This window comes from Rattus rattus, chromosome 15 (genome assembly GCF_011064425.1).
Source record: "Rattus rattus isolate New Zealand chromosome 15, Rrattus_CSIRO_v1, whole genome shotgun sequence".
Lineage (NCBI taxonomy): Eukaryota > Metazoa > Chordata > Mammalia > Rodentia > Muridae > Rattus > Rattus rattus.
This window is the reverse complement of record NC_046168.1, coordinates 77795845-77935550: the sequence shown is the minus strand read 5'-3', so window position 1 is coordinate 77935550 and position 139706 is coordinate 77795845. Positions and strand designations below refer to the sequence as shown.

Sequence of the window (139706 nt, the reverse complement as noted above, 5' to 3'; positions counted from 1 at the left end):
AAACAAATAACCAATTCCTTCCGGCTAAACATTGTGGCATTTCATTTATATTCATATTTTGTAAGTGGACACCAGGGACAGAGCCAAACTGAGATAGTTTTAGAGATATACAAGGGACGCTCCTGTGCTGTTTGCTATAGTTGCCTGTAAATATGTAATTACCACAATAAAATCCAAGTTAAATAAAGTTTAAAATGATTGAACACAGTACTTAGAAACTGAATGGCATAACTCTAGTATATGTGAGTAACATCTTTAGGTGTTTTTTAGGAGAGGGAATTCGTGTACAAATTCAAGATGATACAAATATTTTAAACTTATAATGAAGACTTGTAATAGTCAAGGAAAAAGGAACATTTTAAATGAAAGTATAAATCATAAAAGTACAGCCAAATGCTACAGCATTTCTCCTTTTGTACTGAACCGCCTTGTGATGTAAGTAATTGGTATGCAAAGTCCCCAGGGTCCCTTTACTGTCTTCAGATAACAATTAAGGTTACTGTACGGAATAGTCCAAGGTGTGTAAAACCGTCACCCGAAATGGAAACTTAAGGGCTCTTTGAAATATCAGTTGTGTTGGATGGTGATTTGCTGGAGCAAACACATGGAGGAACGTTTAGTTGAGGTGGACACAGGTGAAAGACCTAGGCAGACTCCTGAAGGAACATCTCACTGAAGCAGACACAGGTATAACCCAGGATGTTCTGCTAAAGCAAGCACGTGAAAGGACACGTGATGACGAATGCCTTGCTAACAACAGACATGTATTGGTCCGCCTTACTTTGCGTAGTTGAGCTGAAACGCACCGAGAAACTCCTGGTGGCGTGCTGTAGGTTTTTGCTGCTTCCACAAGACTCGGGTTGATTGGCAGAGTGATGTCAGCTGAGACAGGTGCCCATGCTGAGGCAAGACCGATGGAGGACACGTGATGTTTGGAGGGTGCATGACAAGGAATGGAGGGACCGTGATGGAGGCCGAGCTTGGCTTGCTTCTAGAGCCAGCTGTGCAATGGTTGGTTGGTCTTGCGTCTTTGCTGATGTTTGCTGACTTGTGCCGTGCGGAGGCTGAGGCCTGGCAGTCTCTGCTAGGTAGTGCCACTGTTGCTGATTTGTGCTTGCTATCCCCACTCTCCAGAACTGGACTGCTGGTGTATCTGTGGAGTGTGTTTGAGTGGATCGAGCTGCCACTGTTGATCTATGAACTGAACTACTGATGTCCAGACAACACAGATGGCAGTTGCTCCAAAGAACCGTTCTAAACAGGTCCGCTCCCCCTCCTCCGGCAAGCCACCCCCCACCCCTGTATCCCTTTTTTCCCCACTCCCTCTGGTGGGTGGTGGGCTGAAAGGGAGATTAAAATGTTTAAGAACCTTCATTAAAAATAAGGATGGAAAAGAATTAAAGTTGCAATTGCCTGTCCAAAGTTTCTTCAAGTTCTTCACTATCAACAAGTCTCAGACATGACTTGTTTGTTCTGTTTTATTGTGACAGGGACAGCCCTGGCTCTTCTAGAACTCATTATGTGGACCAGGCTGGCCTTGAACTCACAGAGTTCTAACTGCTTCTGCCTCCGAAGTGGTGGGAATGTCACCACACCCAGCACTTAAACATGGCTTTTTGATATGATGCTCTGTAAGACACTGTGATTGTTAATCTCAGTTGTCAACTAGATCAGGTCTAGACTCACCTAAGAGACAAGTCTCTGGGCGTGAGTCCAAGGGATTATCTTGATTGAGTTGGTGCAAGAAGACCCGCCCACTGTGGGTGTAACCAATCCCTAGGCTGGGGTCATGGCTTGTATAAAAAGAGGAATATTAGCTGGGTAGGAGCATTCATCACCCCCAGCTTCTTGACAGTCGATGCAGTGTGACTGGCTGGCTGCCTCTTCAAGCTTCTGACACCGTGATTTCCTCACCATGAGAGACAGTACCCTGGAAGTACTGTGACAAAACAAACTCTCTCTCTCTCTCTCTCTCTCTCTCTCTCTCTCTCTCTCTCTCTCTCTCTCTCTCTAAGATGGGGTCTGGCTAGTATCATTCTTAGTGTGTGAATATTTCTCCCTGTCCCTCTTCAGTCTGTCCCCACCTTTAGTGTTCTGGGATGGGACACATGTGGCATGAGGCTTGCTTCATTGGGAAGCAAAGAGCTGAGCCTTCTCATGGATCCATCTCTTTCTTCCCTCCTACCTTTTGGTTGGGGGGGGGTTGTAAATTGATTTCAATATTTTCCCTTTCCCTTCCCTTCCCTCAAATCCTCCCAACCCCCAACACCCATTCCCTCTGTCCTTCAGATTAGCCCCTCCCTCTTAAGTTTTATCTGTGGCATTATTTTATCACCGCAGCAGATACATATCTATGACAGACATCTTGTTTCCCATTTCCCCTCAGCACGAACTTGAAGATAGCTAAGAAAGGACAGCATGAAAATATCAACTTCGCTAATATTCTTTTTTACCCCCCCCCAGGAGATTAAAAGTAACACTGATAGAAAAAATTTGCCCCAGTAGTGTGTCAAATGATAGATTCATATGAGTTATTTTTGCCATGATGAACAGCAATCTTTCTTTGGGGTTTAGTTCTGGGGTTCAGATTTTACTCATTTCTGGTCGACAGAAACTTATTTGAGGATTTAAGTCTGCCACCAGGGAGGTTTGGAGTGGTAGAAAGATCCTAAATCAGCAAGAGTTAAGTAATCTTTGAGAGTGCCACGGAGACCAGAAATGGCACACCTAATGGCCTACCGATTGGAACTTGCTGAGTCGGCCAGTGCTCTCTCAGCATTTCTACCTTGAGAGTCAATGGGCAGCTGCTCGGTTCTCAGGAGCGTGTGTACAATGAGCAGTGGCATGGCGCCAAGATGATCCTGTGACAGACAGCATCTAGTCACAACACCAACCGCGAAAGGCTCGTCAGCCCACAGAAGGCAAAGCCAATGCAAGGGGCCAGTCAGCATCCATCATGGGGATGGACTCACACTTGGAAAGTGTAACTATAGTGGAGGCATCACATTGGTCCCAGGGTAAATTCTGGCTCCATTTGACCTTTAGCACTCTCTATGGATCCTCTCAAAGCCCACTCCACAGCTATTGAACCCTCGAGCTAAGATTAGAATGAAGTAGTTATCCCATTATCAGAGGACAACTTGACTAATAAGAAAAAAATAAAAGGACCCTATTTTCAGGATTTCTGCCCTGAAAAAGGACATTATAGGAAGGGACATTTTCTTATCACTTAAAAAAGTGGAAAGAAAGTTTGTCTTCATGAATACCAATTTTGAGAAAAAAAATTTTCCTGGAACTTTCATTTGCACCCGGAAATAATGTGTGCTCCTGAGGCAAATTAAACAAATGATGTGCCATGAAGCTACTGTTAAAAAAAAAAACATGAAGAATTCTGAAAGACTATTAGTGTCATATTAGTAACTTAATATCAGCCCTTGTAGGGAGATCATAAAATTAAGCCAATTCTACAGACCACATCTCTGTGCTTTCCTCCCACCCTAGAACAAGTTAACATTTCCCATCATGCCCTTGTGTGTTGGTCAGCTTTTCATTGTTATGATTCAATACCGACACAGAGGAAAAGAGGGGAAGATTTATGTGACCCATGAGTTCATGGAGTTTAGTCTAAGAGGCTGGACCCATTTCCTTTGGGCCCGAGCTGAGGCAGAATAGCACCGCAGCAGGAGCATGCCGTGTGGAGGCTGCTCACTTCAAGGCAACCAGGAAGCGGATGAAGAGCCAAACACAGGCTGCTGACAAGGTGTAAGGACAGTCCCAGTGGCTCCCTTCCTCCAGTCATGCTTCACTGTCCATAGTATCATCTTCTTATCTATATCCATTCACCCGTGAATCCATCAGTGGGTTGACTCACTGATCAGATCAGAGCTCTAATGACTTAACCTCTTCTCCAGGCCTCAATTCCCCAGACTGCCTTGGGTTTCAAGCCTTTAACAATGTGCTTCATACCCAAACCATAAACCTTGGATGCTTACGTGCTTGTGTTTTTTGTGATGAGAAAGTGAAGAAGCCTTGCCCATCTAAAAACAATTTCTTATGTAGTTGGCTGTGAGAAAGTCCGTGTGATAAGCATAACTTAGAAAGGTTTGATGAACTTGAGTGGGAGTAAGGACAGGACTGCTCCTCACTATTGTTGGAGGGGCGGGGTTACTGTGGATATGAGGGGGAAAGCAACCAGAGGCATCTGGAAGTGTCCTGACTGAACCCATGTTCTTTCATGAAGCCATGAGAGAAGAGAGAGAGGGAAAGCAAGAAAGGAAGAGGATAGAGAGGAGAGAGAGGGCAAGGGGCTCAAGAGCAAGCCAGCCAGGAGCCGAGAGAAGAATCAAGAGAGCTGGTAGCCAAAATGGCTGAGTTGTATAGGGACGAGACGGTGTGGGAAGGGAAGCGGAAGCCCAGGCACAGAGCTCTTCAGGATGGGCTCCAATATGACCTAGGAATCTATAATTTGTGAGAATAAAAAAAGAGAGAGAGAAAGAGAGAGAGAGAGAAAAAAAAAAGCCTTGAAATTAAAGGCTAAAAAGATCGTATGTATTTCATGAGATCAACAAAATTTTACTCTGGAAATGATGTGGGTCCAGGAGACCTTTGAAGGTTAATGTGGCTGAATTGCTTGCATATGGGCAACATGGAGTATATGTTATTAAATACGTGGGGTTGCGGGCATGTGGGGTGTGTGCTGAGTGGTGGTGGTGGAAGGGGAGCATACTGAACCAATGCAATGCTAAAGAACTATTTATTTATGTAATATACAGCATATAATACTTTATGTGTATAGACTATATATATATGCAATAATTATATACAGTGCGTTCTATAAACTGTATATCATACCGATGTGCTCTCTGCACATATGCATTTCTAGAATGTAGATAGGATGTAGGTAGAATGTAGCTACAAGCTGACAGTGATTCCCTTTGTGACTACCTCATTCCCAATGAGTCACGGTTCATACTGGCTTTACAGTATGGTGGCAGCCTTTCACCACATTAAAGCATCCTTGGAACATGTAATCTACTTGGAGACAGTAGAGACGCATATGGGAACTGCACTACCAAGACCACAATGAGGCAATCATAAGGGAGACAAACCTTGCTTGAGGCAAGAAGAGAGCAAAAATGAGGGCTTTGCCTAGACCGAGTGTCTATAGCGTGCCGCACTATTTTGAAACACTGTGTTTAGGAGCGTGGTTCAGTAACCCACAGTGAATTCGTTTTAATCGGATTCCTGAGGCAGGAGACCTGGCAAGGATTTAAATTGGTTCTCATATTTTCATTTCCCAGCTGTTAGAATCCCCATTGTTCTCATTTACATGTGGTGTTTCTGTGTCAAATCAGGGCAAGTTTCTAAAGGGGCTCATCAAAGAATAACGAGGAAGCCTTGGGACCTTAACACACTTCCAAGTCCATAGCTTCCTGTCCTCTGCTCCTTTGTTCCCCATGCACTGGGTGTGACTGAGTCTCCTCACGGGGAGCTGATGTGGCACCCGACAAAGCTCTCAGAACAGAACAAGGGAGGTGGGAGGTGGCCTTCTCCCTCTCCACAGTAAAATCACAACCTTTCTTTAAGAAGCGGCTCTAAGTTCTCAGGGGGAAAAAGAGCAATGCTTTCTGACCTCATCTTCCTCACAGTATGTGAGGAAATGCTTTTGACATTTGGTAGCCTCCTTTTAGCTTACTAAGAGGCCATTGGTTTCGAGAAAAAAAAAATGGCTATATCGTTCTCTTACATACATGAGATACATTCCCATGAGGTAAAGTATATTCTGAATCAACCCCCTCTCAGGACCTCTCTGGTTGCGGTAGTATTGTTCATCTGCTTCCGTAAGTCTTCTCACTGGCTGCCCTCTGTCATCTAATCTCATCGAAGCAGCTGGTGAGGAGTTTTCAATGCAACTCAGATAATATCAACACCCTGCCACCACCCGTTGTTCAGTGGCTTTCCTTTACTTGTCCCATTGGTGAGATGGACAGAGAAAGGTACCCTACTTGTTGGGAATTTAAAAAAGAATTAAGGAATGTGCGTTGAGTGTTTCATAGGTGTCTGCATACAGTAGGCACCTAATTAATGTTTAGGTTTAGCATTGAAATTATTTCTTTGGTGGATAATAGTTGTTTTATATTTGTCTCACCCTTTAACAGGTTATTGTTAGGGAGAGTCACCGCTGTTCCCCAACAAAAATGTCTCTGTGACCACTGTACATTTTGGAGCGATATAGAGAGTTCCCTTGTGAAGAGCGGCTTCATCTGCAAAAGGCTGCCCATGCCTTTCCTTTATAGTGTAAGCTGACTTGTCTTTGTTTCTTCTCACTGGAACACCTCAGAGTGACAGCACATTTCTCCCCGTTTGGAGTCACCCTCTGTGGACATAGTATGGCTGCTTTAGAAAACAAGTGCATCTCTGCTTCAGGCGTCCCTCAGGACGTCCTACTGTGGAGTCCAAAGGTGCCATAGTTAGGTCACACTAACCTAAGCACTCTCCAAACTTTGAAATATAACTAACATTTGTTACAAAATATGCTAAGTCATTGTGCAATAGGAACCTATATAAATCTGACCACACGTTGAGACTCTGTGTGAACATGTGCATGCATGAATGCATAATATATTTGTATGTGTTGGACTATATCTGTGTAGAATATTACATGCACATGTATATGCATTGCATATGAACATGCATATGACATGTACCTGCATCTGAGCCTGCATCTGGTTCTGCATATGTGAATATCACATCAAGCAAAAATAAAGGAGAAATAAAAGTGTAAGAATCAGAGTTATACCAGAGTCGATGTCACTAAAGTGCATGGACTTACCTAAAGGTAGGCTGCATAGTGGGCTGCAAGCTTCTTGGCTATCAGCGTGTGCTCCATCAAGTGTTTCATTAAGTTTAACATGACAAAGCAGTTTGTAGTGATAGGCTCAGACACTTCTCTTGATACCTAATGGCATACCCATTAATTTGATAGGCACTATTTTTTTTAAAATCAGAGTTTAGCCTAATTAAGACATGTTAGGATAGCTACTAATGTCAACAATGCAACTTCCTACTAAATCATCAGGCACAAAGTAGTCGAAAAGGACACTTAGGGCTGTGAGCAATGTAAAGTTAAAGACTTTTTGCTGAAAGTAATTGTTGGGCTGGCCAGATGGCTTAGTGGGTAGAGGTGTTTGCCACCAACTCCAAAGATCTGAGTTCGATCCCTGGCACCCACATGGTGTGAGGAGAGAAATGAAAGAGAGAAATGAGTGCTGCAAGTTGTCCTCTAATTCATGCACACACATACACACACACACACACACACACACACACACACACACACGGTGGAGGGGGAAGTAATACTTTTTTTTTTTCAAAATCTAAGATCTGGGGCAATGGTTCTGCAATCAAAGGGCTTGCTGTAAAGGCAGTAGGCATGAGGTACTCTAACCCCGGGGAACCTGAGTACAGTTTTCGGTGGGTGTTGTAGCCCACTTGTAATTCCAATGCTCAGAAACAGAACGGGAACCCCTGGAATAAACTGGCTAGTTACACTGTTGGCTAGCTTTGGTTTCAGTTGAGTGACACTGTTTCAAAGAACCATATACAACAAGATAATATGGAAGACTCCAGACATCAGCCTCAGACCTCCGCACACACCTGTGCACAGACATGTACCCACATGGATGTGAATATGCGTATGTGTGTGCTTGCACACCACACACATATACATGTGAAAAAGAAAGCTAGTAAAAAAAAGCAAAATAATTTAAACGATTGAATCTAAGTGTGGTTGAAAAGTTTGAATATATAGTTAAACCATTAGTCTACAAACAGTAGTTCTTTGGCTGAGAGAATTTGTAATGCTTTAAGATTCATTGGTTTTGGCTTTGAGGCAGGGGTTGCTATGTAGCCTTGCTGGCCTGGAGCTCCTAATGTAAATGAGGCTAATCCTGACCTGACAGAGATCTGCCTGCCTCTGTTTCTTCAGTGCTAGGATTAAAGGCTTATGATATCAAGCCCTGGAAGACATGGCAAATCAGAATAGGAATTAAGACTTTTCTAACTATAGATCATAGTAAGTCTCTGGAATTCTTTCTTGTGAGGGATAGACACTTGCTGAAGGTTTCCTTTTAACTCTTTAACTTTTCTCTTCAGCCTGCCATTTTACCTGGTTCTCCAATGTGTAATCTTTCAGCTACTCTAATTTAACTTTGTAAAAACCACTAATTTAGCTGGAGTTGGACAGGAATGGTGCTGGGGGTGGGAAGGTGGCACCTGCCTGGGATACCATTGCATTGGTGATGAATGCAGGAGCAGCAGGAGTTCAAGGTCAACCTCATGGACATAGAGACTTCGAGGCAAATCTGGACTATACAAGACACTGTCTCCAAACAAAACATCATCGACTAGGAGACCTCATGCTCTCCTTTCTTTTCCTTCCCTGCTTTGCTTAAGCAAGTTCAGCCTGTAAAAGTTCACTGTAGTCTGACAGCGCACCCCAGAGACTCTTCATTTATCTTTACTACCCATCAAGAAAAAATGTGTCAGTATGTCAGCGTTAGAGTCAGTCACATCTGCTTGTAAATCCTAGCTCTGCCGCAAGATTTATTTTATTTTTACGTGTGCATATGTGTGTGTGTCTGTACAAATGAGTGCAGGTGCCCATGGAGGCCTGCAGAGGATACTGGATACCCTAGAGCTGGAATTACAGGTGGCTGTGGGCTGCCCACTGGGCTCCAGGAACTGAACGTAAGTCTTTTTCGAGAACATTCTCCATCACCGAGCTGTTCCTTTAGCTCCATCTGTGACTCTTCTGTTCTGTAGGAAGGGGAAACGATACCTAGAATAGATATGACTGGGAAAATGGTGGGCACTCTTTGATAGTTTTTAGTTCTATTCCCTCCCATTTAGGACTGTACAAAGCCTCTAGATAATTGTCAATGAATTACTCTAAGAGCCAGATGGGGCAGTAGAGCCTTATTAGCAACTGTGGTTAGACTCTGTCCCCTTCAACACCCTTAACCTCTTTCATCTGACTCGACGCCTATGTTAGGTAGAATAATGCCACCCCCCAAAGTCCACACCTTAGTCCCTAGAAACCGTGACTGTATATCTTATGTGGTAAATGAAACTTTGTGTTAAGATGGGACCCAAAGCTCTGGAGTCTGTGGCTAGGAGCGCGTGCTTCTCTACCAGACGACCCAGGTTCAGTTCCCGGAACAGACTGGGCAGCTTTCAACCACCTGTAATACCAGCTCCGGGGACCTAACACCCCCTTTCATCCCGTGAACCTATCATATAGACACACACACACACACACACACACACACACACACACACACACACACACACTAAACCTTAGTTATAAGAAGGACTATGCTGGTGAGCTCAGTGTGATGATAGTCATTCCCACAGATAAGGGAGTCAGGAGAGTGACAGCGAAGTGATGATGGATGCAGAATTCGGAATGCTGTGGTACCAGCTTTCAACACAGAAGCAAGGGCTGCTGGAAGCCTCTAGAAGCTGGAAACTGCAAGCAAATAAATTCTTCCCTACAGCTTCCAAGAAGGAACATAACCCTGTTAATGCCAGAATTTTAGAGGAATGGATGCCATTTGGGCACTTCTAACCTTGAAACCTATGAAATACTAAATTTGCAGCCTTTGAAGCCACTAGGCTTGGAGTAACTTGCAGCTACAGGAAAGCAGTATAGTGCTGTAGTAGGTTTGGGATCTGAAATCCGAGGCTTGTCTCTGAGTAGGTTCCGTGAACCAAGCTACAAAACGCATGTGAGATCATGATGATATTCCCACTTCCAATTCAAATTCAGTCTTCACATCTATGCAAAAGACAACATAGACAAATGTATGCACCAAATCTGCCTTTATATGTTTGAACCGGAACTGAGAATCATGTCTCCCCTATCAGTGCAATTTGCTACATGAAACATCACAGGGACGGAAAGATGTAAAATCCTGTATCGTCAAGGAAGAAATAGTGACTGAAGCGCTAGTTTAAAGCGGACGTCTCTCGCTAGTTAATTGTTGTCAACCTGACCTAAAGCAGAGTCATTGGTAATGTTTCGCCTTACTTTGCACAAGGCTTGGTAAAATTTAGAATGCTATGACTGCTTCTCCACTGCTACACTCCTGTGTGGTCTGTGTGAGAGCTTTCCATGGTTTAAATAATGTTTAAACACTGTGAACATGAAAAATGAAGGTGGCATTATCTGTCCCCACAAAGATGAACTCCATGGTGATGGATAGCTATAAGTGACTTAGATGAAATTCCAAACAATTCAAAAGAATATTCCTAACACTACTTAGTTAATTATGGAGGGTATAAATAATCTTGAAAATGAATTATAAGAGGATACGAAGAAACAACTGAGTGAAAAGTCAACACAAGGACTTGAAACAGGAATTCAACAAAGAGAAATCTCTACTGAAAAAAATCAAATTATAAATTTGGAAATGAAAATTCCAGTTTACCAAGTAAATTCAGTAGAGCCCTCACCAATATAATGGATCAAGTGGAGGTTAGAAGGTCAAAAAAAGGGGGAGGGATGATAATGAAGTAGAATGTTCAACATGGACAGAAATAAAATAAAGTATGGTCATATGAAGTCTGTAATATAGCATTAAAAGGCAGAGTCTATAAATCATGGGGATAGAAGGAGGAGAGGAATTTAAGGCCGAACACAGAAACATTCAGTAAAATTATAGCAGAAGCCCCAAATCTAGCAAGATTATAGTTCAGACTCATGGTGCTTTTAGATCAGCAATCAGACACAGCTAGAAAGAAACCTCCCAAGATCATATTATAACACTTAAGGCATTGCATTCTAAACCTAGAGGAAAAAAAACAGACTGAAAGCTACGAGAGAGAAGCACTAAGTCAGAAAGTGACAAACCCTTTCCAACCACAGCACATTTTTCAACAGAAACCCTAAAAGCTAGGAGAGCATGATGCAATGTATTCCAATCATAAAGGTACAAGGATTGCTGGCCTTAATTATTACATCCTGTCATGAAGAAAGGAGAACTCTCCACGACGGAGACAAACTAAAGGAATTCATCACCAGAGTTCCTACAGAAGATATTGGATGGGAACCCTTACAACGGAAGAGAGAAGTGAACACATCCACGAAACTATGGAAAAGACAAGAGTAGTCTGGAAGAGTAGGAAGGAAATGAAGAATAGGAAGCCATCAAATGCAATGGCAGCAAGAAAATGACAGGAAGGAGCACACACCATTCAGTGGTAACTTTAAATATTAATGGACTATATTCTCCAGTCAAAAAGATCAGCAGATTCGATTATCAAGATCCATCTACTTGTTGCCTCTAAAGATGTACCTCGCCATCAAAGACAAATGTAAGCTCGGGATGAAGGGACCAGAAAAGGCATTCCAAGGAAATAAAAAACTAGACTGTAAGCAGAAGTTGGAATGCCCAACAAAATAGACCTCAAACCAAAATTAGGCAGAAGAAGTGAAGGGCCCTACATTCTGAGAATCCTGAGAGTGAATACACATTGGAAGTTTGTGGACCCAGTTTTACAAAAGAAGCAGTGTTGCGCATGCCCAGGTCAACCCAATGAACTAATAATGGGTGACTTCCGGTTCCACCTTCTTACTCACAGGTCATCGTGACAAGAAATAATCAGAGCAACATACGGGTTAAATGACATCATTGGGGGTTGGGGATTTAGCTCAGTGGTAGAGTGCTTGCCTAGCAAGCACAAGGCCATGATTCGGTCCTCAGCTCCAAAAAAAAAAAAAAGACATCATTGACATCATTGATCAGATGAACCGGACCGGCATCTACAGGACATTGCATCCCAACTCTACAGAACATCCCCCTTCCCGGCACTCTGTAAACATTCCTCCAAAACAGATCACATAACCAGATACAGAATGAATCTTAACAAATACTGAAAGATTGACACAATTTCTTATATTTTGTCCCGCTGCACTGGAATGAAGCTAGAAATCAATAGCAAGAGGAAGTACAGAGCACACACAAGCTCATGGAGATTTAGTAGCACAGTTTTAAAAAGTAAGAGGATACAGAAGAAATAAGGAAGGAAGGTGAAAATACAACGCACCAAAACCTGTTCAGTACAGTGATGTGGAGTTAAGCGGTAAATTCAGTTACAAGTGCTCTCTAAAAAAAAAATCAGAGAAGGTTAGGCGTAGGTGCTGACAATCCAAGCATTTGGAAAGTTGAGGCCAGGAGATCAAGAGCTCAAGGTTAGACTGAATTTCTTGAGACAGATGATCTACCAAAATTAAATCAAGATTGATAAACAAATACGTGGCTCTCACCCTGTGGATCACGGCCCCTTCAGTGGCAAATGACCCTTTCACGGGGGTTGCCTAAGACCATTGGAAAACACAGATATTTACCTTATGATTCGTAGCAGTAGCAAAATTACAATTATGAAGTAGCAATGAAAATAATTTTATGTTTGGGGGATTAATACGGTTGAGAAACCGTATTAAAGGGTCGCAGCCTTAGGAAGGTTGAGAACTGCTGACTTCCATAGAGCTATAACAAGAAAGAATATAGAAAAAAATAATAAAAATCTTTTTCTAGCCAAGAATTTCTAGGCCCAGATGAATCAATTGTTGAATTATATCTGACTTCTTAAGAACTAACACCAATGTTTCTTGAATTAGTCCATAAAATAAAAAGGGAGTGGATGCTATCAAATCATTTTTTATGGAACCAGTGTCATCCTGAAATAACAACCAGAAAATGATAGAACAATAAAAAGAAAATTATAAGCCCAGTCTCCCTGATCACAACAGAGGCAAACATTGTCCGTATGATACTTGCAAATTGAACTTAAGAACACTTAAAGATTATTCACCACAATGCAACTGGTTTTATTCCAGAGATACAGGGATGGCTCAGCATATACAAATCGGTAAATGTCATAAATCACACAAATGAATTTAAGGATGATATCATATAATTACTTCAGTACATGTAGCCAAGGTTTTTGATAAAATTCAACATCCTTTCATATAAGAGTTTTGAAGATACTAAGAATACAAAGAACATATCTGTGTAAAAAAAAAAAAGCAATCCATGACCAACCTATACCTAAAACCTGGGGAGGACACCTCAAAGCATTTGTACTAAATTTGGGAACGAGTCAAAGGTGTCCACTTGCTAAACTCTGATTCAATATGGTGCTGGAGGTCTCAGCTATGTCAAGAAGACAAAAGAAAGAAATCAAAGGGATACAAATAGGAAAGGAAGAAGTCAAAGTGTCCCTATTTGAAAATGATATGATTTTATACATGATACCATAAAGACTCCACCAGAAAACAGATTTGATAAACAATTTCAACAAAATAGAACAATATAAATTTGGCATGCAAAAAACATTAGCAGCCTTTCTACATATTAGTATCAAACACAATGAGAAAGAAATCAGAAAAACAATCATATTAGTAATTACCTCCCAAAAAACCCCCAACAAAACAAAATCCAAAGTACCTCAGAATCAATGTAACCAATACTGTGAAAGACTACTATAATGAAAACTTTAAAACACTGAAGAAAGCAGTAGAAGGTGGAAAGACCTTCTGAGCTCATGAACTGGAAAAGTAATATTATGAAAATGTCTGTACAACTAAAAACGACCTACAGATTCAAAGCAATCTGCATTAAATTGCCAGTGTCATTATTCACAGAAAAAGAATGTCTTCAAAGTCATATGGAAGCACAAAGACCCCAGGCAGCTGAAACAACCTAATGAAAAAACAAAAAATGTGGTTCTCACCATGCCCGATTTTTAGCTGTAATACAGAGCCACAGGAGCAAAGCGACCAAGCTCCTGACACAAAACAGACTCATAGACCAAAGGAAAGGAACCAGATATAAACCCCACAAGTAAAGTCACCTAATTTTTTCAAAGATATAATTAGTGCAAACTGAAGGAAAGACAGCTTCTTTAACATATAGTGCAGGCAAATGAATGTCCACTTAGTGTCCATATTTAGAAGAATGAAACTAGATGCTTATCTCTTACCCTGTATAGAAAATCAGCATTGAATGGAGCAAAACATTAAAGTAAGACCTGAAATTTGGAAAATATTGGAGAAAAAAGGTATGAAAACACCTTTAAAATTTTTCATATTCAAGGATTTTCTGAATAAGACTCTAGTTGCGCAAAAAGTCACGCCAACAGTCGACAGATATAATGTCATGAAATTATAAGGCTTCTGCACAATCCATACAGGGACAACCTATAGGATTGTAGGAAAATCTTTGCTGCTATACCTCTGACAGAGCATTAATACCCAATATATGTAAAGAACTGGAAAAACCCAAAATATCTAAAAAAAAATCATATAACCCAATCAATAAATGGCCCAATGAAATGAACAGAAGTTTTCCAACAGATACAGTTCAAGTGGCCAATAAACACATAGAAAATGTTCAGTCTCACCGGCCAATGGAGATAAACAAAACCGAGATTGTATCTACCCCTAGTCAGAATGCCAGCCATTCAGATAACAAATAGTAACAAGTGCTCGGAGAGTACAGTCAAAGGAGAACATGTGGCTAGTGGGAACCTACCCAAATGCAGCCATTATGGAAATCTGTGAATATGTTTCTCAAAAATCTAAAGAACGGAACTACCATATGACCCAGCTATACCATGCCCAGGCATTTTCGTAAAGGAATACAAATCAACATATTTTAGACTTGCACATCAATGTTTATTACAGCACTAGGCAGAATAGCTAGGCAGAATTCTGCAACCAACCTGCACATCCACCAGGCATGGATAAGGGTAATGTGGTAATTTCATAATGGATTTATTTTCAGCCATATAGGAGGAAGAAGTTTTAAGCCATTTTCAGGAAAATGGATGCAAAGGTAGACAATAATAAAGTGATAAGTAATAAGGACTAACAATAAGTTAGTCTCAGGAAGGCTTTGTGTTTTCTATATATCATGTGATAGATAAAATCATTTGTGTACGTGTAACATGAGTAGAAGCAAAATTGCCTAGGACAACAAGGGGATTATGGGAGGGCAGAAGGTGAGAAAGATGTTGGTGGTAATTACTCTAAAGCCATATTTTTATTATGACGTTGACCATGATTTATAGAGTACTCTACTCACACCACTGATAAGACTTCCCGTGAAAAACTAACGTGTAATCAAAAGACACACGGAAGGAAGTCCGGGACTGAATCTTCTGTTTGTAGCACAAATCCTGTACAACCGGATTATCTTAAATATTCCCTACCAAGAACTGGTTTTATTAGGGAACTTGCCAAAGCCAAATCCAAACAAACCACCAATTTGCTATCCCATCACTAAGTGCCCAGATAGCAAGAAGAAGTTTACAGCACAGAACTCAGTCCACTGCAAAGAGAATGTTGACTTTTTTGTTTTTATTTTTTAAAGATTTATTTTTGATTATGTTTGTGTATGTGTGTGTATGTGTGTGTTTGTGTATGTGTGTGTGTATGTGTGTGTGTGTATGTGTGTGTGTGTTTGTGTATGTGTGTGTGTATGTGTGTGTGTATGTGTGTGTGTGTGTGTGTATGTGCATGTGCGCACGTGGGGGGACGTGTAATGTGCATATATGCATGCAGGTACTTGATTGCCCAGGAGAGGGTGTTTGATTCCTTGAAGCTGGAGTTGCAGGTGCCCGTGAAACCCTTGGTGTGGGTGCTGGGATCCCAACTCATGTTTTGTGCAAGAGCAGTATATGCTCTTAACTCATAAGCTCTTCAGCCCCGGTTGATATTTCTTGATCCGCTAGACCATAAGCTAGAACAGAAGACCATATGTAACATAGGGAATGGGCTATTGGACTGTACTGACTTTAATTATTATTAATAATTAATCATTAATTAGTATTTAATAATATTTAATTAATAATTGAACACATTTACATGTCATGGTTTGAATACGTTTGGCCCCGAGAGTAGCACTATTGGAGGTGTGGCCTTGTTGGAGTAGGTGTGTCACTGTGAGTGAGTATGGACTTTAAGACCCTCATCCTAGTTGCCTAGAAGTCACTCTTCCACTAGCAGCCTTCAGATGAAGATGTAGACTCTCACTCTGCCTGCGCCATGTCTCCTAGACGTTACCATGCTCTAACACTGATCATAATGCACTGAACCTCTGAACCTATCAGTCAGCCCCAATTAAATATTGTCCTTATAAAACCGGTCTTGCTCATGGTGCGTATTCACAGCAGTGAGACCCTAACTAAGACAATACACTACTCTATATTTGAAAGTAATTGTTCTGGAAAGCAGTAGGTTGGGTTGAAATGTCTTGTCTGTTAGATCAAGTTACTCAAGCTGGCCGAACACACAGGTTTTAAGTCACAGTCCAAAGGGTTAGGCTCATAACTGGCAGGGTTTCGGTGAAAAGCTGGGGTGGATCTGCCTAGCGTCAGAATGCAGCTGTGTTGGAGCACACAGCTTTGGTAGGGTGTGACCAGCTTTGCCAATTCATAGAACCAAGGCCAGAGTCCAGAGAGCATCCCAGGGAAGGTTGGCGATTAAAGCAAGGCTGAATTCAAAAGTTCAGAGGGCAAATAGTCAGCAGGCAAAGGGAAGCCATGCATGCTCCTCTTTCCTAACCCCTCCCCTATCTTACGGCATTCCTATAGGAGGGAGGGCCTTCATTGCTGAGCAAAGAGAAATGGAGAAAAAAAAAATATCTAAAGGAAATCAGTGTGCTTTAAAGAAATGATATAAAGGTGGGGCTCAGAAAATATCCCATAAATGTGTGTGTGTGTGTGTGTGTGTGTGTGTGTGTGTGTGTGTGTGTGAAAATTAAAAATAATAGGGCCTGTAGCAAGTTTAAATAATGTTCTACCATAGTTTCCAATGATTTAAGATGATATATCTAATTTTAAGTTTTAGAATTTTACAGTAGGGAATATCTTGGGACTTAATATTAATATTTTCAACTTCTAATTACAATTTATGGATTGATTGGAATCCAGAGATTTCTTGGGGCCTTATGGTATTTAATAACAAACACCTATTCAGTTCTTACTGTATGCCAGGCAATATGGTAAATATATTACAGATTTATCTCTGCATTTAATCTTTCTGGTGTATTACTAGTACTACTGGCCCACTTTAGTGATTAACTAAGGTCAAAGTAGCTGGTGCCAAGAAAAAGTATAGAAATTTATAATTGTAGTCACAGAAAGTAGATGGAAGTATCTTCTTGCATGAATTTTAACTTTTGTTGTACGTATATTTGTTCAGTCAGATATGAAAACCATACCCTAAGTAGGTGAGAGGATAAAGAATGAAGAAGGAAAGAGTTGGTGAAGAGGGGAGGAAGAAGCTAACATCAAGAATGTTCACGAATGACAGAGATTAATGAAGCAGAATTAGACAAAGAGGCTGACTTCCTTGTTTACTGTCCAAAGGGCACACGAAGTTCACCCTGCCTTTGGCACCAGTGTAGTCCTACCCAGCAGAATGGTTTAGCAATGGTGCATGACGATTCCCTTAGTAGCCTGAAGCAGCCTTATCCAGTGAAGTATGCTCAAGTCAAACCTGGAGCTAGAGAAAAAAATTTCCATGCAAATGCTTATCTCCAGCGTGCTGGTTGGGAGTTTAGGAAAGGTCACTGTTTTATTTAGGAAAGGAAGCCGCAGCAGTCCACAGTCACACACACAGCAGGCATTGGGCAGATGGGTAAGTGGCAGAGCTCAAAGTCTACTGTCCTCATCAGCTAGTCCAGAGTCATCAGGCGGAGCACAGTCTGATTCTTACTGACAGGAGCTAATGAGACACCCAGACTGGTTCAGATTTTGACTCAGGAGCTGTTCCGGACTCCTGGGATAAATGTAGGGAGATGTGATTCCGGAATCATAGAAGATTTGGGAGAGGGGGGATGGAGCAGAGATAAATTATTAAGATCATCTAGAGAAGTTAGGACTCATGTATTACCCAGAATTCAACTTATCCTGGAAACCATTAAGGGGGAAAACAAAAACAGCTTTAGCTAACTCTTCCATTTATCACAAGGCAACATTCTCTGAAGAGACACTCTTCCTTAAAAGCTGCCAAAATTCAGGTCTCCTAATGGAAAAAAAAAATAAATTGCCCAGCAGGAGACGTAGCCACTCTTTTGTCAAGAGTTTTTTTTTTCTTTTACATTTTTTGTGGTGTTACAGATTTTCTATATTGAAGTTCTTTCTCTTAAGCACAGTCTTTTCCTTGAGGTTTTGACATAGTTGTCCAAATGTTACTGTTTCTTATTTACAATGTGTCTGCCCTTTAGCTTCTTTTATATTTATAGATGAACTACTTCCAACATGAAATGTATTATTTTGAGGAGTGTTTGGTACTGAATTTTGTTTTTCCAAAATTTATGTTGAATCCTAACATGATGGTATTTGAAGGTGGAGCTTTTGGGAGGTAACCAATTAAGTTAGGATATGGGGGCTTCAAGACTCAACTAAGAGGCTGGAGAGATGGCTCAGCGGTTAAGAGCACTGACTGCTTTTCCAGAGGTCCTGAGTTCGATTCCCAGCAACCACATGGTGGCTCACAACCATCTGCAATGGGATGTTCTCTTCTGAAGTGTCTGAAGACAGCTACAGTGTACTCAGATATAAATAAAATAATCTTAAAAAAAAAAAGACACGACTAAGATAAGGATGAGAGGGGCCTCTCTCTGTTCCTGTCTACACGTGGAGGCAAGCCATATTCTTAACCCCCTCTCTGATGAAACCCAGTACATTTGGGTTCACAGTTCTGGACGCTGGGAAGTCCAAGATCAGGTGTCTGAATGGCAGAGGGTGGAAGGGCTCAGGGGTGTGTAAAAGACAGTCTGGCAATGAGCTTTCAAAGTGACTCATGCCATCCTTTGAGAGGATTCGCTCATGCACAGAGGCACTAATCTACTCTTGGGAACTCTGCTCCCATAACTTAGAGGTCTCCCACCAGGCTCCACTTCCAATGCTACTACAGAGAGGAGTTATAAGTTCCAGTCCCTGATCTTTTGAGAGAGCCATCTAAACCGTGATGCAGCTTGAATTAAAAGAATCCCTAAAACTGGGACTTTATTAAACGTTTCTGAAGATCATTGTTATAAGCTATAATATGGGCTCATGTAAGTTTGGCAATTGTTGTAAATACATTTTCCATCTACAAACCATTTTTTAAAGATTTTACTAAGAACTGTATAAAGCAGCATGCTGACTCTTTCTAGCAATAGTCAGGTATCAGCTGGTGTTTTGTGAACCGTGGGAACACTTGAAGCAATGTTTACTCACCCCAGACAGGCACTAGGACAGACTGAAAGTTCTAACCTGGTGAACCAATTCGCTTGTTGGACTTTCTTTCAGAGAATTTAGAGACAGATTTCTTACAGGTGTGTGGGTAACTGCTCCCCCGAACAGCTGCACTCCCAAAACGTCTCACCCCAGCACAGATGATAATTTCTCAATTTTCCCCTCTCAGTTTACCACCCTCTCTATATTCCGATGCCTGCGGAAGGAGTGACTGGTGTCTTAGTTGAATATCCAATGATTTTCCCAACTCTTTGCTTCTATAAGGGGACATGAGGGCTAGTTGCTTTAAGTTTTATTCTCTGAGGATTTCATATATGTACTTTGATTATATTCCTCCCCGTTGTTACCTCTGCTCTTATCCTACTCCCATTCCCTCTGGACCCGTTCTTAAAAGACCACCTTCCACTGCCAGTTCTCCCCATGACCCCTGAGCTGAATCAGGACTTTTTGAAATGAGTATGGCTTGGAGGGTACTTGTTGCAACATGGGCAATTTACTTCCCCCATTCACTCCAGATAACTCCTCTGCAAGGAGTGTGGCCTCACGAGCCAGCCCCTCCTCCATCTGTGATGGAGTGGCTGTAGGCCTGATCATGGGTAGGTCCTATACAAATAACCCAGCTGCTCTGGGTTTGTTTGCGCAGTAACCATGCTATGTCCAGAGCACGGTGCCTCCCAGCACTCTTCATCTGTCAGATCTTAAGTTATGTGTGCTCCTTCTGTGATATTTCCTAGGCCCTGGACATGGTATAAGGAGGGTGTGTGTGTGTGTGTGTGTGTGTGTGTGTGTGTGTGTGTGTGTGTGTGTGTGTGTGTGTGCCTGTTTTTGCGAAAGTGTACGTGATATAGATGTATCATTTAAGTCCAGTTAACAATCACTAATTCTCAGCACTTTCACCAGTTATGAGTCTACCTTATCCTCTACTTACTGAAAAAGAAGCTTCTCTGACCAAGAATGAGAGCAGCCCATCTATGGGTAGAGATGTAAATATTTAGAGGGCAGTTTGACGCTGTTTCTGTTTAGCAAAATAACAGTGGTGGGCAGCTTCCTCCTTAGAGCCTGTGATGTCGTCAGCCAATGGGTGTTGGATCAGGTTTATGGTACCCGGCATGGATGCCCTCCTGTAGAAAAGGCCTCAAATCTACCGTCAGTACTTACTAGCTTTACAGTCAGATCACTACTGCACCTGGAAGGTGACCATTGGAATGTGCAGGGTCTGCTGCTGCGGATGACTGGGGATGATTTTCTCCCCCTGCAGCCTGCATAGCACTGCCCAGCTCTGTGAAAGGTGACCAGAAGGTAAGGAGCTTTCTGGCCAGTACCAATGTTTCTCTATGCTGTACAAGCTAGGTTTGTGACATCCTCAGCAACATCATCTTACCTTACAGTTCTGCAAGCCAAAGCAATGGAAATAGGCTGTGCTGTTTTTGGGGGGATTCTCTGGAGCTTCCCAGTCAACACTCACAGAGAGGAATCAGGGGAACGGGCTCAGTCTTGTGGATTGCTTGCACATAATCACAGCGGCTTTGATGAAGATGCTGAGGTCTGGTGTGCAGAGGACAGCCTTCCACAGTTGCAAAGAAAGTTTGCTACTTTCCCACAACTGAAGGTAGCTGATCTATGTGACTGACATTCTCACAGAACCCTTCCTTTGTTTTGCACCTCTTGTTGATTGCAGGATTCTCTCCAGCCACTAAATCGTGCTGCTCTTCTTCCAGCACTACCCCCCTGTACAGGCTATGCCTGGTTGTCAACTTGACTACATCTGGAATGAACTACAATCCAGAATTAGAGGGCTCACCCGTGATCCAGATCTTGAGGCCGGAAGACGCAAGTTTCTGATCTGGATCTTGGCATGGAGATCTTGAGGCATAGTGGCCATGAAAAATTTGAGCCCAGGAAAGGTAGTATACACCTTTAATCCCAGGAGACTGAGGCAAGGAGATCTCTGAGTTCAAGGTCAGCCTGGGACAAAACAAATTCCAGATCCAGACGTGGTGGTACACACATTTAATTTGGGCCACACCTTCTGCTGGAGACCTACATAAGGACATTGGAAGAAGGAAGATTTGCTCTTCTTCACCTTGCACTTACTTGCCAGCACATCTGTTGGAGGAATCTACTTCAACAAAAGACCGGCTAAAACAACGACCTTGTGGGACTGAGTAACTGCTGGATTCTTAGACTTCCAATTCACAGCTGTCCATCGTTGGGGAGTTGGACTACAGACTGTAAGTCATCATAATAAATTCCCTGAATATGGAAAGATATACGTTCTATATGTTCTGTGACTCTAGAGAACCCTGACTAGTATCCCTGCCCCCTGCAATTGTTACATTGTCTTCTTTCTCTTTCTATTTGACTATTTGCCTTTTTAAAATTTCATAGCTGCCACAGGTGCTTGACCTTAAGGATAACACTGAAAAAGAAACAATTGAGTTTAGTTTGGTAATAAGGCTTTTTCCCAGGTCAACTAGCAAATCACTAGAGCAGGCTTACAATTTCAGGTAAAAATACGTCAAGAAAGAAAATAAGTCATCTGGGTTTGCTTTGAAAGGTTTTAATAAACATCATAAGCTCATAACTTCCTGCTTATAACTGAATTCCTTCTTTCTCTGGCTTGAAACTTCATTTCTTAGAAAGGAGGGAAAGCTTTACTCTTCATTCCTTTTCCCATCCAGCAAAGGACTGGAAGGAAATGGGAGTTTTTCACAAAAGAGAACTTTGATAAATGAAAGTTTTCCGTGTGTTATAAAAACACTGTTGACAACTTGAGCAGAGATGGAAGTGGAGGAATAACAAAAGACAGGAGTGGAGAACATGTGCCCAGAGAATGGCAAGGTCAGCGAGAGTAACAAAAGCAAACTGCATTTGTTTTCAGCATACCAGCAGACTGGGAAGCTCTGTCTGCCTCGATGACACCGTGCGCTCTGAAGGGCTTTGTCCAGATGTCTTTGGCTTGGCTTTTCCTCAGTTGATATCAACTATTCTCATATTGTTTTTTTCTTTAAAGTTATTAGAAATAGCTGATAATTTGATTTTTTGCTAGTTTCAATTAATGAGTTTCCAGTCAAATATTAATGAAAAATATTTAAAGTGCTAGAAATATAAGCATTTTTATCCATACCTGATTAAAATATATTTAACCAGATATTTATATTTGTGGTTTAAAACAGTTGGCATTATTTATGGAATCTTGGGTCCAGCCTGATGGTGCATGCCTGTAATTCCAACCACATAAGATGTTGAGGCAGGAGGATTACAAATTCAATGTCTGCCTTGGTTACAGAGTGAGTTCAGGGCTAGCCTGGGCAATTTAGTAGACTGTCTCAAAATAAAGTAAGAGGGCTGTTAAGGACAGTGTATTTTGTAGACATTTTTCTTTTATTAAGTTTAGCTTATTTCTTTTCTTGTGCTGTATCCTTGGAAGATGAACTTTTTAGACCAGAGACTTTGGGATATGTTGTTTGAGGAGCTATTATTACCCAAGACTGAACATGTATAAGTCTTACCTGTCCTACAACGCAACAGCCCCTGAACTATGAAGTGAATTTAAGAATCCTGAATGCTAGGTTAGTCTTGTATTATTAAGTTTCATACCAGTCCTTGCTCACTTAATTCCAACTTCCCATCTACCTGTCTCAGTCTCCCCATAGATAGCTGGGTTCACAGGCCTGGGCTGCGGCGCCCGGCTTGACCCAGTTTACACAACGATGATGTTAACTCATAAAGTAGTGCTTATGAAGAATATAGTCTTCTACTCTTTCGAAAAGGCCTGGGAAGTGGATCTCGAAACCATTGGCTCCAGTTTGAGCTTCACAGCTTAATGACTTGAGTCATGTTTAGTGTCCGAACTCCTAGAACTTCACTTGAAAAATTGCAATAATATCTATGACACAGTATGAGCTCAGCTGACGAGGACCTGAGCACACACATGTGAACCCAAGCCATTTTCCTAAGCATCCTGGATTCGTGGTACAGAACTTGGGGAGGTGGGGGAAGTTAGGGGTTGTTTCTAAGCATCCTGGATTCCTGGTGTAGCACTTGGGGAGGGGGATGAGGGAGGGTCAGAATGAGGCGGAGAACATGTCGACCAGGTCCTGATTTGCTGGCACCTGGAGGGCCGTCCAGACGCTGATCAAGAATGCCTTGGCACCCTGGCTGAACAGTGGTGCCCCGACCGCTCCGTCCCCTTGATTCTTTGCAGCATTTCTAAAGCTCTCGCAGTTTCTCTGCAGACCTCGCTCAGCCTGCCTCCCACGGCCTCAGGCAGAATCCACCAGGGACCTACAACCGCTCCCCTCTCGCGGGCAGCTCGTGCGAAGGCGGGATAGGGCGAGACTTAGACTTTCTGGCTCCTGCCAGCCAATGAGCGCGTGGCCTCCTTTCCGGCCGGCGAGCCGACCAATCCGAGTCGGTCGGTGTCATCTTCGGCTCCGCTCGGCTCTTTTCGCTGATGCAGGCTGCTTGGGGGCCTCCGCCGCCGGAGAGACTAGACGCTTTCCTTTTTTTTTTCACCCCCTCTTTTCTTTCGTTCTTTTTTTTTCCTCCTCTCATGTGTTCACTTCCGGGTCCGGTGCCGCTCCGGATGCTCGAGGCCGAAGGATGTTTGACCTCCGGATAAGCGAGGCGCCGCCGTGCATTCATTCCCGGTTGCATCGGTGGCCACAGCCGCGGCCCGGACGGCGACTCCGCTCTCAGCGGCGGCAGTAAGGAGGCGCCGGCGGCGGCGCGCTGAGCCAGTAGACGCGGGCCCGTCCTTCCCTCGCTCGCGCCTTCCTTCCTCGGCCTCGTTCATCTTCAGCGGCCGCCGGCGGCGGGGATGTGCCGGCGCTGACGGGCGGACGCGCGCCGGGCCGAGCCCGCTGCCCGCGGCCGCGCCTCTGAGGTAAATTCCGGTCGGCGGAGGCCCGCGGACTGGCGGGCGAGGCCAGGAGGGCGGGCGGCGCGGGGGCTGCGGCCCGGGCCGGGGAGGGGCCCGGCGGCCGCCCGACTGCCTGAGCTCCGGGGCGGCGGGGAGCAACTTCCCTGAGCTGCGGCGGAGGCGAGGTGCCGGTGTGCCGAGCCTTCCTCGGACTCCGAACTTGGCCGAGCCGTGTGGGGAAGGCGGCGGCGTGCCTGCCGTGGGCTCTGGGGTTGGGCTGGTGTGTTTACCCGCTTGCGGGGGAGGTGGCACCACATTTCTTGGGTGCAGGCTGGTGATGGAGATTCCGTGTGCTTCTGGGGTCGGGGGAGTTAGGCCTGTGCCATCCACGATCACTCCTGCTCGCCCACCTCTTGTTTCAGGACGGAAAGTTAAAGGGTGAGCGAGAAGTCTGAGTGGCAGCAAGCTACTGTTGCTACGAGCTGGGGATGAGTTTTTAACTCTGTTGTGATGAGTGTCCAGGCTTAGGTCAGTGTCCCCTTTGAGCATTGTGTTCAACATGCATTTAATATTAGAAGACAAAATACCTTAAAAATTAATTTACGAAAAGAAACTATTGTTCTTGCAATTACTACTTGTGATTATACTTGGCATTTGGTCACAGGTAGAGATACCGAACTAAAAGTGGAATAAAAATTTAAAAAAAAGTACGTTTCTTTTAAGAATATTGGCTTTCTCAGTGTGGAAGAAAAAATACAAAGTTGTACAAGGATAATTTAAATTAGATGTGAGACTGGTTTTAGAAAATGTATTCTATGTCAAAAATCAAATGCTTTGCTACATTCTTAGTTGCTTATATTCGAGATGTGCTTACGGTGTTTTATAATGGTTACCTAACTTTGCTTCCACGGTGATTCTGACCTGTTAATATTTTGTATTTTAGCTTTTCTAACTGCACAAAGATTATTATTATATTTATAGGCTCGGGAAGAAAGGTGTTACCAAGTACATTGTGTGCCTTTCGCATACATTCTTAATAGAATATGTACGTAGATAGTTTCACTTTAAGTGAGCTTGCATTTCTGCATGTGTGTGTACTAGGTAGAAGGAATTCATATAGAGCCTGGGGACAGAAAGTTGTTTTTTATTATTTGTTTACTTGATTTTGGGATTTGAGACAGGGTCTGACTACCTAGCCTAGGTTGGATTTGAATCCTTTATCCTCCGTCTGTGGTCACTTGAGTGTTAGGGTAGCCAAGTAGTGTTCCACCTCGCTTTTAATATTGATAGAGATGAGACTTTTTTGAGGTTGTGGAGGGCCTTGAGAAATGATTATGGATAATTTATTGTACTCCTTGACTGCCCCTCCCTATTTGTCAGCTTAAAAATTAATGAATTATATAATTGACATTTTCATTATTAGATTGGGAAATGTTAATAGTGTACAACCCGAATCTTTTTAAAAGGAGAGCCATTTGTTACTATTTTCAAAAGAAAGGACTGGAACTAGAATCAAGGGATAATTTTAATGAACTCACCCTCTACCTCTTGATGTTACTAGAAAAGCAGAATTATGAAGATGAGTGAGACTATGTAGCTACCTTCAAGGGAGAGGCAGGCATGCACACAACTAATTGTGACACAGGCTTCCTGTAGGTTTTATTAGAGGTGGATGGAAGTGTGGGTTGTATGTGAAAGATGCTAATTTGAAGGGAGTTATGAATGAGCGTGGAGCTGTGACACCGTGTTTGGGCCTTAAATATATTTATAGACCCAGGGGGCTGGGGACAGTACTTTTGGAAGTGAAGGGAGTGGGTTGAGCCCTGTCTGGGTGTTAGAGCACCTGTTGAACTGGATGCCAAGCTGCCCTGGAAGCTGTGAAAGTAGGTGGAGAGCAGGCCATGAAGGTTCAGCATGCCTTGTATTTAAATGAGTCAGTTTGAGGTGTGAGGGTTCAAATGTATCTCTTGTGTGGTGACAAGAGGTGGGCAAAGAAAAATGGCACCTTAAAAGAAACAGAATAGCCCCATAGTTAGCCAGCTATCATTTATTGCTACTGGGGGAAAATGTGTATACAGTGGAAAACAGTTTGTACAGGGCTTCATAATTTTTCTTTACTTACATTTCATTTGATTATGGGTGTGCCTGGCAATCTGGTAATTGGTTTTACATGAAATAAATCAGGATTGTAAAAATGACTCAGGAAGAAATGGGAAGCTCTCCAATCATTTCTCTGGTCCCTCTGATCCTTCCTGTAACCTTTTTTTTTTTTTTTTTTTTTTTTTTCCCCTGCTAGGAACAGAACAGATCTTTACTATGGTATAGTTTTGGGTCAGTCCCTCCACCCCCCAAACCCCCAGAATAGAACATGTATTGATTTAATTACAAAGGGCCTCCCAAAACAATATATACAGATAAATAGAGGGAGTGCTGAAATATTAAACAACATGACAAAATGCAGGCTATTGCATAATCTGTTACTGTGAATACATTTGAAGGTGAGATCTGCTATGGATAAAGTATAACGTGAAAAAATCTACACAGGAAGGAAGTTAACTGTAATAGGAAGATGGTAAAATAAGAATAGCTAGTTATAGGTAAGCATAAGTGGGTTTTTCAGTCATCTTAAGTATCGGTCGACTGTAAAATAATTTAACCCTCAATAAATCACTATTAGAGCAGTGCTTAGAAAAATAGCACCCTCATACCGTTGTTATTGAGAGTGCTTGTGAAATTGTGAATCATGTTACAGTGAAGTTTTTCTCTCCCTTGAATTTCTTTCTTAATATCAAAAAAAGACTTAGATTGTAACCAAGTGGGTATTGTCTTGAAACCTCCCCCTAAAAAACAAAAACTGGCTACAATTTACTTTTAGTGTAGTTTGTGTAAAACCACTTTGAACTGGTCTGGGGGATGCAGTTGAATGATGGGACTTCCATTTTGAGAACAATGCAGTTTTAAGTGATTTTAAGCAAGCTGTTAAAATATATCTTGGGAATAACAATATATATTTGAGTTGTCTTTTTTCTGACTTCATAGTTACCAGTATTGTTTTTTTCTTCAACTCTCATATTCCTTTTGTCTTTATTTAAGCAGTTGGCATTTTGCAGTATTATTTGATACTGTTAGTATGTTCCAGTGTTGGCTCTTTAAGAAGAAAGTTGGGATGTTCTGTTCATGGGAGTTTGGGGATATGTGTCTTTCTAGTTGTAAGGAATCTATAGGCTCAGAAAACAGTTTCAGTGGCAAGCATTCCCTTCATGTTGAACCACAGACAGTCATGCTTGGGGTCTTATTTTTGGAATTGACTATGCACTATCTGTTAATGTGATAGGACTTTGATGGCCTGGGGATTTCTTTGAAATCATGTAATAAGGCCCAGGGTTGTAGCTCAGTGGTAGAGCTCTTGCCTAGAAAATAGTGAAGGAGGAGGTGTATGTGAGGATTATGTTTAGATACTCGCTGTTACACGTTTTCCTTCGCCCTTCTCAAGTAGAAATTTAGAAGCTGTATGTCTGAAGTTCCTTTATATTATGGGGCCTGGGGTTAGCATGCACTGATTATGTTCTTAGACTGTAAGTTATTGTATTTTCTCCATCCATTTCCTGTTTATCACCTTAGCATTCTTAACAATGGAATACTAATGTTTTTTTGTAGAAAGAAATACTTTTGGCTATTTTATTTATTAGTGATGTGTAACCTAGTTATAATTACATTTACAACATTTGTGGCTGAATCTTGTCTCCTTTATTTTATAACTTTCTGCGGTTTAAGGCAAAAATCCACATGAGATGTGTCAATTCTTTCTTTCCTTTAGTACAGTAAGGTCAGCCTTGACAGTTTTTAGATGCGTTTAGCCAATTCTGAGTTGCTTAGAAGTACTTTCTTTAGCTTACAGCTCCATTTGGCATGTATGCATGTGTGTGCTGGCATGTGTAGTGCAGGTAGCGGAGAGGAGATTGAGGGTTGAGGCTTGAGGTTGGTCCGCCATTATGCTCCTCACCGAGAATCAGCAAATGGATGTAAAAGTGAGGAGGTATGGTGCCATAGACGTTCTCATTCCACAGAGTGCTGATCTGTATCAGCTGTTAGGGCTGATTGGCGTGTAGAATAACCAGAGACTCTTGGGAAGACTCATTATAGGAGAATGCCTAAGTGACCTCTGCTTAAACCCACTCATGAGCTTAAATGGTACTCTTTCCTTTCCCTGTAGAATGTACAGAGCCCATGCTGCACGGGGTGGTTGGAAGCTACTCCCTACTCTCCTCTTGAACGTTCATTCCTACCGGTTGTCCCTACCAAGAATCATTTGTGTTTATGCTCCACAAACCATCAGTGACAGTTACACTTGATTTTGTAATTACATATTGCAGTAAAACGTTGTTCAGCAAATTCTGAGGTCAGAAACATGTTTGTATGAGAGCCATTTTGCTGCTTTGGAAAGAAGAGTGTAGCAAAACTAATTACAGTTGAAATATGGGGGAAAATGAAATGATTTAATTCTGGACAATAATATAAAGACCCCAGAGTAAGGCTGCTTAAGTGTTTTGGGGCCTTTTCACATGGAAGAAACAGAAGCTGGCAGTGACAAGTGATGTACCATGGGTGTGGCTTTGTAAGAAAAATAATGTGGAACTCTCTCCTGTGTGAAGAAAGGAGCTTAGCTCTGCAGTGCAAGATTGCCCTGTAAATGGGCCTTGTATTTTAGCTGCACTAAATTATTTAGGGTCTGTGGCATCTTGTTGTTCTGTAGATTAAGGAAAAAAAAAACTCTTTAAAGCTAATTTACAACTGTTGATAAACAAACTAAGAGGGAACTACTAAATCTAATCTCCTAATTGCACCTATCTCTTAATGACTGATTGACTTGGTGTTTTGAGTTGATTTTACTCTCTAGTGAAGGTTAGCCTGGAAATCACCATGTAGCTCAGGCTGATCTTGAACATTAAATCTTCCTGTCCTCTTTCCAAAGTGCTAGGATTATAGGCTTGAGCCACTCTGCCAGGCTGCATCTTCTTTTAAAACACTAAGGAAATTCTGGTATTCCTGACCCTACCAGAGGGTCATTTCTCAGAGTAAATTGTTTAAATATCTAGTCAAGTGATTGTTCATCTCATAGTTCGCACTACAGCCCTCAATCAGATTTCCTGTGCTGTTTTTCTGCTTTTATACAGCATCAGCATTGGAGGGAGTAGAGCCTTATCATTTCAGTGACTCCTCAAGTTAAGTAGGGACTGCTGGGGTGAATTGGTAGGTGAGGCTGTTCTTAGAAAGTAAAAGTACCGCTCCCTTGATGTGTATCAGGAACACTTGAACGTGGTGCAAAGCATGCTGGTCCGATAGTGTAAGATTGCTGCGCTGACTTGCCTAACTTAGCTCAAGCTGGGAGGGAGAACTTGCAGTTAAACATAACAAGGTCCAGGTTGGTAAATATGCAGGGATATGCTACTTAGATGGGATCCACACTTGAGAAGGCTGAAATGCAGCGTACTCAAGTGCACAAGTTGAATGCAGGGAGCACGCCAGGCTGAGTCGTGAGCAGTTGTTTGCTTTTCTGTGTCTTTGCTGGTTGTGCTGTCTGCACTCTCAGTTCATCTTTAGGCTGCTATCAGATCACACTGTAGACTTCTGTTGGCGAGGAAGGAGTGGCACTTGCCTGTCTGCCTTCCCACAAGTTGTCCCTCCCTCCCAAATCAAATCTTAGCGTTGGCCCATCTGCTCCTTTCCCCTTCATATTTCCTTGATCAGACTTAGGTGGTGCACCTGTTTTGTCAGTTGGGAGAAGGGAACTCGGGTTGTTAGGTTCGGTGCCTAGTATAACAGGGTATATCTGTTGTCCTGAGAATACATAGAGGAGGGAGGATCTTTTGAAAATAGTTTGAGAAGGAGGATTGGGTGAGGTGAAAAATAGAGGTGTTATCAGTAGTGACCATTATATCTACTTGTTTGAGAATGAAATAAATAGTGCATGCATAAATGCATTTTGAACCCCACAGTGCTGTGCAGATAACCATGGATGAAATGTTAGAAAGCTTCCATGCTGCTGTCTTAAATGTGCTCATGTCTGAATATTTTTCAGCACTAAAAATATTTCTAGTTTTTAAATTGACTAACTTTGAGTCACTAAATAGGTTATCTAAGTAGTAAGATTATGTTTTTACATGACACTCTTGAAGCTATTCTAATTTTAAATAAAAAATGCATGGATAATTTTATTTAATTATTTACCAAATTGTTGCCCTCTGGTTCTTGTTCAAAATACCACCTACACCTTTGATCTCAGTAGACTTCGTTCCTCACACCAAGTAGGAGAGTAAGTGCTCTGAGGAAATAAATTGTCAGACAAACTTGGAAATGTGGAGTGCCAGTAACAGGAGGAAAAGGGTGGTTTCTTACCAAATTTGAGAACAGGAGAAACAGTGGTGGTGCCGTGGGAAGGTTGTCATGTGCTTGATTAGTAGAGCTCTGATATCCAAATTACTAATACCATACACCTCTGACCAACAGGTGGGAGGCCATAAAAGTAGCCTCGTCTGCATTGCAGATTTGGGCTGTGATTGGACTGAAGATCAGTTAGCCAAGCTTTTCTAGGGCAGGTACTGTGTTCTTATTCTTTGGAAGCATTCAGCCAGAGGTGTGTTTGTTTTGTTTATTTGTTTATATATTTAGTAACAGATTTTTTTATTTTCCCTTAAATAGCAGCAGTAACCAAACACTGAGGTGCACACCTGTGTGTAATACACTCACTGAATGATCTCAGGCTCGACCTGCTCCAGTGAAAATGCAGAGCAGAGCGACATACAGCCACTTACATATTTTCATTTTGAAGAAAGTTATAGTAGACATTTCCTCTTCATTATATGTAAAGGAAAGGCATAGAAATGTACACTGTGCATAAATATATTTGTGTTATTTATCTACCAAGAGAATGTTAATGACAGTTATTTGTAAGTGACATTATTTAGAATTATTTTTACTTTTCTGCTTTTAGTATTTCTCTGTATTTGAATTTTCAATTATATCTGTGCATTACCTCATCAGAAAAAAAATTTGTCCTATCTATCTATCTATCTTTTACTTATTTATTTATTTTTTGAGTAAAGAGAATAGATTGTAGTGAGGGATGTTTTCTGTCAACTTAGGTTTTCTTAATTTGTTTTCATGGTGTAGTACCTTGAAATAAATGTTAAATGTATTGGTACATATATTTTTTTTAATTTTTAAAATTGAATACATTGAGATTATCTTAAGTTTTGAGTAGATTTTGTGTGTGTGTGTGTGTGTGTGTGTGTATGAGAGACAGAGAGACAGAGAGAGATTATTGTGTGTATGTTTTCATTTGTGTGAGTGCATTTGCCCGAGTGGCTTACTTGTAGAGGCTAGAGTTAACTTCAGATATCTTCCTCTCTCTTCACTGAGGAAATATCTCTCAGAGGACCTGGAGCTTGCTATTTTAGCTAGCCTGCCTGGTGAGGAGCCCCGGGATCTGCCTATCTATGTCATGTTTCCTTCACCCCTAACCCGTGCTGGGATTGCAGGCATGTGCTACTGCTGTACCCAGCAGTTTTACATGAGTGAGCCATCTCCTTAGACCTCTGAAGTTTTAAGTTAAAGTTTGCCATGTGATACCTTTGGTGTAAATGTACTTTATAGAAGTAATAGGCTTCTCAGGATTTCGAAATTGTGTTGTACTTTTTTAGCTTTGTTTTTGCAAGAGTACTAGACAGTGTATTAGAATGTGATATATTTAGCGTTAAAATTATGTTCAGAACTTCCTTTGTGAAAAGGGAAGTGAAAATGTTTTTTTCTCCACACCTAGTCTGTGTCATATTTATTTTTTATTTTTGTGAACTCCTTATTCTAGCAATGAATACTATATTTTCATTTGGCAGGCAAATGTGTTTGGTAATATAATGTAGAAGAGAGAACGTTCATCCTGCCCCACTAGTCATATGCATGTCTATGTCTTTCAAACATCATTATGAGGCCTTATAATGAAATTGTAATCAGGGATCACCTAGCACTAGTTTTCAAGTGTAACTGCTACGTATTAGGTGTTGGGTAGGTGGAACTTGTTGGTGCATAGTTTTTTTTTTTTTTTTTTAAAGATTTATTTATTTATTATATATAAGTACACTGTAGCTGTCTTCAGACACACCAGAAGAGGGCGTCAGATTTCATACAGATGGTTGTGAGCCACCATGTGGTTGCTGGGATTTGAACTCAGGACCTCTGGAAGAGGTCAGTGCTCTTAACCACTGAGCCATTTCTTCAGCCCCTTGGTGCATAATTTTATAAAGCATTATTTTATATTTATTTCTGGGACTTAAAAGCAATACTCCTGTAATACTTCATAAATCTTCAAGACATAGAATCTTGTGATACTAATTTTCATTCAAGCAAATTGTAGATTTTTTTCTGAGTTCTTTTCTAGCATGCGAATGTCAAGGTATATTGTGACTAAAATATAAAGATTCTGTATATGCTTACAGTCTTTTGTCATTCTTTTGTTTCTGGTCTGTTGAAAGTTAGTTGATCAATTGTATTGTGTGCTTTGCTAATTATCTTAACACTGTATTTATAAAAGTTAAATTTTTGTAGACTGGAAAATAATTTATGACTATTTTGGATGAGAGAAATGAGTATGAAAGTGAACTTTATTCTATATGCTTATTAAAAACTTTGAGCAAAAATTATTCCATATATTATCTCCCCCGTGGAAGAAGGTAGAAGAAAAGTGTATATATAGAAGATTGTTCTTGTAGACTTTGTAAATAGATGACTGTAGAGAAGGGGTCCTAGAGAACATTTCCTTAGCCCAAATCCCTGTTAACATTGTCTTAGGATGTTAACTAACTAAATATATTTGAATGTGGTAATTGGACCAGAGCACTGGTATGCTTTAGATTTCTATAGGCTATTTCAATTGGCTTCAGTGTTGAAAGTCTAATTTCCTCCTTTCTTTGTACACACCTTTACCATTAAGATCCAATGACTTCACACTGTCATTTTAATTGGGGATGAGGTATGAAAACAATAGAGGAAATGCATGGGATAGGCATGGAGGTTCATGAATCTGTATTCCCAGTACTCAGGAGGCTGAGATGGGTGGATTTCCACAAGTTTGTGGCCAGCATGGTCTATAGAATAGGACAGAAATAAATAAACACATACATACACCCAGCTGTTCTTTAGAGAACCAGGTTAAAAAAAGTGACTTCTCATAGCATTGGGCCTGACTTCTTTGGTGAGGCCATTTTCATTTCACACTGTTAATTTTTGGTAAGCATGGCATCAAAGCTAGAGCATCTGTCTTGTAAAGCTTGTTAAAGGGAAGTTTATCAAGAAATTACAGTATCAACTGGGAATAACAAAAACAAATACATCTCTATTACCTTTAAAGAAGGCTTGCTAATTAAAAGTTACTCATTTTATGTTATATTGATGATAATTTATAAAGTCATTGTTTTTTTTTTTCTTTTTTTTCTTTTTCGAGATAGAGTCTTGGTATATAATCCAGACTGACCACAAAACTTTGAATTTTCTCTCTTAGCTGCTAAGTGCAAAAATGGCAGGAGTGCTCTCTGGGACAGAAGAGGAGACTCTAGCAGTCATGTACTTCTTCCTTCTTCGTATTATGACAAGTACCTCTGCTTTTCTTAATAGAAATTGTTTTTATGTCAGTAATGGTATATTCATAGTATATTGTCTTTATGGAATATAGTTAGGAAATGTATACACGTTAATACACTATGATGGTAATAGGTGTGTATAGGATTTTTTTTGATAACTACTTGAGGTCCTTTTGTGTGTGTCATTTGGTACTAATTTTTGGCTCAGGATTAGCCTCACTGCCTACACCACTTTTGGTCTGACAGAATGGGAGCAAGCCATTTTATAATGAGTTCAATTCAATTCACACACACACATTGACACTCTGCATGGTGGTGAGTTTGGATTTTGGCATTATGTAAGTTGTAAGGTTTAGATTTCTAAAAACTACCTGATATTTGAGAATTTGTGGTAGAGAGCTTTAACATTGAATACATAGGATTTGGAGAACATGCTATATGTGAACATTATGACTTTCAGGGATTATTTTTAGTTAAGCAAAAAACCACAATACTGTAGTAAAACCAGCATGCAATAAAGAGTAATGAGCATTGTTTCACAGGACTGTGCTTTGTTATTAATGCTTTCACCATAAAAATATTCTAAAATACCAATTTCTTATTTTTGGCATGGATTGACTTTTAAAACTACAGAATCTGTTCTGAGATGTAATTTTTAACTGTGCTTGTATATGTTGTATGTTCATGCATGCACCTTGGCGCCGCGCCCGTGTGTGCCGTGTGTGTGTGTGTGTGTGTGTGTGTGTGTGTGTGTGTGTGTGTGTGTGTGTGTGGTTTGTGCACATGTGGTATGCATATGTGCATGTTTGTAATTGTGGTATGTGTGCATGTGTATGGAGGTCAGAGGACACTCTAGAGTTCTCTCCTTTCAGCTTTTGTGTGGGTTCTAGAGATACAGTTCAAGTTGCCATTCTTCATGACAAGGTACATTATATGCTGAGCCATCTTGTTGGCCCTTTAGCTATCCTTTTTTATTTGGCGTTGGGGTGTCAGCACAGGGTCTTTCTTGTGCTTGTCAGGCAAGCAGTCCGCTAGCTGAGGGTTTATCGCTAGTTCCTAAACTCTTACCTTGTTTTATGTATTTGTAGGTTTTTTAAAATGCTGGATTGTTTTCTTTTTTAAGTGTGTTATCTCGGACTTCTGTGCATCATCCTAATCCTTACTAAGGCGTATGCAGACTATACCACCTGTCCAAAATCTTGAGATTTTCTGAAAACTAACAAGGGGACTTTGTGAAAGCTGTGTGGAGTCGGGTAGATTGGCATCTGCTTCTTGCTAGGGACTACTTACTGGAGAGTACTTACTGGGACATTTGTTTGGTATATTCCCCGGGTAGTTTCAGTAGATGCTAGCTAATTTTTTGTTTTCCATCTTGTAAGTTTATGTACAACCAGAGGACCATATTTTAATCTGCAGTAGGTTTTTTTGATTTTGTTTTGTTTTTTAACAGTTACTGAGAGTACCTCCCTTCATTGCATGTTCACTTTCCCCTACTTTCTTTTTAGTTTTTGTCTCTGAGGTCTTGGGCCTGACTGAAGTCCAAGAGTGTAGTGTGGTTAGGGTGCTGAGTGTGGAACCATTCGAGAAGTCTCTGCTTAGCCGGGTGTTCAGGTGCTCTCTTCATAATCAGAGATTGTATCAAGGGTATTTTACATGAGAATTTGTGTCAGAACATGACAACCCTCTTTTTTAGACATTTGACACTGTCCCAGCCCCTGTTAATGACAGAGTCAAGGGTGTGGTTGTAATGCCTGTTTTAGTTTCCTTGAACTTCCTTAATTTGTTTTTAATACTTTACTGTAAATACCTTTAATATCCGCTTTGACTTCTTTCTCCCTTTACTTCCTAATCCTTATCATCTCTGTTGGCTTGCCTTTTTCTCCTTTTCTTTGTATTCTTCTCATTCCCCCCTTAAAATAAAGTTCCCCAAGAAAACTTAAAATTATGGCATTCTGTATCAGTTTTTTTTGGGGACTGGTATAAAGGTAGCAGAAACAAATCTGCATTTAATAATCAAGTAGGAACTTTGCTGTAGGGGAATGCCACTGATCTGATTTGTGAGGTATAGTGTTTTGTGCATATGTTCTTTTTGTTTTTGTCCTGAAGGGTATGGATCAGTGAACTCGTTTGTCACATGCTTTCTTAGCTGTGGTTTTAAGTGTACCAAGATACCAGACACTTGAAGATACACATCCTAGACTAAGCATGTTGAACTTTATAGATAGCCAACTCCTTTACTTAAATGACAAGATCTAGAACTTATGGTGCAGTTCTGTACACTTGGCATGAGTTCAGACAGCACTGTACTTTGGTTGTAGTACATAGTACATAGTATACTTTACTACCTGTTTAACATAGCATGTCAAAGACTGTCTTATTTTCATACTAACTTATTTAAACAATAAAACCTTTTGAATGTTATTTTCTTTTAAGCTATTCTAATAAAGTTTACTGTAGAAATAAAAAAAAAAGTAAAATCTGAGGGCTGGGAAGATGGTTCTAAAATAAGCATGAGTTTGAACTCAAGAAATAAAAAAAAAAGCTTCAGGGAAAATACCTAAAGATGGGGACCCTGGGACCTCATAGGTAGCAAATGAATATCCTAGTAAGAGCACCAGTGGAAGGGGAAGCCCTGGGTCCTGCTAATACTGAACCCCCAGTGAACTAGACTGGGGGGAGGCCACAATGGGGGGAGGGTGGGGAGGGGAACACCCATAAGGAAGGGGAGGGGGGAGGGGGATGATTGCCCGGAAACCGGAAAAAAGAATAAAACACGAAATGTATATAAGAAATATGTTAATAAAAAAAAAAAAAAAAAAAAAAAAAGCTGTGTGACTTCATGTGCCTGTAACCCTAGTCAGTGCTGTGGGAGACATAGACAGCATAGTTCAGGTTCAGAGAAACCTTTCCTTAAGGAAATAATACAGAGAGTTATAGGATCTACTCACTCATGTGAGTGTAGGGCTGTGTGCATGTGTGCACACACATGTAATTGAAAAATGCAAATTTTTCCAATAAAATATGAGACAACCCATTCATCCAGCAGACGCACAGCCACCTGTAAGCAAGTGCTCTACCACTGAGCCTTACTGCTGACTCCTTGCCCTCTTTTTGCTTCTATTTTGAGGCACTCTAACACTCAATAAATTAAACAGGTATTCTTGAAGTGGTAACTTTCCTATTCATCCTCTCTTATTGTAGAGATTCATAGCCCAGACTTCTAGGCCCAGCTGAGGTGGTCCCCCCTCCCCCTTCTTTTCCCTTTTGGATTGTAGTGTCTGGAGAGTCTAAATGACCTTTAATCCATAAGATACTATTTGACTTCTTGTAGTGTGTCTTGGAACTGTAAATATCCTTACGGCTTTAAGATCAGCATACTATCCCTTTATTCAGGATAAAATTCTATATAAATTAATATTACCAAATTTCTAATAACATTTTCATTGATCTTTTAAATAGTTTTGATGTGTTTTTTGGAAGAAATGCTTGGTAGCAAGACTTGTGCCTTTGAGGACATCAGATTAACAGATTGTAGTATCTCAATACTAAATGAAAGAGTAAAGCATTGTTCTCTACGCTTCCTCAACACTGACAGTGAAGTGTAGAGGTTCAGTTGGATTCAGTTTCAGATGTTTTACTTAAAGATTTGAACATTCTTATGATATTAACAATCATTCCTCATCCTTGTTTGGTTTCATTATAATCACCAGGAGTTACATATTGCTGATACTTAATTGTAAAATGTATGTGGGAGAGAGAGAGAGAGAGAGAGAGAGAGAGAGAGAGAGAGAGAGAGAGAGAGAGAGAGAGAGGTGAGCGATATTTGGGGGGGAGTTTGCCCACCAGAGATTAGTGTCTTTGTTAATTGCTTTCAATTTTGATTTTTTGAGCTAGAACTTCTCACTGAACCTGGGCTCAGGATTTGGCTAGAATGGATAGCCGGCAAGCCCTGGGGCATCTTCCTTTCTCTACCTCCACAGTGCTGGGATTGCAGGTGCATGGCATAGAGTTCAAAGAGGGTAATGGAGCTTCAATTTAGCATAGCAAGGAGTTTACCTTCTGAGCTATCTCTTCAGCTCTGGAATAATTTTTTTGTTTTTCTTTTTCTGAAGCCAAGGTTTTTCTCACTGTGTTGCCCAGCCTGGTCTCCAATTTAAAATCTTCGTGCCTTAGCCTGGGGTTACATGTGCCTACTGTAGTGTTTAGCTTTTTATTTGTATGATATGAACGCAACCCTTCCTGCTTGTGGGACTGAACCATCTCCCCAGCATGAGGTGGAATACTTTCAATGAAATACTTTCATCTATTAGATATTTTTACTATTTGTGGATTAAATAGTTGCAAAATTTCCTGCCTGCTAATATTTATTTGTAACCTCAAAATTAATACTCCCAGTGCTGTTCCAGTGAGCCACAAACAGGAGCATACAAAAAAATAGAAACAAGTTAGATTTAGTCAGTGTGTGTTCCCAGTTGAGGTTAAATAAGGTGACACAATCTCCTGGTTTTGCTTTTCATAGTGAGTCCTTTGCTTTCCTTTTCCTTTCCTGAGTTGTTTAAAGTGACCCCAGACTTTCTGCTGAAGTGCTGAATGATGTTCCTAAGGATAAGAATCCTGGTGTGTTGGAGAGAGAGTATGTCTAAGTAAGTTTAGTTGAGGTGCATATATGATGTTGTGAAGTGTTTTAAAATAAGCCTGCATATTGTTTGATTGATTAGAATTTTGTGACGAAAGAAAAAGTCTGGACAGAACCTTAAGTGTATTTTCCCTTGGAGAAGTGGTTTAGTTTTTTATTATTCTGTATTTGCACCGACTTGATAAAATGTAACTATTATGAATCAGATGTTTTTGACTTTCCTGATGAACAGGAGAAAATAATTTTTAATGACTAAAAGGAAGGTCATGCAAGTAGAGAGTGTGTTCATCCCAGCCCTTCTGTTTGATTTCCGTAGTCACCTCATCCTTTTCTAATTCCCCACCCCCAATAACTCACCAAGTCCAGTTTTCATGGGTGTGGGGGCATCTGCTGGAGTGTGGTCCACCTACCAGGGACACACCCTTAAAGAAAACTGACTCTTCCTCTCCTAGCAACCGGCAGTAACTCCTCAGTTAGAAGTGGAAGGCTGACTGCCTTGATCTCCCGGTGTCAGTCAGGCAGCCACAGACACTGCTGTGGGTGCATAGTGTAGTGATCTCCATGTTCCAAAGACACTTTCACTCCACCCTCCTCAGCCTCTTCTTACAATCATGCTACCCAGTCTTTCTTCCTTGATGGCCATGATGGCCTTTGGGGCTTGAGTAGGAGTGACACCCATTTCCCATTTGTGGCTCAATACTCTGCTGACACTTACTCTCTACACTGTGATCAGCTGTGAGCTTTGTGCTTATCACTGCCTCCTGCACAAAGATGTCTCTGATGAGGTGTGAGAGCTGTACTCACAGGCAGGAAGATGAATTCAGGGGACAGTTTGACACTGTGTCTGTTTAGTAGGATAATACCAGTAAATTCACTACTGAGCCTGTGAGCTCTGCAGCCATGGGCTTATAGCCAGGTTTATGGTACTGGGCATGAGCTTCCTCTTGTGGAGCAGGCCTTAAAGCCAATCAGAGAGCAACTGCTTACCCTCTTAACATTGTTGTTGCTATTGCACCCCTGGACATATCTTGCCAGAGTAGTTGTAATTCAGGGAGCTAGCTCTATGGTAGAAGAGGTTTGCTGGAGTGTTTGTCACTTCAGCTCTGGAACTGGAGAATTAGCAGATGGAGTGATGAAATATTACTGCTTCTTCTCCAAATTGTAATCAGCTAGTAATTCTGACAGCTTCTAGCTCACTATCTTGCCTAGAAAGGCAATTCTTAAGTATAAGTCTGACCTGCAGTTCTCTCTGTATGTACATATCATAAATGATTAGGAGACTGGATTTTTTATAGTTCTTTTAACTGTTCAGAAATGTGGGCTTCAGTAAAGATGTGTTAATAAGGAGTGTTTATTGTCACATTTTCACATTTATGGAGAGATGGCTCAGTAATTAAAAAGTTAAGAGCACTTGTTGTTTTTTTCAGAGAACCCACATTTGGTTCCCATGTTAGGCAGCTCACAAACTGCCTATAACTCCAGTTCCAGGAAATCTAACACCTTCTTCAGGCTTCTGCAGACATCTGCATATATGTGACATACACATGTAAACATACACATGAATAACTATAAAAAACAAATTCACCCATGAAATTGAAGTGAAAACCACAGAAGACACTGTGTGGACCTGTACACACGTACATCCTAGTGATTGTTCTGCTTTCTCTTCCTATTCTGAAACCTGAAGTTGGGCACTTTTATAAAGAAAAGTTGGTGCTGAAGAAATGGCTCAGTTGGCAGAGTGCCTGCTGTGCAGTCGTCAGAATGCTGGGGTCATGGTGAGCCTCGTGTGAGAGCCAGGTGTGGTTGTTGCATACGCTCACAACTGTAGTGAGGGCAGCGGGGCTGTGGGGCTTCTGGAACTTGCTGGCCAGCTGGCCTAGTCAATCAGTGAGCACTAGTTTCAAAGAGAACCTATATCAAAAAGATAAAGTGGAACACAATTGAGGTAGACAGCCACAACCTCTGCCTCCCACACATGTGCACACATATATGAGCATAACGCATGCATGAATATGTTCATGCCAACACTTCATGTACACATTTATACTTTACGCCCACCTCCAATAAAAGAAGTTGATTTAGGTCATAGTTCTAGAGATTCAAGGACATGGTGGTGACATCGGCTTGGTTCTGGTGAGAAATTCATTTTGAGTGTCCTTATGGTTGTAGATGGAGAAGTCACATGGTAAGACAGGAAACCAGAGGGCAGGGGAAACTTTTATAATTAACTCTTTGAAAACTAAATCACTTCAAGGGTTCTTCTCAGTGACCTAATGATTTTCTTCTAGGACTTGTTAAAAATCAGATTATTTTTTTAATGTCACACTGGAGACCCAATTTTCAATATCCGACCCTTTGGGGATATGTTTGAACTGTATGCATCATGGCATCTATATTTACTTGAGAATAGTAAGACCTGGTTGACTAGAAAATTCATTTAATTATACTTAGAACATTTCTTCTGATGAAGTTTAGAATTTAATAAAGTTTCTCATTTAAAAATTGCCTTCCTTATACCTGATTATAATATACTATGATTTGGTATTCCTGTTATTATATAGTAACTTAACTCTAGAAATACTTTGACCATAACCTATAGAAATGTATTTTATTCTTAGGATCAGTGTTTCTCACACACACACACACACACACACACACACACACACACACACACACACACACACACATTTATGGAATTGAAGGTCTCTTAAGCACAATTTTTTTTTTTTTTTTATTGTCAGGCACAGTGGTACATGCCTCTAATCCCAGATTTTGGGATGAAGAGACTGGTAGGAGAGTTTGAGGCTAGCAGTGAGTTCCAGGATAAGTCAGGCCTATGTGCACACCCCCTGAGTCAAAACAAAACAAACAACAAAGAGCATTATGATTTTCTTTATTTCATGTGTGCATTCTATTTTCTTTTCTGTTGGACAGTTAAACATACTTGCTGTTTAACAGGACCTATTAAATTAGTTTCATGAGGGACTAGTGGGGCCTGAGCCAGTTTAGAGAACATAAAAACTAGTTAGTAATCTTTTTCTATTTCTTCTTTCTCTCTTCTTCTTCTTCCTCCCCTTCTCCCCCTCCCCTTGTTTATTTTCCCTTCTTTTAGGTGCTAAGATTGGAAGAGTAGTTACTGGGTTTTCTTCATAGGAATGTACAGGGACATCATTGAAATCAAGTTTCAGAAATATAATTTTAGATGATGGGTTCTAAATCTTTTGAGACAGATTTTTTTTTATAGTATGTAATTAAGGAAATTGATGTTCATATTTTTGACATTATGGTTAATGATTTAGCTTTAAAAGTAAGTGTTCTTTCCTTAGACAACTGCTGTTGGAGTGATGCCAGAAACCAGTAACTGGGACACTTCGTGCTAACAGAAGCATGTGATGTAGTGGCTAGCCATCACATCACGAATGTCTCTACTCATTTCAACTTCAGAGAGGCTTGCAGACACATTCTAATACATTTTTATAGATGTTGAATAAAAGATTTAATACCTCAAATGAGCCTTTTTGTAATAAATACATAGTTTTAATTTTCTATTTCTTGAGAATTTCATGCATGAATACTTTATATCAGTTCCACCCTTCTCTCTCCCTCCAGTTACCCCCATGTCCTCTTTACTCCCTTTCAAATTCAAGGCCTCTTCTTCATTGTTATATTCACACAAACACACATGTGTATGCGTGCATGCACACAAACAAAACCTAGTGTTGTAATAAAACAGTAAGCAAATATATTTTTATTTCACGTAACAAGCCTGTTGGGAAATACTACTGTCATAAAAAAGATTCGAATGTACAATTTGATGTTTTTATATGTTATAACTTTGTACTTATAAGCAATTATAATATTTATTAGAGTTGTATGAAATAATTCTTTTTCTTTTGTTACAATAGTAATTTGAGAGTTAATATAATAAATTATTTTTAAATTCTAAAACTCATTGATGTTGATTTGGTTAGCATATGAAGGAGAACACAACTGCACAGACACAGACTGTGTCTCTTTTTTATCTAGTTGTGTCCTTAAAGAGGTTAGCCCTCTGGTGAACGGTCTTAAATGATTAAACCATGATGATTTATCAGTGATTGTCAAATTAGAGAATACCAGTCCCTATATGTCTAGTCAGGCTATGCCAATGCTCTCCAAATCTAGAAGCTCTTGTATTAGTGGATGTTACTGTATCAAAATTGAAGATGTTCATGAAAATAAGGCAATTGATTATTCATATTTGCTCCTTTTTAGAAACAATTTTAAAAAGTCGACTTACTCTCTTTAACATATATATCTTTTAGCCTCTTATACACATAGATAGATAGCTATGTTTATTATTTCTACTTAGTAGAAGGATTAAGATTTTAGTTAAAGAAAAAAAACATGTTATAAAAATTGCAACGTCCTCGAGCATTATAAGTATTTTGTGTTATGAAACATTATGAACAGGGCAGCGTATTTCTGTGGCACCCCTAGTAGTTGCCATGCCATCTTTGAGATCTTGTTAGCTGTCTTTCTTGTATCCTTCGACTTGACTGTCTCTAACAGATTGTTTCACTCTAGATTGCATCTGCATGCACAGCTTCAACACTACAGTTCTTTTCTTAGCTGGTCTTTTTCTTTTTAAGCAACTGGAATGTAATTAGACACACTGAATCACATCTAGTCATATTTGTGCTTTTTGTTTGACTACTAGAAAATGCAGAAATAAATTCATTTTGTGTGGGTGCTAGATTGAATAGTATGTAATGTTTTTTCTCATTTTCTTAGCAAATATTTTTAGGCCTTTTATAGTGTGCCTATTGAGATGTTCTAGACATTTAAAAAGCATAGTTGGATTTTAAAGCACTGATGCTACTTAGTTTTCAGGGTAGATTGCTTTTGAGGTTTACTTATTTATTTTCAGGTGCTAAGGTTGGGGCTCAGGGCCTTGGAGCTATACTCCCAACAAAAATATACCTTGTTTACTTTCTAAATATCACACCATCATTTGAAAACTGGATTCTTTTGTCAGAAAAATGCTGGCGGAAGGGGTCTGCATTTCAGATTAAGAAGTCTTCAGCTCTTCCACTGTCAGGTTTTGTGCTGTTTTTGAATTATCCACTAAGAGTGAGGTTTCAGCACATCTGCTCTGGCTTCCTACTACTCTGTAGTCTTTACTTCATCCTTCTCCTGGTGAACTTGTACCTTACCCTTTCACTTAAGACTGCAAAAAACAGAAATTCTTATTTCTGTGCTTTCTTTTATTTTATTTGTGCCTAATTAATAACCAAACTTGCATTAATTTTGCTGTAATTTTAACATGGTTAGGCTCCATACATTATTTTATTTTATTGCAATATTAATTCTGAAGGTTGAAAATCAATGACCTAGTCTTGTACTCTTTAAGTCTAACTTTGAACCCATGTAGTTTGCTAGATTTACTTTTCCCCTAGTAAGCATTTCTTTGATTCCCTTCCCTTTCCCCCAACTCCTTTCCCCTTCCTTTCCCTTCCCCTCCCTTTCCCCTTCCCTCCCTCCTCCCCTTCCCTCTTCCTCTTCATTCCCCTCTCTGCCCTCTTTCCTTTTGCCTCCCCTCTCCTCCCCTCCCTCCCCTCCCCTGTTTGGTGACCTATTTGGTAAACTTCTGTCCAAAAATATTTACATTAAAATCCAGTTAGTTATGAAGTATTAATGAAAATAATTTTATGGTTGGGGATCACCACAACATAAGGAGCTGTAGTCACAGCATTAGGAAGATTGAGAACAGGCTGGGCTCAAACTCATGGCAATTCCTCTGTTCAGTTTCCTGAGTGCAGAGGTTGTGAGCCATCCAGTGTTTCTTTTTCTTTGTTCTCTCTGCCCTTCCTGTTAGTAGCCATTGTTAGCTAGAAGCAGGAGACATTGGACTTTGTTATTATTGCTTTTGAATTTTGCTTTTTATTCCTTTGAAAAACTGTAGTTTCGCTTTCTTTATTAGGATTGTTCCCTCCTCTGTGTTTTACACTCCCCTTTACTCTAGCATCACTTTATACTCTGTGTGTTACTGTGTCTTCTAGAGGCTCCAAGGAGAGAAGACTGATTGCTTTTAATTTTGTTGATTTTAAAGTTCTCTTTTATTGATTAAATAATTTACTAATAGTTTGCTTCCACCCACCTTTGGTAGGAAGAGCAATTTTCATATTAGATTTCCTTAGATGTCTAGTGATCCTTGATTGTCAGTTTATATTTGTAAAAGAGATTAGGTTTTCCTTATAAAGCTCTTAAGAATTCTGTATATAAATAAAGCTTATCAACTAGAAGTATTATAGAAAACTTCATTTATCAATGTGTAATATATATAACTGACCTAGCTTCAAGCATGATGTAAAAAGTTCGGGGATCATAAAAAGTTACACATAAGAAACTGTATTGTCAAATACTAATACTTCACGAGTGCTCTCATAGAGAAAGTTCTACCACTATTTAAGCCTGGCCTAGAACTTGGCAATCTTTCTTGGTCTCCTAAGTATTAGGATTACAGGCATGTGCCATCTCATACAAATCTCCAGGGTTCTACTGGAGATTTTGTGTATGTATGTGTGTATGTGTATGGTGTTAGCAGCATGTGGTCGTGGTATCTGTGTATAGGGCAGAGGTCCACCTTACTGTGTTGACTCCTTGCCATTCTACTTTGTTCAAGACAGGGTCTCCTTTCCTTGGTGTAAACAAGGCTAGTTGGCATTCTGGGACTTCTGGAGACTCCTGTCTGTGCCTCCCTTTTGTCTACAAGGGCCTGTGCCTGGATTACAAACAATAGTGTCTGCTTTTTACGTAGATTCTGCGGAATCCAAACCTCAGGATAGTGCTTGTACTCAGTGAGCGGTCTCTCTTTCCCCTATACCTGAGATTCTTAGTTTTAAACTATTTTAATTTCTAAAAATAGTTTTAAAAGAATTCTATATTTCAAGTTTTAATAGTTTCTTACATGTTCTGAACTAAGTGTAGTAAAATAGGACATGCCTTAGTTTCTTAGTGATCACCATTATGTTCTGTTTCCATTGCTTTGTTTTTTATCAATCAGAAAGTTCAGTTTTGAGATTGGACTCATTTTTAACTATTAAAAAAGCTTGTTCATTTGCTGGGCTGTATTTTAAGCTAATCCACTACTTCCTACTTCTCTACTGATTTCCCAGTTTCAGGTGTAAGCCTTGGATCTGGGTCCTCTACCAGGGAAGGAGTTTAGGGCTGCGTCTTGGCTCTCCTCCTCCATCAGTGCTCTGTGTACACCCCCAGTTCCTCCTCCATCAGTGCTCTATATACACCCCCAGTTCTAGGCTTCATGTAGGACGGAAGGCTGTGGAAGGGAGAGGTAAACACTCTTAAATTGAATGGTACTCTTTTATTTTCTAGTCTGTTGTGGAAATATGTGCTCTTGGAGGTCTTCTTATGCACCTTTTACACAGACAGCAGTCTACTGGTATTTCTGTACACAAATATGCATCCACAGGCTTTACCCAGAAGAAGCACAGCCAGGAGACTGGGAAGGGCAAATAGGCTGAGGAATGAGAAGTATATGAGTATCTGTGAACATTTTTACTTCAATTGTGGAGCCTTAAATTTAGAATATGCTTTTGGATATCTCACTATTTACATATAAGTGAAAAGCTATATATTTAATATATAAAAATTTACCAAAAGAAAATAATTTTCTTCTAATGGAAAAAAGCAGAGAAGGAATTTTTTAAATGTTTTAAAAATATTGCTATGTTCATTAATTATTTAAAATAGCTGCATTTTAAGGTTAGCTTTATGTAAAAATATGGAGGATATGTTATATTTTGAGATACTGTGCTAAATTTTTATTATGTGAGTAAACATTGTTTATTTTTAGTTATATATATTTCCGTGTATACACATGTGCATGTGTGGAGGTCAGAGGATAGTTTGTGGGAGTTGGAACACAGTGCCTTTACTCTCTCAGCTATCTTATCAGCCCAGCTATTATTTTAAAAGTACATTTTGAGGTACAAGGCACATATAACACAATGTGCAGTTTAAGTGTAGTTTTCTGCATTGGCAAAGATGTAGATCGCTGCCTGTATCTCCTGATAAGAAAGGTATTGGACCCATGCTTCTGTGCTATTTTCCAGCGAAGCACCCTTCCTCTTAGTAAAACACCGCTCTGATTTCTGTTTCCACAGCTTAGTTCTGTTGCTTCTAGGATTTCAAAGACCAGAACTCAGTTGTGCCTGATGTCTTTCCACCTACTCCTGATTCAAATAGTATCCTATGATGTTAGTACACCATTTTGTTTATCCTTCTGTTGAATACTTTGTGTCCAGGTTTGGTTACTATAAATAAGGCTACAATGAAAATGGGTGACAGATCTTTCTAAGTACACTGTTTTATTGATAGGTCAGAATAAATGTACATTTTACTTCATGAAAATCTGCCAAACTTGTTTCCATTGCCATACTATTCTATATGTACACCAGCAGTTAATGACAGGTCTACTTGTTCTTAATTTCTATTAGCATTGCTACTGGTAGACTTTCAGTTTTGCTTATTTATGAGATGAAATGGTATTTTTTTTGGTTATATTTTGTATTCCCATGGTAAGTATGATATTAAGCAAGATTTCATACCTGTATTGGTTATTTGCCTATATTCCAATTTTTTTACATAAAAAGATAAAAATTATTTTAATTGTTGTATATTAATGCATATTCATAAGTATGTGAAATAATTTCCCTTAATATTTGGTGTTTCTGTTCTGTTCTAATTTTTTTTTTTTTGTTCTTTTTTTCGGAGCTGGGGACTGAACCCAGGGCCTTGCACTTGCTAGGCAAGCGCTCTACCACTGAGCTAAATCCCCAACCCCAGTTCTAATTTTTAAGTTTTTATTTTTCTTTGTATACTGCAAGCTTAGAGACAAACCTGTTTTCCTTTATGATTCTAATATTCGTGTTTGGACGATTCATTACGAATCATTCTTTCATGTGTTGAAGCAGGTTTCATCTTTTTCTCACATGGGTGTACAGTTGTTACCCATGCCACTGGTTGAATTGACTTGGTGTCTTGATGGAAAGTCAGCTGCGCATCGGTGTGGTCCGGTTTTGTGCTCAGCTGTTCATTTGCCTGTTCTGTAGTAGTTTCATATTGTTTTGCTTACTGCAGCTCTCTAGTAAGCCTTGAAATTAGGTGCTGTTGATTTAATTTTGTTTTTGTGGTTTGAGATTGTTTTTCTAAATTGTGCATTTTCATACTGGCTGTAGGGACAGTTTGTCTAGAAAACAAACTGACATGTTGCTTGGCATTGTGTTGATCTTTACAAAAGCTACATTTTGAGGTGTTCTGTTCTTCCTTCCTTGTTTCTGTAGCCCACTCAGGGCACTGATGCATGTGTCACCACAACCTAGTTTGAATCTGTTACTGAAGAGAATGGGTTGTTTAGATGAAAGTAGGAGTTCACGTAATAACAGCTGACAGTCTAGCCACAGAACACACATAGATTTCTAAAGGAAATGTGTGATTACTCTTTTCAAAGTCTCCAACTTTTTCAAAATGCTTTTAGAGTTTTCATCTGTATATTACAATATATTCAATACATGTATATTCATGGGGCATGGTGGTATATGGCTATAATCTTATAACATAGGAGTCTGAGTCAGGGATTCCAAGGTTGAGACTGGCTGTGATATATAATAAGACCCTGTCTCTAGAAGAAACTTTAATACCTATCTTCTCCAATATTTCTTAGCTTTGTGAAATTACTAAAGACTTAGTTCGAGTGTTACATAAAACATTTTTTTCCTTGGGACATGGGAATGCTGTGTTCTTATATTACCAGTTCTGTGACTCTTTCCTCTATATAAAGAATAATAAATATTTGAGTAAATGAAGACAAAGGGAGAACAAGTCTAAAAATTAAATATACAATAGCGAAGAAAATTCTTTAAGATTTAAAATTTTCAAAACATGTCCTATTTTTCTGCTTTTAAATTGGAGATTTATATTGATTTCCCAGACTGAGTAATCCTTTTCTTTTTAATTGAGGTAATTTTTAAATTGTAATGTCTAGGCTAGTTAGTCAGTGTGTATTGGCTTATGGACACTTTACTTTATTCTCCTTTGTTATGTTAGAACAGCTAGATCCCTGAGTTTTAGGTTTTGTGTTTGGGGGGTAGAGAGGGAGATGCCTCAGGTGGCACAGCACCTCCTGCACGGGCCGGGGGTGGACCTGTGTGTGGATCCCAGCACTCATGTCAAAGCTGGGCATGACGTGGTGCCTCTCACATGTAGCCCTGTCACTGGAAGGGGTAGGGTGAAGGCATCCTTGGAGCTTGTTGTTCTTCTAGCCCAGCAAATTTGTGAGCACTGGTTTATTGAGGGACACTATCTCAAAAAAAAAAAAAAAGAAAAAGAAAAAAAACCCAAAAATTTAAGTAAGAACATACCCCATAGGCACTTGGCTACTTGAACTCTTGGTCCCCAAATGGTGGTACATTGGGAGGGTTACAGAATCTTTTGAAGGTATAGCCACTAGGGCAAGGCTTAGAGTTTATAGTCTTTCCCCACTTACAGTTTGCTTTCTCTGTTTATTTGTGGTTAAGATATAATCTCTCTGGTAGCTCGATGACCCAGTGTACGGGAATGCTAGGGCGGTGAGGGGTTGGGTGGGTGGGTGGGAGAGCACCCTCATAGAAGTGGGGTTGGAGGATGGGTTTGTGGGCTTGTAGAGGGGAAGATGGGAAGGGGGGATCATTTGAAATATAAATACATAAAATAACCAATTTTAAAAAAGATATAATCTTGAAGCCTCCTGCTCAAGACGCAGGTTGTCTTTCCTTCTTCACCACAGTGACCAAAAGAAACTCTTTTATAAGCTGATTTTGATTATAAATCAGTTTTGATTAACACCAAAAACTGATGAAACACCTGATTTTCTACCTCTGACCTTTATATACGCATGCACCCACATTATCATAGTCATATAAACATCTATACACATGTACCACACATTTATACACAAATGTACTTTTTTTAAAGGTTAAACTTTTGTAATGTTTGGTACTAAAGTACAGACATAAAAAGTAATGGTTGATGTAAGAGTCTACTGTGCTTTGATTTCACTGGCCTCAACAAATAACCTAAGCCTTTGTCATTTAATTTCCTAAATATACATGCTGCCTTTGTTAACAGTGTTCTCTTTTCATGTTATAGCTCTCTATCGGCACCAGCTTATATCACCGAGAAGATAATTGTAAAGGCATACCTTGTTGAGAACATAACTGAGAGGTTGTACGGATGGGATGAACACGCGTCAGTTGCCTGCCTGTCTGCTGGAGTTTGGATGCTAGCGTTGCTCATAGGGAACTGCTGCCTAGTGATGCACCTGCTCTACAGTACCCCATTTCATCGTGCTTGTCTCGATTAAAGAATTCAAAGTGGAGTACCGCAAACTTGATATGGATAATAAAAAGAAAGACAAGGACAAATCAGATGACAGAATGGCACGGCCCAGTGGTCGGTCAGGGCACAGCACTCGAGGAACTGGGTCTTCTTCATCTGGAGTTTTAATGGTTGGACCTAACTTTAGAGTTGGGAAAAAAATTGGATGTGGCAATTTTGGAGAATTACGATTAGGTAAGATTGTTTTGTTTATTCCATTGTGTGAAGAACAGTTTAGAAAGTACTTTCTTGCTTTAGTTTTAAGTTCTTTAAGTATATAGTTAGGGGCTTTAATTGATCACTATTTCTCAAAATGCTAGTTATAAAGAATACAGGTATTGAAACTTTCTTATTTGTGCTTTCATTTGTAAGGAATTCCCAAGTATATGACTGTTTGAGAGTAATCATTCTCATTTCTTAAGAATTTGATAAAACAAGAAAAGTAAATTTAAAACACCAAGCAGGGGCTGGAGAGGTGACTCAGTGGCCCAGAGCACTGGCTGTTCTTCCAGAGCACCCACGTTGTTTGATCCCAGTATCCACATGGCAACGCAGAACCACTTGCAACTCTAGTTCAAGGAGATCTTTGCCTTCTTTTGACCTTGAGTAGCAGGCTCAAGTACATAGGGCACAGATATATGTATATATATATATGTGTGTGTGTGTGTAGTGTATGTATGTATGTATGCAGGCAAAAAGCCCATACACATAAAAATGAATAAGTAAAAATTTTAAAACGGCCATAGCTTTCAGTAAGTCTTTTGTTTTATAGTACATTTTGTGGGAATAATTAGGTTCCATTTTCATATTTCAAAACATTTGGTAACAGATCACTTTAGAGTCATGTAGCTTAAAGTCAGGTTATCGACTATGAAAAATTAATGATGTTTACATTGTTACAATTCTGTGTTTCTCTGTACCATTCCCCTTTTTCTTCCTTTACCCCACTGTGTCTGTGGTAAGGTTCAGGATCATTTCTTTAACTGGCATCCTAGAGCATCTATTCATGCTATCATTGGGAAATGCTGGGCTCACTGAAGCTCTCACTGTCCACTTCAGGAACCTAAAGGAAGACTTGCCAGATGCCACAGAGCAGTTCAGTGACATATTTAGATATGAGATATCAGTCTTATTCCCAGTGCCTTAGAGCAGCTGTCTCCATTGAAAAGAAACAAGGAATGTGGGGTAGGCACACAGGAATCAGTACTTAGTATAGGTACATTTAGGGCTCTCTTTGGACCACCAAGACTGAACTTGAGGTGAAAAAAAATATGGCTTTACAGTTATTGAGTTCTACCTGCCGTTGAAAATAATGCAATTTGTATGTTTCTACTGAGCTGTCTCTTCTTGTAAAACACACTAATTTGTAGTGTCTTCTATTTCGTTTGCTTTGTGTTGCTAATGTACATTAAATATGAATGAATGAAGAAGCAACCTAATAAGCTAGTGACATTCTTTGTACATCGCTATAATATGATGTGGTTGGCAGATTCTTTTGCATTTAGTAAAGACTGGAATATTTGGAAGGGCAAATATTTTATGGGTTATTTTGAAAGATTGTGAATTAATTTGAATTTTCTAAGTTTTTTCTTACTTAGGAGTTAGAGAAATTAGATTATTTACTTTTTGTTAAGGTTTGAGATCATCTATCCAATTCCTAACATTGATCAGATACTGAAAGATACTTATGAATTATTTTTCTAGGTTATTGGAAATAATACATTTAAAAGTATACTATAAATGATTAACAGAAATAACTATTTTTATAATATACAGTCTGTGTGTGTGTGTGTGTGTTCACACAGAACAACTCTAGTAGCCCAACTTAACCAGAACAGTGTGAGACACTGTCTCATGAGCTGTATACTAAAATTACACTTATGTATTGTGGAGCATTCCTTTCTCTGTTTTGTGAATGAGCAAAAATAAAAACAGTGTGCCTGCTTAGTACCTTTGATTTTATCCAATCAAATGATTATGTAGAATCTAAATGTGTTGTATATGTGTGTGATACTTTTATTTAAATATATAATCTCTTTATATCTTAAAAGTCAAGTTATATACTATAACACATGAGTCTTTTCCTGCAAAGATTTGTATGAAATCAATTATACCAAAATTGAGCTTGTTGAATAGATGAGTTTATTGGAGTTAATTTCAGTAGTCTGGGTTTGAGACTACTCAAAGGCAGCCGCATTACTGAAGAACCCACCATACCTGGGTACCAGCTGAGGAGAAGTTGCATTTCTGGAGAGCTCTGCCTGACTTAGGTAGCCCGAGTGGTCAGGGTAGTGTCCTCCTCTCTTGCCTTGTGGGTGGGAGAGTCTTTTCCCTAAGCAGCTATTTATTGGCTCCATAAACTTAGCCTTGGGGAGGGACCCAAGAAGATCATTTGCTTCCTGAGCTTCATGCTTCATTCCCCTCTCCAGGATACAACAAAGAAATATATATCCTCTCTACCCTAGATGTAATTGTCTTATGGATATTTAAGTATTTTACATATATATCCATATAAATAAACATACAGAGCAAAATTAGTCATTTTAAGTTTTCTTATTCATAGAACACCAAGAGGGCAATTTATTACTCTCTTTTCAAAGCCCTCCATGGTTTCTTTGTTTAGAAGAAAGTTATTATAAGCATTTTTTTTTTGGTTGGTATAGATTCTGTAAAAATTTTTTTATTAACCTTTTTTTTTTAATGTGTGGGTATTTTTCCTGCATGTATATGTGAATCCATATGTGGGTGCAGTACTTGCAGAGGCTAGAAGGGGGGTTTAGACTCACTGGGGCCGGAGTTACAGATGGTTGTGAGCTGCCGTATGGGTGCTGGTAACCCAGGTGCTGTGGAAGAGCAGTGTTCTTACTGCCGGGCACTCTCCCGCTCTGCTTGGACTGCGTGAAATACTTTTATTAAGGCCACATTAATAAAAACATCCTGAACATTTGATTTTCTATACTAGTTAGTGTGTGTGTGTGTGTGTGTGTGTGTGTGTGTGTGTGTGTGTATCTGATTAAGAAAGAATACGAGCTTTACCTTTTATAGGTAAGCGCTTTTTAACAAAGGTGTTTATTTTCCACAAAGATGCCCAGAGCTAGACAGTTTTGTTGTTGTAAAACATTGTTTCTTATATTGTAGGGTACATTAAATACTTTAGACTTCTTTGATACCTTATTGTTGCAACTTTACATACAACTGAAAGATACCCCCACTCCCATCCCATGCCTAGTTAGTTGCCCAAAAGAGACACAGTGCAGGAAACTGTTCTTACATGTTATTAGGTTTAAAAAAAATTGAGGTTAAAAACCAAACAAACTGGTAAACATCAAATTTAAATTTTATTTAAATCAGTACGTCACATTTTTATTTTAAATGATATGCTGATCTGTTGTTTTCCTTTAACTTTATGTATTGGCAGTAAATGTTGCCTTTTTTAACTGTTGGTAGACATATTTCAAGTTTAAACATTAATTCAGAATCCCTAGAACTGTTTTTGACACATACTGAGTGACATCAGACATAGCTAGTCAAAATAATAGGACTATATTGTATACTGAAGACATTTTTTAATACATTATGGTCTTTGAACATCTTTAAAAAATATTTTTAAAACTTTAGCAATTCCATGCATATATGTAAATGTATTCTGAGCTTCCCACCTCCTCTCCCCTTCCCAAGTGCCTCTGGACTCTCCTTCCCAACAGTGTCCCGTCTACGCTCATGTTTTATTTTTAGAGAAGGATCATATTGAATAGAGCTGCCTGCCCTGGGTGTGGAGTTACTTCGTAGAGCATGGGCACTAACCAGCCAGTGGACACAGCTCATCTAGCACAGTGCTTTCCCTCACCCTCACGAGTGCCAGCAGTTCCTCAGCTAGGGGTGGCACCTCCACCTGAGCCATGTTGATGGGCTCCATATTGTTCAGATGAGACAACCTCAGTTGCTGCGAGATCATGAGTCATGCCCAGAAGACAGCATGTCATAGAACTCATTCTGTCCCTTTTTCCTCCATATTCTCTGAGCCCTGAGGGTTGGCGGGGTCATATTCAACAGTACTTAATTTCAGTACTTCAGCCAGTCTGGCTCATTATAGCTTCTCTGGCTCATGTTAATGCTGGCAGTAATTATGGTGTGAACTGGGCTAAATTGAAAGGTGAAGTGCCTCAGATCCCTCTGGCTGCAGCAGACTCTAGTTGTTGCTGTATGGGGAAGGTCAGAAGATAGCCTGATGTCTACATCAGTGTCTACAGCCTCATTGTCAGGTGAGAGTCTTGTCTCTCATAGGAAACGAACTTACTGTTCAATATCTTGACTCTCTCACCAAGTTTTAGTGATGAGGCTGCTTCTTCCCCTTTATTTTGTGTGGGTGTTTTGCCTGTATGGATGTCTGTGCATCATGTAGGTGCAGTGCCCTGGAGGCCAGAAGAAAGTGTTAGATCCCCTGGACTGGAGATACAGATGATTGTGAGCTGCCATTTGGTTCCTGGGAATTGAACCCAGTCCTCTGGAGTATCCAGAAGTCTTCTTTGGATATCTCTTTTAAAACATCATTTTGTTTGGGGAAGAGCAATCACTAGAGAGATGTAGTTAGGAGCATGCCTTGGGGATGAGGATTATCCAATCCCCAGCTTTATGTCTTACTGTCTTTATCCTCTGTATACCCAGGAGTCATTCTGTGCAATGCTGTTAGAGACAACCCTCTACCCAAAGCTCAGTGGAACCGTGGAGATATAATAGTCCTAATCTGTTTATTTCGCCCAGCCCCTCTCCTCAAAACTCTAATAAGGCCTTCGCTTAAACTTTCCTTGTGCTCTTGTCTTGTGCCACCTAACCCAAACAGAGTGCTTTTACAACCCTCTATGGCAGTGGCTCTCAAACTTCTTGATGCCGCAACCCTTTAATACAGTTCCTCATGTTGTGTGACTCCAACCATAAAACTATTTCATTACAACTCCTTAACCCTATTTTTGGTTCTGTTATGAATCATAATGTAAATATGAATCATAATGTAAATAAAAATCATAATGCAAATATCCCATTAGGTGATCCCTGTGAAAGGGTGGTTCTGTACCCAAAGGGATCATGACCCCACAGGTTGAGAGCCACTGCTCTAGAACATTCTGTGTAACCCTTCAGACTTGTGAATATAACAGTAATTACATTGAAAACAAAACAAACCCACAAACTCAGAACAAGGGTATTATATATTACTTTATGAATTAGTATATCTAAAATAAGATGCTGTGCCCTTTGACACAATTGAGTTTATCACAGGAGTTCCTATAGCTTTTCTCATTTGTTTTCTCCACTGTTCTTGTTCCTTACAAACTCCTTATTTGGATGCTTGTATGTGAAATTACAATGTTATCTTCATGACATAAAGGTTTCAGTAAACTCATGTTATTGAAATTTTTTCTTGAAAAACACTTGAAAATGTAAAAATAAAGAGTAGATAGTGGGGATGATAAGACGGCTTTGTGCACAAGGACAGTTGTCGCCAAGTATGACAAGTTTAATCCTTTATCCTTTAGGATGACAAGTGAGACTGACTTCTGCAAGTTATCCACTGTCTACTACATGTACTCTATGGGCATATGCATGCCCTGCCACCCCCTCCCCCAATAAATAAACACAAAAAAAAAGAAAGCAAATTAAACATCGATAATGATGCTATGGCAACAAATTTAGAAATCCCTAAATACAGTAGTTTTAATCAAATTCATTTTTTTCCATATAACACAGACAGAGGGAGAGCACTCAGGATGCCTCTGCGTCTTCAGTGTGTGGACTGTAGTGTCTGCAGGGTGATTTCACTGTTACTCCTTTCCCAGTTAGCCACACAGAAGGAAGAAGAATCAGGAACATAGTCTGTTCCTGGAAATTGGAGGTGTCATACTTCACGGCCATTGGTGTGAAGTTAGTCACTTGGCTACCTTAAGCTGAAAATGCCTGGAAAATGTAGTTTATAGCTGGACAACTATTTTTAAATATAGAGTTAATATTGGTGGACTGCTGCTAGTTCCTGCTAGACACATACATGTAACATCTGGAGGTCATAGTTTTCTCTAATAACTCCTATTCCTCAATGTTGGTAAAACCTCTTCAGGTTCAATACAGCAGAAAACTGAATTGGACACGCCACTTGATATAGATTAAGAGATCAGCGAACTAACCCCTGTCCATTTGGAGCCTTAGTGGGATCTGTGTATCCCCTCCATCTCCCTCACTTTTGTGTTCAACACACATTGATTAAAACTCTAACCGTAGCACTGTGGCTGTTCTTCAGAGACAAGACTGTATATTATTTATTCTGTGTTCATGTTTATGACTGTAATCTCCACAGTTCAGCCTGGTATTTAATATGGTAATAAAGATGATGCTTTTTAGGATTCAACTTCTTTTGTTTGTTACTTTTCTTTTTTTGAAATAAAAGATTAAAGCCAACAAAAATGTTGCTATGTTTTGTTTCTGTAGGATCTGTATTTAACTACTTGTCTTTTGAATTTTTCCTGCACATAGTTTAGATTAAAAATTATATAAAAATAGTTGTGTAGAGGTCATAATGCTTTGAGGAAATACATATCTTTCCATCTTTAAATGCAGTTGTGAATTAGATACCAGTCCCTTAAAATCCAGTCCTCAATGTTAGTAACACTCTTCACTTAGGTTTACTGGAAGACACCTAGTCTCATATATGATGAGTTTAAAAATGTGCATGAAAACATTTCTAGATGCTAAACCAATGACTTAAATACAAAATATTCTCTGAAGTTTGAAAATTGGGGATGTTTGTTTAGTGAGTTTCAGAATAGAACTTGATTTGTGACATTAAGTATTTCTGTTGTGTTAACTCCTTCAAATATGACGAGTCCATGAGCCCTATGCTACTAGGCATTAATATGAATGACTCCCACTTTTATACACTTTTGTGCAATAAGGACAGTATTTAGAGTATTTATATGACTCTTCTGCTCTATAAAGATGGCAGCACATCTGAGGCTGAAGGTAGGACTGTGTGAAAAGTTAAGGGGTGCTGTGCAGGAAAATGCGATGCATGAAACTTGATAAACTGCCTGTTCTGTTTTTAGTACTCTTTGTAACCAGAGTCACTTTCTCATTTTAAAAACAGTCATTCTATTTTGAGTACAAAAGCCATTTTTTGCTAATTAAAAAATAATAGAAATTAAGAAACGTGCTAGTTTTATTTCATTTTTTGATGTATTTATAAAAATACATCATGCTAATCTATATTTCAAATTGCCTTCTATCCTTATTAGCTCTTATTCTCCATAGTGTTCTTCTGGAGCTGCAGATTCTGACCTTTGGAATTTCCTTGGCTTAGGCCAACACAGAGATAATTAGTTTATTTAAATTCTTTGCATGTTAGTGATGTTAACCTGTGTTCTGATTTGTTATTTAAGTGCCTTCGTGTTTAACATAATTTTCAGTATTTAGAAGTATTTCATGAAACCAAATATGTATAAACCTTCTATTCATGGTTTTTTATCCCTGGAAAGGTCTCTATATAGTAAGATGATAACTATTGTTTTGTTTCATTTCTTATATTTAACTCTAACTAGTTGGAATTAGTTTGATTGTAAGTTTTCTCAAAGTAGTTAATGAATTGTTGTTCCATTTTATTTTATTTTATTTTTGAGTCAGGTTTTCTTGTGTAGCCTTGGCTTTCCTGGAAGTAGCTCTGTAGACCAGGCTGGCCTCCAAAGCAGAGATCCACTCTGCTTCCTGCGTGCTGGATTAAAGGTGTGGGCCACCACTGCCCAGTTGGTTAGTTTTCTTAGTTAATTATATTTTAAACATAGTTCAGATTCTTATATATCTGATATATGTTAGATTAAATATAGCTTAAGACAATATTCTTTAATGGTTTAAAAGGAAATGGATAGACGAGGAGTTTTATATTCTTATTTTATATATGTGTTCTGCCTTAAAATGTATTCACTATTTACTTGAATATTGATTATTTTCTAAGTTGCACACAGCATTATAACAAAGTCATAATATTTTCTTTATAATTGTATAACATGGTTACTAGTACCAGTTTCTACGTGGAATCTAAGTAAAACATTAAATGCATTATTGATAGCAAATTTAGCAATTTTCTTGTTGTTAGAGTTGGAAGTAAAGGGTTTTGCTTTATTTAATGTCATATATACTTTATAATTTTAAGCAGACTACATGTTGTAACAGTTATGTAAGTTAAATTTGGAAAGTATTAGCAGAATCTGACATATTTCTTCCTTTTTCAAGGGAAAAATTTATATACAAATGAATATGTGGCGATTAAACTGGTAAGTTCATACTAATTATTTTACAATTATTTTTTAATTATTGGCTTATTAATTTTTCATCTTTATATTTATAACTTGGATGTTCATTCAAAAGAAAAAATGCATGAGTAGACTTTTGTAACAATGGCCCTGACATCATTGCTGAAGCATGTGTTGTTTAGAGTGTCTGCTCTCTCTGTGATGAAAACTGTCTTTACTTTGGCAGCATCATGGAGGTGAAATTTTGTTGTTGGGCAGTGTTTTTAAAAGTGGATAAAAGCAAAATTTCTCTTTCTGATTAGACAAGATAAACATGCCTTTAGCATTCAGGATTGTATTTGAACACACACTTGGGTGCCAACTATCTTCAGTATTTTCTACTGGTGTTTATAAATCTGGTAAAGTTGGTTGTTGATTGATTTTTTAGGGATTCAAAAGCCCGTGAGAACTGACTGTCTCGGGAGCATTCCACAGTTTTGTGTGCTCAGTGTGACAGGCACAAATTAGATCTTTTTGGAAGTATTTGTATCCTGGAACTGTTTTTGTTCATTTGTTCACTCACTCACTCACCCACCCACCCACTCACTTACTCACTAACCCACCCACCCAACCACCCACTCACCCCACTCACTCAGACAGAGCCTATTTAGAGCTGGCTGTTCTAGAATTCACTCTGTAGACCAGGCTGCCCTTGAACTCACAGAGATCCACTCGCTTCTCATAAAGTGCTGGGGATTTAATGGCGTGTGCTCCTATGTGCTGCTAGAAACAGTTTTTGTAAGGCGTATATTCTTATTCTGGTTGTCAGTCAAGTTTCCCTAAGATCCAGATTGACTTGGTGTTCTCATTCTCCTCACCCTTGTCACCCTTGTCTCTGACAGTGTGACCTCTGTTATTACGGTGATGTGAGTCAGACTGCTAGAGGAAGAGGCAGTGGGAGGAAATTTAAAAAAAAATAAAAAATAAAACAAGCCTTTGAACAGCAGTGGAAAGTCCCTGCTGCTTGAAGTGTGCTGTTTCCTGTCCTTTCATCGAAATGAAGACAGGCAGTCAGGCTGTGGCATCACCGAGACATGTGGGACCGACACTGGGCTCATCCAAATGAATTCTTTTAAGGTCTAGTCTCTGACTTTAAAGATTATCACTGTTTTAAATTGGATTTATGGCACTCAGTCGTGAGTCCTTTAATATAATCAAGCTCTTAGAGATGTCGAAGTTGAGAAAATAATTTTTACTTTTGATAACATTTTTTAATATTAAGCCTCCAAGCACCCAAATTAGAATATCATCTTGTTGTAAAAATATTAGTTTATTCTTTATTCATGTTATAAATATAGACAATCTATCTTATCATATCCGTTTTCCCCCTCCCCTCTTTCCCTTCCTCCAATAAGTTCCCCTTGTATCTCACGTCTATTTAAAAACAACAACAAAACAAAGTTCACCGAGTCCAGTTAGTGCTGCTAACATTCTTGTGGAGTGGTGTTGGGCTGTCCGCTGGAGCATGGTCAACCTGTCTCGTTCGTATACATCCCTCCCCCAGTTCATTTTCCCTTCTCCAGCACCCATCAACTGCCAATAGCTCATCAGCCAGGGAGAATGAATGCCTCACGCACACTTCCCTTCATTCGTGCTGGAATGTTGATGGACTAGGGCCTATGCAGGCAGCTTTAGCTGTCCTGAGTTCACAACCATGTCATGTTCAGAACACAGCATTTGCCATTGCCCCTTCGCTCCTCTGATCTTCAGTTCTCTGTTCCTCCCTTCTTCAGGAAGGGTATAGTCCTTGAAGTTTCGGGAATGAAAGGGAGTATGGAGGATTGGTATCGATGTCCTATTATTCTCAGAATGTTGACAGGCTATGAATCACTGCATCAAATAATTTTAAAAGGCTCCATGGAGAGCTAATATAAGCAGACAAGGGAAGCTAGTATATCGGACTCACAGAAGGGAGATGCAGCACCCAGGAACTGTACACTATTTGAATGGGCATTTTGGTTTTGTTTGGAATTGTTCTTTTTTTCCATGTTCTAGCACCTTGAAAGGCGTTGGAGTTGGAGGTAGCGTGCCAGGATAGATGTGTGGTGTTCTGTGCTAGTGATGAAGTGGCCATTATGAGCAGCTCCATGTGTAGACGATATATCCTGTGTGAGAGAGAGCGCCACTGCTAGGTTGACTGCTCCCTGTCTAGTTAATTCAACAAGTGGGACCCTTAAGTCCTGTTATTTTCAGACTTAGAACTTGTTTGACCTGTCCTTACCACTGATGCCTTAGTAAATACAAATCATGTCATCCTCCAGCCTATTTTTATATATTACATACAGGACTTTTTTCTAGTTTATTTGTGATTTCTCTTTTCTGCCCTTTTCTGGGAGACGTGGGACAGGGCATCCTTCCTTTAATCTGACTGTCTTTTTAGGAAGGGTTTCTTATAGCCCAGGCTAGCCTCGTGTTTGCTGTGCAGCTGAAAATGACAGTGAACTCTGGATCTTATTGCTGCCACTTTTCAAATGCTAGGGTTACAGGCATGAGTCTCCACACCCAGCCTGTTCTTTTTATATGCTGTGATCAGCATTACATACCAAATGTAATTATTTCTCATAATTTAGGTTAATTGGGAACATTTTTACTTTTCTATATTGAGGCGAGTGTGGTCTATAGCCATATTTTTTGTACTTATTGGAAGATCAGAAAATGTTTTACATTTGGTCCTTAGTTTACTGATTTCCATTGTGTGCTTTGATGTTTTGTTATATATCTCAGCGCAATAGATAAGGTCTAATTTTGTTCATAACTATAAAGATAGTCACTTGAAAATGGTATGTTTATATATTTTAGACATACCTCATTTCTATATTTTGGTGAAATATAGGCACTGTTTGATATTTTGAAATCAGATCTTAGTGGATAGTTTAGTTCTGCCACAGTTTACAAGATTAATGTCTTATCTCGTTATTTCCACTCACATATGAACCGGTTACCATGACTACTGAAAATGTCATTCTTTGGTGATGTAACTAGCTACATAGTAGTATGGTAACATTATTGCTGTTGTAATACTGGAATCAAGCTGACATTGCTAAACTAAGCCAGGACTAGTTCCTTTTCTTTTTACCTGGAGGATATCAGTGATTGGGTATATCTTTAGTGATTGGGTATATCTTTAGCTTCAGTTGTAATGATGTAAGTGGATATTGTTTCCCATTTTAAGGTTGTATTTTTTAGTTAACCAAAATTTATGGATACTATAGCGCTATGTAGAAAATGCTAGTTTAATTACTTTAACACACCTATATATAGCAAACAAGAAAGGAACCATAAACATTTTTAAGCCTAATTTACAGATGGGGAACTACAGCATACAGAAAGCTTAGCTAACTTCAAGTGTCACACAACCAGTGAAGTGGGAAGTGGAGGTTTCAAACATAGTATAGTTTGGTTTCTATTTCTGTGTTTTTAACCATTGCTCTGTATTGCGCCTCAAGCTTTAAGCTTACTGCTTTCTATAAATAATCCGTATGATACTAAGTTTCTAGTGAGCTTCATTCTTGGGCTTCTCATTCTTGAATTTGGTGTGATTGTTACCCTCTTTCCATTCAGTGCACACTAAGCCTTCTCACTATATTGTCCAGGCCTCTAATAAGGTATTGTTCCTACTTTCCCCTCACAATGCAGCTTCATAGTTTTCCTGTTATCCTTTTACTTCTCTTAGTCTCTTGTTTTTTTGTTGTGCTTATCTTTTGTAGCAGAAAACTATGTTTTTAATTTAATTACTTAAAAAAATTCTGTTGGTTCTTCTGATAGTATTCTGGCCAAATACTTATACTATATATGTTTGTAAATGGTATAAATTTATTGAACATTGAACACAATGTTAATTTTATATAGACCTCAAGATATAGAGATACCCAGTAAAATGTGAGAGTGTATATACGTTTAAACATTTGGAATTATAACTTAGTAGTTTTCTTTTAATCGAGATGTCTTTTGTTTTTTCAATTGTTGCCTAGGAGCCCATGAAATCCAGAGCACCACAGCTGCATTTGGAATACAGATTCTATAAGCAGTTAGGATCTGGAGGTAGGTTATATGGATTATAAAATCTGTAATAACAGATAATTATAATCTTTAGTTTCAAGAATAATATTTCAAATTTGATTATGGAATCGTTTCTTCATTTTTTTAAAATCGGGGCTGAAGATACACTTCAGTGGTTGAGTACTTCCTGCTCTTTCAGAAGACAGGTGTTCCTGGAACACATGTCTGGAGGCAGGTGTACACCTGCAACGGCAGCTCCAGATGGTGTGCACCTGTGAAGGATAGGGGGCGACTTGTTGCCGTTGGTTATATGCTTCACCACCTTTGGTGTTAGGAGCCGAATTCAGGTCGTTAGGCTTGGTGGCAAATATCTTTACTGCTGAACTACCTTCTTGGCCTAGGGAGAGTCATTTTTATAACTCTGCCAAGGATTACTGTTTTACTTAATATTCCTTTGAAAAAAAGAATCTGATGGTCATATGAGTAGAGAATGTTGTAATAAAATTAATTTAGTCATGCACATAATATCCATTTATATTTACTGCTGTTATGATGGATATAAAATGTTTCCATAAATATATCCACATTCCTGGAACCTAATTCACATATGGCAGACATGAATTGGCAGGATTATCCTGGATGTTATCTGGGTAAGCCCTAAATGCAAAATGCGAGTGTCCTTCCTAGAAAGGCAGAGAAATTTGACATACACGAAAAGGGTATGCTCATGGGGCATTGATTGGAGTGATGTCAGTGAACCAAGGAATGCCTGCAGCTCTAAGATTCTGAGAGAGGCTCCTGGGTTCTCCCCTGTAGCCTGTAAGCAAGTCCAGCTCTGCCTCCATTCAGCCTTAGGAAACTGATTTGAGACGTGGCCTCTAAGATGTAATATAATCAGTTTTACCATCAGCTTTGTAGTAACTTCTTAAGAGCAGGTAATACAAGTAAAATACTCATATTTTTATATGAAGTTCTTAAATCTTAGTGGGAATAGAGACTTTTGTCATTGGCAAAATATTTATGGTAAAGTTTTCTATTTATATGCTGCATTGTATTCACATTGAAGGTTTTAAGTGGGCTACTTTATGTGTTCCTTTTCTTCTAATTGTTTTCTTCTAATGATTTTACTTGAGCAGTTTTTCTGTAGTAGGGTTATTGTTTCCCATATTTAATAAAATAGAATTTCTCGATGTGTACTTTATAAGTATATCTACATTCTAATTGGTAGAGCTGTTCATTTCCTATAATGCAGTTTGCATTTTTTCCACTGAGAGCATACATACACTAGTATTCCTTGCAATGTTAGTAAACTTGAAAATTTCTATTAAGGAGTATATTACAGATTTTTATACAGTATCCTTCCCTATTTTTTTCTGAGAACTGTTGCTTTTAAGTCTATTTTGTTAGATGTTTGCTTCTTTGATCATTTGCTTAGAATACGTTTTCCCACACCTTTACCTGGAAATAATGTCTATCCTTGATGTTAAGATGTGTTTCTTGGATGAAGCAGAAGTTAGTTAGACTGTGCATTTTCCTTGGAGATTTTAGAGTTAGTTATTGTAGCATTTATTAGTTCTTATTATTTTGTTGTGGCTTTTCTACCCCTCTTGACTAACTGTTCTGGCATTACTTATTCTGTGTCATCTTGAGGGTAGTTAACCTTTTCAGACTGTTGTGCCTTCTGTAGAGGTGGGTTAGTGGGCAGAATTGCTTACCTTTGTTTTAATTGTGAAATGTTTTCTTTTCTTTTTCTGTTGATAGTGATTGATACTTTTGTTATAGTTGTCTGGGCTGGTGTTTGGTCTTTCAAAACTTAGAGAACATCAGTTCAGGCTCATTTGGCCTTCAAAGTCTGCATTGAAAAGCTCGTTGTCATTTTCAGGAGCCTGCCTGTGACTTCGTCTCTTCTCTTGAGGCTTTAACATGCTGTATTTATCCTGTGCATTTATTGTTTGGATTATTATTGCGGGGAGCTTTGTTTCTGGCCTGGTTTACTTGATATTCTGTATACTTCTACTCGTGATAGGTAGCCCTTTCTTTAGGTTGGGGAATTTTCCTCTATAATTTTATTAAAGATATTTCCTGTGCCTTTAACCTGGTTTTGTTCCCTCTCCCTTTATACCTACTATTATAGATTTTGCTTTTTCATAGTGTCCCAGATTTCCTGGCTGTTTTGTCCCTGAGTCTGTCTGTCTCTGTCTCTCTGTCTCTGTCTCTTTCTCTCTCTCTCTTTTTTTTTTTTTTTTAGATTTAGCTTTTTTTTTTTATTTTCTTTGACCGAGCTATCCATTTTTTTTTTTTTTGTCTTCAGCATATGACTCTCTCTCTTCCTGAGTTTTTCATTTCCAATTTTACATCAGTTTGGGTTTTGTTTAGTGATTCTCTTTCCTTGTCAAATTCTACTGCTATGTCTTGAATTGTTTTCATTATTCCATTCAGTTCTTTGTTTTTTTATGGTCTTTGTTAAGGCATTTATTCATACCCTATTTAATGTTATTGAGCATATTCTTCCTCTTTCTACTGGCCACTTCCTAGTTGTTTTAGCTTACCATTACTGTTACTTAAGAAGGCTATTATTTTTATATCTGTATTTCTTATTGGTAATTTTATTTATTTACATTTCATATGTTGTCCCCCTTCCCAGTCTTCCCTCTGCAATCCCCCATTCTATCCTCCTTCCCCTTTGCCTCTATGAGGGTGCTCCTCCACACCCACCCACTCCTGCCTTACCACTTAAGCATCCCACTTCTCGGAGGCATCAAGCCTCCACAGGACCAAGGGCCTCTCCTCCCATTGATGCCAGATAAGGCCATCCTTTGCTATATATGCAGCTGAAGCCATGGGTCCTTCCATGTATACTTTTTGGTTGGTTGGTTTAGTCCCTGGGAACCTGGGGGTTGGGGATTCTGGTTAGTTGATAGTGTTGTTCTTCCTATGGGGTTGTAATCTCCTTCAGCTCCTCAGTCCTTCCCCTAGCTCTTACACTGTGGTCCCTGGGCTCAGTCTGATGGTTGGCTGTGGTATCTGCATCTGTATTAGGTCCTGGCAGAGCCTCTCAGAGGACAGTTATACCAGGTTCCTGTCATCAAGTGCTTCTTGGCATCAGCAGTAGTGTCTAGATTAGGTGTCTGTAGATAGGATGGATCCCTAGGTGGTGGTCTCTAGATGGCATTTCCTCTGTTCTATTTTTGTCCCTGTGTTTCCTTTAAACAGGAACAATTCTGGGTTAAAAATTTTGTCCCATCCCTCAACTGGGGGCAACGTCTATCTACTGGAGGTAGTCTCTACTTTGTTGGGTATTTCTACTAATGTCATTCCTGTTTGGTCCTGGGAACCTCTTGCTTCCCTGGTGTCTGGGACTTTCTTGTGACCTCCCCGAGTTCCCTACCCCCTATTGCTACATATTCATTTTTCTGACCCTCTGGACTTCTCTTTTGTATCTTCCCATACCTGATCTGTAAACGGCGACACCCCCACCCCCTTTTAATCCTACAGCTAACAGAGGGCTAATATTCAAAATATACAAAGAACTCAAAATGTTAAACTCCAGAGGGACAAATAACCCTATTAAAAAATGGGGTACAGAGCTAAACAGAGACTTCTCAACTGAGGAATCTCAAATGGCTGAGAAGTACCTAAAGAAATGTTCAAAATCCTCAGTCATCAGGGAAATGCAAATCAAAACAACCCTGAGATTCCACCTCACACCAGTCAGAATGGCTAAGATCAAAATCTCAGGTGACAGAAGATGCTGACCTGATGTGGAGAAAAAGGAACCCTCTTCCATTGTTGGTGGGATTGCAGACTGGCACAACCATTCTGGAAATCAGCCTGTAGTTCCTCAGAAAATTGGAAATAGTTTCTACCTGAGGACCCAGCATATACCCAAAAGATGCTCCAACATATAACAAGGACACATGCTCCACTATGTTCATAGCAGCCTTATTTATAATAGCCAGAAGCTGGAAAGAACCCATATGTCCCACAACAAAGGAATGGATACAGAAAATGTTGTATTTCTACACAACGGAGTACTACTCAGCTATTAAAAACAATGAGTTCATGAAATTTACATATGTAGTCATGGAATGCTCTCTTTTGCATTGAATGCCTAGTGGCACTCCAGTTTAATGTTCCTGCTTTGCAGTGAATTTCTTGCCATAGTTGGCTCCTCTCTAAAAAGAGGCCTTTATATTCTATCATGTTACTAATCCATAACTTTCAATATTTTCAATATTCATATTGGAAACATTGTTTCCATTTGGTTATTGATACTTGTATTCACACCATCTTTTACATTATTTAGCTCTGTTTTGAAATGAATGGGAGGATTCTGTAATATTTGGGATTTTAATTATACTTTTTGAGAGGAATTTTGGTTGTATAAGTACTGTAAACATCATTGATATCCAAAATTCGGTTTCCTGATCATGTTTTTCACAATCACAAACAAGATTCAGGTATGCTAACCATGCCTATAATTCTGCCACTCAGAAGTTTGAGGCAGGAGAACCACGAGTTTGATCTCATCCTGGACAACATACGAGACCTGCTCCCAAAATAATCAGCAGAAGTTGTTTAAGAAGCCTCCTGTCTCCCTTCTCACTCTTACACATTGTGTTGCTGGGATAAGAGGACGTACATGTAGGCAGCACATCTCAGACATTTCCTGCTGAGGGTCTTTTATGCCTTTAAGATTTTTTTTAGGATCTCAGAAACCTTTTGTTGTGGATTGGAGCAACAAGAAATTCAAGTAAATATTAAATATTAAAAAGTTCCCAAGTTGTCCTTTGCATTAATACTCAAAACATTTTAAAAAATCAAATTGAACTTTCCTTTTCAATATAAATGAATGAGAACGCTATTCTTGCTTTAAGTGTTTTGGAAATGTTTTAAATATCCAGTTTAATAGAAAACAGCCGGCTTCTCATAGCTTCCCTTCGCTGTAATAGCATGTGTCCAGGAAAATTTACTATTAACTTGTTAGAACATCAGAGTGAAAAAGGTAAATAACACCCTCATGGATTTATTAAGTAATTTTAATAGTGATTATTCCTTGAAATGGTCTCACAGACTGGTGTTGTTTACAGGCTACTGTTCTTTTCAGACCTCAAATTGGAACAGCTTTGAGTTAATTTGGCTTTTAAATGATGAATACCCTTTTGATAGTATATTAGTTATTTTTCTCATTGCAGAGGAAACAGACCAGAAAATGATACAGCCCTAAAACCTGACCCCACTATGCTACATCCCATCTGTGAATCCCAAAGCTTCTGCTGCTTTAGGAAGGACCTTCCTAAAGCTGTACCACTGACTAGGGGGCAAGAGTTCAAATACACGAGCTCAGTGTGTGTATGGAGGAGGGCATTTTACATTCAAACCAGGCACTATACCAAAGTATGAAAATGGTAGTTCCTTAAAGTTAAGTTGCAATGTAAAGTTAGAAGCTTCCACCCTGAGTATGCTCAAAATCCATGTGTGATTCTGCATCTCTTGATATCTTGGAAGATACTGTTTTATTGATATGCATATATTTCAGATATTGACATATTTCACTGTCCAACTTGCATCACAATAGTATCACCAAAATTTCATCAGAAAAGTTTTTAAGCATTATAAAATTGTTAGTCAGCTACACATTTTACAAAATTGTAATTACTTCTTGCTTAAATATTTATTGTTTTTGGTTGGGGGAGCCCTTGATAACTCTTTTGTCCTTTTGTCTTGAGTCTCTCTGTGCATTCTCAAGAATGCTTTATTTGTTATACTTGTCAAAGGACAGGGCTTCAGCACTTTACAGAGTTTACTTGGCTTTATTTTTTCCTTTTTGTTTGTTTTTTTGACATAGGTCCTATAGTTCATGTCAGCCTCAAAATTCACTGTGTGTTGGAGGATGATCTTGAACTCCAGATCCTCCTGCTTATTCTTCCTCAGTGCTGGAGTTATAGGTGGCATGTAAGTCACCATCCCAGCTTAGAATAGACCTTGTTTTAGCCCACTTGAGATCAAAACCAGGCCCTTAGGAATACTAAACACAATTCATCCATGCCCAGTTTTCCTCCCCAGGTATGGTGGCACATGCCTTTAATTCCAGCACTCAGGAGGCAGAGGCGGATGGATCTCTGAGTTGGAAGTCAACCAAGGCCAGACAATGAGAATGTGAAAACCCAACCAAAACAAAAGATTGCATTAGTGTCTTACTGTAAACAGCCTAGCTAAGGCTGTGGTTTTCCTGTCCCAGCTTCATAGAGCGCCAGTATTACAGATCTGTAACACTTATTTCCATAGAATAGAATTAAGTATTTTGGTGAACTAAGCACAAGAGAATGGTTTTATACACAGAGAAAGGCAAAATCAAACAGACAGACAGACATACAAACACACCCCTTCCTGTGCGGGCCTCCACCCCCTGGAAACAAGGAACATGAAACAGATGGGCATTTCAGAGTTACTTCCCTCATTAGGTAGTAGAGGGGAGACAAACAGTAGATAAATGGCTGATGATAATGTCAAATTATATTACATCATTTTGAGTAAGGATTAAGCAGAAGGAACTTAACATCAAGCTGATTGAAACTAGCCAGCTAGAAAACTTTTTCTGGTTTCTTGACAGGTCAGATAAACAAGTCTGATTATTTGGTAACTTGGAACTTTAGCGTGGGGGAATTCATTTGTATTCTTTGTTCCAAGAGTTCAAAGTGGACCTCAGCCTTCACCATTAAGTGTGGTGCTAGCTTGCAGTTGATCGTGTATTGGACTTGCTGTGCTGTATTGGACTTCCGGCTCATGCCTCAGCTCCTACTGGGAGTCGTGTTAGATGCTTTCTTTGTATCATAAAATGGCTTTCCCCCATTCTGTTATTGTTTTGAATTACATTTGGTGGGTTTTGTAATGTTAACCCCCAACTTTGCATTTCTGGCCAAATTCTTCAGTTATGGTATCTTACTTGCTTTTTATATGCCACTTGATACATAGGTATTTATTGGAGATTTGTTATTTTATGTAACTTTGTAATGAATTGTTGTGTGTTAAAACATGAAACATTATTTCCCAGTGTAGCTCAGAACTCAGCTGCTGTTGAGAGTAGCAGTGCTAAACTCAGAGTGAGAGTCTGTTGAAGCCTAGCATCCTTTTCTCCTCACTGGTCCCCCACCGCCGCCCCCTTTTGCAACTTCAGTTTCTGTTGAGTATAGGATTGAGGCCTTCACTTCTTAGAGACTTTCCACCTAGCATGTGGATCTCTTCATATCCTGGAGCTTGTTTCTTTCTTTTTTTTTTTTTTTTGGAGCTGAAGACTGAACCCAGGGCCTTGCGTTTGCTAGGCAAGCGCTCTACCACTGAGCTAAATCCCCATCCCTGGAGCTTGTTTCTTGAAGGCTACCTGACAAGCTCTCGCTCCCTTTGACTTCTTGAGCTACTTTTTAAATATGATGAGATAAGGTTAGACCCATCTAGACACACAGTCTGCCTTTTGACTGACTTAATATCTGCTGATAGGGACTGTACATACATTGTATGTGTGCATGTGCGTGCGTGTATGTGTTATATCTCCCCACACACATTCCTTTAAGTAAAAGGGTGAATGAAATCTTATGAATTTTCCCACACCTAAGAGAAGGTATTTGTGTTGATTTGTGCCAAGCATGGAGTTCTAAAGACGACAGTGACTACCTTGTTCAGTAAAAGTAGGATCTTTTCTATTATTGTCTAAGCTTTTCTGTAGTCTATAGAAATGAGGCTAAAGCTCAGCAGATGAGGTCGTAGAGATAGTAAAGGACTCTGTATATGATGCTCAGTGACACAGCTTCAGCCATGTAGCTGTCAGGGTGTGGATCAATCATAAATGTCTAGTGTATTCCTGGAAAAATAAATTTACTGTTTTTCTTTTTTCCTAGATGGTATACCTCAAGTTTACTATTTTGGCCCTTGTGGTAAATACAACGCTATGGTGCTGGAACTGCTGGGACCTAGTTTGGAAGATTTGTTTTGACCTCCAGATAGAAACATTTTTCTTAAAACTGTTCTCATGATAGCTTACAGCTGGTAAGTGAACTGCTGGAAGTTGCTTTTTGACAGCTGCTTAGTTCCTTTTTTGCTTAAATGTTCTCTCCTTCAGATCTCTAACTTCCTCTTCCCTCTCTTGTTCCAGTCCTCATGAGTGTGTCTGTTTGTCTGTCTGGTCCCTTCCCCTCCCCTCCATCCCCCCTCTCCAGAGTCTCCTATAACCAGGGTTGGTCTCTAACTCCCTATGTCGGTAGCCTGGTCTTCTTATCCTCTTGCCTCATCTGGCATTACAGATGTCGTTACCTGTAACATCTGTTAAAGTTTTCATACATTTAAGTTAAAGTTCCATTAAAGATTTTTTGACTTTTCCACGTGGACCTATGTGATAGAAATTACTCTTGCTTTTTACAGTGTCTTTCTGGTTTGCATGGAATGTAAGATTAATATTTTAATTGCTTTAAGGACAGAATGCTCATTTCAAGGTTAAGGTTTTTCTAATACTCTTTTCTTGTATAAGATGAAAACTTTGAAATCTCAGAGTTCTTACTCTTCTTGGAAGTCGACATTAATGACCCAATAAAAGAAGAAACAAATGAATGAGAGATGTATACTTCAGAATTGATTTCGGGGAACCTATGAGAAAACAGTTGAGATAATTTTAGACAGTTGGACATAAATGCTACTATAAGTATATTGCAAAAGTTTGAAGTTGTTTTTATTCACTATTAACTCTACTTCTACAGATTTATATTGGAAATAGAGTGCTTATAATCTTATGTATAGCAATAGATAAATTGTAAAATAATGAGAAATACCCTATGGGGTAGAGCTAACAGGGTGAATGGGATAAGTTATGAATAGTTATAAAGTAACATACAACTATTAAAAACTACCTTACAATTTTTTGTGACCTTGAAAATGCTAATAAGATATTGTTAACTAAGCTTATGGAAGTGAGCCACAGCTTGTTAATAAACAGACTAGAATGGCCAACGCACCATATGCTGACATGACATTGGTAGCCAAGATTGTCACATGGAATAGTTACCTTACATCTAATGTTCTCTTTAGCTATTTTGTATGGTAAACATTTGAGAATCTGAAAAATGGTTGGTATAATTGTACTTTATTATAATTGAAATTCAAAAATTTCCATTTTTCAAGAATTTAAAGTGTTTAATACTTGGGGGGTTCCATTTTGAAAAAAGTACTAAATGATATTAATTTTTTATGCTAATTTTTAAAGGTAAAAGTACATTCTTGAGCTTTTTTTTTTAATTATAAAAAATACCTGATTGTTGAACTGAGGAAGAATAATCTTAACTTTGAGTGTGTTTTTAGTTTTGAGTTTTAGGCCTTAAAGATTTTCACCTTTGTAATCTAGCATCCTCTGAAAATGGTGATTGAGTTTGACTTACTGATAGGAAATGCATTCCTAAAATTCAAACACTTTTATTTATCTGTGACTGTAACAGCAAAGACTAAAGTCATATATGGGTGTATGTTCGTTGAGGAAAAATACTGGCCACCATGTTAACTTTAAAGGCTTGAAACAATTTCTAATTGTTTTCTTCATTATGTTATTTTTATTGTGAGAGTTCTGTCTTGGTTTTATCATAATTTTGTTTGTTAGTGAAAATCTAAAGTAAAAATTATTTTTTCTTTTCCCACTAAGATTTCTCGCATGGAGTATGTCCATTCAAAGAACTTGATATACAGAGATGTGAAGCCTGAGAACTTCTTAATAGGACGGCCAGGAAACAAAGCCCAGCAAGTCATTCACATCATAGATTTTGGTTTGGCAAAGGAATATATTGATCCAGAGACAAAGAAACATATACCATACAGAGAACACAAAAGCCTTACTGGAACAGCCAGATACATGAGCATAAACACACATCTAGGAAAAGGTATGTGAGCACGCCCTAAGTGTGGGAGCTTGGGCCTGGATCTGTGGCAGCATGTATCAGTGTTTACAAATTAAAACAGCATGTATTGTAATTCTCATTCACCATATACCTCCAGTGTCCTTCCACTCATAGTTTGATAATACTGTGAGAATAAGGTCCTATACAGGGGAAATGTTTCCTATGATAACTTGGAGTGTCCAATCTTTGATACAACTGGGGGATCCATTTAAGTATTTCTACTAAATAATACTAGGCAATGCCCAATTTTAACTGAATTCAGTGCATGTGAATATTTTTTATTGAGATTGTAAAGGCAGGCAGAGCTGGCTTCTAGAGTATTTTTCCCTAACAGTATGACTTTGGACAAGTTATTAACTTTAAAAATATATATTTTATGTATAGAAAGAGTAAAATATCAACTATAGAGTATTTTTAATGTCTTTTTGATTCAGGATCTAATTGGGACAATGTTTTATTACATAGGTTTAGTCTCTTTAAAATCAGGAATATTTCTCCTTTAGGTCTTACTCTTAATAATTTCTAGGCACAAAGGTAATTTTTAAAAATATTCTCAGCTTGGGTCATTATTTTTTGATTAGATAGTGGTATGCATATTGAGTGCACACCTGTGAAAAAGGAAAGAAATCTTATGTTCTTGTGTTAGGTCAGGAGTCAGTTCCTGTAATTGGTTCCAGTTGGATCTATTTACTTAATTAGATGATGTCTGTTGAGTTTCTCCAGGAAAGTAATGTTCTCTTGGTAACTAAAAAGTATGTTATAGCTAGATTTTTGAAATGATGCAAACATGTTATTCTTTTAACTTTTCTTTTCTTTTTTTTTTTTTTTGTGACATGGTACGGCTTCTTAGCTTACATTGTCCTTGAGCTTGAAGTCTTTGTTTGGCTTCTCACATTCTAGGATTTCGGGCATGTGCCTCCAGGAAAGGATCTTTAATCAATTTTTACCTAGTAGATTTATCATGTACTGATTTTTCTCTGTCCCTTGTTCCTTACATATTTATTACCTGATAAGCTGAGATCACAAACTTTACTTTTTACCCAATTATTGACTTGTATTTGTGCAGACCATGACTCTTAGTTTCTGAATTATTTAATAAATACATTGCTACCATTGTTTATGTTGATGCCCAGAAGGTCTCACATTATATGTATACATATACCCAGAGAAAATTAGCCTACACAGCATACAAATTGTATACACATACTGTTACATTCTTAGTAAAGGTTCAAGATTATTACATTATTACATTAATACATACTATTACATTTCTGGTAAAGGTTCAAGATCATTCTGGTACTTTTGAGTTTTGGATCTGTTTACTACAGAGTAGTACACCTCTATTATATTTGTTTACCTTTTCATTTTCTTTTGCTAACATTGAGAAGTCTGTTCATCACTGCTTATTTATTCAGTGCTTGAAAGCCAGGCTGCTCAGAAAATAGCTTCAGAGTTGCTAATTGACACTGTTGTGAAGCAGGCTTACTACACACAGTATTTAATTTTCAGAGTTCTTTAAAAAACTGAAACAAAAAATATGTTGGATAAGGCAAAAATATTTAGGTATATAATGTATCAACAAATATTCACAGTATATAACCTGCAGCTCTATTTTGTGTTTATCCTAGAAGCCTTGTAGAATTAGGGTTTTTTTTTTTTTTTTTTTTTTTTTTGTATCAGGTGAGTTCATGGTTGAGGTTTTATTCATGGTATATTTGTTCACACAGAGTTGTGCTTGTCTTTTCTCTTTAAGATCATTTTTTACATTGTATTTGCAGGCACGCTTTTTCTGAAACCATTCTATGTGCTTATATCAGCGGAAGTGCAGTCTTGATTTTCTGCTTTTAGATTCTGTTACTGTTGGCTTAATCAGAAGGACTAGCCAGGAATGTACAATAGTCTAATGTCGGTCATTAAAGTACACAATAAGGTGTGGGCAGGACTGCAAAAGCTGTCTAATCCAACTTCAGCTTTCCTCAGACTTAGTCCAGACTGGCTGCTGGCTCTGCTTGGCTGCCCAGTTCTTACGGCAGTAGCTTTTGACATTGCTGCTGACACCCTGCGGGATGGTGCTCAAGGCGCACATCTGAAATGTGTGAGGAAATGTGAGATGCCTTTAAGGACAGTTTCAGGCATAAAATGATAAAGGACAGCCTTGATTCAGATAACATTTTTGGTAAATCCTTTCAATAGCAAACTCTCCGGACAAATTTAAAACACAATTGGGTAGCCTCTTAAAACCAGTCACACCCATATTTGCATGTGCATTGTCTGTGAGAAATTTTCCTTTCATGGGAGTTGTTACTATTTCAAAATAACTAACAACGCCTCACAACTATTTTATTGTAAGACATGAGGTCACAACTTCCCTATAGGCTAATGTTTTGTGTGAACAATGGTATACGTAGCAGCTTTCTATTTGTAGAACAGGCAAAGTGAGTGATTAATCATTGTTGGGAAAGGCTTTTTGAGGGTGGGGAAGAGGCATTTAACTGTTGTAGGAATGTACAAACAACAGAAGCTATAAAGGTGTATTTTTCAGAGATCTACTTACTCAGTCTAATGTAGATGGGTGATATTGATAGAGGAGGTGTTTGTTTGCTTGATCACATGGATTCCTAATGTGAACAAGTGAGTTCAGTGGTGTTTGAGTGCGTTCTGTACATTCTGTGAGTTGGTAATGTTTGTGACATGGGTATTTCACATTTGTTGAATTTGAAATATAGGATTTGGTGAAGAAAAAGGAACCAAGAAAGAAAGGAAAAGAAGAAAGAGAGAAAGTGATGAGCAAAAACGCGATTTTTACTTTATATGTATCTGACTGAAGCCTGCACAGCTTTACCTGGTTCTTCACAGTCCCCTTCCTTTCTTACCCTGTCCCTTTCTGTCCTTCCCATCCCCTTTTCCTTTCCTTCCTTTCCCTTCCTTCCCTTCCTTCCTTCCCTTCCCTTCCTTTTCCCTTCCTTTCCTTCCTTCCCTTTCCTTCCCTCCTCCTTCCCTCCCTCCCTCCCCCCTCCTCCCTCCCCTCCTCCCTCTCCCTTCCCCTCCCCCTCCCCCTCCCCCTTCCCTTTCCTTTCCCCTTTCCCTTGTTTTTCAAATGCTAGAGGGTCAAACTCAGGGCCTTGAATCTACTAGGCAAGCATTGAACTAGTTAGCTACATACCCAGACCTTAGGGATTACTTTTGAGGCATCAGATTTAGTGAGGATTTAGTCAGAAAGAGATGTTTTCAATATATTATAGATGAATAGTGTAAAAATCACATTGCATAGTCTTTCATTTTTAGTCTTATAATATCTGTTGATCTTAATGAGGCATAAGGTCATTTATGCTCAGACAAATGCAGTGAATAAGGTTTGCTTTTATCTTTGCTTACATCACTGTCCAAAGTGACATATTCAGAAAGCTGTGTGACAGATGGGGATTTCCATTGTCCACTTCATGAAACCACTGCTTGCTGCTGCTGCTGCTTCATTGTCTTTTAATGATGAGTTGTTTAGTGTCAGCTCTAATTAGATGTCTACATTTGAGTAGTTTTGAAAAAAACTGTTGTCAGTGGCTTTGAGGCTCAGGTTTTAATTCTTGGATCACTTTCCTGCCTTTAAAAATCTTATTGAAGTAGTGTGTCTGTCTGTCTGTCTGTCTGTCTGTCTGTCTCTCTCTTTTCCCTGCCTTTAAAAATCTTATTGAGTCTCTCTCTCTCTCTCTCTCTCTCTCTCTCTCTCTCTCTCTCTCTCACACACACACACACACACACACACACACACACACACACACACACGTATAATGTATGTACAGTCCCTATTACACACACAAATAAGCTTAGAGAGAATACAGTCTATTTTTTGTTTTTGGAGGTTTTTATTTTTCTATAAATTTTGCCTCATTTTTGCCACCTCATTCATTCATATATATATATATATATATATAAAAATATATATATATATTTCCTTGCTGTAACTCCTGTCTTTCCCCTTATTTTGATTTTTTTTTTTTTACTATTAACTTAGAAGCCAGACTTACTGAATTATATCTAAATTGAGAGAAATCTCAAGAAAGAATTTGGATTAAGTGACCGTGCACTGGATTTTTTTGTCAGAAAGAAATCTCCATGTTCTAGATTTTCTTGATAGTATTGGGTTGTGTCCAGATGAGGGCTGAGGGAGCTGTTACTGCCCATTGTGCTCATAATTGTATCTTTTATGTTGAGGTGGGTCTTTCTGTCTACCAGTGTGGAGCTCACCTTTCTGCCCAGGGTGACTTGGAACTCAGTTGTATTTATCATGCTGGACTTGAATTAAGCATTCTCCTGCCTTAGCCTTCTGAATGCTGGGGTTACAGACATGTAACCTTATGTCCTACCCTTGCATCATCATTGGGAAAATACCAAATCTCATTTTTATTACATAACTTGAAAAAGTACGAGCTCAGTGAATGTTGTGGCAAATGTACTTCTGGGTATTGTGGGGTTGAGAAAACTGCTAAAACATTTTATAAGGAAATATTAAATAAAGCCATCTAAAGCAAATTTACTTTTATTTTTTAATTATATGTATGCATGAGTGTTTGTATAGGAGTACTTACATACAAAGAAGTTGTTTGTGGGGCCAGAAGAGGGTCCCGGAGCCAAAATTACCCGTGGCTGTAAGTGGCCCAATGTGGTGCTAGGAGTTGAACTCAAGTTCTTAGTAGAACAGAAAACTCTTTTAACCATTGATCCATCTCTCCAGCCCTAGATATAACCTTTGCAGATAGTAGAAGTTTTTTGTTTTTTGTTTTATTTACAAAGAGTAATTTATATTCTCTTGGAGTTTTTATTCTGAGTTCTCTTACCAGTCTGCACTTTAGCCTTTCTTGTTTTTTTTTTAGTAGAAAAAATTCAGTAATAAGTTTATTTTTGATTTTATATATATATATATGAATGAGGTCTTTGGCATATTCTGTGTTGAAAGATAGATTTGAGTTCATGAAAAAAGTCTTTCTAGTCACAATTAAATTTTAATTGATATGGACAATTAGAGATAATTGAATAGTACTGTCATATCAAATGGAGAACAGTAATATTGGATCATTAATAGAAAAGCATTGCAGAAGGTTTGTAGCAATATTTATTTCATTGTTAGGTTTTTCTGACTGAACAGATGAAGGAAGGTGTGTTGAGTCCTGTCCTGTTAACTTCTGGTAGTTATTTAACTTTTTCGGCCTACACTCCAGATAGGAGATAATAATTTCTACTTTCAGTGAAGTTACAACTTTGAAACGTCTGATTTATGGCACATGGATATATATAAGACTCTGAAAATGGGTTATGCATATATAATACATAACATTTCTAATGGGTAAAAGTTTAATTATATAGATTAAATTTCTTTGAATTCATTTAAAAGAAATTTTAACTGTACTTAAATCAAATCTCTAATTCTAATCCTTTAAAAATTACATAATAATGACTTTGAGGGAAATACCCATTTTTAAACAGGCCTATCCAGTTAAACGCTTTAGAAAAATGTGAACAGGATTTCATAAGCACCCGATAACCAGTCAGGGATCTTTTTCATGTAATAGAACTCTTACAGACTTGAAGCGTGTGCCGTAGTTACTCATTTCAAAGAGAAAGCTTTCTTGTGACTTGTATTACTTCCCACTTGCTGACATTTATTTCCAGGTGTCAGTTGGTACAGGAACACAAAGAAAGCAATTATGAAGGTAAAAGGGCTTTTGGATTGAGTTTTAGTAGTGGGCTTACTTTACTGGCTTGTACTTATGGCTTGAATTTATAATGCTTTGTAGATTATGAATCTAATACCGTCCTTTGATGGAGTGATGTGAGATCGCTTTATGACCGTTTCTGTTGACACTGGCAACTACAGTACTCAGGTGGATTTAACAAAGACTCCTACTGTGAGGCTAATGTATATTATATAATGCACGTGTGTGTGTGTGTGTGTGTGTGTGTGTGTGTGTGTGTGTGCGTGCGTGTGTGTGTGTGTGTGACCTATTTATTTTGCATATGTATGTGGGGGGCTGGTGTGTGCTCATGTTACTGCCTGCATTTGGAGGCCAGAGGACAACTGGAGGGAGTCAGTGCTTTCAAGTCTTTGTAATTACATGCTGTCTGTCTTACACGTGCAGGCACACGCTCACATGCACACGCTCACACAGAGGCTCACACACTCACACACACTCACACACTTCAAGTCTTTGTAATTACATGCTGTCTGTCTTACACGTGCAGGCACACGCTCACATGCACACGCTCACACAGAGGCTCACACACTCACACACACTCACACACTTCAAGTCTTTGTAATTACATGCTGTCTGTCTTGCGTGCAGGCACACTCCATGCACACGCAGCTCACACACAGAGGCTCACACACTCACACACACTCACACACTTCAAGTCTTTGTAATTACATGCTGTCTGTCTTACACGTGCAGGCACACGCTCACATGCACACGCTCACACAGAGGCTCACACACTCACACACACTCACACACTTCAAGTCTTTGTAATTACATGCTGTCTGTCTTACACGTGCAGGCACACGCTCACATCACACAGAGGCTCACACAGAGGCTCACACGCTCACACACACACTCACACACTTCAAGTCTTTGTAATTATATGCTGTCTTACTTACACGTGCAGGCACATGCTCACATGCACACGCTCACACAGAGGCTCACACACTCACACACACTCACACACTTCAAGTCTTTGTAATTATATGCTGTCTTACTTACACGTGCAGGCACACGCTCACACAGAGGCTCACACAGAGGCTCACACGCTCACACACACACTCACACACTTCAAGTCTTTGTAATTACATGCTGTCTGTCTTACATGTGCAGGCACATGCTCACATGCACACGCTCACACAGAGGCTCACCCACACACACACTCACACACCCACACACAAATTACCCCCACACACACACACGTGCACACACACATGCTCACACACACACACTCACACACACACACACCACACACACACACACTCACACACACTTCACACACACTGTCTGTCTTACACGTGCAGGCACACGCTCACATGCACACGCTCACACAGAGGCTCACACACTCACACACACACTCACACACACTTCAAGTCTTTGTAATTATATGCTGTCTTACTTACACGTGCAGGCACATGCTCACATGCACACGCTCACACAGAGGCTCACACACTCACACACACACTCTCATACACTCTTCTATATTTGTAAATTTGTCTTTATATATTTTCTAGGTTTTTGATACTGCTGTAAAGATGTTTTAAATTTAATTTCTCATTGCTCTTTGCTAGTATGTAAATGTTTTGGTTTTACACTTAGTATTTTATGCATATTTGTGCATTGAGGGTTGCATATGCCACGCTGCTTGTTTGGAGGTCAAAGAATATCTTTGTGAGTTCAGTCTCTCATCCTTTCATGTGGGTGCTGGAGTCAATCTGGACTGCTTCATTGTGCTGTCTTGCACCATGACTACATTTCAATAATTAAATGACATTTTCTTGCTTTGTTAAATGGCAAGAAATTTTCATATGACAATGAATAGAAAGAATGAAAGAAATAGATTTTAAATTTATGTTAGGCCAAGTGTATATGCGCGCATGTGTGTGTGATATGTATATGAGTGTCCAAGTATTCAGTACATGTGGAGGCCAGAGCACAGCATGGGGGCTTTCTTTATTGCCTCAGAGAAGTCTCTCATGGAATCGGCCACTTGCCTTTTTACTCTTTAGCTAGCGAGGTCTTAGGAACTGCTTGTTTCTGCCTCCAGTCCTGGGGTTACAGGCAGTGGCCTCCATTTCTGGCTCCTTATATTCGTTCATTTGGGATACAGACTCTGCCTCTTGCTTACAGAGCAAGTACTCTTACCCACTGAGCCACTCCCCAGTCCCCATAGGTTCACCTTTGAAAGGTAAGTCAACCTTATATTCTAAGAGTAATGATTACTCTGTCAAGGAACGTTATCTTCTTAAGGATTTCATGCTTGTTTATGAGGGATACCTTATGAGTTTTTGTTACTTGTAGTGATTTTATGCAGTGACATCCTGACAAACAGGATAAGAGTTGAGAACTCTTATTTCTAAGTTTTGTTGATCCGATACGTCTTGCCTTTAGTACAGTTTACCAGCCATGCCTCATAATTAGGTAAGGTTTTACGATTATTAAAATGTTTTTTATTAATTTAAAGAACATTTGTGTGAATATTGTGTGTGTGTATGTGTGTGTGTGTTGTTTGTGTGTGGGCATGTCTGTATGTATAGACAAGGGCACAGATTATGTGAGAGACTTTTTCTGGGGAGATTAAACACTTAGACATGTCTGCTCATCCCAGAAAGCAAGCCTACAGATCCAAGGTAACAGTTACCCTGGAGTCCATTTTGGTGAACCAAAGTTTTTATTGGTTTTTATTGGTGCTACTAACAGGAGTATGGGTGGGAGATTACTTTCAGAATCAGGATGATTCGGAAGCAGCTTCGTCATCAGCAAGCCCACTGCAGCACAGAGGATGACTCATGGAAGTGCTTCCCTGGAGCTTTCTGCATCTGGGGATAGCTTCCAGGCCTGCTCAGCAGGTCTGAGAAACCTTGATGACTTATCTGACTTAGCTGGGTAGGGTCTTCTCCCGAAGTCTTTTACTGCTTTATCACTCTGGTGGGGCTCTTTGATGACTCTTGCAAATGTCAGCTTTCCTAGACATACAAAGTTTGCTTAACTCCCAAGTGTCATGAAGTCCCTTCTTATCTCATGGAAGGTTTCAGTTCAGAGGAAACTGCTACATAACAACACATGGAGGTCCCACATGTATGTGAAGGTCAGAGTATAGGCAAACTCAGGTGTAGATCTTTGACTTCATGTTTGAGACAGGGTTTCTAGTTGTTCATTGTTGCATAGGTCAACCTCGGTGGTCTGGAAACTTCGAGGATTCTTCTCTATTTGTTCTCTCTCATCATTGGCCAGCTGGGATTACAAAGTATGTTACAGTATCCAGCTTATGGGGGTCCCGGGGGCTGAACTCTGGTCCTTACACTTGCATGGCAAGATCTTTATTCACTGAGCCATTTTTTCAGCTCATGGTTTAAAATTTAAACTAAATTTCTTTTATTGGCATAGAGCTCTTTATTTTGTCTTGAGAAAGTCCAGTACTTAGTAAGTCTTACAGAGTATTTGTCTGCTTCATTTCAGTTGCGTTGGCATCATGTTGGTTCTTTTTATGGTTTTTGAGAAAGAATTTCTCTATAGAGCCTTGGATGTCCTGTAACTGAGATCTTCCTGCTGTTGTTCCCACCACACAGCTAAGTTCAGAATTTTTTAAATCAGTGTTTTTCAAGGTCTGAAAGATCTAGTCTAATGCCCCTTCTGTTGTTCCTGTTACTGTTAATTTGTAGGGTTTTTTTTTTTTTTAGTCTAGTAAGAGGATTAATTATTTTATTGAAGCTTTCAAATAATCAACCCTTTTTTTGTTAGTTTTTCCTGTTGAATTTCTGTTTTCCAGTCATTAACCTCTTTAAATACCATCCTTCCCCCAATCTCGTCCATGCCCTACTTATTTTGAGTAGTAGTATTGATATGAAGACAGATAGGTGGTCAGAATATAAAGTCCAGAATTTGAATATAGATGGTCAGCTGAGTTTTGAGAATAATGCAGAAACAGTTTTGGGGACAGGGAAAGTAGTATAGCCAGATGTCATTATTGAAAGAAAGAGAGAAACAAACAAACAAAAACTATTTTTTATTCCATACCAAAGCAAAAATAATTTACTTCAACGTGTATAATAGATTTAAATAGAAGAACCCAAACTATAAAATCTATAGTTAGAAAAATAGAAAATCTGTGGTCTCAAGTGTAGTCAGAGATTTTTTTGAATTGCAAATAAGCCAGTATGAATAGTAAGAGAAAAAATTGGTAGCAAATTAGACTTCATGAAAATATAGCACACATGTGTGCAGTTCATGGATGAAGTCCAAGAGCATCAGTCTTCAGTAAGATACTGTTCATCCACTGTAAGCTTCCCTGTCATAGATATTGACCTGGGTAAAATGTAAAAGATGACATTATTAAATTCTGAAATAACCATTAATATTGCTGATGGAGATCTGAAATGGCACACAACCTTTCTGCAGTATACTTCAGAAGTGTCAGGATGCTCATGGTTCCCTCAGTAGGAAGGCCTCAGACTGGAGCCTACCTAGGTGAATTAGGTGGGCTTATTGTGGTTGTCCTCATGAAAAGCAGTGAGCTCTTGATGCAGGGAGCATTATGGGAGAACCATGAAAATAGACCGATGGAAAGAATCCAGATATGAACCTGTACTGTATAATCTATACTGTGTGAAAATGAAATCTAATCTATAATGGCAAGCAGTTAGGTGGGGCTCTGAGGCCAGAGGTTGGAGGTAGAAAGGGACATTGATCACAGAGCTTTTGGAGTCTCTTCTTGATTGTGGTGACAGTTATGCAGGTATGCTGTTATGCAGGTATGCTGTCAAGGGTGTGTTTTATTACAGTGAGCAGAGCTTTTCCTTCCAGTAATTATCAAACCCGACTGCACTTCAGTATCAGCTGCTAAGCATCTAGAGTGCACATAACCTCTGCTCCACTGTATAAAAGGAGTCAGCTACCAGCAGGAGGCCAGCTTCCTCCAGCTTTTAAAAGTTTCCAAAATGCTTTCAGTTCCCATCTGGAGTTCGTAAATAATGTTTTCTTTCCATTACTTTTCCTTTTTAAGATACCAGAACTTAAGCATCCCGAGTGTGCTCTGTGCTGACCATTACTGGGTTGTGAGGGTAATGAGCCAGCTCTGCTAACATGCAGTCTAGGTGACAGACAGATACTGAGAACAGTGCAAGTAAGCATTGTTTGTAAACTGAAGCAAATGCTATGGGAACACAGGGTAGAAATTCAACTGTTTCCTGACCTTTCATCTTACTGCAGGTCAGTACTTGGAAAGTTTGCTTTTCTAAAAGCCTTGAGCATTACTTGGAATTTGGTAAACATAGCTTGTGTGATGTACTTTTTATAAACATTTCTTCTCTGTTAACATCTTTGTATTTTAAAAATCTCAATTTAACGTCAGTGACAACATAGTAAATATTTATGAGGTTTCAGATTCTTTATTAGTGTCATTTACATGCTATATATTTTGTGTTAATCTGTGTTTAGGAAATTTTAGGCTTACAGAATACTAAGCATTTTAAACTCTACAGTTTCTTGGAACCATTACCATGTTCTATTATTACTCTTAAGGTAGAGTTACAAGATACAGAGACTCAGTTTGACCATTAAACCTCTTCTCCATTGGCCTCCATTTCCATGATAGGTATCTAAACAAGTGAAGTTTCAGTAGCACTAAAGATGTTATATGGCATATTTTAAAGATGACAATCTGTAAAAGGAGTTTAAGTATGATTCTGTTGTTTACACGTATGTAGTAAACTTAGAAGCAGTTATTGGTGTATCGTACTGGCTGGTGGGTGAAATGTCATGCTCCTCTTCTGTTTCAGAACAGAGCAGAAGAGACGATTTAGAAGCTCTAGGACACATGTTCATGTACTTCCTAAGAGGCAGTCTTCCTTGGCAAGGCTTAAAGGTAATTGGGTTTTTTTGCTTTCTTTATTGGAGTTCACAGAGTACTAATGTGTATTAAGGCCTTTTACTACAACTAAGTAGTATTTAAAACACCACATTTTTGTCCTCTTCTTTCCTACTCCAGGCAGATACATTAAAAGAGAGATATCAGAAAATTGGAGACACGAAACGAGCCACACCGATAGAAGTGCTGTGTGAAAACTTCCCAGGTAATGGACAGCGATCAAGTTCATAAATTGAAACATGTACTTATGCTCAGAAAAAAAGGTTAATTTTCATTGCTTAAGTTTATAAATACTTTTTGTGTGCTTTGAAAAACATGAATCCTATAAAAATGATTAAAGGGTTGTCAACAGTTACTGTATAGGCAGTTTGTATATTTGCTCCAAAAGATGGCATTACATGAAGAAAATTCCATCTTTCAGTTATGTTAAGACTGAGTTAAGTCATGTTTCCTTAACTTATTTTATTAAGTTGAAATGCCATTTAGTTTACTGTTATTAGAGTTTCAGTATCATGTTTAATGGAAGTTATTAAAAATTAATTTTATTTTCAGAGTACTACAAACCCCATTTACTAACTTTAGGGAAATATTATGTTAAAGAACTGTATACATTTTGAAAATAATTCCCCTTTAAGCACATATGGCAACTCACAAACAAAAATTTACTTAAAGTTCCTTAATTCTAAATTAAGAAATGGTAGTGAATTGCTAATTAAAAATTTATGTTTGAGAAGCTTATTAAGTTACCCAGGCCTGTCTGGGCTTTGCTTTGTACCCAGGTTGGCCTGGGACTTGCTGTCTTCCTGCTTCAGTGTCTTGAGGAGCCTGTATCACCAATCTTAGCTGTTGGTAGTTACTAAATATCTTTTGTGGCTTGCACAGCAACATGAAGGACAAAGAAGACTTACGTCCTTCAAGATTGAGGTCTTATGTCACTTTGTAGCCACTGGCTTGTCTCTGTGTGGAATTACAATAACAATAGAATCAGTGCTTGTATTTCCTTATTCATCGCTGGTAAATTTTACTTTCTTTCTTGCTATAATTTCTATAAATGGAAAATTAACCAATATTGGTGTCAGGCATAGAAGTTTAGGCAGAATGAGTAGCTGCATTATTAGTAAGGCTATACACGCAATTCTCCAAGGAAAATGGAGGTGCTGATATAATTAGTCCTATAATTAGACAGCAAGTAGAAGAGCGAGAAAGTCCCTCTGTGAGGAATGCCATAGGGCACTACGTTGCAGTGTGAATGAGTGGGAGCACAGGGTCCCTTATCTGAGATTCCAGCATTGGTAACCTACCACTTCTTTCTATATATCCTTCACCCACTAAATTTATGTTTTTATTTTCCCTTTCTTTTAGAAAGTATAGACTTAAAAAGAAGTGATATGTAGAAATTTGTGTATTACCAAGTAATTATTTGATTAGAAATTAAAAGAAAGCTTCTATTGTATTTTTGTGTCAGATTTTTGAGATGATTTCCATTATTTTGCAAGCTCAGTTAAGATTAAAAATGTTGTTCCACATTGATAAGTTAGTGTATGCTACTGATGTTAAGGAAACATCAGACTAGTACAAATACTTTCATGTGAACTGGCTCCAGCAGGGTTTTAAATATACCCTAGAATATGCATGAAGTATGCCTTGTGATTAAACAGTCATATATCATGAACCACTAATTCAACCTCTTGTACAATTCAAGGTATTAAAATACCATAAAAAGTTTTAGCCTTTGGTAATAAATGTTGCAAACATGGTGGTTAAACTAAATGTCTTACTTCTTGTTTCCATTCCCTCTTTCTTCCCACCTTTTACTTTTGCTATCATTTAACATTTTTAATTGAAAAAGATTTTGGTTAATTTTTTATTTGTTGTTATAGACATGTATATTCAGAATAATTTTTATTTCCTTTCTAGAAGAAATGGCAACCTATCTTCGTTACGTACGAAGGCTAGATTTTTTTGAAAAGCCAGACTATGATTACCTAAGAAAGCTTTTTACTGACTTGTTTGATCGCAAAGGGTATATGTTTGATTATGAATATGACTGGATTGGTAAACAGTTGGTGAGTACTTTATGCTCTTCTCATAGAAGATTATTTACAGTATTTTTAATAGTACAGAATGCTCAATGAAGATTGATGGCATTTTGTAAGGAGCTCCTTTTATTTCATGTTTGGGGACATTTCTTCTGGGGCACCATACTTGGAATTTTATATAAGTTCTATTACTGGATTTCCTGTTTTTTGTAAAAGGGTGTTGAGTTATTTTGGGTTTTCTGTCTTAATTTGCTTCTTGGTATCAAATATAATATTTTTATATAGTATTCTTTTTTTTTTTTTTTTGAACTGGGGACTGAACCCAGGGCCTTGCGCCTGCTAGGCAAGTGCTCTACCACTGAGCTGGATCCCCAACCCCTTATATAGTATTCTTATGACATACTGTTGATATTTCTCTGCAGTAACTTATTATGATCAAAGTTAAAAATTTTAACAGCTTCTCTGAATCAAGGTATTAAGTCCATGATTTTGTTATTTAAGAAATACTTCTTTAGTTTTGTAAACATGTATTTTACTTATTTATTAATTTTGGGCATAAGATTTATAAATACATTTTTATTTTTAATATGAGAAAGTAACTTTAAATTAATAAGAACTTTAGGAGACCCTTTAAACCAGTGGTTCTTATCCTGTAAGTCACTTTGGGGTCGAACAATCCTTTCACAGGGCCACATGACCCTTTCACAGGGGTTGCATATCAGATATCCTGCATATCAAATATTTACATTAGGAATCATAACAGTGGCAACATTGCAGTTAGGACGTAACAGGGAAAATAATTTTATGGTTGGGGTCACCACAAGCTGAGGAGCTGTATTAGAGGGTCGTAGTATTATTAGGAAGGTTTAAAGCCACTGCTTTACTCACATAAAAGTTGATACACCAAAAGATGCTTAAATGTCTTTAAACTACTTGAAAATGTAGCTATGTTCCTTTTGTTTTACTCTGGTAGTTTTTATCAATGTACTTGAAAATAATGTTGCTTCTTGAAGACTTAATATCATTTATTGATTCATTGATTCACAGTTACTGAAAGTTTTAGATGGGAATTCTGAAGCAGGCCATTCCAGTAGTAATAGTTGTTTTTGTTTAGCCTACTCCTGTAGGTGCAGTTCAGCAAGACCCGGCTCTGTCATCGAATAGAGAAGCACACCAACACAGAGACAAGATACAGCAGTCTAAAAACCAGGTTTGGTGCCTTTATGGATATGAAATCTTTGAGTTACTTTCATTATTGACATGTGCATTTCTGTTCAGTGGGTAGCACACACGTACAAGCATTGAAAGGACTCGTGTTGTCGGGGAACCTTCAGTTCTCACCATTAGTTTCAGATAATCATCAGTTCTTATTGTATGAACCAGTCAAAACTGAGCCATTTGGTGTTTATGACTGGAAGCGTTAGAATTATAACAACATTTACTCTATATGTATAGTGAATCTAATAAGTTATTTATTAAATATCTTCATTTAAGGTGGTTTTTTTTTTTTTAAATAAATGTGTGTTTAGAAATACAGAAGCAAAGAATACAGTTTATAAGAAATTATTTAAACTGAGTTGACTGGGTGCAGTGTTCAGAGCTTACTTACCCTCGGAAGCAGACATACATGAAGTAATTTTGTTTCACCTTGTTTAAATTAATTTCTCCAGAGTAGTTTTCTCACTATAAAATAGTGATAATACATGTCAACTTCTAGAATATAATATATTCTCAGTAATTCTAAACTCATGGGTGGTGTTGCTCTCTCACAATTTTTACAGTATATGCACAAATATCTACATTTTGAAGTAAACTGTACCAGTGAAATATATTAATAAAGTGCTATATACACTTACATATTTAATACAGAAAAGGCTGTTTATTTGTTTTTAAAGTAATCCTGCAGAGTAAAAGCACTTTTAGACAAATAATGGAGTAAAAGGCATTTTAAGAGTAGTGAGCAGGAGACACGGAAGGACAGAGGAGGGAAGAGCAGAAAGGTTGGGTAGAGACAACAGAAAAGCAGAAGCTAAAAATCATAGAACATTTGTTTGAGGAATACCAGTTGAGTAGAGTGCTTGGAGCAGAGTGTGCGTTGAGGATTCAGCATGAGATAGGGAAGGAGAGGGGACAGCTCTTGTTTCCTGAGGGAGGGAAGGATAGCTCTGAGTCCTTCAGCACTGTTTCCTGTCCCTTTTTGCAGTTTGCTTAAGAATTTTACTCTTTTCTAGAATCTGAGAGTGTCTAGAAATTCTTTGGTTTAGCCCTGTTATTCTGTCCTGCTTTTTATTCTGACTTCTTTTACCCTGTTAAAGTTCAGGTGATGATTTAAACAAAATAAAAACTAAAGGACAGAGTACCATTTACTAATACTTCACTACATTAAATAATACTACACTTATTTAACAGTATGTATGATAGCCAATTTAGAAAGATTTGTTTTTAAAGTTTGACAGAAATATTGGCACAATTAAAGTCTCACAAATTAATTTAACCATAAAATATAATTAGTTGATAGCTTGAATGATAAGATAACTATGTAAGTAGAGGGCTTAGAAGTTGAGACTCGATGTTTGTGTTTTCTAAACTAGAGTTTCTTTCTTGGGTGTTCCTGAAGATTGGTTCTCTCTAAATTTCTCTGTTCAAGCTGTTGTATAGTGTAGTAAGGGGAGCCTTTAATGTTGAGTTGGATCATAACTTAAGTACTTTTAGGCTTCTAACTTCTTATTTCAGACATAGTCATGTAAGCTTCCTGGTGGGGGTGGGAGAGTCTGTTTTATTTGTAGCATTAGAGAGGGAAGATTTTGTACGTGTGTATAATGTGTCAGTGAATCCTTTGGAATAGGGCTATGTACAGGATTTAAGACCTGAATGCATGGTCTCCTCATTAAAGAAAAGTTATGTGCATAGAAAAAGTTCTTAAAAACCTGTGCATCAGTGAACAGTATTTTATGACAGACCCTATGGTTCATAGTCCAAAAGAGGAAACATGAATTTTTTAAAAGCTCTGAACACTGTAGTGACTGCAGATAGAACAGTCGATGGTTGAAGTTTGGGGTAGCTACAGTTACATATGAACTGTTAAGTCCACCCTCGTGTTTATACAGAAGGAGCCACGTAGTTCTTTGTCATCAGTTGCCAGTTGCCACAGCTGTCTGTCTCAACTTTAAGTTATTTCAGTGTCAGTTACAAATCCACTAATCTGACTATGCAGTCAGAGAGTGAGGAAAAGACAGAACCCTTATGGTGGTTTTTCATGGCAAACTCCATGCCATGAGCTATGTAATTTTTACTCTACAGCTTAATTTAGGAGCTTACCCCCATAGTGTTTAACCTGTGTCCTTCTACTTACATTTAACGTATGTTCCACAAAGGTTGCATGGCTTCTGTATACTGTAGGATACCTCTAGCCCAGCATAGTTGGCACTTGTGGCAAGATTTTGTGAAATTTGGTTGAAAAAGAGAAAAGAACATCTGTGACGTTTGCAGTTAGTGTCAAAAGCTTAGTAGCATTGTTGAAGCTGGCTCTGCTGGAATCTTCAGTGCTCTTTACTAGGCCTGTGGTCTTAGAGTGTTGAATGTCAGTGTCTTGATCCATGAAATGAGGATGATTCTGTCTAACGTTACTAATCAGAACTAGGCTTTAAGACCTCTTCTGTTAGTGCTTTCTGCATGTCCCTAAGATAGAGAAATGGACTGTTCTAAGTGCCTCTAGTAGAATTGCTAGTAGCCTGTGCTTATTACCATATAGATTTTCCAAGGCAGCTAAAAACATCCACAGTGTTCACTCTGCTTCATAGAAGAAGGTCCTTTAATTAGAACCAAATTGAAAAAAGAAATAAAGCAGCGAAGAGATTCATAACTGTGGGGTTGTCACCTTTAAAAATGTTTAATTCTTACAGTATTGGGGCATAGTGCTTTCCACTTTTCAGAGAGCTTTGCTGGCTTTTCCTATCATACATACAGTGGAGACAGAATATAATGAAAGAGACACATTTCTTAGGATCTCAACATTTTAAGGATTTTTTTTTCACATTGCTAAAAATAGCTCCTCATGGAAGAACCCCTGAGGTCTTCTGTAAGAAAACCCAGTGGCAGCCTTTGGTGCACACATGTCAGCTTTCCTTCCCTGGTTCTTATGAACAGTGGAAAATATTCCACCAAAGGAAAAAAAGAGCACCAGAAAGCTTAGAATATTTGTAGTTAGTGTCTGTGGAATCTGTGATGGAATGTGTGACTTCCCAAGTCCTTTTACTTCTAAAATATCATGGCTCTAACTTGCTTTTATTGCTGATCATTACTCAGTTCAACAATAAAAATTTATCTTTTATCTTCAGAGATAAATGACTGTATGTATTCTAACTTCAGAGTAGTAAGGTTATTCTAATTTTCCTTTTATACATGTTTTGTAAATTTTAAGGATGAGATGTTTAACATATTGGGTTTTTCTTCTTCCACGCATGCCATATGCATTAAATAAATGGCAGTCGGCAGACCACAGGGCAGCTTGGGACTCCCAGCAGGCAAATCCCCACCATTTGAGAGCTCACCTTGCAGCAGACAGACATGGTGGCTCGGTACAGGTATTTTCTGATTTTTGCATGAGTGATTCTTCCCCAGATTTATACAACTAACCTTTTTTTTTGAGCTGATGGCATGAAACTCTATCCTTATGAAAGCTTGTTGCCGAATTCTATCCATAACTCTCTTCCTTCATTATTTAACCAAAACCCAAAGATAACATGGTCCAGAAAGACCACCAGGGATTTCTACTACAATTTCACCTTGGTTTATTTTTGCAAGTACGTGTGGCAGTATTTAAGTCACACTGTGGCAAGTGAGAAAAGGTGACCTGCAGTGGAGCGTGGTTGTTAAATAAGAAGCTGAGTGTCTAGTCATGCTGTAAACAATAGAGCATATACAGCCTCCCCCACTCACTCTGCTTCCTTCGAATCCCACTCACATCTATCTGGACTTTCTCATCTGTACTACTTGGAAACATGGCCCTGTTTGGACTTACAGAAGTCGCTGCTGTGCTACACATTCACAAATACTCAGTAAGCTGTGCTTACTCATTTAAGCACATTACTTAGGGTTTGCTTCTCTCTGTCACTTCCTCTCTGAGCAGATGGCTACTCTGCACTGTCCCAGCCTCGGAGCGTAACCACAGGTGTGATTGCAGAGGCAGGAAAGGCTGCAGCCTTGGAGGGTCTCTTTAAGACAGGCATCTAAACGCTACTGTAAAGTAACCATAACGTTACCTCAGTCTGCTTCAGTTTGAAATCCTTGTTTTAATTTTACTCCTCAGTATATTTCCGCTTGAATAATTTTCTTGTTTTATCAATTTTTATTTTAAATATATTATTAATCAACTGAATCTATATTGAATGCTTTTTATTTAACTTCTAAAAGTAAGATCAAAATTAAGTCTGAACAGCTCTCTTGTTTGTCTTACCATTTCATTTTAGAGGTAAATTCTACCACCCACTTTTATATATAAAAGTCAGTGGATTTTTAGTAAGATACAGTAGAAATATTTGAATAGTTCTGTAAGTTCAGGAGTGGCAGACTTAGAGGCAAGAGTGCCTGAATTTATATCATTGGAAAAGCTGAGTGAGCAAAAGATGCTGAATTTGCATAAAATGCTTGTATGTAGTTTTACCTGTTTCTGAGTTCTCTTGTGCTGTGCTACATGTTTTGCTAGTGCTCAGGGAAACCTGTAGAACTGAGGCTCTGATAGAAATCTCTTCTAACTAGCATCATTTCGAGTCTGTTTACCTGTCCTCTTAATCACTACCTCCGGCATGGATTAATTGATGTTTTATCACTTTAATAGTTTGCACTCTATTTATTTTTCCCACAGAGTATTTGTACTTTTTTCCTTTCTCCAAAACTTTTCTGTCTGTAGAGACTCCATCCAGCTTCATCTGATACTCAGTGTGTGATCAATTTACCCATTAGAATTCTAGTAATAGGATTAACACACAGGTTAAAATAAGAAATTATGTTCATTCTGCTGACTCATGAATGTGTTTTCAGTCTTAAAGCAACTTAATACAGTGAACATTTTTTAAAGTTTACTAAGACCTCAAGTGTGGCAATGCCAGAATCTTACCCCATTGCAGAATAAAGACTGACTTTATTTACTTACCTCATTTGAAAATCATTTCATGCACTCTCCAAATTACTTGACTGCTGTGACTATATATACTTAGAATAAGGAGAGTGTAAGTTAAAACTAATAACAATGAAAAAAAGTACCTAAAAGCTAACTCCTGTGATTATTACGTTGATCCTAAATAAAGGTAGGAAAGCAAGTAATGTATTATGGCATTTTCATGGTTTTATAAATAAGGAAGTTGTGTAGAATTTTTGAAAGTTTGTTTTTGTTGTCCTTTCTTGGGGTTTAAATCGTGTGTCTGTGTGAGACCTTCTATAGGCTTTCCTAGTCAATCATACACTCCCAGCCCCTGACCCCCAGTCACTGAATTTTTTTCTGTGGAACAGTAAAACACTGTTAAACATTCTAGACTATTTAGAGCTGATGGAATTTCTAGAAGGTTTTGGCTTCTTGTGACACTTCATAAGATAGCTCTTATTTCAGGTATGCTGTGCATGTAGTATTTGTATATGTTCAAGAGTGTGTGCACATGTAGATATCTTCACTTGCTTCCCACTTTTTTTGAAACAGGGTCTCTTCCCACAACCTATGGCCTACTGATTGGCTAGGCCGGCCGGCCAAGGAGCTATAGGGATCTGCTTGTCTGTACTTCACAGATGCTGCAGTCACACACGTTTACTGTCTGTATCTGTGTTTTGAGTATTAGGGAATCTGTCTGTGGATCTTCATGCTTGCATTCACTGTAGCCATTTCATTGACTGAGCCATATCCTTACCCCTCTGATGAGCTTTTTAAAAAAACTTTATTTTATGCACATTGCTGTTTTGCCTGCATGTCAGTCTGTGTGAGGGTGTCAGATAGATATTCAAGTTAGAGACAGTTGTGAGCTGCCATGTAGGCTCTGGGAACTGAATGTGGGTCCTCTGGAAGAATAGTCCCGTGCTCTTGACCACTGAACCATCTCTCCAACCCTGATGAGCTTTTAATAGAAGCTTGAAACTTAAACTCTTTGCCTCTTCTGAATAATAATAATCTAACAAACCAGATACACATGCTACCAAATTGATGTTATGGTTAAGAGTACAGTAGATTAGGTTCATATTTTGTGTCCTGGATTATTTATCAGTAAAAGGATATTAATGATATTTTTACTTCTTGGTTTTGCTTTGAAAATATTTTGCATATTAGATAAAAAAACTGAGGTTTTTGAAGGACTAGCTAAGTAGAATCAAGTGCTTTTTGTAAATCAATGCAACTGTATTTTCATTTCCTGAAAGTGAAGTATAAAGATATAGCTAAGAGAAAACATTTGTCAAATTCGATTTTTTTCCTTTTTATATTCCTTTAGTGAAATAATAGAAAAATATATGTAGCTATACATCTGATAAACTCTACTAGAAATTGAAGAATGGATTAGTATATCCAAAGATGTTATTTTGAGTCTTTTCTTACTTGTGTATGTTTTGGAGAGCCCCTGATGAATTTAGTGTACACATCTCTGTTAGCCCAGAGAATCATTGTAATGAATATGGATGGGAAAGAGACCCACCCATTCATATTTTGGCCTATTCATTATTCAGAAATACCTGAGTGATTCTTAGGAGCTAGGCCTTGTTCTGGGCTCTTAGAATGAAAAGAATGGAGAGCCAGAATAAAGTAGTCCAGTGGTAGGGGAGTATGTAGGAAAATGTACCTAAAAATGACTGGATTATTGACTCGAATTTTCATGTAAAAAGTGCTATGAATACTAAAAAATCAGAAGCAGTTATTAGAAAAAGAAGGCGGCAGTGGGGACCTGAAGCGTCCAGTGCATGAGGTTGTTGAAGAGAGGGATGCCTTAAGGAGTTGAATTCAGTCCATCTGGGTGTGTGAGAGGTAACACCAAGGAGCATGTAAACCGTGAAGGGCATAATTGTCCTTGTTGTTCAGTTTGAATTTTATTCTGAAGATACTGGGGAAACAGAAAGAGGATTGTGTAAGACTGGTCGTGGTGGTGCATGTTTGTAACCCCAGCACCCAGAGGCAGAGGTGGGATCCCAGGAAAGCCGGGCAGCTAGAGGAGCTGAAATCAGTGAGCTCTGGATTCATCAAGAGAACCCTTTCAACAAAGAAATTGGAGAGCAATAAAAGGTTCTGATGTAAACTTCTGGCCTTCATACATATAAAAAAACACACATACAATTATGCACACTACCCACACACATGCACTCATGCACATGTACACACATGTCCTTTGTTTATGTCTATCTCATTTTCCTTGTCTGTTCATGTTGATGGGAATTTGTGATAGTTCCATGTGTTTGCTAGTAAACATGGATGTTCAGCTCTGTGTAGTGTCCTGGCCTGGGTGTTTTGGGAATATACTGAGGAGTAGTACAGTTGGATGAGATGGTGATTCTGCTGTTTATTTTTGAAGTTCATCTTGATTTCTACAGCAGCTGTACTACTTCACTGGCCCTCTAGAAGAGCATACCGCTTCTCCTCCCACCGCTATCATTACGCTATTGCTGTCGAGTTTTTGTTTTCTTTTTCTTTTTTTAAGACAGGGTCTTACTATACAGCCTGTCAGCCTCAAACTCCCAGACATCTGCCTGCTTTTGCTTCCTAGTGCAGGGATGAAAGGAGTGTGCGTGCCCCTATGCCTGGTTACTTGGTTTTTTGATGCTGGCTGGGCCGATTCAAGATAAGAGGGAGTCTTCATCCCCTGTTCCCAGCCACCTAAGGGTCTTGGGTACTTTTCGTGCATTGACCAGTCATTTGTATTTCTTGTTTTCATAAAAGTATTAAATTAATTTGCCAATTTATTGCTTTGAATTTTGGTGTTTTAATTTTTTTAGGATTTTTTAATAGAATAGGTTAGATATTAACCTTCATTCAGATGTATAATTAACAAACTTTTTTTCCATAGATTCTCTTCATTTTGCCAATTTTCTTTTCTGTGCAGAAGTTTTCCAATTCCATCTAGTCTCTGCTATCAGTGATGTAGGTGTCTTTAAATGTTTTCCATTTCTTGTGTAGCTTTAGGGCTCCAGGTTTCACATGAGGGCTTTAGTCCATTTTAATTGAGTGTTTTGCAGGAGGGTTGATAGAGATACTGGGGAAACAGAAAGAGGATTGTGTAAGACTGGTCGTGGTGGTGCATGTTTGTAACCCCAGCACCCAGAGGCAGAGGTGGGATCCCAGGAAAGCCGGGCAGACAAGAGTCTTATTCTTCTCGTGCAGATACCCAGTTTCCAAGCACCATTTGCTGAGCAGGCTGTCTTTACTCCAGTGTGTGTTGTGGTTGTAACCACACTAGGTTTGTGTCTGGGCCTTTCATTGTGTTGCATTGATTTGTGTGTCCGGTTCTGTGCCAGTACACTGCTGGTTTACTATTAAGGTTTGTAGTATAACTCGGCATCTGTATCTCCACCATTGCTCTTAATGCTTGTGATTACTGTGGCCATTGGAAGCCTTTGTGCTTCCAGGTGAGTTTTAAGTTGTTTTCTAGTTCTGTGGGAAATGTCATTTAAATTTTGATGGGGATTACATTGAACTTGTAATATATTTGCTTGATAGCTATTTTCATAATATTGATTCTGTGAATTTATGATTATGGGAATTCTTTCTATTGTCTATATCTTCTTAAATTTCTCTTTTTAAAGTTTTAAATTTTTCATTGTCCCTCATGTTTTGCTCAGTTCTGGTATGAGGTATTTATGCTTTGAAGCTCTTGTGAATGAAGTTTTGCTCCGATCTCTTTCAGCAAATGTATTATTGGTGTAAAGGAGCTACTGCATATTGAGTATGGATTATGTACCCAGCTGCTTTGCTGAAATTGTTTCATAGGTGTTAAAGCTTTCTACTGGAATTCTTCAGGTCTTCTGAAGTATAGAACTCTGTTGTCAGCCAATGGGGATAGTTTCTTCCTTTCCTGTTTGTATGCCTTTTATTTCTTTTTAATGCTGTATTGATCTAGCCAAAACTATAAATACTGTACTGAATAGAATACCTTTCTATCTTTATGTCATTCGTGGTCCCATTTAGTATAGCGTTTGTTTATAGCTTTTATGGTGTTGAGGCCTGCTCCTTCTAGTCCTTTCATGGTGCTGAGGCCTGCTCCTTCTAGTCCTTTCCAGAGTTTTGGTTGAGGAGGTGCAGGACTTTGTTAGAGACGTTTTCTACATCAGTGAGATCCTCATGTGATTTCCCCCCAAGGATATTTACATGTAGCATTGCATTTATTCATATGTATATAGTAAATCCTCTGTGCATTCTCTGTAAGGAAGTAAATTTAATCATAAAGTATGATTCTTTTTAGTGTTTTTTTTTTTCTTTCAATTCAAAAGCTTGAGAGTTTCTACATCCATGTTCATCAGGGAAAGTCAGCTGAGGCGTTGTTCTTTCTGTTGTTTTGCATGGGGTAATGACCAGAGTACATGGGGACTGGAGTTTCAGTTGGTTTTTTTCACCAGTTTCCTCCCTTTAATTTTACAGAACACTACATTCTTTTGGCCTTTTCTGTTCTGCAGTACCTTAGTGGACTGTGACTGACCTTAAGTGCGTTTCTATATCATGCCTGTTTTTTTAATTTCCTCTGTTACATCAGTGTATTTTGTTCCTCCTAAATGGTCCTGAGGTTGTTCTAACTAGGCTTCTCATTAGAAACCAGCTGAGACACACATAAGAGATAGCCAGTGGACACAGCTCACAAGACAGAAACATGAAAAGGCACGGTATATCCAGGAGCCCATAAGCTAGTGAAACAGTTGAAATGTCAAGCAAAGAATCCAAAAGTCTACTTCTAAAAACAACCAGTGATTCCTAGACGGCCAAGCCACAATAAGAAAATTAATTCAGGATATAGAAACAAAAATCAGCAGCATCGAAGAGAAAGTGGACCACAAAAAATGTGTTTTATACACTCTGGGATGTCTAGATGTGTCTATCTCCTTAGTGAGTTTCAAGTTGGAGGAGCAAGCACAGCATTCAGACCTATAACCAGACCAGACACGATCTTTCTATGTTTTCCTAGCTGCCCTGGACCCTCTAGGGTGTCCTTGAACCTACAGAGAACCAGCCTGCACTTCCCCTGTGTGTGCTGGGATTAGAAGCAAGCTCCACCATGCCTGGCAGTCTCTACACCTTTAAAACCAACAGATTGGGAAAAGATCTTTACCAATCCTACAACAGATAGAGGGCTTATATCCAAAATATACAAGGAACTCAAGAAGTTAGACCGCAGGGAGACAAATAACCCTATTAAAAAATGGGGTTCAGAGCTAAACAAAGAATTCACAGCTGAGGAATGCCAAATGGCTGAGAAACACCTAAAGAAATGTTCAGCATCTTTAGTCATAAGGGAAATGCAAATCAAAACAACCCTGAGATTTCACCTCACACTAGTGAAAATGGCTAAGATCAAAAACTCAGGTGACAGCAAATGCTGGCGAGGATGCGGAGAAAGAGGAACACTCCTCCATTGTTGGTGGGATTGCAGACTGGTACAACCATTCTGGAAATCAGTCTGGAGGTTCCTCAGTAAATTGGACATTGAACTACCTGAGGATCCAGCTATACCTCTCTTGGGCATATACCCAAAAGATGCCCCAACATATAAAAAAGACACGTGCTCCACTATGTTCATCACAGCCTTATTTATAATAGCCAGAAGCTGGAAAGAACCCAGATGCCTTTCAACAGAGGAATGGATACAGAAAATGTGGTACATCTACACAATGGAATATTACTCAGCTATCAAAAACAATGCCTTTATGAAATTCATAGGCAAATGGTTGGAACTGGAAAATATCATCCTGAGTGAGGTAACCCAATCACAGAAAAACACACATGGTATGCACTCATTAATAAGTGGCTATTAGCCCACATGCTTGAATTACCCTAGATGCATAGAACACATGAAACTCAAGATGGATGACCAAAATGCGAATGCTTCACTCCTTCTTTAAAGGGGAACAAGAATACCCTTGGCAGGAATAGAGAGGCAAAGATTAAAACAGACACAGAAGGAACACCCATTCAGAGCCTGCCCCACATGTGACCCATACATATACAGCACCCAATTAGACAAGATGGATGAAGCAAAGAGTGCAGTGCAGGCCGGAGGGCATGGATGTAGATCTCTCCTGAGAGACACAGCCAGAATACTCAAATACAGAGGCGAATGCCAGCAGCAAACCACTGATCTGAGAACAGGACCCCCGTTGAAGGAATCAGAGAAAGAACTGGAAGAGCTTGAAGGGGCTCAAGACCCCATATGTACCACAATGCCAAGCAACCAGAGCTTCCAGGGACTAAGCCACTGCCTAAACACTATACATGGACTGACTCTGGACTCTGACCTCATAGGTAGCATTGAATATCCTAGTAAGATCACCAGTGTAAGGGGAAGCCCTTGGTCCTGCTAAGACTGAACCCCCAGTGAACTAGATTGTTGGGGGGAGGGCGACAAGGGGGGGAGGATGGAGAGGGGAACACCCATAAAGAAGAGGAGGGGGAGGGATTAGGGGGATTTTTGCCCAGAAACCGGGAAAAGGAATAACACTCGAAATGTAAATAAGAAATACTCAAGTTAATTAAAAAACAAAAAACAAAACAAAAAAAAAAAAACCCTGCCTGGCATTGCATTCTGCTGGAGGCTGCAGATGTCAGGCAGTCCAGTGGCAGGCACCGCACAGTTCTCAGTCCTGTGGCAGTGATCCTTGGGGCACATACATGGTTCAGAGGCTGGCTTGTCAGCTGATGACTGGTTTGGGCTTCTTGGAATTCACAATAATTCTTAAGTGATAGGTCAAGCTCTTAGTGATTAAAGGTGGGTTACTGCCCAAGCCGAGGAGGCTGCTGACTCTTTCTCTCCTTATGACTACCTGCTGTAATTATATCTTCGTTAACACTACATGGGGCTGGTTCAGGCTCCTGGACCTATGATTGCTCCTTGTTATCAGGCTCCCAGGGTAATTTAGTCTTAAACACAAGGTTCCCTCTTAAGTTGTTACCTTGTCACAGCACGCTGAGGCACAGGGAGTGGCAGGGAAGGACCTCTTCTACACTGATGGGGTTTGTTACACCAGAAGTGTGAGCTGTCTTCAGGGTGTGCTGTGTGCTGGTTCTTTGGGTGGGATTGCTGGTTTCTTTTCAGTAAGGGCTCCTTGCTTAGCTTAAGATGGCACTTCCGTGCCTCTTCCTCCTCCTCAGTGCAGGATCTGGACCTTGTGGAAGCAGTGCAGGAGATTTGTGTTCTTCTTCCCCTGGACCTTGCAGGAACTTTTCCCTCTATATCTGTATTTGCCATTGGTCCTATCACTTTGTGATTTCAGTGTTTTTCCACCGTTTCTCTTGGGAATAGAATCTAAATTTTCTCTTGAAACTATGCAGAAAAGATGGAATTATGAAAGTCACTGGATTTGTTCCTCATTATCAAGTGTGCATTATTAAAGATCTGATACAGAAAACTGAGACTTGTTTTAGAAATGTTTTGAGTAAAGTCCTATACACAATTAGCATAATGGAAAACTCTCCAAAATGAAATTACTCTTCTCACATCAAATGAGGAACAAATCCAGTGACTTTCATAATTCCATCTTTTCTGCATAGTTTTTCTGGGGTGCTGACATCTGCAGAAAAGCATTTGTAGAAGAATGTACTGATTGTTTCTGTTATGTAAATAATTCCATGTTCATTAGCTTAGGAAGTTTCCTGGTGAGCCGCATTGGTGTGAATCAGTGTGACTCATTTATTGTAATCTCCTATTTTAATAACATTTTTGATAACTTCTCCAAAGATTTGAATGCTCAGAAAAAAATGTGATACAATTAATGCATCTGCTAGTGAAAGTTGGAAATCTTCCTTATCTTGTTGAAGGACAATGAAAACTAGTTATGTCAAATCAGACCTGTGGTCCACAGAATGCCAATTTTACTGTGGGTTATCTTTTAGAATGCAAAGTATCAATTATGTTCTAGTTATAGTTTTAAGTATGCAGTAATTTATTGTTTACTGGCTCTTCTATAAACTCTAAAGCGCATTATGTTAACTATCTCATGTAACAGTGTGGTCTTTAATTAGTGAGTGCCTTAGAGAAAGAGTTTATGTTTGTACGTGTTTTAGTATTTCTGATATATTTATTGGGTAGATGTCTATCTGGTTCATTGATATTGTGAACCCGTGATGTTATAATAAGTAGCTTTATCATTTTTTTTACATTTGGAAAGTATGTGTTTGGATTTGAAAATATGTGCCTATGAGCTGGGCATGGAGGAGCCAGCCCCTGGGGGCAGAGAGAGCCTGGACTGCATGGCAGACCCCTTTCCAGCCACCCGCCGCCCTCCCCACGGATAGATACTTGCTGACAAAGGGGCTGCGGCTTTGAGATCTCATCCGTCTGATCTGACTCTGGGTGGCTGGTTTTCCAAGTTGCTTGTGGGTTCTCTCCTGTCCCTTTGAAACTTAGTAGTAAAAATATATTCAATTTAGTTTCTTAAAATACTGTGATAAGAGTTTTTTTTTTTGTCCCAAAGTTAGAATGTCAAAGCAAATGTCTTTAAGCATAGTAACAGTAAACTATAAGACATCTGATTATATTCTGAAATGCCAAACTTCAGACTATCTGTCATTTTTATAAACTTTGCTGAGAAGAAGTCAGCCTGAAGAACCCTGATATTTAGTCTTCCAGTTTAGTTAAAATTCTAGAAATGTCAGCTGAATAGACCCAGTCTTTAGAATTTGACTTGTAAAATTAAAAAAAAATGTGTTTGCTTAGGTGATTGACTTGAGCTTGTCTATAACATTTTGCCCTCATTTCTGCTTTGCAAAGTACCTCTGGGCCTCATCGCCCCCACTCCTCGATCTGTGGTTAAATGTACTCAGCTCCTATTTCATAGTCGAGGACACAGAGATTAGCAGGTGAGGGCGTCCATCTCATGCTTGCACAGTTCACAGTGCTATAGCCAGTTTTGGGTGTGGACCATCTTAATATACAGTGATTAGCTGATGCCAACAGATGCAGAAATATGTAGGAAAATGGGGGGGGGGATGAGAATATAGGTTTTTAGATTCACCAGCTGTTTTTAAGGAAATCCTCAGTTTGAAAGTAAACACAGAAAAGATGGAGTTAGGATAAGGAGTAAATGAATGGAAGAAGTTTAGGACTAAGGAGAAGGGTGGATGTGAGTCTTTTCACATTTAGAAGCACTAAGAAAGAAGAAATAGGGCGATTAAATACATTTATAGGACCTTTGATAATTTAGGAATTTTGGTTTTTTTTTTAGCTTAAAACTCTTAAATGGCAATATTTACTTACTCTGACAAATAGAGTACTCTGTGTCAGGCATATCAGAGAGCAAGAGATGAGATTCTTTTTTTTTTTGGTTCTTTTTTTTCGGAGCTGGGGACCGAACCCAGGGCCTTGCGCTTCCTAGGCAAGCGCTCTACCACTGAGCTAAATCCCCAACCCCAAGCGATGAGATTCTTGCTCTTATGAAACAGTTTTAATGGATGCAGAATATTAAGAACACAGTAGATAAATCAGGAAGTAAAAACATCAAAACAAAAACAAAAATGCATCATGAAGTAAGATGTTAAGTCTTTAGATCTAGTGCTTAGAAAAGAGGCAGGCAGATCTCTGTGAGGTCAGATTCTAGGATAGCCAGGGCCAAACCATGTCTCAAAAATAAAAACAAATAAATAAAAGTCAACACAAATAACTTATACAGAGAATCAAAAATAAAGTACAACATAAAGACTCTTTCTGCATGGACAGACTGATAGAAAACGCCTGTCATAGAGATGTTTTCTAGGAATCTCAAAAGACAGCCTGTAAGTAAGAGCAGTCCTAGCCAGTGGCAGTGGATAATGCCAAGGCCTGAAGCTTGGTCTCTTAGGAGCTGGTGAGCTAAGGGGATGGTAATAAGAGATCAGTGAGCTAGGGCAGACATTAAGTTATGTGGGAAATTAGCATGTGGGGTGAGGAATAGAGCTTTTTATTCTAAGTTAAGTGAGAAGCCAGGAGTTGGATTTTCAGAAGGGAATTATCACAGCTAAGTTTAAACCTGGAAAGGAGTACTCTGGTTGCTGTGTGGATAATGTATTTTATTTGCAATACAAGTCAAAGCACATAGCTGTTTGTTGACAGGTTTTTGCTCTTGAGAGATGTCCTGTTTTTGCACTGGAGTCACAGTGGAGATAGTAAGAAACTGATTAGATAGGGTGTGTATGTGGGGGAATATCTCAGGATGTCCTCACAGATTGGATGTGTGTCTAAGCAGCTAGGTGAATGGATGGTACTCTTGTTCCTTCCGTAAAGCGGACAGTGTGAGGTGGAAGTTTCAGAGGTTACAGACTAAAGGGGGATGGTCATGTGCACTGTGGCAAAGAAGGTCGTGCACAAGGGTAACTATGGACACCTCGGGTCGGAGTTACTTTCTAGAAAGCAGCAGAAAATAGAAGTCAGAAGATGGAAAAGACAAGCACATGTTGAATGGCTTTGATCACTAATTGTTTTATGTTCCTCATATTAACTTTATAACTTAAATGCCTTAATCTTTCCTAAGTATATATGGTTATGTGTGTATATATGTGTTTGATATATAAATATCCTGTCCCTTTATTAACCAGGTTGTAAGTTCTACAAATGGAGAGCTAAACACGGATGACCCCACGGCGGGACGGTCAAATGCACCCATTACAGCCCCTACGGAAGTAGAAGTGATGGATGAAACCAAGTATGGCTTTGTTTGTTTGTTTGTTCGTTTATTTTGGGTTTTTTTTTTTTTTTTTTGCTTATTTTAGTAATTTTTTTGGCTCATAACTTTGCAAGTTTCAACTTTATAGTTACATACAATTATTCTATATTTCCCCCCTGTAGGGAATAGAGTACACAAAAGAAGTGATTTAATTGATTATCTTAGTAACTATTGAAAATAGTACTACTTTAGGAAATACATTTTTAGTACAAAAATAGTTATTTAGAAACTGCTCAAATTTTTATGTAAAATTAATAGAGTACGCCTAGCTTTTGGTCGTTAGGGACATTGCATGGGCATCGCTGCAGCACTGCTTTTCTGTAAGTGTGAGTCCTCGGCCTTGCAGGACGCTGCGCGTTTAATGTTACTTTAAGGTTAGTTTTTAGGAGCTAGCCTGTAGTAATGGTGCTTGGGAAAACAATGTGATCGTTTAATCATGGCTGTGTTTGATGACTTCTCTCTCTCCCTCTCTCCCTTTCCTTTGTTTTCTGTGTAGCTGCCAGAAAGTACTGAACATGTGGTGAGTTCTCGAGTGCAGGCAGGCAGACATAGCTCCACTGACTAACTTCAAGATCTAACGCCATTCAGTACAATCAAACCAAAGTTTATTTAGAGATTACAATTGGTAAAACCAAACGAATTGATAACGGTAACCTTAGCTCTTGAGAGCAAGAAGTACTTGTTGAGGAGCTGTTTTGCCTGCTGCCGCTTTTCGCTCTAAGTGACATAGTTTGGGGCGCTCCTTCGCTGCACAGAGAATGCCACCCTGCTTCTGCTTGCCATCCATTTTGTAGCATGGACGTTTTGTTACTTTTTAAGTAGAAGGCTGAGTTTTTGAGTTAAACTTTATATTTTCCTATTTTCAACTTCTGAATACATATTCTTTCCCCCTACCACATCACTAAATCTTATTTCATTTACTAACCAGTACGTTAAAAGGCCTCTAATAGTTCTTAACAATATTCTTCCTGGGAGAAATGATACTAAATTTTATATATTTTCTGATATTTGCCTTCAAGTGGAATTCTGTGTTTAGATGCCTCCCTCAATCTCAGTACAGGTTTTGAGTCAGTTCTGTGGTGAACTAAAGCCTTAGATGAGTCAGTTTTAAAACCTGTCAGTCATCTTCCTTTACTGCATCCTTAAAAAAACTGAGAAACTGCTGAGGATACTTCTTTTTACCAAGAAGTGATCCATTTCAGTTTCATTTTAGAATTGATTGCTGGTGTGACAAAATTTAGTATATTTAAGACAAAATTAGTTTGCTAGTTATTAAATAAAATAGTTTGCTTGTTATTAAATAGAAAAACTAACTGTAATGGCTTATGTTTGTGCATGTAAGACACAGTGCTAAGGACAGTTCTTCTGTAGGTGGCAGTGTAGTGAGTCTGCACATGCCGTTGCGGTTGGGTTAGCTGTGTGCTTGCGCTCCTCTGGGTGGTACTTTGTTAGACTTGTTTCTTTCCCTAAAATGCTGCTATTAATACCCATCCCATAGGGAAATGAGAAAAAGAGCAGCTGTGGAGAGGCTCAGAGTTGGTCTCTCATGTACCACACCTCTTTGTCCTTCAACTTTTCGTGCTCTTCACAGAACAAGACTTCTTCCAGCACTGCTCCACGGGCATTGTTAAACCTGCTGACTGTGTTCACATCCTTTTAGAGACTGACTTTATATGTTCATTCAGTAGTTAACACTGCTGAGGTTTTCAACATCTCTGATTCACAAACTAGCAGGAGAGACTGTAGTTGCATTAGTAGATCTTAGTATATACAAGGTAAAGCTTCTAGTCTGTAGAGAATAATCAGAGAATGCTTTGTACATGCGGCTTTCAAGAATGACATGGTTCACTTAGTTGTGAAGTCTTTGGGTGTGTGTGCAGATACTCCGGCTTTTCTTTAGAGCCTTGGAGAGCAAGAATGAAGATCATAATGGGACTGCTGGAGGATTGTGTCACCTCCTTTTTTTTCCCAACCCCCATTTAAACCTGACACTGTATATTTTACTACAGTCTTGTTAATCTGCTTCTCAGCTTCCTGATACATCTCTCACATCATTGATGACTCTCTCGATGTATTGGAAACTAGGCCTTTAGATCCCAGTGATTAAAGTAGGAAACCACAGTAAATTATTACTAAATCATTCTCTAAAGCAATTTACCATAGTCATGGAACAAATTCTATCATAAAAAGAGGTGACAGGAACAGAATAATGCCATCTATTACATAGCTCCACTTACATGAACTGTGAACAGGGTGGTAGGAAAGGACAGAAACTACAGTAGTTGTTGTCTGTGGCAGAAAAAAATGGGGGGTACTGTTGAGAGACAGCAGGGCTCCTTTAAGGAATGAAGAGGCTCTGAAGTTAGGTTGTGGTGATGTTTATACAATTCTGTGAATACTCATCTCTGCTTTGTACACATCATGAGGACAAATTTTATGAGGTGTGAATTATAGCCAAATAAAGTAGTTGTTAAAAGATAGTGACCTATGGGTTCAGGAAAACTTTATTCTAGTTGGTTGCAAGAACCCACTGAACTTCTTTTCATTAAAGCTCTCAGTTAGAACTCTCTTTATACATTTTTTTGCCTTTTAATCAGATTAATTTTAGCATTTCTATAACACATTGTTCATATCTTCTGAGACTAGGGAATATGAGCAGAACTAATTTTTCTAGATTGTATTCTAATATTTACTGGAGAAAATATTGTATCTTTGATTGAAGATAATTTCAAAGCTTACATACACCATTAGATGATGTTTTGGGTCCTAGATATGTAAGGCTTTGTGTGTGCTTGTGCATGTACATGTGTGTTTGTGTAGGGGTGTTCAATCTAGAGCTTTGTACATGTAAAGCAGGTGCCTTATCACTGAGCTCTACCTCAGCCACCACAACCACTGTAGAAGAGAACAAAGGGCTCATAAAGGGATAAAAGACTGTGGTATGCACATAGTGGGACATCAGTGCTTCCCCTCGGTCCCTGTTGCCTCCCTCTCCTGCTTTTTCCTGAGAGAGGAAGTAAGAGGATCATGGAAACAGCTTGGGGACTAAAGAGCTGTGTGGCCTCAGTAGGTAACAGTGAAGCACCAGTGAGGAAGTTGATGAGCAAGAGGGGCATGGCTGTACTCGACAGATTGTCAAGAGAGACTCAGACTGTGAATTCTGCTTTTTTGCTGGGGGTAGAGGGGGCTGTCTCTCTAGTTCAAAGCTTGAGCTCTTTCATCTTCTTGATGGGATTAGAGGTGTGATCAGCCTAAGAGGAAACTTTGTTAAAAGCAGTGATACAGGCAAGGTGAGAATTTCCTGAACTAAGCCAGCTTGAAGGGTGAGACGGTTGCATCTCCTTAGACAGAGTAATTGCAAGTGGGTAGAGAGGAAGACGGAGGATTGTAGGTATCTACATGAAGGCGTTACATACATAGCTCTTGCCTAACTGAGAAATCCGAAGAAGGAATTTCATATGAAGTATTAATTTTAAGGTAAATACTTCTTAGTCAGTTGTCATAAAAGGCGCTTTTCTCCGTGCTCATTAAGCCAGGGCAGGAGAGCCGACATCTGAAGTCCTCAGTGGGTGGCACAGACTGGATGCAGGCAGAGTCTTCAGCAAAGGCGATGCTGGAGAATCGTTGTAGAAGGGGTAGGGAAGACCCTCAGATCCAGTCAGGAAACATGCTTCAGATGGACAGAAGTAAGTGTGCTGGAGAAGAGGAAATTCTCAGTGATGAGGGCAGAGAGTGAAGTGAATTGGAGGTGTGATGTGACTATCGAAGCCGAGACTCACTGATTAACATCTAAAGCGTGCGGTCCAGATCAGTTTTCTCCAGAAAGGCCTCATAGTAGAACTGATATACTCATTCGTGCCCCGTGAATAAGAACTCCAGCTTTAGAACAGACCTGTAGTTGTAAGTAGAGCCTACTGTGGGATTCAGTTGTGTGGATGAGGATATCCTTCAGTGTGTACTAAACAAGTAGCAACTTTTGCTCATTTGATGGGCTAGCTCTGTGTGAGCTATCGCACAGCTTCGTTAGTGTCGGGTAGACTACGGCAAACAACCATTGTAACATAGTAGTAAGTGCACAGAAATGACAGTGTCGTGAGAGCAGCTCTGTTTCAGATTGAGTACTTAGACAAGATAATAAGATGACAATTTCTTAATCAGCAAGACTATGGATCAACTGGTTTTGAAGTGACTTTGATCTTTACAACTAGCAGGAGGTTAGCATTTCAGTTTGCTCCTTTAATGCACTGCTTTGTGGGCAGATGCATTTATAGAACATGCATCAATGCTGCCCTCTGGTGGTAGTTGCTTTAACAGTATGTCATCCTATTTAGTGGGATTTATTCTAAAATTTACATTGTTTTTGAACTGAAAGGACCTGTGCAGTTAGAATTCATTTTAAATCTGTATTTAGTTTCAAATAAATGCTTGGGCACCTTATTCAAGAAAGGTTATTTAACAAATGAAAAGAGCTTCGCTTTCATAACTAAAAGCAAAACCAAAGAAAGCGGTGTAACACAGCAGCATAGACAAGCTGGCAGCCTGTTTATCAAGACCTGTGCTGACTGCTTTTCCCTCCAGAAAGGCTGGTATAGTTTAAAGTGGTTCTTTAGAAAGGGTTTGAAGGAATGTACTGTGGAGCTTAAAATGACATAATAATAGATAGGAATATTTAATACCATTAGCAGGACCTTTATATTAAACAACACTGAAGTTTCACAGAAATATCACTAGAGTCTTTAATATTGTAAATATTTGGTCTATTTCTTTTAAATGACATTTTTTTTATTTTAGCTTTTACCCTGTGGGTGTTGTCCAGATTTACTTGAATAATATTTTATCCCCCTCCAGTTGAAACAGGGTCTCACGCAGTCCAGGCTGAACCCGAACTCTTTTTGGAGGGTGCCCTTGAGCCGCCTCGTTCTTGTCTCTCCTTCCTGACCAGCTGAAGTGGCTCTGAGCATTGGCTCAGGGCTCTGCCCACCAAGCACATTCCTTTTACGTCTCTCTTTCTGATAGTTTATACATCTGAAACTTGAGGAAGTGTTAGTTCCGTGTAGTTGAAAGTAAATGTGGCTGTTTTTTAAACTCCTGAAACAATGCATTGTACTTAGCCCTTGCTTGACGGCAGCGGCTCTGATTTAGGCCCCTAAGTGTTTCACCATTCACACACACACACACACTCTCTCACACTCATTGCTGTTTATTCCGGTTACCTCAGTAAGATAAAGTCGTATCTAGATACATTTAACCTAGGAAAAAGGACAAGGATTAAATAGTGTTTGAGTTTGTTTTTTAAAAACTATATATTTAAAATAAGTTTTCAATACATAATTTTTGAATATCAACATGGACATGCCTTGGCTCTATGATTTTAAAGGTTAAGTATAAAATTAGTTTGATCAGAATTGAACAACTTATACTAGGCTTTGACTCTTGAAATGATTTTTTAAAAAAAGGCAAATGGCTCAAGAGTTCCTCGTCATCCTCAGCTACAGAGTGAGCTTGAGGCCAGTCCGCACCGTCTTAGAGTCTGTCCTAAAAACGGGCAGAGTAAGTTCCAGTCTTAGCTGTACTTAGTCTGTTTCCTCTTTCTGCTTCATAAACATGGTAGGATATACTTGAACGATGTTGGTTTTTTTGTTTTGTTTTAGAATCTAAACTGATTTGTACTAAAACAAAATCCCTAGTAATAAGGTCATTATTCTTCTCTAACAGTGGCTTTAGGAACCATAACTACTAGAGAGAAAGAAAGGGAGAAACTATACAGGTGAGCTCTATACAGGCAGGGCCCCCGAGACCCTTACTTGTCCTGAGGGAAATGAGGCAGGTCAGTGGAGAGTCAGCACTTCAGGTCTTAGAGCAGAGTCTTTGGACTTACTGGCCCCGTTAGTGTTGCACAGAATGTCCTGCTGTCCGCAGAAGGCATGCTGGTAGGAATAGTCACAGGAACTGTCATGGGAACTGCCACAGGTCACTAATACCCACGCTTCGCTGGTTGTTCACTGTCTCTCCTGCACGAGCCTGTTGCATTCTCTCACCTTCTCGAGTGCTGTGATAGTTCGACCTTGAGGAACTTTGGTGCGTTTGTAGTGACGGAATGTTTCCTTCATCTGCAGGTGCTGCTGCTTTTTCAAACGAAGGAAAAGGAAAACCATACAGCGTCACAAATGACTGGACACAGACAGAGCCTGGGGAGTTACTTACATGTTCATATGCTGTCTCGTGATTAAAATCATCTCTAGAGTGACCACATATATTTTCAAGGACTCACTCTTGAAACAAAAATGTCATACTTTCATATTTCATTTTGTGGTTGTCTTACATTCATTCCCCCACCCCTAATTTAACTTTATGGAAGCTTTAAAATCTTGTCAGAACATGAGTGCTTTGCCCATCCTTGAATGGAATGGACCAATGAAGTGTATTGATGAACACAGTTCCATAGGAAAACAATACAGGTGTCCAAATGTCAATTAATTGTACCTAATTTGATTTCTTTATGTCTTCTATAAAAGCATAATCAAACAGGAATTTTCCTCCCACTGGATACTGAAGCAGAGAAAACAGTTGCCCAAATATTAAAAACAACTTTTTTGAACGGTTCCTGTTTTGTGACATCTGCATTGATTTCAGTATGACCGATGGTACTGTTATTCATGAATCATATTGGCCTTCTCTTTGTGAAATCATGGTACAGTCACTGCCCAGAGGTACTGAGGAAAAAGTACTATGGGATTGGCAAACTGTGGCAGTCAATAAGTCGGCAGTGTTGGAAATATGAGCTCGGCTTCTGTGGCGCCACTGTGTGAGGTGCAACTGCAGAAGAAGCACCAGGAATATTTGCTTAATGTCACTCTGCTTCCAGATGATAATATATGATAGATGGCAAGAACTGAGTACTGGAGAAGTAATGTGTGTTAGAGTTTAAAAACACACTGAGGAAAGGATGAAAATGTGAACTTCTTTTCAGTGTGTAAGGCTGGAGCCCCTTAAGAGCCTACTTACTGCTCATGGCCACATTTCTCTCAGAAGCAGAAACCCGAGGACGTGCCATACAGTGGTGGCTGCCTGTTATGTTGTTCTTCAATTAAAGAAAAGAATCATACTCCCAGCAATAAACACTGGGCCACTCTGCTGCCCTCTGTGCACACGAGTCTCTTGTATTCAGCTTGGCTAGGTCTCTGGAATTCCCTGTCTTGAGCACAATGTCCATGATTGGAGAATATTCTGGAGAGAGGGTGGGCAGGGTGCTTTGCCTCCATAGCTTTCACAGTGCCTGCATATGAACAGCGTAACAGTTCTGTTGTTAGCCAAGTCCATTCCACTTCGCAAGCCTGCTTTGTAAGGACGTAAGGACACAGGCATACTTCTTGTCTCATGCTGTCAGCCGGGTTGTCGGGAGTTACAGACTGGCTAGAAAGATGCTGTTGACCATACCACACACTCATCTTTACTTAGGAAGTTGTCGCTCCTGCCACGCTCTCTCTCCTCTGTCTTACGTGTGAGCCTTCAGGTGTGCTTATTTATTTTTTTGTTTGTCTCAAGGTAACATTTAAAATATGTATTAAAGGAAAGGAATCCACATTTTTTTACTTCATTATTGAATTTACAGGTATTTAATTGTATTTTGTAATTTATTTTTCTTATTAGCCAAAAGTTCAATGTGTTGCTTTGATAAATTGGGCACCCACATGAACATCCCAGATCAGGACGTTGTTTATCTTTCTTCTTGATTTCGAAGACCTACACTCAACTGAGAAAACCTTCGCTGTATAATCTGATCAACAGTTTCCATTCTATTTGTACACTGTCATGATATCTGAACTGCAGGAGTTAAATACTGAGTTTTATTTTGTTTGCTTTGAGCAAGGTAGATGGATATTCTGGCCATTTATAATGTGAAACCACTTCTTTACAGTATTTGACCAAATTTGTGTGTCTATGATATTTGTAAATACATGCGATATCTGTATTTCTTATCATAAACCTATTTAGTTTTATTCTCAGTAGGGTTTTTTGGACTGTACAGTGTTTATATGATCTGAACTCCTTATACATAAGAAGGTGTGTATATTAATCCAATTATGGACTTAAATATTTTAAAGTATGAATACCCTTATTTGCTGCAAAGGCCAGTGTGTAGACATTTGCTTTTTAGCAATATTTTTAAGTGCTCCATTTTAGTGCCAGAGAATAAGTCTTTGGCACAGACTGGTCAGTAATAGGTAATGCAGGTATGTTCAGGTTAAGCCAACGATGTTTTGCATTTTTATGCTTCTTTTCTGTCAACACTAATGAAATCAACATTGCCTGAATGTCTGAATACTGAAACACAGCCCTGTTTAAAAGTATGTAACTGAAAAAGAAATAAATAAAGGTAGTTTTTTTAAACTCGCTCTTTCCCCTTTCCTCTAACCATGAGTGAACTAATGTTATTCAGTGCTGCACAGAGCTTTGGAAATTAACTTCCGTTGGTTTACTACTTACTCTGAGAGCAGAAGGAAGCTGCTTTTGTCACTTTGTTTCTCTCTGCTCCATTGGAGCACAGTCGTAAGGAGCACATAGCAGGAAGGAGCTAAGCTTGCTTTGTTTTCATTTTTTAATTTTTTTTTGAGTTACTTAATAGAGCAATTAGTTAAAGCTGTCTTCTAATAACTTAAGGGAATAAACAATGATTTAATTTCTGTTTTGAAAGCAGTCATGCTATTCATGAAAGTTCACTGTTAATTAATTTTAAGTGAATAAAGTCATTTTAGATGAGGAACATAAATATATTTGCAATAGTAATTTGACTTCTCATTATGGTAGGTCCTTTAAGCATTTTACCAAATGGTGTTAATGGAGTCTTGTTACTGAAGGATACTGTAGGCAAAATAAGGCAAGCAGAACCATTTAGTCTCTGACTAGTATGTGTGTTGAGCACCAGAGACTTTGAAACAGCATAAAAGAATAGACTAGGGAGATGACTAAGCACGTAAGAGTGCTTTCCATGCATGTGTGAGGGTTGTAAGTTCAAGTCCCAGGAACCTCTGTAAAAAGCCAGTGTAATGATGCATGCACCTTTTACTCCAGCATTGTGCCCTAAAGTCACTGGAGGGTCACTGGGGAGTGCTGGCTTCCCATCTAGTTCCAGGTTCATTGAGAGACCTTGCCTCAGGTGGATGTGGAAAGTGATAAATGTCCTTCTGGGTTCTGTGTGTATCTTAAGGTTTCTTTCGCTTCAGTGAAACCTGTGGAGGATAAACAATGCGGTTTATTTGGTTTACACGTCCACAGCATTGTTCTTCATAGAAGGAAGTCAGAACAGTAGCAGGGCATTGACCTGGAGGTAGGAGCTGATGCGGAGGCCATGGAGGAGTGCTGGTTAGTGTTGCTTACTGGCTCCCTGTGGTTTGTTCAGCCTGACTTATTATAAAACCCAGCCCACTAGCCCAGGGATGGTCACAATGGGCTGGGCCCTCTCCTATAGTGACTGAGAAAATGCCTTAGAGGCTTGTCTACAACCAGATCTCAGGTGTTTTCTTAACTGAGGTTCCCTCCTGTCACATGACTTTAGCATGTGTCAAGTAACATGAAACCCTCCAGCACAGTGTGTATGTAACGACACACAACACATGTACACACAGAGTCAGGAGAATGTTCTAATGATGACACGTAATCAACAGCTTTTATGTAGAGAAAGCAGTCTGATTTTAGAGTGAATTCCAGACTCTCACTGTATTTGTATAGTAAACTTTTCAACAGCAAACGGTAACCCAAATCAAGCAATAAGAAGCAATATTTCTCTTAATCTTAAAACCCAGTGCTAAAACCAGCTTCTGGTAAGTAATCTTGGTGTCAAAGCCTGCATCCGCCTTTCTCTTGTGCCATCTCATGGCTCTACTTTCCCCTTACCGAGTTTACTGGCGGTGTGAGCGTCGAGTGAGGGTCAGCAGTGTGAGATTTGGATGGTACGCTCTTGATAACCAGGTGAAAACAGCAGTCTCTCAGGCTCAACACGTTTCCATCTTTGTGGAATGGAACACAGCTGCTGTGCTCCTCACGGTCAGGCCCGAGTCAGGGGTCCATGTTTAGAAAACACTTGAGAAATGGCACACAAAAGGACATCACGGTATTTAACAGTGGTCAGATCTAATGCTTGAAAAAACCCCAAAACAACAGCATGCATATGCGCCTTTACACACATACTTAAGTGTGTAGATTTAAAATTGATATGAATGGGAGCTCTAGATACATTAGGAATGCTTAAAAATAGAGAAATGCCGATGATTTGGACTAGGCTGTTAACCAGCAGGGAAAAGAAAGATACTTAACAAATAAATAGGTTCATTATTTAAGTTTCAGCCCTCAGAGACCAAAGTGTAGACATCACATGTAATTAGCCTCAGGTATCTCACTTGAACAATTTAAAAGATAGTGACATATTTTATTTAGACATGAACATCAGAGGGGGAAAGATGAGAAAGTCCCCAAGCTCAGTATGGGATGTGGTAAGTTGGAGATGTATTTAATATATTCAGTGAAATGCATATAAAAAACGTACAGGATGTGAGTCTAAAACTCAGATATAATGTAAAAGTTATCCGAATGGGGGGCTGGAGAGATGGCTCAGTGGTTAAGAGCACTGACTGTTCTTCCAGAGGTCCTGAGTTCAAATCCCAGCAACCACATGGTGGCTTGCAACCATCATAAATAAAATAAATAAATCTTTTTTTTTTAAAAAAAGTTATCTGAATGAAGATGGTTATTGAGGGCATGATAGTAATGCGATCACCTGATTTAGAAAAAAGCAAGCTAGGTTAGGCTCTCCTAAGAAACATTTACAGCTCAGTAAACAATGTAACATGCAACACATTATGCACTCTTAGTCTTTGTGTGACATTTTGGGCGGGACTCCAGTGGCTCACAGATGTATCTGTTGAGTTTGGGTAAGACACTTGGAATTAGGAAATACTTGTTAAGTTTTGAAGGGGAGTAACTAGAGAACAGTGTAGTCTGGGGAAGACAGTAAGACAGACAAAGCAAACCTGCAGACGCGCTAGTATTCAACCTACCATTCAGTCTCATGGGCCCAGCATTTGTTTTATGTTGCTTTGGCTTGGTTTTGTTAAGTTTTAGTTTTAGTTTTGGTTATGGTGTGTCAGTAGTAGTTTGTCAGAAGCACTAACCTTTGAACTTGTAATATTTATTTACTTACTGACACGGTTGGGATTGAAACACATCCTTGAATTCTTTAGTATTTTGTTAGAAATTTTGTACCTCAGTGATGAAATTTTGTAGTGCCTGGGTACCGCTGACACAGCACACTTCCTAGCCCACCCGACATTGATCTTGTATTATCTCATTAGATGTGAAAAGAACTTACGGGTAAGACATGGAGAGGAAAGATACTGTAACCACAAGGAGAGTTAGTAACTACTGAGCAGGGAAACCTGAGAAAACACAGCATAAAGCTTTTAAACTTAGCATTATTTTCAGGATTTTACATCTGCAACTTCAGGTGCTGATAACATAGTGCATGACTGTATTTAACAATGTTTGACTTGATATGTATATATCATATCCAAAGAAAAGATAATATTGCTGGGATGTGAAAATGTTTTTTTTCATTTTATTTTGAGCCATGTTCTCAGTGTGTAGCCTAAGCTGGCCTTGAACTCAAGATCTTCCCTCTGCTCCGAGTACTGGGATTGTAGACTGATCATGTCAGGCATGAAATACTTCTTGTTCGAACATTTGCTGAGAGGTATTAGGCTGTAGTTTTTCGTAATTGGAAATCATTCAAAATTTCTGGCCTAGGGAATTGGCAAACTTTTGAGGGGAAGATAAAGTTAAGGCTTTGTGGGCTGAGAGGCAGATTTGAGGCTTTTATATACTTGTGCAATTTTTTAAAAAAACACATATTGATGAACTTCAAAATACATTAATACTAAGGTAGAGTTGTTTGTAATACAGGTGTGTGAATGTTAAGCTTTGGATTCTTTTTACGGAGATGCTACTTCACTTAGCTGGGGTTTGAAATAGATCATAAATATTTACCTATTCGTTGATGGTCTAAAAGTGTCTTCACACATACATGCTATCAAATCTTTGTGGCCATTTGGAAAGAGTTTGTAGACGTCTAGCAGATTTACTCTTGATATTTGCTTTTAAATACACAGTCTGTAGATGGAGCACTCCTAACACCCGTTAGATGCCCTCCTGGATTGCACTGCCATGCTGGCTTGGGTTTATGGTATATATGTATCTGTACTTACATTGAAATTTAGACAGCCGCTTCTGGTTGAGTTTGGGAACTGCAAACGTGGGCTATCAAATGGCTATGTTGGTGTGAAAGTCACTGTACTCGGTTTTCCTTCCCGACAGAATATACAGATCTAGTAATACTTAGCTCTTGACTAGTTTAAAACAAGCGCTTCCATACAATGCCTGCTGAGTATAAAGTATCCGTCATAAACAGCCAACATTCTTGAGCTTTGCCAAGTTGTCCACAGCTCATCCACGCTCACATATTTCAGCCTTGTCCACTGGAACACCTCAGTGTACTTCAATTAAGTTGTACTGACTTGGTGTTTCCTCAACCTTATTGAAAACACTCTTAGAATGTTGAGTCACTTCCATCCCAGAATCAGCTCCTTAGGTTAAAAAACCGGGCAATATGGTTAACACCTATTGACTTAAAAGAAGCCAACGAAAACTAGTCAGAATCAATCACCTTGTTTTAAATCAATTATCGGTGACCATAGTTGTCTTCACAACTTAGCCTTGCAACGCTCAGTGGGCACAAGCAGGTTCCTTTCCTTTGGCTGTCGCTGTCAAATGCAGTTAACTCCATCCCTCAGCCAGCTAGTCAGTATAGCCTTCATTAACAACAAGTGAGCCACTTCAATCTGTGCGTGTGTGTGTGTGTGTGTAAATACTCTGCTCTAGTTTTATAATTGTCCCAATCATTTCTTTCCCTGAAAATTGTGATGAGATCTTCCTCTGGTAAATCGAAATACATTCTTAGTACAGCTAAAGTATCATTTCATAATGAACGCAATGCTTTGCCATGTAATTGTAGGACAATTCACATTCCATCGTGCCTTAAAAGTGCAATACTTAAAGATTACCTTTTTTTTTACATGATGAATATGCACTGGTAATAAAAAATGTCTGTCTGACAATATGTGTGTGACACTTGAAGTACTTTGAATTATAGTCATTACTGAGATTTACGATGTTTTGAACAGCAGTGTGAAGCAATGAGAGCACCACATATGGTCTCTGTCACAACTATTCAGTTCTGCTCTTGTGGCAGGAAGGCAGCCATCTACAATATGTAAATGAATGGGCATGGCTGTGTTCCAATAAAATTTTATTTATGGACACTGCAATTTGAATTTCATATGATTTTTATGTGTTTTGAGACACTTGTGTGATGTTTTCAGCCATTTAAAAATGTAAATATCATTCTTAGCTCATGAGCTAACCAAACACAGGAGATGGGCTAGATGGCCTTGCGGACCACTTTGAAAGGATTCGAATGTTTGAGGAAAATTATGTTTTATCTCATTGAAAGACATTACCCGAAGATGACCTACAAAAGTAAAAAACATTTTGGTGTGGTACCAAGAATTACAATATAAAGAACAGCTCGTGTGGGAGCTAGGGAAAGAAGTAGACAGGACAAGCCAGACTCCCGAGTAAATTTAGACAAAGAGGCAGTGTGTGATTTAAAAAGGGAGTGGACTCTCTCTTACACATGCGCGCTCCCTCCCTCCCTCCCTCGTTCTCTCTCTCTCTCTCTCTCACACACACACACACCCACCCACACACACACACACACACACACACAGATTGAAGGGACAAAGAACTTTCTGAGTGGCTCACTTGTTAATGAAGGCTATACTGACTAGCTAGCTGTGGGGTGGAGTTAATTGCATTTGACAGCCAAAGGAAAGGAACCTGCTTGTGCCCACAGAGCGTTGCAAGACTAAGTGCAGTTTATGACATTAGAAATCAAACAGATGACCTCTCCTGTGTTAGGTGAATGCCACCAAGCCTCATTCCCAGCCACAGATAAGTGATAAGTGTAATTTGGATTCAATTTTCTTTTTTCAGTTCCTGAAAACCGCCAGTTTATTTTTTTCTTAGCTTCTGTTTTCTCAGCTTAGGTTGGAGATGACAGCTTCTTTCTACCATGATTTTGAGGCTCACCCACGCTTACCGTCACGTTCTTAATGTTGAGCACACAGCGCTGTTACTCCTTGAGGCAAGAATAAGGTTTGGTGTTTGTTAAATGTTAATCTTGGATTGAAGTTACCATGCCTATCTGCTTATTCTATTGCTCTTTGTCGTATCATGCTTCTCACTTAGTGACACTTGAAGTTATCGATTTCATTCCTTGCTTAAATGGCAAACAGACCTAACACAATGTGTCAGTGATCTTTTGAATCGGTGGTGACCCTTCACACCTCGATCACCTTATGTGCTGCGATCCAGGCCAATGAGTGATTTCTTCGTCCTACTGTTTTCTTTTTTCCATTGGGAAAAAATATTGTTCATGATTTAAATAAAAGCAGCAGAAGAAAACAAAAGGCCAAGTGTTAATGTTTTCTCTGTTCTTCCTCAACCTTTTCTTTACATCTGGCGCTATACGTAGTTTATAAAATCCTTGTATTAAATCCCCAGCTAATTGGGAAACTGAAAAACTATCACTTTCTCATTAATTTGCCATCAGATCTATTTTTCATTTTTGCTTATATCTTAAAATCTGAGCTTGGAGAGAAGGGATATGTTTCTATGCAAGCATACCCTTCTGTTTCCCTCTTGGGATCATTCTCTACTTATGGGATTGGAATCGCTTGTGCTTTTCACTCAGAATCCCAGATGTTGCTATGAGGGACTAACACTGTCCCAGACAGACACTCCCACTAGGCAGTTCCTTACTGTGTACATGGTGTGCATGAGAGAGACAGAGACAGACAGGGACGGACAGAGAAAGATTCTGGGAAATTAAAAGTTGGAGATGTTTGGATCACTGCAGTTTTCTTTCACTAATACATTTGGTGATTTGTGCGGGTTTCAGGGTTTTATTTTTTTTTATTTTTGTTTTTTAAGAATACTTTGTGAAACAATGGCTTGTACACTTACATTTGGTTTGCTAGGGTGGCCTGGGATTTGGGATATATTTTTGTAATCCATCCGGGCTTCCCCTCATTTGCTGAGGTGCTGAGGCGTGTTCTGCCTTGAGTGTCCTGCACTCCATTGGGGGATATAAGCTCCTAGCGCACTTGCTGGGTCCTCTTCCTTCAGTGGCCATTCGATCAGAAGCTTCAGTCTGCCCCGCGTCACCAACGCTGACACAATTGTTTTTTACATTATTGTGAGGACCTATCGTCTGTCACACTTTCTTGCTTAGTTTACTTGGGTGAAACTTGTGGTCCTCCCCAGCACAGCGGTGTCATAGCATCTATTGCAGTATTTTTAGCTAATATTTTCACATCCATTTGCCTTTGCTGGAGAAATCACTTTAAATGTCCATTACACTCTTGCCAAGCCTTCCTGAGACTACATTCCTTCTAGCTATGTGACCTGGGAACCACGCGCTGGCCTGTCTAGGCTTTTGGTGGAGACACTTTCGTGGTAATACATAATTGCCACCACTCCCCGCCCCCGCCACTAGTGTTCGCACTTACATCGCAAGTCTGGAAATGCATATTTCCAAGCAGCAGTACAAAAGTATTCGTGAGCGCATACTTTCTGAAAATTATGAAAACATTCCTGTTATTAACATATGGGTTACTTCTCTGTAGCTAGTGACATTGAGTCCATTTTCAAAACAGATAGAATTCAGTCTTTAGGTGTGAATGTTTGTGGTCCTTAGGCATGCGCATGAAGGGCCATGAAGAAAGCAGTGTTGTCTTCTGGTGTCGTTAGGCCGGAGCTGGGAATGCCTCGGGTCAAGAGCAGAAGTACTTGGCTTACCGGTCCTGCCGCCATGTCCTCCATGTGTCATATTTCTTAAAGGGAAATGTCATATGCTTGGATTTGTTCTCGTGTTTTTCAGCACCTTTCACATAAAAAAGTAAAACTGAGTGAACGAGGAGGGAGCAGAGCAGCCTGAGCTCTTACTCCTTTGGAAAGCCTTGGCACAGAGGAACCCCATCAGAGCTTCAGGGTGGATGCCTGGTTTTAGGATCAGTAGAGCCAGCTGTGTGCTACTGATGGGAGGATCAGAGAGCATAAGCAAGTGATGTGGAAGAAAGGAGGCCGGGGTCAGGGTAGGTGGCAGGGGAAAGCGCAGAGGAGAAAGGCTGCATAGGCTCTTGTCTGCGAAAGGGGAGTGGAATGGGGTGGTGTGTGTGTGTGTGTGTGTGTGTGTGTGTGTGTGTGTAACCTGCATCAGTGTCTGCCTATCATGTCTGAGGATTGAAATGTAAGTAAACTCTAGGGAAGGCTATCCACAATGTTATCTGGGACAAAGGATCCATCAGGAGCATGGGGTTTGGGCTTTAAAATGTCAAAGCACACATATAATTGCTTGAAACTGTTTTGTTTTAATATTTGCCATTTTTAGCCTTCACTTCCCCCTTAGGCAGTTTGCAAAGTTACCAACAGAAAGATGATTGGATTATAAACTTGTGTTCAAAGGAAAGAAATCGTTCTCCTTCTGTTCCGAGAATCGACTTATAAAATATCTTCTTATATGAGAAATGTTTCATAAGCCAATTATTTTTTGAAGGGTCCTCAGCATTACGAGATACATTATGCGTCTAGCTGGTACTACGTGACAGTCCATATTAATCATCCTATGTTCTCTCCAGAACTGGAGTGGCGATGTCATCAGCAAGTTCAGTGCTAATGCAACTCAGTATTTCACTTCGAAATGAGCAGACTACAGATCTCCTCCCTTACCCCTCCCCCTCCCTCCCTCCCCTCCCTCCCTCCCTCTCCTCTCTCTCTCTCTCTCTCTCTCTCTCTCTCTCTCTCTCTCTCTCTGTATGTGTGTATGCTTGTGCTGCCATACACATGTGGAGGTCAGAGAACAAGTCGTAGGAATGGGTTCTTTCTACCTACCATGTGGATTCTAGGGTCTGAAGCCAGATTTTAAGATATTATGGTTAAGTACCTTCATCCACTGTGCTGTCTCAGTGACCCAACTGTTGTGGGTTTTTTTTTTTTTATGGAAAAATTAATAAAAATTAAAGAGAATAAGAAAATGATTCAGTTTTGTGTTGCTCTGTCATGGCTTTAAATATATGAATTTAAATTTTCATGTTATAGCAAAATAAATGTTAAGTTTGCCTGCTAATTACTGATTATATTTGCTCGTTAGACACAGATGAGAGTTACACTTTGTGTGTGTTTCTATATGGTAATACCCACAGGGAAGCTTCTCTGGGAGGAAGTCCAATTTTATGTATTTTTTCTTTCTGCTTTTATGATATGTTTATAGTGAATTAAATGTTTGATGTTAAAAAGAAATGATAGTTTAAGGCCAAAAAGAATAACATTTATCCATGCTGATAGACACTGAAGAGTGACTCCCTTCAGATATAAGAACAATTAAAATATGAACTTACATGTTTCCTCTCCCTTTGAACAAATGACCACTGAGTGCAATATTATTATCTGGCTATCGGTGACAGTTAAAGTTAATAGTGATTACCAACTCAAAGTGATCTGGAATCTCCCAGAAGACAAATATCTGGGCACACCTCAGGGCATGCCTTCGAGGGGTTACCTAGATTGTCTTAATTGAGGTGGAATACTTGACCGTGGATAGCACTGTTTCCTTGGTGAGGATCCTGGGCTGAATAAAACGGAGGAGATGACTGAGCACTGCCAGTCACTGCCCTTCGCTTCCTGGCTGTGAGGCAGCGTGACCAGCTGCTTTGGCCTTGACTGCCTTGCTACAGTGGACTCTAGCTTTAGATTGAGTCAAATAAGCCTTCTGCCTTCACGTTGTTTTGGTCAGGGATTTTGTCAGGTGCTTGTGTTTTGCTTTTATCCCAGCAATGAGACAAGTCACTAAGACTCCTCTTTGATATCACAATCATTTGGCAGATATTTATTTATTTTATCTTTGTTTTTTCCAGACAGGATTTTTCTGTGTAGCCCTGGCTATCCTAGAACTTGCTATGTAGACTGGGCTGGCCTCGAACTCAGAGATCTGCCTTCCTCTGCCTCATGAATGCTGGAATTAAAGTCATGTACCACCACTGCCTGGCTCAAATATTTGTCTTTTAAAGTGTTTTAAATTGTACAGCTCAATGACATTAAATGCATTTACATTGCTATACTATTAATACTGTATTTAATTCCAGAACATTTTAATCAACCCCATCCCCAAATAAATGTGTCTATTAAAGAGTGCTTCCTGTTTTCACCCCTTTGACTCCTACTCTTGGCAGTCGTATCTTAATCTCAATTCTTTGCTTCTTCTGGACATTGCTTATATAACATGACTGTTAGGCCTCACTCGTTACAGTTAGGATGTAGTCAAGGTTCATTCATGGCAAACGTGATTCCCTTTTATGCCTCTCCTCCCCCCCCAAAAGCATTCTGATTTATAAATACACCACATTTTTTTTTTATCCAATGTACTGACTGAAGTGGACATGGTTTGACTCCATCTCTTGGCTCTTCTCCATGGTAATGCTGTTAACATTTGTGAACCAGTTTTATATTTTTAATTTTCAAAAAGGGGGGTTGCTGAGATATGTGACTTTTCTGTTTTTGTGAGTTTTTTTCAAAATCAAATATTTTTCAAATATTGGACTTTCAGCATTTTCCACAGCAGTAACAACTATTTTATATTCCTAAGAACAAAGTTCTGATTTGCCTGTGTTCTTTTTTTAATATTTAAGTTATATATTAGTTTAAAAGTTTTTTTTTTTTTTCAGAATGGTTACAACCTATAGCCCAGGCTGGCATGACACTTATTTTATAACCCAGTCTATCCTTAAACTAATGACAACCTTTTTGTCTTAGCCTTCTAAGTGCTGGAATTATGAGCCGCCTGTTTGGCTTAATGACGTTGTTGTTGTTGTTGTTGTTGTTATTATTATTATTATTATTATTATTATTGACACAGTCATGAATATGTGCATGTACATTTTAGCTTTAATTTGTATTTCTATAATGACCGGTGAGGTTGTTCATCTGTTCTTTTCATCTGTTCATTGGTGATTTGTCTATATTTTTCTAGAAATGTCTGTTTTTTGAGTTCTTTGAAACTGAGTTGTTGGTCTCTGTTATTAAATCGTATTGAGTTTTTCATTTGGAATTTTAGACCCTTCTCTGTCACATGATTTGCCAGTCTTTTCCTCATTGGGGGTATTCTTTCTTTGTTTTTAATTTTACTTTATTTAAATTATTTATATGTGTATGTGCACCAGAGTGCAGGCGCCCACAGAGGCCAGAAGAGGGCATTGAGTCTCCTGGTGCTGGAGTTACCAGGTGGCTCTGAGCTACCTAAGATGGGTGCTGGGAACTGAGTATCCAGAAACTTTGCTGAACCCATCAAATCGCTCTATCAAATTGGTACTAAATCTTTCTGAGATACTTGTAGAATCTGCGAGTGAAGCCATCTGGTTCAGGGCTTTGGTTTTTTTGCTGGGATCTCTGTATGTTATGTGGGTTTTTTTTTTTTGTTTTTTTTTTTTTTTTTTTTTTTTTTTTGTTCATTAAGGATTTCCCCTTTTTTACATATAGGTTTGTTACTCCATTGAAGAAAGCTAATTTTGTTTCCTCTCTCTCAGATGCTATTAATCAAAAAAAAAAAATAGATTGTTGCCTAGGGTAGGAATTTCTGCGCACTTCTCCACGATGAGCTCCTCTGTGGTTTGAACTTGTGAGGTCTTGTGCATGAGTCACAGTGTCTGTGGTTCTCATGTACTCGGCCATCCATCACCTCTGCCTCTTACAGGTCTTCTCCGTCCTCTTTTTCCTGAGCCTTGAGCCTTGAGGAGGGGGAGGAGTGTGATAGGCATCCCACTTAGGAAGGAGTGCTCCAAAGTCTTGTATTTGGCACCGTTCTGTTGTGGGTTTCATGTTCATTGCCGTGTATCGTAAGACGCTTTTCTGGTAAAGGTTGAAGGATATGCTGACCTAGGGTATAGCAATATGTCATCAGGAGTAATGTTTTTGCTGTTAGTTTAGCCGAATGATAGTGATATGTTTCTCCCCAGGGTCCATGACCATCTAGTCTCAGGTTCTTGCCCTCATTTACGTGTCAGGTTTGAGGTCGACCTCATGGAGCATGCCTTAAATCCAGTTTTTAAAAAGTGGTTGGTTATTTCCTTAACCTTTGTGACACTGTTGCACCAGTAGGCATGTCATGTCGACAGGTCACTATTGTAGTTCCTGGGATTTGTAGCTGGTGAGATTACAGTCCTTCTCCTGTATAACATCTCCATTAACTTTATGAATGCTAGTCAGCTCAATTTCTCCATGATGACTGAAGAATGTGATTTCTTCCCAATAGATTCTTACTATCAGGCTGTGGAGGATAATCAATAGCATTGGGATAGTCTGTAATGCTGGAAACCCTTATGGCCGATGAATATAAAAGGTATAACCTGTTCCTGGTACTGGGGGTGTTTTATTTGTAGCATAGGATGTCCAGTGCAGCAGTGTCTTTCCATTATACAGTAACTCTGTTAGGCTCTTTTTATATATATTTTAGGAAGCTTCTTTAATAGTAGATTTCCATATGACTTTTTAAGAGGCTTTTAGTCTTATCCTATCCCATTTTTTCTCCTATACCCTGCCCTCCCATATACCTTCCTGTGTAATCCCTATTCTGATTTCTTCTTTATCCCTTTATAATAATATGTTTTATTTTTCCTTTACTGGGAAGATCCCCCTCTTCCCTGGTCCCTTACTGGTTACCTAACTTTCGTGACTATTCAAATCGAAACATATATATCTCAAGTCTAAAGCTTAAAGACTAACACATAAGAGAATACATTGCAGTATGTGTCCTTTTGGGTCTGGTTTACCTTACTCCATATGATTATTCCTAGGCCCATACATTCACTTCCAATTTTTATAATTTAATTTTTCCTAACGGCTCAATAATAATCCCGTTGTGTGAATGTGCCACATTTTTGCTGTCCATTCAGCAGCTGACGGACACCTGGACTATTCATAATTTCCGGCCAAGATGGATCTTGGGGTGGGTCCACTTTCACCTTTTGAGGAGACTCCGCACCGCTTTCTGTAGTGAGTGTACCACGTATATTTGCACTCCCACTCGTCCTGAGTCGGTGCGTCCCTATCCCTGCGCCGTGGCCAGCATATACTTCTATTTGTCTATTGATCTTGGCCATCCCCACTAGGGTCAGATGAATCTCAGAATTATTTTCGTCTACATCTCCCTGACAGCTCAGGATGTTGAACATTGTTTGTTTCTCAACCGTTTATGTTTCATGTTTTGAGAACTAATACACCCCTTTTTTACACTGGGTTATTTATTTCCCAGGCTTTTTTTGTTCGTTGTTTGTTTGGTTCTTTGTGTATTCTAGACACTCTCTGTCGGATATCTAATTTATAGCTCCCCCTGTCCCCCATTTTTTAGGCAGCATTTTAGGAAGCATTTTTATGTGAATGAATGTCCTTTGGTGTACAGAAGCACTTCAGTTTCATGTGGTCCTATTTATTAATTGCGGATCTTAGTGTACTAAGTACTAGTGGTGTTTTGTTCAGAAAGTCTTCTCCTGGGCCAATGAGTTGCATATGATTCACGATTCTTCTGTCATATTTAGATATCTTCCTTACATTGAGATCCTTGATCCATTGGAGTTGAGTTTTGAACAGGGTGATAGATATGGATTTATTTACATTCTTCTACACACAACCACACAGTTTGTTGAAGATGCTGTAATCTTCAACAGACTTTTCGTAAGGGCGTATTTCGGCTTCTTTCAAAAGTCATGAGTTCATAGGTATTTGGAATTATGTCTGAGTCTTCTTCACATGTCTTCTTTTATGCCAATACCTTATGAGTTTTATTACATAGCTCTGTGGTTTAATTTGAAATCTGGGGTGGTGACATCTTCATCAGTTCTTCTATTATTCAAGATCGTTTGAACTCTCCTGGGATTGTGTGTGTGTGTGTGTGTGTGTGTGTGTGTGTGTGTGTGGTGTGAGAGTGTGTGTGGGTGTGTGTGAGTGTGTGTGTGTGTGGTGTGAGTGTGTGTGTGGGTAGAGAGTTATTTATATATATATATATATATATATATATATATATGTGTGTGTGTTTGTGTGTGTGTGTGTGGGAGTGTGTGAGGTGTGTGTGTGTGTGTGTGTGTGTGTGTGTGTGTGTGGTGTGTGTGTGAGTGTGTGTGTGTGTGTGTGTGTGTGTGTGTGTGTGAGTGTGTGTGTGTGTGTGTGTGTGTGTGTGTGTGTGTGTTTCAATGTGAAGTTTAGGTTTATTTTTTTTCAATATCTGTGAGGAATTTTGTTGCGATTTTGATGGATGATTGCATGGGATATATAGATTATTTTTAATAGAATGACCGTTTTTCACAGTATTACTCCTACTGACCCATGAGCATGAGTGATCCTTTCTATCTTCTGATGTCTTCCTCAATTTCTTCAATGTCTTAAAGCTTATAGTATATAAGACTTTCACTTGTGTGGCTAGAGTTATCCCAAGATATTTGAAAAAAGTACTTTTTCCCTGATTTCTCTGAGTATGTTTGTCTTTTTTTTTTTCAGCTGACAGCAAGAGGGTTTATTGTACACAAGTTACATTGGCCACAAGAGAGAACAGAACTAGTCCAGAATGCCAAAGGTCCAGGGCAGAGGACCAGCGGGATTGTTTTGGTTGTGAGGAGGGTAGTCATTTTCCCAGCTGATCTCGGCAAGGTGACGTTCTGGGTCTACTGAGACTTATTACCGACAGCAGCATACAGTCCAACTACTTGTCTTGCGTCCGGGCTTCAGCATCCCTTACTTCTGCTCCCGCAGGCTTCATGGGTACACAAGATGGTTTACTTGGACCTCTGCCTTGTGCTTCAGCCTGCGCATTCTCTTCTTCCATCACTTCGCTCTCTTGGCGCAGGAGTCTCAAGGAAGATGGCGCTAAGACCGAGAGCGTTTGTCATTTTTATATAAGAAAGCTAATGATTTTTTGTGTATTAATTTCATATCCTGTTACTTTACTGAAAGTATCAGTTGTCCACGTTTCCTGGTAGACTCTTTAAGATCTCTGATATATAAAACTCATCTGCAAGTGATATTTTAACTTTTTCCTTTTCTATTTGTATCCTCTTGATCTCCTTCAGGTGTCTTATTGCACTAGCTAAGACTTGAAACACTACATTGAACAAGTATAGAGAGAACAGGCATCCTTGTCTTGTTACTGATTTTAGTAGAAATGTCTTGGGTTTCTCTCCACTTAAAATAATGTTGTCTGCAGGTCTACTGCAGATAGCCTGTTTTTAAGTTGCAATATCTTCCTCATATCTCTAGCCTTTCCAGGAAAGGCTTTATGGTAAAGGGACTTGGATTTTGTCAAAGATGATCATGTATGTGTGCTCTTTTATCTGTGTATATGGTCGATTATTTTTATTGATTTTTATGTATGTAGAACCATTTCTGCCCCTCTGGAATGAAAAAGAGATAAATGGTGGATGATCTTGATTTGTTCTTGAATTTGGTTTACAAGTATTTTATTGAGAACTTGTGTGTGTGTGTGTTCATTCATAAAAGATATTGATCCATGATTTTTTTTATTTATTTATTTATTTATTTATTTATTTATTTATTTATTTGGTTAGTCTTTGTGTGTTTTTGTATCAGGGCAATTAGGATTTTGTAAAAAGAATTTGAAATGTTCTCTTACTTTATATTTTAAAGAACAATATAAAGATTATTGATGTTAGCTCTTCTTTGAAGGTCTGATAGAATTCTATGCTGAATCCGTAGGCTTTATTTTTAAGTTGGGAGTTCTTTTAATTGTTTGCGCCCATCATATTCTAGTGTCCTCTGTAGAGTTGAATTGGTGGGAATAAATTTTTTAAATATTGTTTTGTTGTGACATCTCCACTTCATCATATAAACAGATACCTTATCTTAACACCACCAAGTAACCAGGACAAGTATTTTGTGATGCCAAAATTCTACTAGAGCTGGCTATTTCATGAATTCTAACTCTCTCTCACTATCCAAACTTGTATACAGAAAAATGCTAGAAATATGCAATACTGTGGTTCTGAACAATTTCCTTTTGCCTTCATAGAGGCGAAGCTTGGAAATACCAGGTAGACCTGAGAGTATAGTAACTCTTTTAATCTGCATAAATAGTGGCTTTAAAAAAACTTTACAGAGAAATGTAAATAAAGAAAATATCCAGTAAAAATTATTTCAGAAAAAAAAAACTGTATAGAGGAGCTGGAAAGATATCTCAGTGCGTAATGCACTTGTGATTCAAGTGTGAGAACTTGAGTTCAAATCCCAGCACCCAAATAAATGCCAGGCCTGGCTCTCATCTATAATCCTGGCTCTCAGAAGGAGGGCATCTATGAGGAGTGCTTGTTAGTTACAACAGCTAAAATGGCAATCTCTGGGTCAAATGGAGACCCTGCCTCAAAATATAAGGTAGAGAGGCATTGAGGAAGACATCCAATGTCAGTCAACCTCTGGCCTCCATATGTATACATGAGCATGTAAACTCTCCCACACATGCAAACACTAATACACACTAACACACACACACAGACACACAGACACACACACACACACACACACACACACAGGCTTTTAAAGCTTGATTGGCTTTGTGAAATGTAACAAAAATATAACATTCATTTTATTCTTAACAAATATATCTAAGTAATGTTTCTAACAAAATTGTATGACAGCAAGATGTGGCAGTTTTACTTTGCTTGTTATAGGGTGGTCATAAGGCAAATAAGCTTTGTGAAGTTATAAAAGGATGTTATTATAGCTGTGTGACATGTAGTTTAAGTTGTTTTATTTGAAAGTGGAATCCTTGAGTTCTGCTTGTGATATGGCCTGTCAGTGAAGCATCCACAGACACCCAGACATTATAAGGTAGCCACATTTTGGATCAAAATTTACTTAATAAAGATTTCAGTACTTTTATTTATTAATTTTTTTATGATGGCTTTTGCTCACCTATTCCACCAAGAATCTTCTTTGAGCATGAATTGATTAGATGAGAAGGACTCAATGAACAGGCAGAGAGGGAGTTTCTTCTGTCAGACACTTTTGAGATGACTCAGGCTGCATTGTTGATTTCTCATAAGTTGTGGGGCCAGCAACTGCCTCCCTGTGACTTGAGGAGGAGGCGTCAGGAGAAGAAAAGAAAGAAAACAGCCAACAACAATAAGTCTCTATTCATAAGAGAGAGAGGGGAGAGCTTGAGAAATCCCCAAGGGAGCGATAAAGCAGCTGGATAAGTGAAGAGAAACAGAAGGACAAGCCACCAACCAACCAACCAACCAACCAACCCAACAACAACAACAACAACAACAACAACAATAAACAAGCAAACAAACAAAAACAATGTAGCTAAATAAACACAGAAGCCTCAAAACAAATGGAAAGTCAGGTTGCCATGGTGACAAGAGACGGGAGTCCTACCCACAGGACAAGTCCACACCTTTCACAAGCCTCATACACAGTTGTGGGTCTTGGTAAAACGGACTGCTCTGGAAGGATGGACCAACATCTTGCAAATTACTATTAGTGCTTCAGGATGGGAGGGAACCCAAACAATTGGCAACATTTGTTTTTATTCTTTGAAAATTTCACACACACACACACACACACACACACACACACACACACACACTTCATATACAAAATATTTGGATCATATTTACCCCCTAGTTTGCTTGACAAATAGGCTAATAAACTGAGTTGATAGTTCTCAGAGGAAAGTGAATGTACCCAGGAATGCTCAGAGAAGTAGCCAACATCCTTAGCCATCAGAAAAATGTAAATTAAAAGCGCTTGAGGGTCTTGGGAGATGACTCCACCTTAACAGCAATGGCTGCTCTTCCTGACAGCCCAGGCGTGGTACACAAGCATACATGCAGGCAAAACACCCATACATACAACATTTAAAATATTTAAACCAAATAATTGATTTAGGATGTCATCTCATTCAGAATGGATGCCATCAAGAAAACCAATGCCAAGTCTGGAATTCTTGCAAATGACCTGAGTTTACTTCCTAGCCTCCATATCCAAAGTCTCACCAACTACCCATGGCTCAAGTTCAGGGAGAACTGATGCCTCTGTCCTCAACAGGCACCTTCTCTCACATGCAGATACCCACACGGATGCATGTAATTAAAAACAAGTCATAAGAATGAAAACATGCTGGTGAGGATGTGGGGGAAGAAGAACTCATGGGCATTGCCATTGGAATATAAACTCTTGCATCTACTATAGAAGTCAGTGTAGAGGTTCATCAAAGGCAAAGACAAAACAAAGACCACACACACAACAGGAAATACAACTACCATGTGATATCGAGCCCATCCTGGATACACACCCAAGAAGAGTCTAAGTCACTAGACCACGGAGATACGTGCACACCTGTGTATACTGCTTCACTGTTCACTAAAGCTAAGGAACAGAACTAGCAGAGACGTACATCAGCAGATGAATGGACAAGGAAAATATGAAATAAATACAAAATGTGTACACAATGGAATTTTATTCAGTTCTAAAGAAAAATGGAATTACATTTGTAGGAAAATGGATGAGTCTAGAGATAATCGCATAAAACAAAACAAGCCATATTCATAAAGACAAACAAAATGCTTTTTTATGTATGTGAAGCAAAATCTCAGTCTCTCTCTCTCTCTCTCTCTCTCTCTCTCTTTCTCTCTCTTTCCCTCTCTCCCTCCATTTCTCTCTTTCTCTGAGAGCGGGAAATAGAAAAGGGTTTTTACAAGAGGATGGAATGATGAAAGGTGAGAGGTATAAGAAAGGGAGAGAAAGGACAAATGTTGTAATTAAAGACATTCTTATGTATGCTACCAAAATTTAACAATAAAATAACCCCCTCCAAAATATGTTTGTATCTCAGAGCCTACAATAGGCTGAGCTCAATAAACTAGTGTTTGTTGATTTGTTTTATTATAGAAGCCTAATAAAAAAGTTTTTAAATTTATACTGAGATCACATAAAATTTGCCTTTGTGAGAAAAAGGAAAAGATTGATTGGTAGAAACCTGGAAACATGATTTTTGCATCACTACTGAGCAAGAGGGCTCATAAAGAAGTGGATATTGTTAGACTTTAATATATTGTGATTCTCCACGTCTTTGTAATTATACGTACACTCGCTAACGTATAATTGAAAATGTGCATTGTGGACATTAGTTACTATTTGTACAGAGCAAGTCTGGCACTGTTTAGTGAAATACATGCAGATTTTCTATTGATTTCCCACCGTCTATGACTGGAATCGTGTCTGAAGCCTGCAGCTCCTGTTTCTGTTTTGAGAAGATCATAAAGAAGCAATAGGTTCTTAACCTTTGGGAGGTTTTCAATAGCTTTTTATTTATTTTTTCAATAGCTTTTTTATTTTATTTTTCAATACCTTTTTATTTTATTTTTTTTGATAAATAAACCATACCCAGAGCTTCTTTCTTTACATTTTGCAACATGCAGTGAACTATCTTCATCTGCCCTGAAAACGTTCTGTTGTCTTTTGTTATAAAATGCCTCTAGGTTGCATGATATTTGGCTCCCTAAAGCATGAATGAATGATTATGTCATTCTCATTTGAGCTATACCGGTACTGGTTTTGACTTAAGTTAAACATATGAAATTATAACTTCAGGTTTATTTCCATAATACTGAAACTTAAAGATTTAACACACACACACACACACACACACACACACACACACACACACACACACATATATATATATATATATATACAAAGAAAGTTGTTTTATAAGTGGACACCCATTTCAATGCAATATGAATACAATGGATGGCAAATTTCTTTTTTATTTAAAAACTTGGCCACCAAAGAATTATCTTGATTATGAACTCCTATATTTAGAGTCTTAGGCAATACTAGTTATTTTCCATTGTTTTAATTGTGCTCTCAAGTAAATGGGACCAAAATTGCTAACGTTCTATAGTTTTCCTAAGACATGTCATCTATTTTAAAACATAAGTATGGAATATAATGCTTCCATACAGTAACGGATTGTACACAACCCAACATGCAGATTGTTAGGTCAACGATTACAAGTGAACTGTGAACAGATGCTATACGACTGCAGTGACTAACACTCTGATCGTGTGCCTTCAAGACTGAGGTGTAGTTAGCCAAATATTTTATGTCTTAACCATGTAGCTTTGCTGGCCTGGAATTTATGACATAGACCAGCTGACTTCAAAACGCAGAGATCTGCTTGACTTGGCCTCCTGAGTGCTGGGACTAAAGGCGTGTGCCACCATTCCTGGACCAATCAAATATTTTATAACATGCATCAAGTTTGCTTGTAGTAGCCAGCAGTGGTGGCTCGTGGCTTTAACCCCAGCTCTTGGGAGGCAGATCTCTGTAAGTTCGAGGCCAGCTTGGTCTACAGATTGAGTACAACCAAATCTGCATGGAGAAACCTTATGGTGAGCACCCCATCCAAGGAAAAAAAATTAAAGCTACTGCAATCCCAGGAGTCCAGAAAGTACAATTCAGTGCCTACTTTCTTCAGCCATTATGACTGTTTGGGTCTTTGAGGTATCTTTGTATTAATTCAAAGATCAATAAATGCCAGCGAGAGAAGTTTGAGTAATATACTCAGCTATGCAATGAAAAGGATTTTGTTGGCTTTGTGATGTCAGATATGCAGTTATATCATAGTTCTTCCTTGCTTGAGATAACCATCAGCTGGCTTCTCCCTGGAAATGTACTATGGTGTATAAGTTTTATTCATATACACACATATACATGCATCTTATAGCCTTGTGTCCACATACAAGTGCAAATCTATTGGATATACTGTTGGGTACTTTGCCTTTTAATTAAGAGTCTATATATAGTTCTGTACTGACATATATCATTTATATATGCTTATAAATTGAGAAAAAACTAAAATTAGAACTGCTGGATTATAGAAAATACGTATTTACAGTTTTTTAAAAACTGTCGCTCTGTTTAGGATTAATTTTGCTAAGCCTGAGGTCAGAATCCAAGTTGATCCCTTCCCATCCAGATGGTACCTTGATTCTCAGAAATTCATTGTGTGTAAAACAGCTCTGTTCACTGCTTCAAAATACATTTTCATCACATCATATACTGCACAAATTATAAGCAATCTTGATGCAAGTTATAAAATATTTGATTGGCCCAGGAGTGGTAGTATGAGCCTTCAATTCCAGCACTGCGGTTGTAGGGTTAGGCAGATCTCTTGAGTTTGAGGACAGCCTAGTATACATGATGAGTTCCAGGGCAGCAGTCCTACATGGTTAAGACTCTGTCTCAAAAAAAAACCAACCAAGCAAACAAAAAAACCCACACATAATATGTATGCTTCTTCTTTAACCAAGAAATTAATCTCATGTGAAATAATGTTTTTGATAAACACACACACATACACACACACACATACACACACACATACACACACACATACATACACATATACACACATACACACATACACATACACACACATACACATACACACACATACACACACATACACACACACAATATGTGATTAATGGAAACGTCATTGTTATTTTATTTATATATATATATTATTGGATTTCATTGTGTTTAGCAGATTTACTTATTCGACTTCCTAAATTAGTTTTAGAATATGATTTGATATCCAATCAGTTCACTCAGGTTTGTAAGGTTGTTTCCTTGGTTTTGTTTTTTGAGACAAGGTCTTGCTGTATATCCTTGACTGGCCTGGAATTCGAATATTCCTCGGTTTTTTTGTTTGTATTTTGTTTATTTGTTCTTTTGCTTCCTGAGTGCTGGAATTACAAGTATGAATCACATCTCTTTTTTGACACAATCCTTACAAATCAATTTTGTTTTGAGTTTAGTGAAAATGATTTTCCTGTGATCACATTGGATGGGATGAATTATATGGAAATGGATGTTGCTATAATCATATAGTCTCATGTAATAATTTTAACTTACCTGGTTGTATTATTGTTTATTTTTATTGTTAAAGTTTGAAATATATATTGACAGTTCATGTTTTGGAGCATTGGTTACAAGTTGATAGACTTGTAGGTAGCAACAGTATATTAAGGGAATTGGACATAATGAATAGATCAATTCCTTGATTTTTTTAAAATGTGATAGAATTGTTTACAGGTGATGGGGGCTAGCGGGTCAGGACTAGCTGGGGAGTAGGTCATTTGGGGGTGAGCCTGAAAAGTCTCTTTGCCCCAGGGCCCTCTCTCTGTTTCCCAGCTGTCATGAGATGAGTAACTTTGCTGCAACTTGCCATGCCACAAGGTTTGCCGCACTGTGAACCCCAAGATCAAGCTGGCAAAATGCCAGCGTTGATGTAAGTGGTGCTCTCAAGGCCCTACCCAGCGTTGATGTAAGTGGTGCTCTCAAGGCCCTACCTCTTAAGGACTTTGGGGCACTTGATAACCGGGGAAAGAGAATGGTTGTGATGTTTTCGTTTGGTTGGTTTGTTTTTGACAATGTTCCTACTAGTAAATTTACTGTGCTCCAGTAGATGGCCCACGCCCATATACACAGGGGAACTACTAATTGGACTGGAGATTATAAAAAAAAAGCTTAATAGAAGTCCAATGAACAATCCTTATGGGATCATCTGACTTCTCAAAATAGGATAGAGTGTTGGGAGCGATGCCCTTGAAGCCCTCCACTATTGATGTTATTATTATGCTTAGCATTAAGTATGACTGGGTTCATGGAAAATCCCCAGCCAGCTGCAGAAGACTAATACAAATCTGGTGGTCAGGATGAATAATGATATGATAAAGCTCTGACCTTGCTGAGAAATACATCTGACGTCAAGATACCCAATGTGATGACCTGTAACCTTTCTGAGAAACCAACATCCTGCTGACCAACAGATATGACAAACCTGTGACCTTTCTGACATCCTGTCAACATCAGCTGATTCCCTGACCACACGAATACTGTGTCCTTGGCCTGCATAAATGTTTCATACTTCTTCCCTCCCTCTGTTACCCATGTTATGGTATAAATTCAGCCTTGGGAAAAATAAAATTGTCGCCTTGATCAGACTCTTGGCGTCCCTCTTCGCATCTCTTGTCCCCCATTCTCTTCCAGGTACCCTCAGCACCCCTCATTGACAAATGGCGCCCAAAGTGGGTGGCAGGCGAGTGGGCCTGCTAGCAAGCAAGCTGCAGGCTGCGCGAAGGCAGTGGAGCTGCTCAGGCCAAGTCGGTGTAAGAGGAGTTTCAAGGTGATGAGGCCGGCCGGGGCTGACGCTTTGACAACAAAAAAAGATAGTGGATAGTTAGTGATTATTTTAAAGACTATTATGAGACTTTTGGCCCTGAAAAAACTTCCAGTCGCTGCCTTCAGTGGCCAGACCTTCAACACTTGCTCACAGAAGGAGAGCGTTCATTAAGAGAAGTTCTTTAAGGGAGCCTGCCTTATCTGCTGACACTATTCCAAGAGAGGAGTCAGTTTCCAACATTAAGTCACCTTCCCCTTTAGTCATCATTGACATGGAGAGTGCCTCTGATCCTATCCCTGCAGCAGTCAGTTCCTGCCCCTGTGGTCAAAATGCCCCAGGTTAGGGGGCAGGGGAGCCCCTAAAGTAGTTTCAGAGAGAGTCTGCAGCAGACAGTGAGGAACTTTGTTTTGCCAGACAGAACAGGCTTTTCTCTAGGATGATAAGAGGAGAAAGTCTTGGCACCGGCTCTTCAGCTTACTCCAACTGGAGGCTGTGGCCAAGGTCAGGATCAATGTTTTCTTTTCCATGGCCCTCTAACACAGTGAGACAGGATGGTGAAGGACTGCTACTGAAGTCCTGGAATTCAGAGGCACTGGGAGGGCTGTAGTTCTATTAAAGGTCAGTATTCCAGTGTTAGCAATCTCTTTATTGGATGTAAGAGGCAGGAAGCCCAGCTCAACTGTGACTCCTGCCTCAGGAATGGCAGTGGAAAGAGTCCTTATAGCCAGTTATCTCTGACTATAGCTTACTGTCTGATACCCAAGGCTTCAATTGGGTCACACCCCCCTGGGCAAGCCCCCCTTCAATACTCAGATGCTATTTTCTCCTGGTCCCTTGACCCAAGGTCACCAGGCATGTCTGACAGCCTGGAAGAAACTTCCCCCCTAAAGCAGACAGTCATACAATTCTTTTGTCAGCGGCTTGGCATCTAGCACCCAGGTCCTAACCATCTCTCCATCCTTTTGTTATTAGTTCTTACTGGAAGCCTAGTGTCCTTTGGAGGCTGGGTCTCTTGAGAGGTAGAGACACCAAGCTGACACTGAAGGGAAGTACTCCTTAAAGGAGAATTTAAGTCTAGAGAGACAGCCCGTAACAGACTCCAGCTGCCCCTCTGCTCGCCTTTCTGTTTCACAGGCACAAAGCTTGTGCTCGTTTTTGCAATGGCCTTTTTGTCCCAAGAAAGCTTCCTCATTTAGCTGTGTGACTGAATGCTACTTGTCACCTGATCTGGCTGTTCCACCAGCTCTCACCAGGCCACCCCCTAGCTTTCTTGCCTGGGCCCCTTTCCCCTGTTCTTAAGAATTTTATCACCTAATACACTGTGTTGTTTGACGTATAATACCTCCCATCCTGCTAATATGCATATCCCAGATTCCCGTTGTGAAGGTTCTAATTCTAAAACAAGGGGATGGTGCCTCCCCCTAAATATTAAATTACCTTTGTGGTTTGAAACCAGGATTGGACAAGTGAATATACTTAGAGTCTTAGAATGTTTCAATCGGGTGACAATACAGGGATTATATTTACCATAAAATTGTTAAAAGAACCTGGATGTTCCTACTCCCCCACTTTTGGGCACTCATCCCAAGAAGGAGCCCATGGAGGCGCTGAACAAGGTGCAAGGTACACGCGACTTCATCTACAGCCTGCACTCCACTGAGAGGAGCTGCTTGCTCAAAGAACTGCACCACTTTGAGTACATTGCTGTCGCATAAGAGAAATTGGAAGCTCTGACACCCACTCCAGGACAGCTGAGATATGTATTCTTCTACAATGTGATACCTTTTGTAGGGTTTGCTTTTTGGATAATGCAATTATGATTGTTGCAGGAACCCAAATTGAATTGTCGATTGGAATTATTTTGGGAATTTCAACAATGTCAATCAACATGTTATCTTTTCCTCCTATGTATCAACATATTATTTAACTTTCAGTCATTGATACTGTACTGTTCTGACATGGGGTTTGCTTATTTCTGACATAACATGCATGGGATACCTATTTATGTCTTTATTTTTTTCCTGATGGTTATAACTCAATGCTGAGGTTTCTCCAAATTATTTAAGATGTTTGATATCAGTTAAAATTGTAATTCTCTGCCTGGGTGGCATCCCTTTTGTGATATTTGATGGTAAACATTTACAATCATATAAATTCATTCAAATTTTTGTCCTTCAGCCAAATGAGGCCAACATTCTTTTCTGCCTGCTGTCCTGATGCCTTTGTTGAAAAAAATCAACAAACTGTCAATCCTGTATGCTGAGCTGGACAGTTAATGACGGGTAAGAGTGATATATTCACGAATAAAGGGCCTAAGACAGGAGGGCCGCCATTAGCTGCTGCCTTATTCCATGATGGACCCTGGCCACAAGATTCTCTCGGTCATGTGACAAATATCACTCCAACCTAAGACAGACACAGTTCCCGAGGGGCTCATTCCAGGACAGCACGGCCATTTGGCCACCTTTTCATTTGACTATAAGGAAGGGGGAGATGTTGGGAGCGATGCCCTTGAAGCCCTCCATTATTGATGTTATTATTATGGTTAGCATTAAGTATGACTGGGTTCATGGAAAATCCCCTGCCACCTGCAGAGGACTAATACAAATCTGGTGGTCATGATGAATAATGATATGATAAAGTTGTGACCTTGCTGAGAAAGACATCTGATGTCAAGATGCCCAATGTGATGACCTATAACCTTTCTGAAAAACCAACATCCTGCTGACTAATAGATACGACAAACCTGTGACCTTTCTGACATCCAGGTGACATCAGCTGATTCCCTGACCACACGAATACTGTGTCCTTGGCCTGTGGAAATGTTTCACACTTGCTCCCTCCGTCTGTTACCCCTGTTATGGTATAAATTCAGCCTTGGGAAAAAATAAAATTGTCACCTTGATCAGACTCTTGGCGTCCTTCTTCGCGTCTCTTGTCCCCCATTCTCTTCCAGGTACCCTCAGCGCCCCTCGTTGACAATAAGAATCACATAAGTTATTTCACAAGAGATTAATTTCCTGGTTAAAGAAGCATACATAACCTTTGTTGTTATTGTTGTTTCAAGACAGGGTTTCTGCATTTACCCCTGGCTGTCCTCAAACTCACAGAGAACCCCCTGCCTCTGCCTCCCAAATGCTGGGATTTAAAGGCATGCACCACCACAGCCTGACATAACCATTTTATTCATGTGACTTTCTTCCTGATTTTAAAAAGATACCTTTTGACTTAAAATTTAAATGGCTGTACATGTTATGAAATTCTGTAGGTTGTAGAGCATGAGAAAAAATGCTACTTAGTTAAACACAGGTGAGAGGGTGGGGAGGACAAGCTGAAAAGCAGCAAAGTGACACATGGAGGGTGATGCCAACATCAGCAGCTAGGAGCATGTTCAAATTACATGGATGGCCGAAAGATACAAAACACCTCATTTCTCTGCAGGAAACTGTTCTGACCTTCACAGTTCTGACATAACAGGACATGTTATTGCCTGGTTAACACGACTGCATTTTCTGACTAGCAGTTAGGCAAGTACTCTGCATGCATAAATATAGTTAGAAATTGTTAGGGAAGATCCCCAGGAAGAGTTTGTGTTAAGCAGTAACACAAATGTAAGCGCTTACGGTAAAATGGTATTCTTAATAGTAAAGGTCAAACCTGCCCAAGAGAGACTTTCAGGTAGACTATTAGGCTGAAAAACCAATTCTTGTTTCGTCTTAATAGTTAGCGACGTATGGTAGCGGAGGTGATGGGCTTTGGTTGAATGCAACACACAGCAGTATTTCACGCTTGATTCAGCAGAAATGTGGATGACTTCTGTAGGACTGTGATAAATGGCTGAATTTCTCTTTCCTGAAGCTGAAATGAATGACTAAAACTATCATCAGCAAGATAGGTTGTCAAAAAAATAATAGTGTATTTCTTAGCAATGGTGTGTTTTCCCTTAAACACAGAGGATGTTATGAGATACTTAGGTTAACTTAAAATAGAAAAGAAACAGAAATGCTTACTACTTTTTAAAATCTGTCACTGGATAGTTTGAATTGATTTCACCAAAGGCATTTTTCTTGCAGCAGAACGTGGAGGAAGCTTTTAGGAGGACAGACAGTTTGAGGAGGGAAGCTTGCCCATCTCCAAGCCTGTGTATAATTTTGTAAGAGAGGAAACTATCCCCTGTTCTTTAGGCTCAAACAAGAATTTGACTGGGTCATGTGTGTGAGTTCTTGGAACATGATAAGTGCATGCTTTTACACATCATTTTTGTTTAGCAGGTCCAGAAATTTTGGGAATAAAATTTGTGAAACATACTGGTCTCACCGGAAGGAGGCACTGACAATGGGTCTTTAGTTAGTGACAGCCCTGATTTAAGGAGGATAAATCTGGAGCTGAGTCAGCTCCTGGGACACCTAGCCAGAGGAGATAACAAGGCTATAAAATCCTCCTTCCAAAGAAGAGCCTTATATGGTTTGAGTATCTCATCCTGTGGTTAAATGTTCGTGACACAGGAATGCAGTCCACTGACCACCTGGACACAAGCCAATCAGAAACGACCCATGTAATGTCCTCAGCACTGACCAATAAAATTTTAGATTACCTAACCCTAGTTAAAACCTCCTATAAAAAGACCTGCGTATCTTTGTCTGGGGTCACCATTTTGACGAAAGGTTGACCCCTTCCTGTTGGTAATTTCTGTAGAACAAATGCACTATACCTTTGCATACTATTTGAGTTTGCGGGGGGTCTTCTTTCAGCAATTCTTGGACCCTAAGAGTTTATCCTTCTTTTTCTGGCTTAGAAAACTTGGATTCTAAAATCTGAGTAGAAGGGTAAAGGTAAACAAATGTTAGACCAGCTTAACTCCCTGGCTAGCTGTAAAAAATAGAAAAGAAAAGGAAAGAAAGAAAGAAAGAAACAAAGAAACAAAGGAAGAAAGAAAGGAAGGAAGGAAGGAAGGAAGAAGGAAAGAAGAAAGAAAGAAAGAAAGAAAAAAAGAAAGAAAGAAAGAAGAAAGAATGAAAGAAAAGAAAAGCTTAATGATTTTACCAAGCACTCTGGATAAGGAGAGATATGTATTAGATTTTCAATAATTGTTGCTCGTTGCTGTTGTAACAGTTACAAGACTTGTAGCCAATGGCATGGACTTATTATTCCCGACTACTATGGGTCAGAGTCTGAAGTCAGTTTTGCAAGGCTCCAGTCCTGAAGGTTGGGGGCTGGTTTCTACTGTAGGAGATTTGGGGGAGAATGTGTCCCTTCCTTTCTTCAGCATCTTAGAGACAATGACATTTCTGCATTATGGATAGTGTGCCTATGATCGTGTTACCCTTTCCTTCCTCTGAGTTTGTTCTTTTAAAGGATACTTAGGATTCCAGGTGTCTTGGTTAGTTTTCTCCTGCCATGATAAAACTCCATGGCCAAAAGCAACTAGAGGAGGAAAGGGCTTATTTCAGTTTAGAGCTCCTCCTTCAACTGTGTGGGAATTTTGAGTAGTCTGATCTTTTGCAGGTCTTGTACAGATAACCACAGCTACTTGTGAGGTGATCTGTGGTAATCATAACACAAAGCATTTGTGGTAAGAGGACATTTTAATACACTAGGATTATGAAGGAGAAGAAGCAAATTAGAGATGAGAGTTAAGTGTCACATTGCTTTGTTTAT

The 139706-nt window shown here is 39.2% G+C and overlaps 1 protein-coding gene across 1 annotated transcript; it reads left to right on the top strand.

Moving 5' to 3' along the window:
- Positions 1–24115: 24115 nt before the first annotated feature.
- Csnk1g3 (casein kinase 1 gamma 3) lies at positions 24116–111019 on the top strand. Its single transcript, XM_032886156.1, is given in 14 exon segments — positions 24116–24199; positions 49634–50056; positions 58130–58170; positions 62160–62229; positions 70083–70234; positions 71867–72101; positions 83641–83726; positions 83850–83934; positions 85647–85795; positions 86883–86978; positions 90256–90351; positions 102501–102607; positions 103125–103148; positions 108745–111019. Coding segments are annotated over 13 exon segments (1374 nt in total). The 5' UTR covers positions 24116–24199; positions 49634–49878; the 3' UTR covers positions 108800–111019.
- The last annotated feature ends 28687 nt before the right edge of the window (positions 111020–139706 follow it).